Source organism: Gordionus sp. m RMFG-2023, chromosome 4 (genome assembly GCF_954871325.1).
Source record: "Gordionus sp. m RMFG-2023 chromosome 4, tfGorSpeb1-WG-v2, whole genome shotgun sequence".
NCBI lineage: Eukaryota > Metazoa > Nematomorpha > Gordioida > Chordodea > Parachordodidae > Gordionus > Gordionus sp. m RMFG-2023.
In genome coordinates this window covers 29,762,617-29,879,848 of record NC_088778.1, presented here as the reverse complement: position 1 = coordinate 29,879,848, position 117,232 = coordinate 29,762,617, and the positions used below count along the sequence as shown (strand labels likewise).

The 117,232-nt window shown below is 27.5% G+C and overlaps 6 protein-coding genes across 6 annotated transcripts; 4 read left to right on the top strand and 2 right to left on the bottom strand.

Annotated features, from left to right (window-relative positions):
- Positions 1 to 17,881: 17,881 nt before the first annotated feature.
- LOC135928810 (leukocyte elastase inhibitor-like) lies at positions 17,882 to 19,284 on the bottom strand. The gene is made up of 5 exons (XM_065465274.1): positions 19,161 to 19,284; positions 18,663 to 19,119; positions 18,373 to 18,537; positions 18,185 to 18,325; positions 17,882 to 18,131 (listed from the first exon to the last, which is right to left on the bottom strand). The coding sequence occupies exons 1-5, from the start codon at positions 19,282 to 19,284 to the stop codon at positions 17,882 to 17,884; spliced, it is 1,137 nt and encodes a 378-aa protein (XP_065321346.1).
- Positions 19,285 to 29,937: 10,653 nt separating this feature from the next.
- On the top strand, positions 29,938 to 49,203 carry LOC135927942 (programmed cell death 6-interacting protein-like). The gene is made up of 19 exons (XM_065464222.1): positions 29,938 to 30,226; positions 30,556 to 30,610; positions 30,778 to 30,847; positions 33,093 to 33,220; positions 33,644 to 33,806; positions 34,328 to 34,437; positions 34,976 to 35,092; positions 36,149 to 36,407; positions 37,686 to 37,809; positions 39,656 to 39,878; positions 40,010 to 40,140; positions 40,459 to 40,549; positions 40,997 to 41,174; positions 41,294 to 41,442; positions 41,572 to 41,712; positions 42,254 to 42,440; positions 42,533 to 42,589; positions 43,400 to 43,543; positions 48,250 to 49,203. Exons 1-19 carry the CDS (start codon positions 30,018 to 30,020, stop codon positions 48,375 to 48,377), a joined length of 2,664 nt encoding a protein of 887 aa, XP_065320294.1. The 5' UTR covers positions 29,938 to 30,017; the 3' UTR covers positions 48,378 to 49,203.
- Positions 49,204 to 56,209: 7,006 nt separating this feature from the next.
- On the top strand, positions 56,210 to 66,138 carry LOC135928388 (uncharacterized). The gene is made up of 4 exons (XM_065464841.1): positions 56,210 to 56,366; positions 56,413 to 56,508; positions 56,556 to 56,675; positions 65,746 to 66,138. The coding sequence occupies exons 1-4, from the start codon at positions 56,228 to 56,230 to the stop codon at positions 66,012 to 66,014; spliced, it is 624 nt and encodes a 207-aa protein (XP_065320913.1). The 5' UTR covers positions 56,210 to 56,227; the 3' UTR covers positions 66,015 to 66,138.
- Positions 66,139 to 70,663: 4,525 nt separating this feature from the next.
- On the top strand, positions 70,664 to 81,549 carry LOC135928146 (dolichyl pyrophosphate Man9GlcNAc2 alpha-1,3-glucosyltransferase-like). The gene is made up of 14 exons (XM_065464511.1): positions 70,664 to 70,723; positions 71,040 to 71,124; positions 71,167 to 71,256; positions 71,307 to 71,395; positions 71,441 to 71,520; positions 71,568 to 71,632; positions 73,526 to 73,735; positions 74,184 to 74,319; positions 74,376 to 74,461; positions 75,392 to 75,476; positions 76,793 to 76,863; positions 78,043 to 78,111; positions 79,907 to 80,048; positions 81,132 to 81,549. Exons 2-14 carry the CDS (start codon positions 71,057 to 71,059, stop codon positions 81,372 to 81,374), a joined length of 1,434 nt encoding a protein of 477 aa, XP_065320583.1. The 5' UTR covers positions 70,664 to 70,723; positions 71,040 to 71,056; the 3' UTR covers positions 81,375 to 81,549.
- Positions 81,550 to 81,871: 322 nt separating this feature from the next.
- LOC135928437 (septin-2-like) lies at positions 81,872 to 90,788 on the bottom strand. Its single transcript, XM_065464899.1, has 11 exons — positions 90,757 to 90,788; positions 90,607 to 90,712; positions 90,473 to 90,559; positions 90,285 to 90,408; positions 90,043 to 90,177; positions 89,821 to 89,938; positions 87,803 to 87,904; positions 86,445 to 86,593; positions 85,953 to 86,033; positions 85,296 to 85,371; positions 81,872 to 82,777 (listed from the first exon to the last, which is right to left on the bottom strand). Exons 1-11 carry the CDS (start codon positions 90,775 to 90,777, stop codon positions 82,721 to 82,723), a joined length of 1,056 nt encoding a protein of 351 aa, XP_065320971.1. The 5' UTR covers positions 90,778 to 90,788; the 3' UTR covers positions 81,872 to 82,720.
- A 23,910-nt stretch (positions 90,789 to 114,698) lies between these two features.
- On the top strand, positions 114,699 to 115,269 carry LOC135928809 (uncharacterized). Its single transcript, XM_065465273.1, has 2 exons — positions 114,699 to 115,016; positions 115,090 to 115,269. The coding sequence occupies exons 1-2, from the start codon at positions 114,699 to 114,701 to the stop codon at positions 115,267 to 115,269; spliced, it is 498 nt and encodes a 165-aa protein (XP_065321345.1).
- The last annotated feature ends 1,963 nt before the right edge of the window (positions 115,270 to 117,232 follow it).

The window sequence follows — 117,232 nt, the reverse complement described above, 5'->3', positions numbered from 1 at the left end:
GTTTGGCTAATCTGTATATTTTATTTTGCCCTTCGTTGGTATGTAGATCTTCGTACATGTCATCGTATGCTATAGATTTGGCCCTAGGCACCGCCTTTGTAGCTATTCTCTTGGATTTTTTGTAATATGTCTTGTCATCTGGGTTTTTGGATTTGTATTTTTTATAGGGCTTTTTTCTCCTTTATAGTGGTTTGTACCTCTTCATTCTACCATCATAGTTCTTTGTATGATTTGTTGCCTCCCCTTGTCAAGCCTAGTGTCGATTTGGCAGTGTCTATTTAAAGTTTTCTAAAAATAGATGAACGTTACGAGATTATTTTATTTAATTTAGAATAAATCAAAGTTACAAATTTAATTTAATTTATTTTGAAATTTTACATCTATTATCAAACTAAAAAATCAGGCTTATATAACAATTTTCATATTAATATATAAAAATTTATATAAAAAAAATCAATCTACACAATTTATAAAAAAATCAATTTGTATAAACATAAAAAAAAACAATTTAAAGGTTAGTATTAATCGGTCATATCAACATTCCACCCTTTAAAAAATGATCTCCACTCAGGTTTTTATTGCATGTGAATCTTATCGTGCAGTCTGTCATAGTCTTGGAAAATGATATTTATTTTGGTTGTTCATATGATTGTTCAAGTCGTTCATAAGTCATTGTAGTCGTTGGCTTGATTCTATCACGTTTGTTTGTTAATATTGTTTTGATTACGCTGGCTCGTCGTCAAGCTCCGTCGTTATCATTGTCAATTTTACAAAATTGTTATTATCACCAATTATAAAATTATCATTATTAAATAGGATTTCGGAATATATGAATAATTAGAGAATCGATCAAATTTGGATGTTAGAATAATAAAAGGATGATAAATCAACATGGTTGTTAGATAATATTTTTAGCGTTTTTTTATTTTATATATATATTTTTTTAATAAAAGATGATAAGATGATATGTAAGTCTGTACATCCATCTCTCTCTTCAGAAATTTAAACTTTATGCCCTTATTTTTTAATTTAAAAAGTATTTTAAAATAATAATTATTCATAAGATTGTTTTAGTAAAAAATAATTTTTTTGAGAAATTTTTAGAAAAAGATCTCTTCATCACATCCTTGAGTATTATTCTAGAATGAAGACATTTAGTTTTTATATGACTTCCCTTAGTGATACTTTTAATTGTCTGTTTTTTAATTTTATTATTTTCTTTAATCTTTGTTTCATTGTTTTCTATGTTTATTTACTTTTTTTCTATAATCACGAATATTTCAAATTTTATTATATAATTTATCTCTTTTAGTTTATAAGAATCTCTTTCATTTTGAATATTTGGTTTTAATTCAATATTTTTCAATTTTTTGTTACTAAGAGATTTATTTTTATTAGAACGATTTTCTTTTATTTCTGTAGGACATAAACATTTTAATGTACACAATGCTTCATCATAACTTGAATTAAACTCTCTTGGAAACACAGCTTTCATGACTAAATATAATTCATCTGGTAAATTACCTATTAAGCTTAGAGTATTCTTACTATCATGAAATTTTAAATAATCTTCTAATTTGTCAATGGACTTTGTTTTATTATTATTGTCCCATATAGGTTTATTCATAATTTAGAGATTTATCATTAAAATTTTTTAATTATTCTTCACTTTTTCAAATTAATCATTTCTTACGTGTTTTTAGAATGATATAAATATTACATTCCAGAACTTTTTTATCTAGTTGTCTATGGATTTCCTCGAATATGTAGCGGAACTGCCACCATTAAGTTTTCTAAAAATAGATGAACGTTACGAGATTATTTTATTTAATTTAGAATAAATCAAAGTTACAAATTTAATTTTATTTAATTTATTTTGAAATTTTACATCTATTATCAAACTAAAAAATCAGCCTTATATAACAATTTTCATATTAATATATAAAAATTTATATAAGAATAAGCGGAACTGCCAACATAAAGTTTTCTAAAAATAGATGAACGTTACGAGATTATTTTATTTAATTTAGAATAAATCAAAGTTACAAATTTAATTTAATTTATTTTGAAATTTTACATCTATTATCAAACTAAAAAATCAGGCTTATATAACAATTTTCATATTAATATATAAAAATTTATATAAAAAACCTGACTGGAGATCATTTTTTTTTATAGGGTGGAATCTTGATTGATTTTTTTTATATAAATTTTTATATATTAATATGAAAATTGTTATATAAACCTGATTTTTTAGTTTGATGAAAGATGTAAATTTTAAAATAAATTAAATTAAATTAAATTTGTAACTGATTTATTCTAAATTAAATAAAATAAACTCGTAACATTCCTATATTTTTAGAAAACATTATGGTGGCAGTTCCGCTACATATTCGAGGAAATCGTAAATAAATAAATATTAAACATCCCAATAATAATGTTAATATAAATATTGAATTTCCAATATACTTAGGCAATGGCGATCTTTTTTTGAGTAGATTCGAAGACATCTTCAAAGACACTCAGATCTCGGACATTGAAAAAGCAGGTTCATTTACGAGAAGACTACCAGATGAGGTATATATCAAATTAGACGAACTAAATAAAATTGGGCTATAATGACTTACAAAATATTTTAAAATCCACAGACAATTAATTTTAGCTACTGGAACATAGACAACTAGATAAAAAAGTTATGGAATGTAATATTTATATCATTCTAAAAACACGTAAGAAATGATTAATTTGAAAAAGTGAAGAATAATTAAAAAAATTTAATGATAAATCTCTAAATTATGAATAAACCTATATGGGACAATAATAATAAAACAAATTCCATTGACAAGTTAGAAGATTATTTAAAATTTCATGATAGTAAGAATATCTAAGCTTAATAGGTAATTTACCAGATGAATTATATTTAGTCATGAAAGCAGTGTTTCCAAAAGAGTTAAATTCAAGTTATGATGAAACATTATATACATTAAAGTGTTTATGTAATTATAAATCGGCTACAGAAATAAAAGAAAATTGTTCTAATAAAATTTTTAGTAAATCTAATAATGAGAATTATTATAAAAATAGAAAATTAGATATAGAAACACATTATTATAGAAAGAAATTATCATTATAATTGTAAATCTTTTAGTATCAAAAAATTAAAAAATATTGAATTAAAACCCAATATTCAAAAGGAAAGAGATTCTTATAAACTAAAAGAAATAAATTATATAATAAAATTTGAAACATTTGTGATTATAGAAAATAAGGAAATAAACTTTAAAGAAAATAAGGAAATAATCTTTAAAGAAAATAAGGAAATAATCATTAAAGAAAATAATGAAATAAAAAAAACTCTTACTAAATGCGATAAAAAAAAATTGAAACTTATAAATTTGAAGACAATTAAAAGTTTCACTAAGAGAAGTCATATAAAAACTAAACGTCTTCATTCTAAAATAATACTCAAGGATGTGATGAAGAGATCTTTTTCTAAAATTTAAGGCTCAAAAAATTATTTTTTACTAAAAACAATCTTATGAATAATTATTATTTCAAAATACTTTTTAAATTTAAAAATAAGGGCATAATGTCTAAATTTCTGAAGAGAGAGATGGATGTACAGACGTACATATCATCTTTTATTAAAAAAATATGTACAGACATACATATCATCTAATCATCTTTTATTAAAAAAATATGTACAGACGTACATATCATCTAATCATCTTTTATTAAAAAAATATATATATAAAATAAAAAAACGCTAAAAATATTATCTAACAACTAGTGTTGTTAAAACGCCGCGAGTCGCGACCCCGACCCAAAGCTCGGGTCGTTTTATTCGACTCCGACTCAATGTTTGGGTCGTTTTTTTCGACTTCGACCCGAGTTCAAGCCGAAAAAAACGACTTCGACCCAAAATATGGGTCGTTTTTTTCGACTTCAACCCAAGCCCAAGCCGAAAAAAACGACCTCGACCCAAAATATGGGTCGTTTTTTACGACTCCGACTCAAAATTTGGGTTGTATTTTTCGACTCAAACTTGAAATTTGGGTCGTATTTTTCGACTCAAACTTGAAGTTTGGGTCGTATTTTTCGACTCAAACTTGAAGTTAGGGTCGTATTTTTCGACTCCAACTTGAAGTTTAGATCGTATTTTTCGACTCCAACTCAAAGTTTGGGTCGTTTTTCTGACTCAGACTCAAACATCGGGTCGTTTTATTCAATCCGACCCAAAATATGGATCGTTTTTTTAAAGACTCCTTAAAGTTAGGGTTGCTTTTTTTCACCTAACCAAATATCTAGATCATTTTTTTCGACCAAAAGTCAAATAACATTTAGTAGATATTAATATTATAGGCGGGAAAGTTTCTTAAAGCTTCTTTAAATTATAACGCTCTGATTTAACTATTCCATCATAGTTATTTTTTAAAATTTTTAAGTAAAGATGTACCATAGAAAAGAGCCATTTGTTATGATGGTTATTTTTGAACTTTTTTAAATGAATTAGATAAAAATATACATTGTAGACATGTTAAATCAAAATTTCAGTGAAGATGTATCATAGATAAGTGACAATTGTAATAATCGACATTTTTGAACTTTTTTGAGTTTTTTTATAGCAAATTGCTAAAAATATATATTCTGAACATGTTAAATTAAAAATTCAGTGAGGATGTATCATAGATAGGTGACAATTGTCATAATCGTTATTTTTGAACTTTTTTCAATTTTTTTAAAGGAAATAGCTAAAAATATATATTCTAAACATGTTAAATTTAAAATTCAGTGAGGATATATCATATATTGGTGACAATTGTCATAATCGCTATTTTTGAACTTTTTCAAATTTTTTTAAAGGAAATAGCTAAAAATATATATTCTAAACATGTTAAATTTAAAATTCAGTGAGGATGTATCATAGATGGGTGACAATTGTCATAATCTTTATTTTTGAACTTTTTTCAATTTTTTTAAAGGAAATAGCTAAAAATATATATTCTAAACATGTTAAATTAAAAATTCAGTGAGGATGTATCATAGATAGGTGACAATTGTCATAATCGTTATTTTTGAACTTTTTTCAATTTTTTTAAAGGAAATAGCTAAAAATATATATTCTAAACATGTTAAATTTAAAATTCAGTGAGGATGAATCATAGATAGGTGACAATTGTCATAATTGTTATTTTTGAACTTTTTTTAATTTTTTTAAAGGAAATAGCTAAAAATATATATTCTAAACATGTTAAATTTAAAATTCAGTGAGGATATATCATATATTGGTGACAATTGTCATAATCACTATTTTTGAACTTTTTCAAATTTTTTTAAAGGAAATAGCTAAAAATATATATTCTAAACATGTTAAATTAAAAATTCAGTGAGGATGTATCATAGATAGGTGACAATTGTCATAATCGTTATTTTTGAACTTTTTTCAATTTTTTTAAAGGAAATAGCTAAAAATATATATTCTAAACATGTTAAATTTAAAATTCAGTGAGGATGAATCATAGATAGGTGACAATTGTCATAATTGTTATTTTTGAACTTTTTTTAATTTTTTTAAAGGAAATAGCTAAAAATATATATTCTAAACATTAAATTTAAAATTCAGTGAGGATGTATCATAGATAGGTGACAATTGTCATAATCGCTATTTTTGAACTTTTTCAAATTTTTTTAAAGGAAATAGCTAAAAATATATATTCTAAACATGTTAAATTTAAAATTCAGTGAGGATGTATCATAGATAGGTGACAATTGTCATAATCGCTATTTTTGAACTTTTTCAAATTTTTTTAAAGGAAATAGCTAAAAAAATATATCCTAAACATGTTAAATTAAAATATCAGTGAGGATGTATCACAGATAAGGGACAAAAAATGGTTATTATATATACGAGTAGTTAGGTACATAATAATCCTTAAGTGATAAAATGAGATGCTAATATATTTCTTGTAATTTTAATTTATAATAAAATTCTTAAATTTGTTATTGTCATAGACTGGGTTAGAAAATCAACTATCACATAAACTCATCTATGTTTTATTCATATTATATTTTTAAGTTTGAGGATATAAAAATATTTCCTCTTTGAAGTTACTAGTTAGGATAAAATTTACTTGGCACATCTTACAATGATATTTATACCTTGTTTTTTTTTCGAGAATAAATTTTATGCGATATCTCATGAAGGAAATTACATATCATTGTACAGAGAATTAACTTTGTATATATTATCTGCACCCATATCTTTTATATCAATCTCTATCGATGACATTTTAAATTATACTGGAAACTAGATTGTGTAGATTTCTAAATATTAATTTAAAATAAGATGCTAGAATTAATTATAGATATATCTTAATAATTTGTATATGCATTTATTATTTAAAATCTCTCGTTTTAACCCTATTTAGCAAGAAAAATATTGACTAATCCTGAAAATTGGACAACTTTTATTAATAAAATTTATGTTACTCTCTAAAATTGAATTATATTTTAAAAACAAAAAATGAATTAAAAAAAAAATTAAAATTTAATTTGGCTACCCTCAAAAATAATAAAAAAAATTTGGAAAGTTAAAAAAAATGATTATTAATCATATCCCTATCCCTAACAATGAAGAAAAGAAAAAATCTCAACAAATTTGCCGTCTAGCTGGTGCCACGCCAAGTAAAATAAAATATCTTTTTTAATTTTAGAATTTAAATAGTCACTTCACTTCCATATGGAATTTTTAAACTAATAAAATACTTGTAATTTTTTTTACAAGTATTTGCGATTCCATATGCATTTTTTTAATATAAAATATGAATTTTTTTAAATATAATTTAGTAATTTAGGCGAGCCATATTTTTCAAAAATGTAGTGTTAAGTCGAGTTTTTTTAAGTCGTACTGTAATTCTGAGCGTTTTCCGTACTTTTGCATGATGGCTAAAGATTTTTTGTCGCAGCAAAGTACATCCGTTGAGAGCGAGCGTGTCTTCCCAAGAGGGGTGGACACCGTAACAAATAAAAGAAATCGCATGGCCTCCGAAACACTTAAACAGTGTTTATGTTTAAATTCATGGGATATCAATATCATGAATAATAAATTTTATACATAATTTTTATATCTATATATATTGTTAAATTAAATTTTTTGTACATTAATAAATATATATAATTTAAATAAAAATATTTAAACTATAAATGTATCAAATATTTAAATGTTTTGAGCTTAGTGTTCTTGTTTCAGGCTGTTGTTTTTTATGAATACTGGAGAATATTAGTGTTTTAATATAATTTGACTTTAAATTGATAACTAAAATAGTTTTTGATATTGAGATTTAGAATTTTGAACACATGAGAAAAATTACACATTAAAATTAATACTGGGATTAACTTTGAACCATGTTATAAAGCGCTTACTTTTTTTCAGGCGTTAATTATTCACTATTTTATTAAGTAGAATATTATAAGAGCAATTTTTCTCATAGATTATATAAAGGTATAGATATCTATTATCAATTACAGAATTAGTCAATATTTTTCTTGCTAAATAGGCTTAAAACGAGAGATTTTAAATAATAAATGCATATACAAATTATTAAGATATATCTATAATTAATTCTAGCATCTTAATCTTTTAAATTAATATTTAGAAATCTACACAATCTAGTTTCCAATATAATTTAAAATGTCATCGATAGAGATTGATATAAAAGATATGGGTGCAGATAATATATACAAAGTTATTTCTCTTTACAATGATATGTAATTTCCTTCATGAGATATCGCATAAAATTTATTCTCGAAAAAAAAACAAGTATAAATATCATTGTAAGATGTGCCAAGTAAATTTTATCCTAACTAGTAACTTCAAAGAGGAAATATTTTTATATCCTCAAACTTAAAAATATAATATGAATAAAACATAGATGAGTTTATGTGATAGTTGATTTTCTAACCCAGTCTATGACAATAACATATTTAAGAATTTTATTATAAATTAAAATTACAAGAAATATATTAGCATCTCATTTTATCACTTAAGGATTATTATGTACCTAACTACTCGTATATATAATAACCATTTTTTGTCCCTTATCTGTGATACATCCTCACTGATATTTTAATTTAACATGCTTAGGATATATTTTTTTAGCTATTTCCTTTAAAAAAATTTGAAAAAGTTCAAAAATAGCGATTATGACAATTGTCACCTATCTATGATACATCCTCACTGAATTTTTAATTTAACATGTTTAGAATATATATTTTTAGCTATTTCCTTTAAAAAAATTGAAAAAAGTTCAAAAATAGCGATTATGACAATTGTCACCTATCTATGATACATCCTCACTGAATTTTTAATTTAACATGTTTAGAATATATATTTTTAGCTATTTCCTTTAAAAAAATTGAAAAAAGTTCAAAAATAAAGATTATGACAATTGTCACCTATCTGTGATACATCCTCACTGATATTTTAATTTAACATGTTTAGGATATATTTTTTTAGCTATTTCCTTTAAAAAAATTTGAAAAAGTTCAAAAATAGCGATTATGACAATTGTCACCTATCTATGATACATCCTCACTGAATTTTTAATTTAACATGTTTAGAATATATATTTTTAGCTATTTCCTTTAAAAAAATTGAAAAAAGTACAAAAATAGCGATTATGACAATTGTCACCTATCTATGATACATCCTCACTGAATTTTTAATTTAACATGTTTAGAATATATATTTTTAGCTATTTCCTTTAAAAAAATTGAAAAAAGTTCAAAAATAACGATTATGACAATTGTCACCTATCTATGATACATCCTCACTGAATTTTTAATTTAACATGTTTAGAATATATATTTTTAGCTATTTCCTTTAAAAAAATTGAAAAAAGTTCAAAAATAAAGATTATGACAATTGTCACCTATCTATGATACATCCTCACTGAATTTTAAATTTAACATGTTTAGAATATATATTTTTAGCTATTTCCTTTAAAAAAATTTGAAAAAGTTCAAAAATAGCGATTCTATGATACATCCTCACTGAATTTTTAATTTAACATGTTTAGAATATATATTTTTAGCTATTTCCTTTAAAAAAATTGAAAAAAGTTCAAAAATAACGATTATGACAATTGTCACCTATCTATGATACATCCTCACTGAATTTTAAATTTAACATGTTTAGAATATATATTTTTAGCTATTTCCTTTAAAAAAATTTGAAAAAGTTCAAAAATAGCGATTATGACAATTGTCACCTATATATGATATATCCTCACTGAATTTTAAATTTAACATGTTTAGAATATATATTTTTAGCTATTTCCTTTAAAAAAATTGAAAAAAGTTCAAAAATAACGATTATGACAATTGTCACCTATCTATGATACATCCTCACTGAATTTTTAATTTAACATGTTCAGAATATATATTTTTAGCAATTTGCTATAAAAAAACTCAAAAAAGTTCAAAAATGTCGATTATGACAATTGTCACTTATCTATGATACATCTTCACTGAAATTTTGATTTAACATGTCTATAATATATATTTTTATCTAATTCATTTAAAAAAGTTCAAAAATAACCATCATAACAAATGGCTCTTTTCTATGGTACATCTTTACTTAAAAATTTTAAAAAATAACTATGATGGAATAGTTAAATCAGAGCGTTATAATTTAAAGAAGCTTTAAGAAACTTTCCCGCCTATAATATTAATATCTACTAAATGTTATTTGACTTTTGGTCGAAAAAAATGATCTAGATATTTGGTTAGGTGAAAAAAAGCAACCCTAACTTTAAGGCGTCTTTAAAAAAACGATCCATATTTTGGGTCGGATTGAATAAAACGACCCGATGTTTGAGTCTGAGTCAGAAAAACGACCCAAACTTTGAGTTGGAGTCGAAAAATACGATCTAAACTTCAAGTTGGAGTCGAAAAATACGACCCTAACTTCAAGTTTGAGTCGAAAAATACGACCCAAACTTCAAGTTTGAGTTGAAAAATACGACCCAAACTTCTAGTTTGAGTCAAAAAATACGACCCAAATTTCAAGTTTGAGTCGAAAAATACAACCCAAATTTTGAGTCGGAGTCGTAAAAAACGACCCATATTTTGGGTCTAGGTCGTTTTTTCGGCTTGGACTTGGGTCGGAGTCGAAAAAAACGACCCAAAATTTGGGTGAGCTCTGTTCGAGCCGACTCGGCTAAGCCGATTAACAACACTACTAACAACCATGTTGATTTATCATCCTTTTATTATTTTAACATCCAAATTTGATCGATTCTCTAATTATTCATATATTCCGAAATCCTAATTAATAATGATAATTTTAAAATTGGTGATAATAACAATTTTGTAAAATTGACAATGATAATGACGGAGCTTAACGACGAGCCAGCGTACTCAGAACGATATTTACAAACCAACGTGATAGAATCAAGCTAACGACTACAATGACTTATGAACGACTTGAACAATCATATGCACAACCAAAATAAATATAATTTTCCAAGACTATGACAGACTGCACGATAAGATTCACATTAATCTGGATAAAAGGTCTGTCCACATTTTTTCACTGATTTGAGAGGGATCTATTGTTTCAATGTTCGCATTGATTCCAAAGGCATCTGTCATTGTTTTTAATTTGCCCTATTTGATGCATGGTTCCAGTTTTATCTTGTCTTAAGTGGATTTATTTGAGATGTGTAAATCCATGACTAGTAGCTTGTGTTGCGCGTCAATATCTTCTCCTGGGATGACTTTGCAGTCTATTAGATCTTTTAATCTTCTGCAAGAGATTAGCATGTAATCTATCTGTGTTTTCCTTGTACCACTTTTGTATGTTATTAAATGACTGTCTTTTTTCCTATAGTGTGTTAGTTAAGGCAAGGTCTTCATCATTTCTTTCTCCATATCCAAAACCACCATGATGCCTTTTGTAACTATCTCTTGCTTTCCCCACATGCGCATTTAAGTCACCACCAATTATGACTAGGTCATCCTTAGGGATTTCCATTATAGCTTCATCAAGTAAGCTTTAAAGTTATCTTTCTCTTCTTCCTTGCAACCCTTTGAGGAGCATATACTGATAGGATGTGTAGTATTGATTGATTAATGCAGAGTTTTATCTTCATTGGTCTATCAGAGATCCTGTTGACTTCTACTACTGAGGAGGTTAGATCTTGACTGAGAATGATGCTGACACCGTTCCTATTGCTAACAATTCCATTATACTACAATTTATACCCATCTCCAATCATCAAAGTCTTCTGTCCTTTCCATTTCGTCTCTTGTATGAGCGCTATATCAACTTTTCTCTTGTTCAACATTGATGCCAATTCTCTCGTCTTACCTTTAAGCGTCCCAATATTTAAATTGCTAATCTTGTCTTCTTTACTTTGACCTTTATTTTACTTTTCGCAGGATGGAGGTCTACACCCTGCGAGTCACTTGGGGGGAACGCCCTAGCTTTCATATTCATATTATCATTTGTTTCCTTCATTTTGTTTATTGAACAGGTATCCTTAGCACCCGGCTGTCTAGGCCTGTCGGTGACCGGGGTGTCATCTCTAAGCTCCGAAATTCATCATACCATATGTCTTTACACATCAATCATCGAAGAAAAACTTGAAAGTTTTTATGCTCCATACCAGGATTGAACTGCGTCCTTGTTCATACTTCTGTTTCCAAGCATTCATCTAACCCATTAGGCCACCCCGGCGATTCAAGTAACAATTGATGTATATATCATAATTTTATTTTTTAGTTAATTTAGAAATTACTTCATCCTATATTATTACTCCAATCATAAATAATGGTAAGCAACTTTACCTTATTATATCATGACACCCAACCCTGAATTAACATTCATAATATATATTTTTAAATCACACATATATAAGATAATAGATGGCAATTTAACTTAACTTTAATTTCTATTTTTAACTAAACTAAAATTTATTATATTAATTCCCGCCCCCTTCCCCCCCCCCCCCCCCATAGAGTTTATAATATAACAATAATATTTTATTTACACAAATAGGTGTTGATTTAATTACTTTGCCTAAAAGTGAGGATGGCTATAAATACATTGCTGTAGCAGTTGATTAGGTCAGAAAATATATTGTAGTCAGGACTTTATAAGAGAAAACAGCAAAATCGGTATCGCGTTTCCTCTACTCATTAATATGCACACATGTTAGGGCAAAACAATAAAAAAAAAAAAATTTGGTTACAAAATAGTAATGTTATATTTTAGATTCAAATTAATGATCAAGAGGTAAGTTTGTGAAGGAAACAATAATTATCACGAACTCGTAGGAACCTTGTAGAGGGTGAAAAGCGCTTAATTTATTTTGAATATATATTCGAAAAATTATCCTGAGCATTTTGACCGCATAATAAATTTTAATTAATCTTATTTTAATCACAAATTGATCTTATACGTACGCATATCTTATTTATAACGCATACATACCTTATTAATATGTTTTTCAGATCTATACAAAATAAATATAGTATTATATATAAGATACACAATTATATTTTATAAATAAAAAAGGATATAAATAATATTGTCCATCTTTATTTCTAATTTCGTAAAATATAATTTATGTGCTTAATGTTAATAACTTGTATATTATTTCTAACCTTAAGTGGTATAACATGAAAATAAATAGTGCAAGTGCTTATCTTATCTACATTTTAAAACTGTCTTATCTCACATTTCTATATTAAGCTTTGACATTTTCCAAACTTAACCATAAATTATTATATAAAACTATTAAGAGTTAATTATTAAATACAAAATTTTGTAAAGAGAATAAAAGAATAAAGCAAAACTGCCTTAAATAGCAATACAACAATAGAAAGTATAATATTTAATAATCTTTATGCATCAGTCATAAATGACATTATCACTAGTAATATCATATTTTAACTATGCAAGTCAGTCATAATTGTTAATATCACCTAAAATGTTAAATCTTAACATGTCAGTCGTAAATGTCAATAGCACTGAATTCTGCTCAAAATGTTTTTACCACACACCCGCTCAATATTAAATTATTTGAACTCGCTTGCCTGTCTCTTATTTTTAAAATATTTTTTCGCTGCCCGCCCGCGATATTAATAATTGGGTGCTTTTTTATAATAAACTTTTCTTACTAACTTCTGTGAAATTTATTTATTATGTTTACTATTATTTTTTAGAATTAATTAATTACGTTAGTAATCAGAATTTCTTTATAATTATAATTATTTACATTAAAGTTTGTTAAATTATTCAACTAATATTCGAATTTATTCGTTCAGCAAATAAATATTCGTATGAATAAATCGATTATCGGATAATGACTGAATCGAATATCGGATAATGACAGAAACTCGAATGCGTATAATTTTTGGTTTCTTTAAAATTTGCAAAAAAAGATTATATTCTAAATGCCGAGTTATATACAAAATAATAAGTAGCTTATAGTGCAATTAGTTATTATTTAAATGTAACTGAAATCAGTCAAACCTGTCTAATATAGGCAATGTTGGGACGAATATTTTTACCCACATTACTGTTGTCCAATTTATCAAGTTCTTTTTTACTTTTTAAGAAAGAAAGATTTTACCATGTGTTATATTTTTTAATAATTTAATTTTATATTAAATCTTTTAGCACATTCTCTTAGGGTATATTTATAATTAACGAAAACTTTGTTATATCTGTTTTCTTAATGAATTTTGTTTATTTGACATTAATAGTTTTAAAAATATGATAAATTATTATAACATAAATTAATCAATGAAGCAAAAAAATAAACAAACAAACCCCCACTTTTAAAAGTAGGTGCCCAATTTATAATAGCATTTCCTAATAGTTGTTAATAGGAATTTGTTTTGGATCAAAATCTTATGCAAATTAGAGAGTTTCCTTAGAATCATGAGCCCTAATTAGACAGGTTTGAAGGTAGTTGCAAGTTGCTTTTCAAAATATAACCAGCAACTATATTTCATTTTTCAGTTATTTATTCGAAATATCAAGTTTGTAAAAATTTCAGAATAAGCAATTAATAATTAATATGAAATGTTTAATTTTTCGAAGAAATTGACCTAAAATAGTTATAATAATGAATACACATGAACGCCACTTTGCGGATGATAAATTACCCTTTCCCATTTTTATTATCTTTATTATATTAATTATTAAAATATATAAACCAGCTATCAATAGGTTAAATAAAATTATAATAAATTAATTTAAACCATCTATCCATAGGTTAAATGAAAATTATAATATACTAATTTCCATTACTTTTATATTTATTTAGACTCTTCATTGTATACGACTCATTTTAAAAGTAATTGACTTGCTGTAAAGTTTGTAGCTAACTTTGGTATTGATTGATATGAAGATAAAAATTCTTTTAAAATTTTTTAGTGTTAATTTTTAAAATTAAAAAAATAATATATACAAGAGACATGCAGAGGTTCCATTTGTAGTTCGGGATTATTTTTATAACCCGGCCCGGATTTTTATTTTAAATAAATTTTCTGGCCCGGCCGGATTTATATATTACTTTTATTATTAATTTTTATGGATAGTGTGGATTTTAAATATTCGGATTTAAAATATACGGCCAGGTCCACCCTAGGGTATCAAAAAAAATAGTGACCGTCTCTGATATACATTATAAATTTACACATAAATCTAAAAAACATGAAAAATATTATTTAAAGAAGAACAAATATAAATTATTTTTTTTTAAAAAAAACGTGTAAATAAATTAAAATGAGATTGCTAAAGGAATGATTCGAATTTTTTAACATTGAATAATTGGGAATAATTGTAATAGGCATTGTTTAGTTAATGTTCATAAAAAGGAGAATGATATGTTTTTTTCCTTATGGATTACGCAACCGTCTTGCCCAAAGGAGCAGGATGATGTAGCTATTTTAGGGACAAAGTGGTTATCTCCCGTTAGGTAGAAATATTTTGGGCATTAAATGACTCAGCCCTAAGAAGAGGGTCATGTATAATATTAGCAGTGGCAAGGTGGCACATGCAAGTAAAATCCTGGACCAAAGGTTTGCCTGATACAAATGGCACTATAGTTTTGCCGTCAGGGCGTTTTTTTTTATCTTTGCAGAATGTTGGTTGGTTCAAGAATGCAATGGAGATTTGCCTTATTAGGTTTGTCAATTTGAATTCACAATAGAGTGAATGGCATCAAAAACCAGAAATTTGATTGCATTTCGCGTATTGGTTTAAAAATGGTATGCCCAGGGGGCAAACTGCTTGCATAAAAGAGTCGTAATTTATTAGTTAATTATTTGAGATATTGGGGTTAGTGTTGTTAAATTACCTAGCTTTGACCATCTCTATTGTGTCTTAATCAAGCTTTTAGATTAAAAAAAATTGAATTAAGCTTCTAAGTTGAGCCTTGAAGATTGATTAGAATAATTCTGGATATAAATATGGCTACGCCGTGTTATAGTTGACTAAAGATAGTAGTTTAATAACACTAATTGGGGTAGGGGAGACCAGGGCTAGTCGGCGCAATTTTTGTCAAAATCATCATAGCTCCGAAAATAATAATCATATAGAATCTTACAAAATACCAATCGATACCTTAAACATCTATCTATAAATATATGCTGTTATTTTTTTTCTCTAAAAAGGTTTTAGTAAAGGTCAAAAAAATTTTTTTTTAGATTTTAATATATAACTATAATTCTTTATTTATATAATGTTCTATTTACGATTATAACATATAAAATAACAATCTTTTTTGGCACAGGATCCATGCGCCCAACCTTTACATACTAAGATCTTGCAATATTTTGCAAAATATTTTATCCTAACAATACCATGGATTCATAATAGGAATTCCATTTGTGGTATTAGCACATATCAAATATTTTCTCAATTTTTTTAATTATACTATCTGCCATTTGAGGACATATTTTGATTATTCCAAAAAAAAAAACTGACACTTTTGAAATTAGTTTTGGGATATAATTTTATAGCTTCGATTTTCCAAAACCTTCTCTGCATCAACTGTAGCCACTAGATTAATATTATGGCAAGCACATCATGAATGTTAATGTAGAAAATGATCAACTTCTACTACTCTGTTAACCAGGATATCATTGTTATCGACACCTTAAAAATAATCATCCATTTCGGATCTTTTATCCCCAAATATCCTAAAAAATAAAGTTTATATATAATCTTAAATTTTTTTAATTTAGAATAACCCGAAAGTCTTCATTAAGTTTTTTAACAATACCTCCCTCCACTCAATTTTTCGATATATTAAACAGTTTCGTATATTTAAATAAATATATTTTTATTCTTATTGTTATTTCATTCAACAAATTTAAGATTATATTTTTAAAATACTTTATGCAATAAAATTAAAGGATCGGCTAAGTAGCGGCGTTAGAAAGGAACTAGCTCCCGCTACCGTTTTAGCGGTTATCAATGTGTTTTTTAAAGCAAAATGTAGCCGTGTTTACTTAATTTTATTCATATATTTTCCGAAACACCTCACTCGCAAAACGGGTGCATGCCAAGAAAAATTAAAACACAACAAAAAAATTTTTGAAAAGTATAATATGATACTTATCCTACTAAATAATTATAATGTCAGGCTTAATTTTTTTTAAACTAAATTTTCCTTCACTATTCTTCTGATAACTTCCATTAACATTTGATTTTCCAAAATATAATCTATGCTATTGGGGAATGGTTTTAAGGTCATGTTAAAAAATCTCATATCTGAATTGGCTTTAGGAACTATTTAGCAGTCCTGTTAAGGTTATTAGTAGAGGAAAAAATTTATATTATTGGTATCCAAGAAACACATTGCCAAGGTTATAACACGGCGGCTATTTTTAACGACTTCATTATTATCAGTTCGGGAAAAGCTTGCAAAAGCTGGACAGGGATCATATTTCTCATCAACAAACGGTTACATTAGTTCATTGAATAATTCATAAACATATCCGAAAGAGAGGATTTTGAGATAGATTAGCTTTCATAGATACACTAGTAAATGCTATCAACTCCCTTCCAAATAAATTCTATATAATAATATTGTGGGATCTAATGCCTAAGGAAAAGTAGAAATTTGCATTGGTAAAAGTTTTATTAATAGCGCTATCTAAATAGTGAAGATAGCAGGAAAATTTAAGACTTCTTCTAGAATAAAATTTCAAAATACCTTCTTTAATTATAGAGAAATTAACTATTAAACTTTCGTGAGTTAATCGACCCTTTATCTAAATCATTAAAAATCAAAGTTTTTCTAATAATACAAGCCATATGACAAGTCAATTGATGTCATATTTTGTGCATAAATTTTCGACAAAAGCCGTAAGTAAAAATGATTCCAGTGAGTGGAACATTCCATTTTTGTGGAAAATACAAAATATTCTTTTCCACGCCAAATTGTTCATTTTTTCGATTAAACATATTTTAAGAATAGGATTCGGGAAAACGGGAGATTGTTAAATATTGTCAAAATTCAACATTTGGGTTGAATAAAAAAATAGAATAGCCGAGCAATGTTTAAGAATATTTTTTGCAACTCTAACCCCCAAAGTATAATTCGTATTTGCTTTACAGTTTGTCCCAGCTATTTGCAAGAATTTATAGACACACCTCTTAATAAATTCATGTTGTTTCAAGTGAGGTTTATCAAATGCACAATTTATCAATTTTTCACTTATTTTATTTTAAAACATTTAATAGTAAGTTTGCAAAAAATATCGAAAATAAAAAGAATTAGAAATGAAAATGTTTTAATAAATATAAGCTATGCAACTGGGTTTAAATTCATATGTAGTATATTGTATATTTTTCTTTTTAAGGCGAGGCAAATGTGCCAATAAAAAGTATGCAGCCATTAACCAAATCCATTATAAAATATATAAAAGGCTTGTCGGCTATAAACTGAACAGGGTCATGCTCCGATGTAGGTTCGACCACTTCACCAGTAGCGGCACCGGCTTTGCTTCCTTCCTCATTGACTTCTATGAAAGCTTTATGATACACCTGGGTCAAGCTAAGTTTTTCTTCGATATTACCAGAAATACCAGATAGATCCGCGTTGTCACTATTATATAAATAATAATTTGAATAACCAATTTATTTATATTAAAATAATACCCAAATATATCGAGCGTTCCTAGTGCTTGTAAAGTTTCGCTGAGTTCCGTCTCGTAGCCAATCTTGAACACGGGAATAGATATCCAAATTTTATTTTCCAAATGCAAATCCTTAACTAGCTTATTCAACCTTTCCGCAAGTCTTGAATAAATTGTTTCAAACCATTTTGCCTGGGCAATACGAAAAACATGCCCAATTCTTCATCCTTATAATCTAACCTCAATACCTCCACTTCCTGTCCAACATGGTCCGAAAAATTGATTTTAGCATAGTTGACTGATTTAAAGCCTTGCATCATAGGTATTTCTTGCGTGTGACCGTCATCACTTGTAAAGGGCATTTTTTGCGTCAAGCTTTTTTTTTTAATGTTAAGTAAAATTATATAATTTGAATATAAATATTAAGTGTTTCCCTTATAACTAGCTTAGACATGTATATAGATATCAGGTATAGATATAGATAGGAATTAATATATAACCTATGATCAAATTTTTCGTGCCAATCTCCTTTGAAATAAATCGTGCTAGTCAATACCATACGAGTAGAGCTATCCAAACTATTAGGGGGCAATAAATTTTTTATCATACCTTTTGTAGCGTGGGCCACATCCTCATTTATAACCTTTTCTGCTTGTCTTGGATCTTTCGCAAAGTTCAAATTGTGAACTATGGCCTTGTACGTTCCCTTAATGACTTCCAAATAATGAGAATCCAGTGGAAACGTGCTATCAGGATATAAACCATTCCCAATATCAAGCGTGACGTGTTTGGACAATTTGGTTAAGGCCGCGTTCATTTCTTTAATAGTTATATGAAGCATTTCCCGATTTTTGGGCGTCAACGAGGAGATGTCCTTCCAAATTTTATCGTAATGTAAAGTCTGCGCTAATTGAGTGAAAGTTTTAGCTTTGGATCCGAACAGAAGCATTGAAAGGGCTTGAGAAGCATTGAACGGTGAAATACATTTTTTTTCTCACCCTTTGTGTCATGTATTAGTAAAGTCTTCAAGACGTCTATCGTAAATTGATTGTCAGCACTGGCTAGAATAGACAGGTTAGAATCGTGAGCTGGATGACCACCACTTTCAGGTTTTATCTTCATTTTTATATTTTAATTATTTGAAAGTTTTCAAAATTATATTCAAAAAGAAAATTTTTTTTTTAAAATTGATCCCTTTATAATATATCTATTATGTTTATTTTATTTGTCATTTTAATTTAGTAATTAAAATATTAAGGTTCGATGTCAAAAGTAAACAAAAAATTTACATATGAATTTCACAAGATATATTCAAATATTATTTTTCTTGTTTAAAAATAAAATCTGAAAGAGGTATAACTATTATAACCAAAAAAAAAATATATTGCCACAAGAATTAAGAGTTTTAAGAACATTTTGTTTGATTATAAAATACTAATTAAAATTGTGAATTCAATAGAGTAATAAGTTCTTTTTTTTTATTTGCCGTAATATGTGACAAATAATAGTCCTTTGGTATAAGCAATGTATTTGAAGATGAACAACCAATAATATTTCTCCTCATCCATATTATGTATGCATCTAATTATATTATGTCGCGATTTGGGACGGGAATTTGAAAGCTCTCTATTTTAGATCTTATGCCGAGAGCGATTTTGTAATTTAAAAAAAAAAAACCGAATTAACCAAGTGTATTACAACATGTGTAGAATATTACCACCATCCTATCTTCCATAAACATTTGCGCATTTATAAATAGGAACAGTTCTAAAGCTCTCAAGGCAAAATTGTTTAAAATTCCCAGCGTAAAGGGGCACATTAAAAATGTTTAGAGATCTTCTCTACCAATAACCTTCAAACCCATCCCTCTCCTAACTATTTGTATGTTTCTTCCAACATTTGTAATACAAAAGCTAACTAAAATATTAGTATCATTTCGTTTTATTTATTTATTAAAACATGTTAAAGGTACACATATGATGACTTAGCCAAAATTATTATTACATACAGTACTGGAGAGTTTCAAAATCCAGAATAAGGTAATATAATTGTTATAAACTTTGTGACGGCTTTTGGGTTATTTTAAATTAATAATTTTAAGTTCATATATAATCTTCGTTTTATTTTTTAGGATATTTGGGGGAAAAGATCCAAAATGGATGATTATTTTCAAGGTGTCTATATCTACATTAACATTCATGATGGGCCTGCCATAATATTAATCTAGTGGCCACAGTTGATGCAGAGAAGGTTTTAGAAAGTCGAAGATATAAAATTATATCCCAAGGCTAATTTCAAAAGTGTCAGTCTTTTTTGGGAATAAACAAAATATGTCCACAAATATGGCCGATAGTATAATTAAAAAATTGGGAAAATATTTGATATGCCCTAATACCACAAATGGAATTCCTATCATGGATCCATAGTATTGTTAGATAAAATATTTTGTAAAAAATTACAAGATCTTTACTACCCCAGTATCCCAACGACTCTTTTATGCAAGCAGTTTGCGCCTGGGCATACCATTTTTTAAACCAATACACGAAATGCAATAAGGTCGCTGACTGTTTTGGATGCCATGCACTCGATTATAAATTCATATCAAAAATTAATCGACATAACAATAAGGCAAATCTCTATTGCATTCATGAACCAACATTCTTGCATAGATAAAAAAAAACGCCGTGACGCAAAACAATAGTCCCATTTGTATCAGGCAATACTTTGGTCCGGGATTTTACTTGCATATGCCCCCTGCTTATATTATACACGGCCCTCTTCTCAGGGCTGAGTCATTAAAATGCCCAATGTATTTCTACCTAATGGGTGATAACCACTTTGTCCCCAAAGTAGCTACATCATCCTGCTAGCAATCTCCCTTTTAATTTATTTACACGTTATTTTAGAAATATTATTTATAATTGTTCTTCTTTAAATAATATTTTTCATGTTTTAAATAGCTTTATGTGTAAATTTTTAATATACATATAGCAGAGACGGGCACTATTTTTTTTAATACCCAATGATGGACCTGGCCGTATATTTTAAATCCGAATATTTTAAATCCACACTATCTATAAAAATTAAAAATAAATTAAATGTGTTATTTAAAAAATCCGGACCCGCTGTAAAATTTATTTAAAATAAAAATCCGGGCCGGGTTATAAAAATATAAAACCCGGGCCGGGACCTAAATCCCGAACTACAAATGGTACCTCTGCATGTCTCTTTTATATGTTATTTTTTTAATTTAAAAATTTACAATTAAAAAAGAATAATTATCTTCATATCAATCAATACCAAAGTTAGCTACAAACTTTACAGAAAGTCAATTACTTTTAAAATTAATCGTATACAATGAAGAGGTAAATAAATATTAGTATTACTATTCATATATACGAACTTTATAATAAAAATAATGGAAATTAATATATTATAATTTCATTTAACCTATAGATAGATGGTTTAAATATTTTATTTAGCCTATTATGGTTTATATATTAATAATTAATTTAATAAAGATAATATAAATGGGAAAGTGTAATTTTACATCCGCAAAGTGGCGTTTATGTGTATTTAACATTATGTTATATTTTAGGTCAATTTCTTCGAAAAATTAAACAGTTCTTATTAATTATTAATTGTTTGAAATTTATAAAATACTTGATATTACGAATAAATTACTGAAGAAATAAATATAGTTGCTGGTTATATTTTTAAAAGTAACTTGCAACTACATTCAAACCTGTCTAATTTAGGCTCGTGATATTCAGGAAACTTCCTAATTTTCCCAAGATTTAAAGCATTAACAACTATTAGGAAATGCTTTTATAAATTGAGCAATATTTTTTGCTTCATTGATTAATTTTTCATATTTTTAAAACTATTAATGTCAAATAAACAAAATTCATTAAGAAAACAGATATAACAAAGTTATCGTTAATTATAAATCATCTAAATTAGCATACTCAAAGAGAATGTGCTAAAAAATTTAATATAAAATTAAATTATTTGAATATAATTTAATAAATAATCTTGATATTTACTAAACTAAAAATATAACACATGGTAAAATGTTTCTTTCTTAAAAAGTAAAAAAGAACTTGATAAATTGGACAACAGTTTAATTTGGGTAAAAATATTCGTCCCAACATTGCCCATATTAGACACGTTTGACTGATTTCAGTTACATTTAAATAATAACTAATTACTTTATAAGCACTTTATAATTTTTTTGTATATAACTGGGCATTTAGAATATAATCTTTTTACAAATTTTCAAAGAAACCAAAAATTATTCGCATTCGAATTTCAGTCATTATCCGATATTCGATTCAGTCATTATCCGACATTCGATTCATTCATACTAATATTCATTTGTTGAACGAATAAATTCGAATATTTGTTGAATAATTTAACGACCTTTATTTTAATTTATTATAATTATAAAAAAAAAATTTGATTTACTAACGTAATTATTTAATTATTCTAAAAAAATAATAGTAAACATAATAAATAAATTTCACAGAAATTAGTAAGTAAAGTTTATAAAAAAAGCACCCAAGTATTATTATTGTGGGCGGGCATACGAAATAATATTTTTAAAAATAAGAGGCAGGCAAGCTAGTTTAAAATACTTTAAGAGATGGGAACAATTTGGAATGGCTAATATTTAAATTTCTTTTATTTCATAAATATTTCATGTTTTACAAATAAGTAAAAATATTAGGCACCCACCGGCCCTGGCAAAGGTATATTTTAATTTTTTTTAAAATATATCCAGGCCGTGGCTGTATATTTAAAAAAGTTAATTTCGAATCGCCATTATTAGATATAAAAATTAAAAATCGATGTAATATAATTTAATTAAATTCGGGCAGGGCCTTGAAAATACCGGGGCAGGACCGGGCCATTAAAAAAAAAAAATTAGGACCAGATCTTGCAAATGATACTTTCGCAGACTTCCGAATAGTATAAAATGAATAAAAAAATCAAAATGTTTAAATATTATAGCGGGAGAGTGTTAAAAATATTTGAGCCGGGTAGACAATTTTTTCCCTAAAATTTTGCCTGGTAAGATAGGTTAAAATTAAGCTAATATTTTATCTGTTATTAACAAACAGCAAATAAAGCAAAATTAACGATTATAATAGGAAATATACTTACACAATTGGAGATTTATATAATTAGATTAACTGTCCCTGTCAATCATTTCGTAAAACAATATTAAATGCAAGTAATAGCGTAACCAAAGGATTGAAGCCACACAGGGACTCGAACCCTCCTGATAAGTTTGAAGAGTCCACTAAAAATTTTGAAAATTATAATCCTAAAAAAAAGGAAAAAGGTCAACTTGTAGATCTAAAAATAGGATGTAATTTTTAAAAATAAATTTTTTTGAATATTCTGAGATTGTAAATGCTAGTGAAGTCATTGGAAGAAAGACAATAAAACTATAAACCACAAAATATTAATATTTAAAAAAATAATATTAATCTATATAATATTCGAATTTTTTATTTTATTTATTATTAATCGAATAATATTCATGATAATTGAAATGTTTTGAATGGAAAAGAAATTCATTTTTCACTCCAAATTTAATTAATAATTATTAAAATCATGAGAATACCAAATTAATTTATTAAATGATATAGTTTCAAATAATAATTATAAAATAAAAATAAATACAAACTAAAAAGTAAAATAAATATAACTAAAAATATACAATCCAATTATATACTTTTCTTTTTCTTCTATATTATATTTTAGATCTCACTATATTACTAAAACGTTTAGTTTTTTATAAAAAAAAAATTAATTCTTTAATTGTTTTGCTACATCTATCCATAACCAAGTGATCTCTAGTTTATGAATGTAACAATAAGACAACCCCCCCCCCTCTCTTATTATTTAATTTAATATATATATTAACATTTTGGTCGATGTTTAGTAAATTAGGTTGTCATCCGAGATTTCTTGTCATAAATTAATTTTTCCAATTTCAAAATATGACCAAAAATATTAACCAAAAATATTAACCAAAAAAATCTTAATTAAAAATTGCACATCGCATAATATGAGATGATAAATATCTAAAATTGGGAGCTCTCCATTCTAAACATTCCAAAGATACTAATAATAGAAACAGATCCTTTAATGTAAGTTTTTATGAGAAAACTAATATTGGCAATAGCAAAATTGCTAGAAATTTGATTACTTATTGTATTAAAATGAATAAAGTTTTTGATTAACATGTCTCTTATTTGGATGTCCACACTCAAATTCAAAATGGACATGTGAAGGTCTAAATAAATGGTAAAATATTAATCGTGATATTATTGTGCACGAATCTTCACACGCACATATGATAGCCGATTATGGAAGGTTTTCTCACAATAAAAATTTCATATTACAATTTATAATACCCCAGAAAGAATATGTGAACAATAACCTTTATCATAAGAATAATAATAAGATGTCTAGGTTATTTAATATCGCGTAACCAAGCCTTCTGGGGGAACAGAAAACAATAAGGCAATACGATGGACCTTATTAAACTCATTGCAGATTCCGAACCTGTTCTCAAAATGTATTTACAACATGAAGAAAGAAGACGGGAGAAAAATAAGGGATTAAAATCGAAATTATATTCAAATCTATTATCATATAATAACATAAATATTCTCATAAAAACCATGAAAAAATGATTATAAAAAAAATTCAAAAGATTTAAATTAACAGGTGATTTTCAATCATAGTTGATGGCACATATGATGTGTTTCAAAATCAGAAGCAGTAGTTTGTTGGAAATAGTCAAATGCTTAAGCCTGTTGAAAGACTGATAGATATATATTGTAACAACTGGTCTCGATATTAAAATAAATATAATATCCAAACTTGGCTCCATGTATCTACCCCTTGAATTCCTAATTGGGCAAAGCTATGATGGCGCCTTAAGCATGAGTGGAAGAATCAATGAAGTGCAGGTTTGATTAGAGCGGAGGCGCCAAAGGCAGCTTTTATTTGTTGCTATTTTCATATTAAATTTAATTATTGTTCAAGTATGTCAATCAATAAAAGAACTTCGAAATGTTTTAGGAATATTAGACGAGATTTATGTATATTTTAATGGTGTTAAAAGATATGAGGTGCAATCGCAAGATTTCTACGCATCAAAAATACCACTAGGAAATATTGTCGTATTTTAGTTTTAAAATTTTTATTTTACATTTATAGTAGCTGTCTATCATCATACAAAGCAATTGTAAAAATTTTTCTACTTTATGATGCCTTGAGGGCAGCTTTGACAAATTAAAAGGATTCTGAAGATCCTTCCACCCACTATTGCTAGTGCCATAGTCTTTAGAATAGAAAAATTTGATTTTATTTTATCACTTTGTGTTTTGGATAAAATATTGTTGATAACAAGCTTGGCTTGTACAAAATTGCAAACTATTTCGAAGGATATAGGGTTTGCAATAAATCAAAATCAATTGGCAAAAGATTGCCGGATTAATTTGAGAAATATACCCTTCAATACTATGGTGGGGTATATGAAACTCCAGGCATGCTAGAAAGGATATTACATAAAAACGGTTAAATATTATGATCCGGATTCTTCAGTAGCTTCATCAAATATATTTTAGAATCTATCAAGTTTCATATATTTTGATTGAGTAGTTTTTAAGATATAAGCATTTTGTGACTGATTGTGGTTTGTGAGACCCCATCAGAGTAAGTTTGTAATTTTTTAAGAAATTTATATCTTTAAAATTTTAAAATTATAAATATATACTACTATATTATATAATTTATTAAAACAAAATTTAAATATCTTATAGTTTGAATGAGATATATGAAAAAGAAAATGTAAAGATTTTCTCTGGTGGAGTTATTTTATTTTTATTTTTCACTAGCTGACTCATTTCTCAAATTATTTTTATCATTTATAATGATTTTTGTAGATTCTGAAACTATATATAAAAAATTATTTAGGATGTATATCATTTTATTTGAGGTGATTATGACAATTTAATATAGTGAGGATGAAAATTTTATATATGATAGTGATCATGATACACAATCTGAATTAGATGAAGAAGAAATGTTAGTTGAAGACAATAAACTTAGTATTATTTAGGTAAATATGAAATCGTTTATTATAGTATATTTCCCTTTAAAATTAGCTAAAAAAATAAGTTTACTATATGAAATAAGGATCTTCCTAATCAAAGAATAAGAACTCATCAACAAAATTTAGTTATTCTGCCAGGAGTAAAAGAATAAGAAAAAGAAGCTGACACTCCAGAAAAATGTTTTGATTTATAACACCAAAAATGATTGAAGAAATTATTATCATACCAATGAAAAAATTAAAATTATATGTAAAAACTATACTAACCAATATGAAAGTTCTACTAAAGAAGTTGATGTAACACAAATCAAGACATTACTAGGAAATCTTTATTTAGCTGGAATTTTTAAATCTAACCATCAAAATAAAAATAACAAAAATTTTTTTTTCAAATATGTAAAATATTTATGTTTAGAACACATTAATGTTTCATGTAATAAATGTTATGCATGTCAAATTTAACATATTTCAATGTTCTATATTTTTTTTATGTAGTGTATTTTTTTTATTGAAGAATAAAGATCCATATTATGAATTATCATGATTATATGATAGATAAGTTATTTTTTAATTTAATATTTGAAATTTAAAAAAAGTAAGCTTTTTTAGAAAATTTTGGCACAAATTATAATTATCCACATCATCTTTAATCTAAGCTTAAGAAATAAAAATAAATAAATATTTTATCAAGTTTAAGGTTAGTTCTATCTTATATTCAAATATTAAATAAAAATAATGAATACAAATAGACATATACATTTGAAATTGGGGTCTATTAAACCCCACCCGAGTACTAAAGTCATTTTTTTCAGCGGAGTATTTAAGGGTTAATCCTAATAGATAATAACAATGAATTTTTGAATGTTTTTTCAAAGGCTCAAGATTTTATGAAGGAGAGAAATCTACCTCTTGATTTTGAAAGTTACAGACTTCAAACGTTACAATCCAAAAAGGAAAGATATATATATACTTCATCATTAAATATAATATTTTATTTTAGCTTTAAAAAGTGTGTTTTATGCTGCACTTGAATTGATTATTATGCAGTTTAATGAAAGATTTAATGATGAATCGATAAAATTTTTAAATCAAAAATCATTTTTTACACCAAAGGGAATGGCAGAAAAAAAGATGATATCGAGGATATTTGTGAATTTTACCATTTAAATTCAAGTCAAACTTTTGATGTTGAAGCTCAGAAATATTTATAAGATGACTAAAACGGGGGGATGTAATTATTACTCGTGACCTAAAGGTTAAAGAATCTAAAGATTTATCAGATTCTGAGAATAATTTATTTTTAAAATATTTATACAAATACATTATTTAGCCTCTTCTTCTGATGATGATGATAATCCTGAGACTTATGATTCAGACTGTACAAACTATTCGTTTATTTTACCTTATAGTCTACTTTAAATTTTTTATGCTAATTTAACAATTTTATATAAATATTTATTAACCATTCCTACTACCTCATGTACTGCCCAAAGGGTCATGAGTAAAATTAAATTAATTAAAACAAGACTTCGTAGTACCATGAAAGATCCATTTCTCAATAATTTAACCAATTTATCTATGGAAAAAAATTTATTTAAACAATTAAATATTGATGAAATTATAAATTCTTTCTCTTCCCCTATTTTATCTAAATTATTAATTTAAAAATAATATTTTTAAATATTTATATATTTATTTTACATTTTATTTATATATATTAAAGATTGATGAAATAAAAATTATTTTTGAAATTTATGGGTGTCGAAAAATAATTTTCGAGGGGGGGGGCACATTTGAGGGGGTTATTCAGCATCCATCCAGAAATATAGGGGCGACTCTAGATAATATAAACGGTATTATAAAAAAAATAATATATTATAAGATAAGTTCACTTTGTTATAATTTTTTATCTATTTTTAACAATTGATTTTCAGAGCATTGATTTGTTATAAAAGGCGCGTACAGCACAGTTTTTGCTGTACTAAATATAATCACTGGTGCAGAGATTGGGGAGGAGATTGTATTATATTTAATAAATAAAATTTTTAAATGGGTAAATTTATTAAAAATATTTAAAGAATGAACCTTTTTTTTTATAAAAAAAACTTGTTAGATAATCATCACATAATCTGGTAGTTGTGTTATACTACCAGATCTAATTTTTAAAATTATTAATGTTTAAAAATTTTTCGTATTATTAGTCCCAGAACAAAGTTTTCTTATATTTATCTGAAGTAATAAGTCCCATTGACATATTTTCTTTAAAATATATAAAATAAGAAAGTATTAAATCACATACCTTAATTGTTTCAATATTAATTAGATTAAAAATCATGGCTGTATAAAATTAAATAAAAAAATGTTAAATAAAATAAAAATGAGGAACTTTGGTTATAAGTTAGAAGCTATCTAAATCTGTATCTAACTTTTTGCTTGTATAGGCATTAATACATATGGTTATAAATATATAAAATAAGTGGTTTAGAAATATGTTGTGATCTAATCAGGGATTCGTATATGACTAACCGCATAGATCTGTGTTCGAATTATTAAAGATAATATTTTTTCTGAAACTAGCTGGTTGTTATGCAACGACTACGAGGTATAATATATAGCAGATGTGAAATGGCTAGTGTTAACAAAAGACCCTATTTAGGTCGATTTTTAAAATGGTCCGATTAATATTTTAGCTAAAATAACTAACAGGTCTCAAGATTTGACAAATAGAGGCCCAAACCAAACGACCATCTATAGGAAAAATATTTTAGACATAATATTAATTCTGTTAACATCTTAATAAGGGCGTTTTTAATAACGACAAATCATGCTTTATAAAAACACTTAAAATGACCTGTGATTGCATTTAAACATATTTTGTAATTTTTTAGAAAACTGCTATATGTTAGACAGTGCTTTTTATTAACCGAATTCGGGTAGTTGAACTTAATTAAAAATGAGATTTAAATTATTTAATTAAAAATGGAATATATAATTAAAAATTTTTTTTATAATAAGGAGCAACGTTTTGTGTTACAGTTACACAAACGGAAAATAAACGCGATATTCGTTAATTTTGAAAAAGTAACGAATGGCGTTTCTTTTTCTATAATGACATTACTTTCATAGACTACCTTACATCACTAATTTTATATGTTCAGGAAAAAAAAATGGTTAACACTTTGGCATTTTTATATCCCTCCCTCTAAATTAATGCGAATATTACTCTATAAGTTTTTTACTCATTCTCCTAAAAAAAATTTATACCACTATCACTCCTACCACTAAGTTAGAAGAAAAGGAAAATCAAAATTAGCAGCATAAACATTATCCTGTTCCCTTCCACCCCTTTTTTCAGTAAGTAGAGCTGTAAACAATTGATTATAAATAAGCATATAGACATGGAAAGTACTAAAAATCGGTTGAAAAAATATCCCCTAATTTTTGGCTCCACTTGAATATAGATAAACACGGGTATGGCCCTTTAAAGGTTTTCAAGGTATTAACCTCTAAAAATGATCTCATTAAAAGAGATTTTGGTTAATTTCCTTTCCTTTCCTTTATTTTACTTTAATTATTTTTTTTTCATTATCTATTTTCATTTAAATAAATACCCTTACTTTTTAGTGGATCTATGATTTATCTTTAAATAAAGTTTTTTTTTCAAGATTTTTGAAAAACCCTCTAAATATTTTTTCAATACTGATCTATCTCATTCCTTATGGCCTCCACATTTTTAGCCGTTCCACTAAAGAAGACAAAAGAAGTCGATGTAACAAATTCTCTTAAAAACTTTATTTCATCCAATATCAGTACAATTGACAATCCAGAAGATTGTACACATGAAATTGGAGAATTCAACAAACTAAGGAATAATGCTGTTTGCAGGAATTTAGATAAAAATGAGGGCTCTTTAGAAATTCTCTACAGGTATATTTTATGCTCTTAAGTTTTTTGCATTTATTATATTTGACAGTTGGGTTTTTTGATAATTTAAAATAATCTACATTTTAGATTTTTAACATGATTATTTTGTAGGTAGACTGCCCAAAATTTTCTTTCATAAATAACTTTATTATCCATAGTAATTTTATATTTATGTATATATTAATATTTATATGATCACAAATTATTAAAATCACATGATACAATTATAATAGTTAGTTCTTCAATATTGTCAAATTCTATATATGATTATATGATAACTTTGAGTTAAATCTTTATTTTTAAACTTTTTATATAAATAAATATATGTAAAGGTATTATGATCAACTGGATGTTATGGACACGAAAATGCCATTTGATGAAACACATGTAATTTCTACATTAAATATATTTCATATCAGTCAAATTTAAGTATGTTTTGTTTCCCAAAATTTTAACTTAGTGATGTTTGACTAGTTATTTAAAATATTTGTGTGAATTATTATAGTTATATTTTATATCATTCTGAGTTGTATACATTTAAAAAAAACCTTTAGGTCCCACAAGCTTTTAAGTGGAAATCAGCTTTTGAATCATCATCTCTTTTCAATTTCAAATCATCCCTAAGTATATCACACAATTATATATATACATATTATATATATTTATATGCTCTGAATTCAATAACACACAATAATGGATGCAAAATAAGAATCTGTTTCAATTAAATTGGCTTAAAATGATAGAGCTCATTTATTTTTATAATTGTAAAATATATAAATTGTCATAAATAACTGATTTATTAAAGAAAACCTTCAGAATAAGTCTGATATTTCCCTTCCCAAATATAAATAATCAGAGATGCACTTAGGCCATAACTGAATTATAAAAAAAGATAAAAATTTATGAGAGAAAACATATGGTGAAAAAGAAGCATATAAATCCTTTTTTTTGGAGAATAAGGAGTTTTGTGGAAAGTGGCAAAAAAAAATTGTGGCAAATGAAGAAAAAACAAATATGAAATTAAGCAGTATTTATTCTTCTTTTAAATTTTTTTTTTCTTTCACCTTTATATTTGATTCATTAAATTGAATATGGAATTTGACATACCTTCTTCCTGGTGAGGTATGAATAAAATTTATTAATATAATTAATCATGATATCTTACACTCTCCAAAGCTTGATTTGTAAAATGTTCATCATATCTATATACCTTTTATTTTTTTTAGCAAGATATCTAAATTCTATCACATGCTAAATTTTTGATTTTTTTTTAAAAAATAGCCAACATAATAAAAAAATAATTTGAATATTAAATATGATGGTTTTATAAAATTTAGCCAAATTAATTGCTTTTATAAATAAGAATATTTCTCATATTATATGACCTCACTCATCGACTTATTTATACCACAAGGAGGTAACTTCTAAGCTCAACCTCAATTTTCAGAATGGAATTGGCCAAAGTTAAGTGATTTAGCAAACCTAATTATGAGCAAGATCTTTTAATTGAGGTAGAAAATGGATAATTTTGATAATACTATTTTCATGTGAATGAAAGGGAGTTGGAATGACTAAATATCAAATTGTTTTAAACCAATGTTAAATGATAAAAAAACATGATTTAAATCAATTTTCTTTTTTATTGGCATTTTTTTTTAAAAAATAAATACCAGTTACCTCTTTTTTAGTGTTGTTAAAAGTAACTAGTTACAAGTTTCAAAAGTAACTGTTACATTGCAAAATATTTTAAAAATTATTTATAAAACTAACTCGTCATTATTCAATATATATATTTTTTTATTGTCAAAATAGGGATTTGCAAATTTTAATCAGAGTAATTTATATGAAATGCAATTTAAATCAGGGCTTCGAGCCAAATATGAACCCTGAGCTTTGAACCCGGTGCATTTTTTGTAAAATCGAACCTTGGGGGGTCAGGTTACTAAAGTTTTTTTTTTAGTTTGCCGAGGCTTTGCAGGCGGGTTTAGCCCAAAATTTTTTTATCTTGCAGCTTTTCCAATATAAAGTCCAAAGTACTCTTTAGTCCACAATATTGCTCGCAACTGGTAAAATTTCACAGAGAAACGGAATATTTAATACGCACATGAATATAATTTGTCTATCTTGCAAAGCTCGCTTGGTTTAATCAATACAAAAATAAATATTCTTTATAAGAACGCCTTCTCATTGATACTCAGTTTTATATTATAATAACCTTTATCCTTTTTTTTTTAAATGTAGATGTTGAAATTTCAAAATCTAGTAACAATGGAAAATTCATTCTACCCATATATATCTATTTTATTTATTCCAAAAAAAAAAGGAAAAATTCATTTTTTGTAGAAAACATCTTGATGATGTTTAAAAAACGGCTAACCCAATAATTTTAATCACTAAAAAAATATTACACGAGGCTTGAAATTTAGCTCAAATATGGCAGAAAGATTTGGACGAGATTTGCTTAAATAATTATTTTTTTGACTTAAAATTTTGGGTCAGCCGTTTTTAAAAATCGAATAACATTTATAACCCATATCATATCAAGACTTGTTTTGATATTGAATCCCTTTAAACCCAATTTTAAATAAATTTTCAGTTTGAGCTTATTTACTGACACCTGTTGTGCCGTAACACTTTTCGACATGAAGCCGAATATTTTTGTTAAATTCATCCTACCGGGCTCAAACGATCGGACTCGTTCGGAATATATAATCGCAAAAAAATTCGGCATATCCATAAACCCGAATAACGAAATTCGCTAGTCGACATATTTTATCCCCGGATTAAATCCTTCGAATGTGTCTGTCCGTTCGAACGGGCTAATCAAATCGCTTTGTTTAAAAATTTAATAAAAAAAACAAAAAAAAAGCTATGGTGAATGGTCAATTCGAGAAAGCGTGCGTACTTTTCAATATAGGCGCGATGCAGAGCCAGGTGGCATGTTCCCAAAATCTGGACCAGGACAACAACCTAAAAACGGCCGTCAAATATTTCCAAGTTTCTCTTAAGAACTGCGCTCAGAAACAATTTTTTTTTCTTTAAAAAAAAATTCTAAAATTAATTAAATTATTGTTTTCGCCAAAATATTATTATAATAAGCCTGGAGATTTTGTTTCGAGGAAGGATAGGCATCTACTTGCCAAATCCCGAGGCTTACTCGATATTATTTTGGGCTAGAATTTTAATCTGGCCGTTTAACAACACTAAATGGCATCCTATGTTTAATTTTTTTTTTAATTACATTTTTGGACGCGTAGGCCTATTTATTTATGTTCGTTAAAGTTTCGAAAGTTTGTGAATTTAATTTTTTTTCTCTCTCGATGTTTTGGACACATAAACAGCCTAAAAGGATAAAAAAAAAATAAATATATTTTCCGAAACCTAATTATTATTTTTTTTGAAAAAATGAATAAATTCCAGATATCTAGCGGTACCTTCAATTATCTCAAGGATCAGTATATCTCAAACGGTAAAGTTCAGAACGAATCGCTGACGCCGGATCTCTCGATCGAATGTTTAAGCGGTCTCTCCGCGCTTATGCTGGCTCAGGGCCAAGAAATATTCCTTAAAAAGGCCAAAGATGGTAAGGCTACTTTATTTTTTATTTTATTTTTTCTTAAAGATTATTGTAAATTTATTCGATTCATGATGGTTCATCAAAAATCGTTAGAAGGGCAACATTCTTTACCGAACATTATTTAAAATATCATCCATCCAATAATAATGAAAGAATGAATTAAGATGAATAGATTACGTTGGATAATTATATTCATTATACATTGATCGTTTTATGAGATTTTTTTACTATTATTTTTAATGATGAGTTTTCCATAGTGACATTTATAAGATCATTTTATTGTTTTCCCAAGCTATCTAGATAATTGATCTTAAAATACCTGCATTCATATATCAAGAACAGCTGTTATTACCTTTGTTGGAAATTTTCTTTATCCTTTTGGTTCAATACGAAGGCTTGAAATCTTCATTCTTTAAAATAAATATTCTATAAACCTATACCAAAAATAAATACTCATAAATTTATTCAATATTTATTATATTATCATATTATGGAATTTTTTGTGTATAATAAATAAAAAAATATAGACAATAAGAAACCTTTGATTCTGGCCAAATTAGCTCAACAATGCGCTGACCTCTACAGCGAAGCCTTGAAATTTATGAACTCCCCCAACTTAAAGGGGTTCTGGGAAAAGGTTTTTTTTTCTTTAAAACTTATAATTAATATGAGATGACATATACATAGGATCGTATGAGAAGTAGTTAGTGAATAGATAGAAAGATTCTCGTGATCCAATAAAAAAACCCTTGGGGTCTGATCAAAAAATTTATTGGTTGAGTTATAGAGCCATGTTAAGAAGAATACAAAACAATTGAGAAAGATCTGTAAGAAAAATTGTTTATAATTTAATCACCATTTTGAAGAAAAGTGGACTGGTAACGAAGCAATAATTTTGCATTGAAATTCACATCTACCCATTATAGTGTCGTAAAACGGTTTAATTTTTAAAAAAACGGTTTAGCCAAAATTTATGCAAGACTGGATATTTTGCTCATATATGCAAAAGTTTGGTCATCTATTAGCCAAATCTCTAGGCTTAAATCATATTATTTTGACTAAATCGAGCCCGTTTTACAAGACTACACCCCATATTATGCATTTAATGACCGCACCTCCAAAACAACCGAAATATATATTTTTTTTAAATACAAATAAAAATTTTTTTTTTCAAGGATTGGATACCGACTGTCACTTGCAAACAAAGCTTTCTCACAGCTTTAGCTCAATACTTCATGATGCAGGAAGCCAAGAACGAAAAGAAATTTGGCGAAGAACTCAGCCGAATTAGTGTTAGTGATTCGTTCATTCATAAATATATTTTTTTTACAGAGTTTTTGCAAAAATCGTTTATGGTTGAAATCTCAAATTTAGAAAAAAATCTCTAAGACCATACCTGTCTAAGGTCGGCTTAATACTTAATAGCCGTCTTTTAAGTACTGGCTAAATAACCAAAAAAAAAGCAAAAGAAAAAATTTAGAAAATAAAATAAAGAAAATATTAAGAAAACACAAATTAATAAAGAAAAAAAAACGAGAATAAAACACGAAAAAATAGCAATACCACCAATTACTTAAAATAAACCAAAATAGAATGCCCTTCGATCAAATACTCTTTATCCCTACACTAAAAAGCAATTAAGTTACAAATTAAGCCAACCTAGGATAATGGTCTAAAGGTTATAGAAAAAGCTAAGAAAAATATATACCCTTACTTGAAATCCCTTCCTACACTCAAATTACAATTTAAGGACAACTAACTCAACTAGAATCCCTTCTAAGAATTTCAGAACAGTTATTTTGTACAACACGATACTTTTATTATAATATTTTATTAATACAAAATGTCTTCAAACAAAGCTAATAATTTTACAATAATAATATATTCGGAACAAATTCCATATTTAATAATATACACAAAAAATAAATAATCTCAATTTTATTCGAACACCAAAAAAACATTTTTTATATCACGTGTTCTTTAATATTAATTATAATCCAATCAACCTTATTTATTTTGGTTGATTGGCATTATGCAAAATTACTATAAATTCGTGTATAAAAATACGACAGTTATCTTTCTCAAAAATTTTTTAGACAAAGAAAAAAATTATTTGTCGATTTTTACAGCTGTACTTATTTTATTATATCTAGGATGTCTATATACCCCTTAGCAAAAAATATATTTTTATTCAATCAAAAATTGACATCCTTTTTTGTTACTGGAGTTTTTTTTTGGACATTTTATATTTAAAATTTTGAGAAAATGAACAAATTAAATTCCTCCCCCCCCCCTCTTTTTCATTCGCAATGTAAAATTAAACAAACTAAATAACATAATGAATAAAGTATGCCTTGGATAGCCTAAAACAAGCCCAGAAACAAGCGCCCACCTCCCAATACATGAACTCTATCCTGGAAAAGTTTTACTCGGACCCGGACCTCCTCCGAGCGATGGAGGTCGCCCACCAGAAATCGCTCAAAGAAAACGATTTTATTTACCACGAGAGGATCTTGAGGCCGGGGGAGCTCGCGCCAATTCAAAAAGCCGTCATTGCCAAACCCATAGAACCCACTTTCCCGCTATCCGGAAAAACGGAGTTTAGAGGTTTCATTTTTAAAAGAGGGTTTTCTTCTAATTATACATATCAACCTTGACTTTACCCGATTCAATTTGTCGGTTATATATATGACTCATTATATCCCTTGTTACCCCGGCCCGGCAATAATACATTTAAATAATCTTAAGAAAGTTTTTGTTGCCGAGAATTAGATTTGACATAATTATTCCATATTTTTAATAGTTTCTTTCTTGTGAAGCAAATTTAATTTAAATGATTTATTATGTAACAAATTAAATGATTTTTTATGTAACAAAAATAACTTGAGAGAAAACTTTTTATTTTAGTTAGCTTGTACAAACAAAAAGATATATAGAATGCGATTTTAATTCACCGTTTTAACAGGTCGATCTAATATAAATATTATTAACCGAGATTAATGTATCATATATGGTAACCAATTACATAATAATGCCTAGACTGACAATGTATTCGTTAAAAGTGTACATCAATGAAAACAGCTGTGGACGCCATTTTGATTACCCATATCATTATTAAAAATTTTAGATGGGAGGCCAATTTATTCCTATGTCTGATGCGAACTTTATTAAAGAATTGCCTGATCATCGAGTTAATAAGGAAGCAAGTTATCAATTTAATAGTAGTTTTTAACATGAGAATAATTAATATATGGGTTACCAAAATGGTGTATCCAGCTGATTTGCATTCAACGATACTTTCAGATGCATTATTATAAATGCATCTAGTCTAGGTATTATTATATGTCATTGATGATAACATAGTAACATTACGGGAAAGGTGCTTAACTAGGGGAATATAATAAACCAATAATAATAATTGATAAGATATAAATAATTACAAACCAATTTATTTTTTAAATTATTCTGATATCGTCTTTATTTGGATCAAATAAATAATTTGATCTAATCACTCCCATTTTAATGGGGGAGGGGGGGGGGGAGTAGCCAAAAATAGATGATCACGCTTTCACTATTTATTTTTTAAAGAGGCCCGTATATTATTTAATCGACAGATGGGACCATAGTCACCACTATTTTTAAAACCGATACCCCATAACTAAAAAAATAAATAAATATTATCTAACCATCACCTGTCTCTTACAGATTAAACACTCCGTTTCCGGTCTCCTACCATACACGAGTACCCAAATGGCCGCTGCCATTTTAATATAAAAAATGATATAGCCACGTGATCCATTATTTTTTGACCATTTCCGGAAACGTGATACTTATTCCGTGTTTTAACAATTTTTTAAAAAAATAAATTATTATTATTACGATAAGATTTGTTCCAGAAAATAGTACCCATACCCGTGAATCAAGCCTTGGTCGTTTACGAGACACGGAAATCGGATTTGGTGAATACCAACATCTCCAAATTGCGTCAAGCTACCCAAAATTTGAACGGGTAATTATTCATTTTTATTTATTTATTTATTTTTTTTTGTTCTTGATTTGTTTGTCCAAAACGATTTTAATTTCTTATTGGCAAAAAAAATAGCCGCGACGATCCTACATGCGGTAATGGCTCATTACCGGATCTATTCAAAAAAAAATAAAAATGCGAATACGTATTTCCGATAATTTTGTTTTGGACGAATAATAAAATTTTAATCGTTCGTATTCTATTCGGGTAATTTACGAATCGATTACTTATAATATAATTTATCTTTCATATTCTATTCGGGAAATTACGAATAGAAAACGAATTCGAATACGAATAATAGAATTTATCGTTCCTATTCTATTCATGTAATTTACGAATCGAATATAGATAATGCATTATATTTGATTTATAATCGTTTTTGTAGGCGCACCTCGTTAACTAACAACAGAATAAATTTTGTTGTTGGTTAGATTATCTATTAGAACCTTACCTGTCATGTCCGAACGATCAAACTCCTAGTATATATATATCGTTCGAACTTTCGGACCTCGGCAAAATTATAAATTATTTTATTTTTTCCCTTAAATGCTTTTGAAAAAGCACCCAATTTTTTTAAAATTATTTTTTTCTGGTAAGGCGCCTTATAAATTTCCCGCATTTCTTTGAAACATATTATATGTACCTCTTTTTTTCCCTGGACGGACTCCAATATATGAGATTATTTTTTTGTGACTAAAGGCTATACCCTGAATATATTTTAAAATTTTAAAAAACTTTCGTAACTTTATAATGAAACACATTCAAAATCTTTCATTAAATTTTTTTCATTAAGAACCATGAAATTTATCCTACCAAATTATTTGAATACTTGCAGTTTAATTTAAATACATTTTGATTAATATAACTGCCTATTTTTTTTTTATTGTAATTGGAAAAATGGATTAATTACTGTTTAATTTATTATCGCGAAAATTTCACAACTCCATAAACTTTGAGCACTAAAATTTATCACAATTTTATAATTTCTCGGACTTATTAAAATTTCGCAAATTCGAAAAAAAAAATGATTTAGGCCATTATTTTATTTTTACAATTAAAAATAACTTATTTCATTTTTTTTTCGTTTGAAGTTACGAAAGTTTATCGATTATATTTTTGATATTTAGGACACAGCCTATAAGTTAGATTGGGAAACGGACGATAAAAAGGTTTTTTCGGATCTATTTAAACTCTGAAAAATAAGTTCAATATATGGTCATCTTTATCTATCCTATCTGAATAATCTCATATCTAAATTTAAGCTAATAAAATAAAATGCCCAATTTCATCCCCACGATAAAATCAACATTATATTCTATCCTTTTCTTCTTCTTTTTTTTAATTAATTTCGGACAAAAGAAATGTGAATGATTATAATCTATCAATAATTTTTTATTTTTTTTTAAAGGATAATTTCTCTAAAATAAAAGTCTAATTTAGATTATTTTTTTTGGTGGAGAATGTGAGTGACTGGTACGATTGGCAAATGCCAATTTTATTTTACGATACCACGTTAATCCCCAAAACGTGATTCACTTTTGGGCGCTGTTATTTATCAATAAAATTGACTAAAATATAAAGGAAAAACGTATAAGGCTCAAGCCTGGATCCTATCTAATTTTTAACCCAACCTTATGGCTCGCATTAATTAGGGCTGATTGACTTATAAAAAGCTCTGATTGATTTGTGTAAGTTTCATCAAAAAAAATTATAACATATTTTTCGATATTCGCTCTCTTCCGAAAAAAAAGGGAATCACGAAAAAAAAATTGAGATCTAGCCTAGGATATTTATTTTTAAAAAATCATAATAAAAATATTAAATCAAGGTTTTTGGTAGCGTTGAATCTTCCCGCCTCATTGGAAGATATAGTTGCCCCGGACCTCCCCGGCCGGGCCGGATCCAAAGCTGCTAAGGAATTCAAAAAGATTCCCAAATCATTGCTCACCAAGAGCAACGCCATCAAAAAGTTGGGAGGGATGAGCGCGTGTACCCTAACCATGGACAATTTGCCACAGTTGCTTTCCCGGAACAAAGAAATACTCATTGAAGTTTTTTCCCCATTTACCTACTTAATACATATTTATTAGTTTAGTAGTTTATAACATTATTGCTTACCAAAAGGTAAAGTATAAATGTAAAGTAAAGTTATATTTAAAAAATAAATAAATAATCTAAATAGGCTATCCGTATCCTGGACGAAGAGAAGGCCTCCGATATTCAACTGAAAACCCAATTTGGTGCTAGGTGGGTGCGAACTCCGTCCGAAAAACTTCAAGCGCCGCTGAGGGAAGAATCGCGCAAATATAATCAGTACGTAACGCGCTTAAACCTATCGCGAATCTTTCATTTCCGTTTTTTTTATCTCTCTCATTCTTTCAATTTAAAGTAGAGCTCAACGATAAGATCTTCAATGAGCATTTGAAGATTTTTTTTTTATCGCCTCAGAATTTTGAGCGAAAATCTTTTGAGGTTCAACAAAAAGGAAGATTTTTTTTTTTATCTAAAAATCATCAAAGATTAGGTTTTATCAAAAATCTTGCTTACATTTTTTTTGTAGAGTTTGCGAAGCTCTGATTTAAAGGTAAGAAAAAATTTGCTAAAATATATATTTTTTAAAAAAAATGATAGGATTATAGAAGCAGCTATCCAAGCCGATGAGATCGTCAAGAGTAAATTCGAACAGCATAGGAATATCATGGAATTATTATGCGGTCCTGAGGTTTAAAAATCATTACTTATTGTACTCTTTCTAGATGATTTCATTGTTCCATTTTTTTCCCTCCATTTTGAAATTTTCATTTTTTTCTACGCTTTTCTTCCCTCCATCTCCATTTTACTTTTTTTTCTCCTTCCATTTACGGAAAGAAGTGGAATCAGCTGGAATTATCTGCACTCCTACGTAATTTACCTTTCAATATATCGTCTATTTTGAAATATTTTATTCCTGTAAAAGTTATGAATATTGTTATCTCTGATTCCCATTACAATGCAAACTGCTGGGTTTTTAAACAGATCGCCGCAGCTTTGAATTCACTATAACTTTTTTTGGGCTTGACATGTGTTTAATGTTTGTATTTGACAAGAGATATTGGCTTAATCGCTTTTAATTGACCCAGGGCCCTAATCGAACTCAAAGTTAATAATATAATTAAATTTGCATAATTAGACCGAACTAGCCAAATCCATACCATCTAGCATAGGTGCTCTAAGCAGTGACCTGCCTGTCATCAAGGAACTCAAGGAGTTAATGGAAAAGGTAGAGACGATCAAGGCCGAACGTCAAACGATAGAGTTCGAATTTCAGCACAAAACCTCGGATGCCCAAAACAGCTCCGACATTATAAGTTTTTCCTATTCTAATCTTTATTCTATTTTTATTTGTCCCTTTTTTTCTTTCAAAAATTTTTTCTTCAATCGTTTGAAAAAATTATTATCAAATTTTTTTAAAAAAAATATTTTACAGATCAAAAATTTATGAAGGTTTACTCCACCCAGGGAAAAATAAACGAAAAAGATATTTCGGACGACATATTGCGCAAAACGTTTGGCGAATTGGAACAACAGGCGCTTTCTAGCATCAGGAGTCAAGACGATTTGATGGAACTGATTCAAGTTTTATAGAAGAAGAAAAACAAAATTGATTATTTGGTGTCAACATAGGGCATAATCTCGAATGATTACTAAATTTTGCTAAAACGCATCTTTTCGCTCATAATTTTTTATTTTAATGTTCGTTTCGAGGTTGCCAACATGATCTTCGTACAGGAAAAAAGCAAAGATCCCAGCTTCGACGCCAAAAGGAGGGACAAATTTTTGCAAGAACTCGCTTCCGCCTACGATACCTTCATGGAGATTTGCGCGAATTTGAAAGAAGGGAGCAAGGTTTACATTCACAAAAATTTATTTCTTTTTGGTTCAAGTGCTCATCTATTCTAGATAAAATTATTATCATTTTCTCATTTTATTTAATTATGCAGGCGCACTTAATTTTATTCTTTTGATGAAAAGTGGTTTAAAGTAGTTTGCTCCCCAAAATGATTTCTTCTCCGAAACTACTTTTTAAACGCCGATCCAGTCTTATAGTTACTATAACCAGCTGATATCGACCTGATAACGTGGAATGAAAAATGTCTGCAATGGAATTTGACAACCCAAAAACTATATGAATTAAATTTAGCCTTCATTTTATATATATCTGATCCGATACTTCAATTATCGAATTACAAAAATGAATGAATGATCGGTCCAATCCTATCCTTAAATTTTAATTCAGTTATACATCGATCCATATTAAACGAAACACCTAAATATCATAACTGAATACTAAAATAAAACACATTAAGATTTTTGCATTTGATACTAACTTATTTCCCGCTAAATTCTTTACACCCCCCCCCCCCCCCACATCCCTCCTCTAATATAGTTTTACAATGACCTGACCCCGATCCTTCTGAAATTCCAGAACAAGTGCAGCGATCTGTGCTTCGCCCGCAAAACGGAAAGGGATGAGCTTATAAAGGATATGCAGGATAACATTGTGAGCCAGCCAGCCCATAGTTATGTTTCTCCCTATGGCACCGATTCTGGCACAAATATCAATATCCCTAAAGGTTAGCACGTTCATTATATATGCTTTACCCTAGAGAAGTATAATAAAATAATAAGGAATTTTAACTGCATTTATTCTTATATTTTTGTTTAGGACCACCAAGACCTCCACCTCCAGCTTTTACGGGGAACCCTAACCCTATTCAAACAAGTTTGCGCTTTTAATGAAATATATTTGATATAAATGATATTTTTGATCTGCAATATATTTCAGAGATCTATCAGGGCCAGGCCGTATATTTTAAACCAAATATTTTTAAATCGCCATTATTAGCTATAAAAATCAAAAATATATATGATATATTTTTAAAAAATCCGGGCCGGGCCTTGCAAATGGTACCTCTGCAGGTCTCTGATATATATTATATTATATTATACTAACCTTTATACGCAATATATCTTTTTAAGTTATACCTTTTATATTTCTCATATTTTTCTTATTATTTATTCCACTATATATTACCCTGTCTGCACGTTTTTAATAATAATATTTTTTTTGAATATAAATCGCAATTTCTCCATTTTGTTGTCAAAATCAAATACCTGGTAACAAGTGCCATTTTTACTTTTGGCCGAAATTGAGTCCAGGAGTTCAATATTTTTATCTATTTACACGTGAATTATTTATTTTTACTCATAATTATAGAATGAAAGAAAAAATAAATAAATTTCCATATGCCACGTATGTACTTATAGTTGGGTAATGGCTAAGTAGAAATCCCATTGAGACAGGACTTAATTATTTTTATCTTTCTTCAAACTTAAGCTATATTTTAAAAGGATCTAAAGCTGAGGTGAACGTTCTTTGCTAAAAAAAAAATAGGGTTTGCCGCGCCAGTAGATCATTACTCAACTATAGGTTATATCTTTGAATAATAGGAATCTATTACAAGCGGATTTTGTATTTTTTCTCTACGAGTCTCATTTTTTTACTATTATTTTTAATTTATAAATAAATAAGGTCAAGCCCCTAATTTTTATTCCGGCAATTTTCAACCCATTCAACCTCAACAGGCTAACCAGCTTAACATGATGCCTCTCATGCCTTCCGCCTACAATCCCTACATGAATTATTATCAGCAGCAAACGTACCCCGTCAATTATCGTAATTAAAATCGCAATTTATTTTACATATAGTATATATATATATATGTTAGCGTCAATGTGATTTTTTTCCGGCGACGTGTTATTTTTACAACTTTAATTCATTTTTTGAACGCTTTTTTAAATATTTGAATATCGGATTTTACCGGAAATATGTTCTATCATGTTTGGAATACCTATCTTATGAAATGTTGTAGACAAATTTGATGCAAACCTTTGAATCATTTATAATTTATATGAAAAATATATGGGAAAATTTAATATAAATTATATTAAGTTTAAAAGTTCGTGAAAAAATTGTCTGAAATTCATAGGGTTAGATATTCCAAACATGACGGCATACATTTCCGGTGAAAATCAGATTTTTAAATCTTTTAACGTGCTTAAAAAATAATTTAAAATTGAAAAAACCACACATTGCCGGAAAAAAACACATTGAGACGCTAACACATGTCGGCTTAGTATTATAGTGTTCTATGCCACTTTTCTTCTCGTTTCTCATTCTCACATTGTTGTGAATTATTTTAAAATTATATTTTATCAAATATTTATTATTTAAAAATAAATTTTGAATATAATTCAGTGATGAACCCATATAATTTGTAAATTTAATTTTTTTTAATATAAATGATTATTATTATTTCTTTCATATTTACTATATTTATTCATTTTTTTTTTGTAAATTACTATATTAAAACGTAATCTATTAAATCAGTATCGTGGCTATCCTTTATTATAGGTGTGTGTCATAAACATTTGCATTATTTCTTGAAATTTATACGAATAGAATATATAAATTAAAGTGTAGTTTTAAAAGTTCTTGGTATCAAAAACATATATCTCCCAAAGGATAAACAATTGTCAAATAATTATAATACCACGAATATATCCCTACAAATCACAATTTCTAACAAAACAAAGAAAGGAGATCATGTGATCGTGAAGAATAATATGATAATCCATTTTTTTTTTATTTACGAAAAATATATTTTAAAATAATTTAGTTAAATTTTGTAGAACACTTAAAATAAACCGATTTTGATCTTAATATTTACGAAAAAAATATATTCCAAAATAATTTTTTATTAAGTTTTTTCTCCTTTACATATATATATAATTACATTATTATTATTTACGCAAGAAAATAAAATCAATATTATAAAAATAATATAAACAACATTAATGTTACAATAAGAATAAAAAAAATGCGAACTTAACGGCGTACAAAAATAATAAAAAGAAACATATATGCTTCTTATTACAACACGTCCTCCCAAAAAAAAACTGTTGTTTACTCGTTTTATCTTGAATGTGTCCCACTTACTCTTGCTCTAACAACAACTCCTCCAGGTCTTCCATTATAGACTCTGTTCCTCGTCGCTCATCCATTGCTCCTTCCATCGGGTATAACTGGAACCGGACATACACTCACTGGGGTATCGCTTGTGATCGCCAATACCGGCCGCTTCTCTGTATTCATTTCCTTTCGTCTGGTCAAATCCATCGTATTGAGACAGACAACTTCTTTTATTGAACTTGAACATGGATTATCTCAAACATTTCCCTCAGCTGAACAACGTCCCGTCATTTCCTTTCTGCACATCACATGCGAATTCCTCCATAATGGAAACGGAATGTGATCTTGCATGGACAACCGAGCTTGAGTTTTTCCTCGTTCCCTAGAACCGAAAGTCGTTACTGTTGGACAATGTCTCGAAATGTGTCCAACACCACCACATCCATAACACGCCATCGGTCCTGCGTTTCTCCTGCTAAATATTCTTCTCGATTCCTGAATCGTCTCCCTCCGTTCATCTTCCCCCATTCCATTTACCAATGTAGCACCCTGTTGCAACTTCCATTTGTCATTCCATACCACACCCATTATACTATCGGTCTTTACCAAGTTTACCTACATTATTATCACTCTTCGTCTTAATATACCAGGTCTCCATTACAAGTTTCAATTTAATTTTGTTTTATTGTTTATTTCTATTCCGTATTTTATTTAATGCTTACAAATTCAATTAAAAAATTTTTTTTAATCGGGTTAACTACAAAAAAAAATTTTAATTTTTTTACACAAATAACCTAATTTTCCATAATACTAAATATTTCAAATTTCTTTTTTTTTTAATTACACTTTTTTTTCTACATACTCCAAATTTTATTTTTCTATAGCTTCCACAACACCAACTGCCTATTATTCCATAAATTCTATTTTTTTTAACTATTCTCTACTGTTTAATTTATTACTTCTTTTTTCAAAAAAAACATTACCGTTCCAATTAATACGCATATTATATTCCCCACAAGGTACACCAAAATATTTTTAAAAAAAATAATAATTCCATAACCTTGCCTTCAAAACATTATGTTTAACCTCATTTTATTTTTTTTTATATTCCAACACTACAACATACACAAATTACTGCCCCATTTTTATTTTTACAAAGAAAAATCAAATATTCCTTTCACAAATAATTACCCACAAATGTTATGCGGTATTTTAACGCAAAATCATTTTTATTTAATTACTTAATGCCTTCCCTATTTATGGGAAACATAACTTTGCTTTGTGTTTCCTTCAATTTCGTTCTTCCTTTATTTAACCATTACCCAACACATTCCATATCAAATTTCCGCGATTTTAATTAAATCCGGGATTTATACATTTAACCAGATACGTTATTGCTACCTTGGTCAGTATACATATACATATATGGCTGACAAAAACGCACGTATTAACTATCCCCTCTTACGCCACTATACTACCGTATCATTTCAATTAACCTATTATATCTTTAATATAACTTTTATGTCCATATTATCCAAAAAAAAAATTCCCAATACTTTCCTACATAATAATAATTTTTTTTTTTACCACTCTCTCTTTACACAATTTCTATATGAACCTCTTCCGTAATTGATCTCTGTGTCAGATACCTTCACTGTTATCATCAAACTTTACCCTATTTAATTTGTTTCCCAAAGTTTCTATTACTACACCTTTCTCCCATTTTTTCGAACTTCCATATAATCTAATCCATACTAATTGTCCTATAGTATATTCCAATGCCCTTCTATCGATATCCTCTATAATTACACCTGTTTTACAAGGTACTAACATATCCAAAAACATTCTTACCTTCCGGCCTATCATTTTTTTCTGGCGGAGGCAAACCATCTTTATCCATCGCATCATTATAATACAAATTCTTCACCCATATTTTTCCTTTTCCATTTTTGTCTTCTTCAACCATCCTTTAACCGTCGCTACCATCCGTTCCGCCTGTCCATTGGAACTGGGATGATACGGTGGCGCTAACACATGGTATACACCCGTTTTCTCACAGAACCTCTTGAATTCTTCACCGATAAAAGCTGGTCCACCATCCTATACCACAATTTTCTGAATACCAAACTTCGACCATACTTTCTTAAAATGTTTAATCACAATATTCGCCGTTAACCCATGAATTTCTTCAAATTCTATCCATTTGGAGAACGCATTTACACTTAATATATACTTTTCGAAAAAATCAACATGAAAAAAAAAAGAAATTTGAAATATTTAGTATTTGGGAAATTAAGTTGTTGTTTGTGTAATTTTTTGTAGTTAGCCCGATTAAAAAAAAAATTTTTGTTCTTACGATAATTTTTTTCCCGAATTTGGAATAGAATTAAACAATAAAACAAAATTAAATTGAAACTTGTAATGGAGACCTGGTATATTAATACGAAGAGTGATATGATGATGGATGTGAACTTGGTAAAGACCGATAGTATAATGGGTGTGGTATGGAATGACAAATGGAAGTTGCAACAGGGTGCTACATTGGTAAATGGAATGGTGGAAGATAAACGGAGGGAGACGATTCAGGAATCGAGAAGAATATTTAGCAGGAGAAACGCAGGACCGATAGCGTGTTATGCACATTCAAGACATTGTCCAACAGTAACGTCTTTCGGTTCTAGGGAACGAGGAAAAACTCAAGCTCGGTTGTTCATGCAAGATCACATTCCGTTTCCATTATGGAGGAATTCGCATGTGATGTGCAGAAAGGAAATGACGGGACGTTGTTCGGCTGAGGGAAATGTTTGAGATAATCCATGTTCAAGTTCGGTAAAAGAAGATGGCTGTCTCAATACGATGGGTTTGACCAGACGAAAGGAAATGAATACAGAGAAGCGGCCGGTATTGGCGATCACAAGCGATACCCCAGTGAGTGTATGTTCGGTGCCAGTTATACCCGATGGAAGGAGCAATCAATGAGCGACGAGGAACGGAGTCTATAGTGGAAGACCTGGAGACGTTGTTGTTAGAGCAAGAGTAAGTGGGACACATTCAAGATAATACGAGTAAACAAGAGTTATTTGGGGAGGACGTGTTGTTAAGAAGCATATATGTTTATTTTTATTATTTTTATATGCCGTAGGTCGCATTTTTTTATTCTTATTGTAACATTAATGTTGTTTAATTTTTTTTTGTTGCAATATTTTTTTTATTATTTTTATATAATATTGATTTTATTTTCTTGCGTAATTGAAAAAACTTAATAAAAAATTATTTTGGAAAATATTTTTATGGTGAGAATTCGAATCCTAGAAAGAAAAACAAAATAATTTCTCGAAATAGTGTAACAAAAATACTCTTTCTTTTCAATATCTACCCTTTCGTAATTATTATTTTTTTTATATATCTAGCATATGCGCCAAACCCAATTCTCCCGTATCCCGCCATGCAAACAAATTTTCCTTCCGCTCCGCCATCTAATCAGTTTCCACCTTTACAGCAACAGCATCAACAACAACCCAATCAACATAATTATTGATTTGGTTATATCGCCTTTTCTAAATTATTTTATTTTCATACAGAAAAATCATTTTAATCTAGTAACTCCCTATCTCCAATTACCAATAGATTTTATTTTCTCACGTGATAAAGGCTTTTATTTTTATTATTCATTTTTCAAATTTGCGCAAAAAAAAATTATATTTATTCAATTTAAATATAATTTTTAGAAAATTTAAATTTTTATCTCTCTCGTAAAAAAAAAGAATTTCTTCAAATTATCTTACAGTCGCAGACGATATATTCCACATTCCAAATTCGTATAATTCTATGATTTCATTTTATAAATTTTTTTTTAAAGGTCCGCAGCTGATTCTATTATTTGTTAGCAATACTGATAAAGGTACATCTGTCCATAAGTTTTTATTTGTTTTGGGCAATTATGTCTTGAAACATTTATTGATTACATAAAAGAAAATGAGCTATAAAAAAAAGACTCACTATTTCTTTTTTTATTTTATTTAGTACTTTTCTATAGGAGTTAAATATAATTTTTACACATTTTTTTTGACAACTTTTGACAATATGTATAAATTTCATAAACTTTATTTTTTTGCCTTTATGACGTGGATCCTTTTTAGCATCCATCTTTAAAATAAAAGTTATTTTTATAACCAATCAAAAAAAACTCGTAAAGAGGAGAAGACGCGTCTCATTTATTAAATATCATACAACTTACACATTTAAAATTATCCGCCATTTGTAATATATATAATTTTTTAAATCAAGATCGCTTCATTATTTTACATTTATTTTACATTTATTTTATTATATTCCTTGCCTTAATTTATGATAATGTGATGACCAAAATTATTGATTTAATTTTTCAATCTTTCATGTGGTTTAAATACTAATGGTTTCTAAAGAAAAAAAAATTATGTTCTCAACCAATATTTAATTTTACAACTCTCATTTATTATAAAAAAAAGATATCTATTACAAATACAATAATGATTTTTTTATTATTATTATTAAAAATAAAAACATATATAGTTATTTTTAAAAAAGAACGAGAAATTTTTACCGATTTTTTTGGATGAATGAATAATTAATGTAAAAATGTCACATTGTATATATATAGAGCAGATATAGACATTTGAATTTAACTGACAGAATTGTAGAATACTTGGGATTAGTTAAAAATCAAATTTAAATATTTCCCGGAGCGTGTTTTACAATTTCTATCTTAAACTCCCCTTTGCTTTGCCTTTTCCTATATAAAATATATTAATCAAATCTATAATTTACTAGACATTGTATTAATTACAGCGTAAGGATGTCGAACCGTTTAGTATAACGGTTGTCTTTCATTGCGACTCTAAGTTTGAAATAAATTTATAAAATATCGATATCTTTATGTGAGGTAGATGTAATTCATCGCATATAACCTGCTCCCCAAACATATGTTACCCAATTTACAAGACGATGACTATTCTCCTGATTCTAAATAAAGTGGAAGAATGAAATGAACGATTCCGAGAAAAAGAGTTGGATATTTTTTTAGTTTATTATTAAAACATGAATATGAAATAAGCCAATTAAGTAAAATATAACACCCTATAAAACTAATAGATTTTCAGGGATCCAAACTCGTAATATTAATTTATTTTGCTGGCTTCTCATTCTTTATTTTCTAGCAATTTTTGTTTTTATATTAGTTCGGAATAAGATAATAAAGATTTAAGCTCGGTCAATGCTATATTCAAGATTTATTTAGAGGTGGGGAAAGAGGGGGGGGGGTAGAGATGGGTTTTTAACCCTCTATTTGCTCGACCTTCTGTCGGGTACCACCTATGAAAGATTCTGATTAGGTATTTTCGATTTTCCTGTGGTTATTTTTTATTTAAAAATATTTAATGGCTGAACAATTGGAAGTACTATTTCTAAAATCCCTCCTATCATTATTTTTTATTGGTGCCTATAAATTCTTTGATCAGTATAGGGGCCAGCTGAGGAAAAATTATTAGCAACAAAATTTTGGCTAAACCTACTTTAAAAAAAGCCATAGGAAACTTTTATTCTGAAAATTTTATCAATCTTTAGTGTTTAATTGAATGTTATTTTAATCCGTTTGGTAGGCAGTATAAAGAAAAGATTTATTAGCTAAATAAGAAAAAAATAGCATCATGCCAAATTCTGGAAACATTGACTAAAACTTATATCAATTAGTGCTTATTTAGTAAAAATTTTGTGCTTCAAGCTCTTTGGTAGATGGCTTAAGAAAAATGCATTATCGGCAAAATAAAAAATTGTAAAGAATAGCATCATGATAAAGCGGAAATTATATATGCACTGAATTTATGGATGCGTCAACATGTAATGCCTGATTAGTGTTTGTTTACTAATTCATCGATGACGTTTTTCCGGTCAGATTTTAATTTGCTATTCAAGAATCATCAATTACATTCTAAATACGTAAGGTTTCTTTTTCTTCTTCAAAATTATTGATTCTATGATCTTTATGGATAATATTTATTTCGGTTTTATTTGATAGATAAGGAAGCAAAATATTAAAAATCTCTCATTATATTTTAGATCGAGTCATATTTTTAAATATTTGATTTGAATATCATATTGAGACGCAATTTTAATAATAATTATGATAGTAATAATTAAAAGCTTAATTCATGCAAATCTCAACTAATAAGTATATAGTTTAATGTCTCAATCCATTTGGTAAAAATTATAAATAAATTTATGGCATATGTAGATAGAAGGAAAAATTTCGAAAGCAATTATAATAGTAAAAAAATTTGAAAAAATTTATTTATTTGAATTACATATGCATTATACAACATTAAATTTTTTTTTAATACCATATTAAAGAAAATTACTATCATTCATAATGGCAGACATTATCATTTATTATAAATGATTACAAAGGCGCTAAGATTGAACGATTGTTTAGTAAAGTAAAATATGAAGCGCACTTTTACACTTAGAAATAGAAAATGTCAATAAGCATCGATCCCATACGAAATAGCTTTAAAGAAATGAAAGCAAATTTTCATCAACATTATTATAAAAATATTGTAAAACATTATTTATCTAATCATATGTTCCATGAGATGTGGGTCTAACCCCCAAACCTTCCCTTCTGACCCTACTCGTTTCGTTTATAAAAATGGTTCAAACTTTTTTGAATATAAATTTATTATAATTTTATTATATAGTTGATAAAAATTTTTAGATTTTAATATTGAAACCCATACATTAGAGGCCTACTGACAAAGAATTTAATTAAAGTATTTTAAAAGATTCTAACATTATGCTCAAGATTTGTGCGCCCTAAACTCTTATTTTGAAACCTCTACATATTCGAATATTATAATAAAAAATATTCACAATGTTGGATTCTTGGTGATAAATATTGTTTGTTGTCCATAAAATGACAATGTTAAAAATTATGTGACAGCTTTATGTCGTAAAATGAGTTCATTCAACCAGGAGACCATTTTCTACATAGTTGAGATTAAAAAAGAGTGGAGGGAGGTAATAAATCGGTATGATGTAGAATCACTAGCTGCCTTTAAAATCCATGTCAGACATAAATTTATCCGTCATTCATGTCAACGACATCAACATCTTTACCATAGTTACACTGAGACCGTGAAGCAGTTTATTAATGAATTACATAATGGGCTCTTTTTCCGCCCTTTTAAGTAGCGTCAATTTCATATGGTGGCAGAAACACTTTGTGAAGTTTTTAGGTTTTCTCACATCTATATTATAATTTCCCAATGTCCTAGCTACATCATGTCATAGTTAACTCATGTCATCAGTATGTATTTATTATTTAAAAATTTTAAAAAATAATAAATAAATATTTAATAATATGTTTTTTATGCACAGTTTTTCTTCAAATCATTCTATTTTAAATTTAACTCAACAGTATTCAAGTAAATTCAATTTTAAATGATCACATGAAATTTGAATTACAATGTTGTGCAGATTTGAAGTAAAATATAATATTCAAGTAAAGTAAAAACTAATGAGCCACACATGAAATTTTAATTACAATGTTGTGCCTATTTGAAGTGTGTTGGAATAGTATTAAAATCCACATTTATTATTTGATAAATAATTATATCATATTTTATATTTTATATTGATTATAAATTATATTTTATTTTTTATCATAATTTAAATTTTATTATCTGATAAATTACATTTTTATTTTCAAAGATAACATTTTTTTTTATTTTTCTTTAATAAAAACAATTTCTCTTTATATATCTTTTTTTAAACAATAAAAACAATAACTAATACAAATTGATATTAAAAAAAATGTAATGTTAAAATGATATAAAAAAATGTTAATATAAAAATTTGACCGAAAGGTATAATTACTATTATTTATCATTCCACCCTCCCAAGAAATTCGGCTTACAATTTCCTTGGATAAGTTGAGTGGAACGCCATTAACGCTCAGGATCGCCACGCAATACGCCACCTATGTTCATGGTGCAGTTTTCTTTTCAAACCAAACGATGGCTTGGTAATGTAAAGGCAATTCTTAGCTAACTTTGCGATCAGATCATTTGTGCATGGCATCGGGCATCTAGATTCCTCTCGAGCAATTATATTGTCCTTCAGCCAGCCATCCAATTTCTGAGTCATTGCATCAATCTTGGCACACGGAATTCTCTTTGAAGGTATGATCTTAGGCACAGCATCGGGCTTTAAGTGAATCTCTTGTCTGACCATTTTGGGTTTGTAGGAGTAAGTTGATTCGAGGTCTTTTTTTGTTGTCGAGATTATCTTCTCGAGATCATTCTATACATTACCCACTAAGAACGTTTTTAAAATGTTGTTGAAGGTGCGGACCACATACGTCCTAGCAAGGGGATCTTATCACAATCCATTACAATGGCCTCCAGTGTATGTGAGTTTCCTTCATACTTAACGTTCATATTTACAAGACCTAATATCTTGATAGCGCTGCCGTCATAACCAGTGAGTCTCATGTCCGTCTTACGTATCGTGGTTATGCCTACAGTCTTAGCTGTCAGCTTCGGGAGTATAGTGTACCTCGTACCGGTGTCAACTTGCATCAACGTGGATATGTCGTTGATGCTCACCGTTACGTTGTACGCGTCATCTGTGGTATCCTTGACCCCCATATTGTACACTTCAAGATTCTGAGAATTATTTTCTTTGAGGTCTGTGTTTAAGTCGTCGTCATCATCGATTACTTCGATGTTCATAACATGGTTCGTATCCAATTGACAATCACGATATTTGTGATCAGAAGATCTATTGTAAGTGTTATTGTCATTTTTGTACTGGTTGGGACTCGCTCGACGAATGCTTCGGAAAACCATTAATATTTTGAGGGTTGTGACTATGCTGACCACGACGGGGATAGATGGTTCGGTTATCACATATATAGCAGTCATCCCGTCGATCAGGGCTTTGATGATGATCACAATTATAGTTGTGATAGCCATGGACGTTGTATCCTTTATTATTGTATCGATCGTCGTAGTAGTTATCCTTGCGATTATCGAAACGGTTGCGGTTATAGTGACAATTATCGTAGCTTTGATCAAAACGATTGTCGTGGAATTTGCTGTGCCTCCGTTGAATCGTTTGTCGCAGTCGTTGTCGTAACGTATTGTAACGTTCTTCGAAATGTTGTCCGGGGCGATTGTCATTGATGAACTGGGGTTGCTTGATGAGAGATTCACCATGTGCATGAGAGTCCTGAATGGGTTTTGCGGTCACGTAGCTATTTTTGACTCTGCCCATGTGATTAACCTCTTGTACACCAGGTGATTCATTCAAATGAAACAATTTCATCTCGCCCTTGATGCCAGTTGGCTCCGCGGTGTCTTCCTCTTGACCTAGATTGTAAATGTCTTCTATGGTCATCGAGCTCTTGACCGCTTTCCTGACTTCCTTGGAATTCGAAGATACTCTCACTTTCTCAATAATTCGCTGAATGCCATTGAATTTACATTCTTTATTGAGTCGTGCTACGCGTGTGACCCAAGCCGAGAACGTCTCCTCCTTGCCTTGAGTGGCAGCATAAAATAATGACAGTTTGTCATTCTCAGTCTTCGATGGATGTTGTAGCTTGAATTTGCCAAGCAGGGCGATTGGGTCCTGGAAGTCTGCCTCAGTGCAAGTTGCCCCTATATTATAGAATTGGTCATCTGGAAGACTTCGGAGAAACAAAGCGGCCTTTTATCCGTTGGAGATCTTGCTGATGTCGAAGAAATTCTGCAATTTCCCTATGTAGGCGCTGTCATCGCTACTAAATTTGGGGAAATCCAGCTTGACAAATTCAGTCATATATGTGGAATTGTTCAAAGCATCCATCATAAGAGAATTATAATCGATAAAGGCGTAAAATAGAATAAATGTACATTACAAAATCAAGATCAAATTTTGAGATAATACTTACGCAGTATACCTCCATATTAGAATAGTATTAAAATCAACATTTATTATTTGATAGATAATTATATCACATTTTATATTGATTATAAATTATATTTTATTTTTTATCATAATTTAAATTTTATTATCTGATAAATTACATTTTTATTTTCAAAGATAAATTACATTTTTTTTATTTTTCTTTAACAAAAACAATTTCTCTTTATATATCTTTTTTTAAACAATAAAAAAAATAACTAATACAAATTGATATGAAAAAAAATGTAACGTTAAAAGGATAAAAAAAAATGTTAATATAAAATTTTGACCGAAAGGTATAATCACAGTGAATTATATATATTTTTTAAATATTACTTTTTACAAATTAAAATATCCTTACTTTCTATCATTCTTTGTATATATTTAACCTCAGCATAATATTTATGCATCATATATACTTAAAAACTTCATATCTAAAAATACTTTCATTTTAACATATTATTTTTATATTTCAATCAATATAAATCCTTTCTAATTATTATCATTTCCATATTCATAAAAATTTCCAATTCAATTCTATTAATATTTTTTATTTAAATTAATACATTATTTCAAAACATATTACATTTAAATTTCTTTTTTTTCCTCTCTTACCTTTTTCTTTTCCATCTATTCCAATTTTTCCCTACTTTCTTATCTTTAATTTTATTCATTGCATACAAATAATTTTTTTTTACCTTTGTTTTCCAAATATCAATATTTTTTAAGGTCCTTGTATTATTGAGTCACTTTTATCCCCAGTGTCTTTTTCGTGGTGAAACGGCACCACTTTTTTAAAAATAAAATGATTTTATAATTATAATTCCTCTCATAAATATGTCAGTATAATAATAATGTCACAAGATACAATTTTAAAAATAACAAAGATAACAAAATGTTATATCTTTTATTAGAAATCATATGAAAGATGTCTATATATGTCAATTACACATTAACAGATACAACAGCTACCTACCTAAATTAATGCAATTTTGATAAGTTTAGTATTAAATATACCTTCGATTGTTTTGTCATTTTTAATCAATTCAAATACATATTACCTATTAACTCTTACAATTTTTCCCTTGAGAAGTAATATACTGCAAGCTCAGTTACTCTATATATGGCACATTTAAATTTGTTTTAACAGAGTACATCCTTATTTCTATCATATTTGATATATTTTATTTGGTTGTCTAAAATATATCCTTATCAAAATCAACTTATATTTATTAGAAAGCATTATATTTCGCATTAAATCATACTCTTTTTTTAAACATTAATTTTAAATGATATTTACACATAATTTTTGAAATTTAAATTTACCACGATATAACTGACCAATCAGAAAAATCGATAAAATTCGATTAAATGACTTTACTATCTTAAGTAGACAACAAATTTTCTATGGAAAAGATTATAAATTATATTGATGTGTTTGAAGAAAAGTATAAAAAATTCGTTAAATACAAGTATTTCGATACACCAGATGGGCAAGATGTTTGCAAAAAGATGTATTATACATCAGCAACTACAACTCAAGCTGGTATATATAGGCTATTAAATATGCACTAGCACATTATTTTTCTTAGGTATTCTCTTTTCCTGCTATCAAGTATTGTTGAAAGAATTAACTCCAACTTGGCAACACGGAGTAGTTAGAGCAGCCAGTTTAACCTGGCCTTTTAGTTATACTTATTATAATCTACAGATATAATTTATGTGTTATATATAGCTGTTGCAGGTTTACTATATTCTGGCACAACCTTTATGTCCTGTAGATTAAGAAATAAGGATGATGAGTTAAATCACTTTTTTGGTGGGCTCTCTGTTGGATTAGCCATATACTATAGATGTAAGAAATTTCCTTCATTTATTTTTATTCCTAATTTATTTTTAACCCTGAACTAGCTTCAGAGCTATGTTTATACAATGTACCTATAAATATTTAAATAATCTTTGAAAGTAAACAAGATTTTTAAATTCAAGTTGCTTTAAAATTGGTGTATTTTCTCATATTTATAACTAAAATCAAGCATATTTTTATTAATATTTTCCAAAAAATTTGCTTTGAAAGATTTTTTAAAATATGATTTTAACAGATTACTAATATGAATTAGAGATATAAAAATCCTGTGAAATTTTCATTATCTAAGAATATATTTTTTTTATAATATTTAACATAAATAAATGTGTAATAACATCACAATGTTAGCCCTTGGAGTTAACATTTATTTTGTAATAGAATCAAGACCTGCAGAGGTACCATTTGCATGACTTAGCTTAGATTTTTTTAAAAAAAATTTGACCCAATCAAGAATTTTTTATTTTTAAGCCCAGCCATTATATTTTTAAAAATTTTAAGACCTGGCCTGTAATTTTTTAATATATATTATATTTAACTTTTATTAAGGTTATTTAAAATATTTGGTTGCCTTGCCTGGGTATTAAAAAAAATATTTTTAGGCCTTGCCCAGCCTGGGTATATTTAAAAAACTAAAATATGGCCTGCTCATGTAGTAAAGCATATTTTTATTAGTTTTTGTGAAAGGTTGCTATTAGTGTTGCGTAATCGGCTAATTTTAACCGACTAAAAACGGCTTAGCCGAGATTTTAGGTGGAAAAATCGGCTAAGCCTAATTAGGTATAGCCTAAAAATCGGCTAAGCCTAATTAGGCTAAGCCTAAAAATCGGCTAAACCTAATTAGGCTAAGCCTAAAAATCGGCTAAGCCTAAAAATTGGCTAAGCCTAAAAATGGGCTAAGCCTAAAAATTGGCTAAAATAAATTAGTCAAAATTCTGCATCGATGTTAGCATTAATTATTATTTATTTATTTTAGTAAAATAATTTATTTTATTTATATTTAATGTAAATATTTTATTATTATCAACAAATAAACATGATATGATTTAATATTTTTTATTTATATTATTATATTTTGAAATGAAAATAAATTTATTTATTTGATGTTTTTTTAATAAAAAAAATAATATGCTACTATATTGTAAAAATGTAATATTCTTTATAATATAATTTATTAGTGATTTTCACAATCTTCTTTGTAAATACATCTTTTATTGAGGAATTATATTGTAAATTTTATTAGATAAATAAACAATCTTTTAGGTGAAATCTTTTATCATTTTTTTAAAATTATCTATTTATTATTAAATAAGGTGGATTTTATGAAACTTTTTTGATGTTATTTTATATGATCTTTTTAAGGATAATATTTTAATGTGACAATTGTCATAATCGTTCTTTTATAAGTTTTTTGAATTTTTTTGAAGGAAGTATGTTAAAATAAGTATTAATAACATGTGTAAATACAAATTTAGTGAAGATGTACCAATGAAAAGTGACAATTGTCATAATCGTTATTTTTAAAGTTTTTCGAATTTTTTTGACAAAAATATGTTAAAATAAGAATTAATAACATGAGTAAATATAAATTTAGTGAAGATGTACCAATGAAAAGTGACAATTGTCATAATGGTTAATTTTAAAGTTTTTTGAATTTTTTTGAAGAAAATTTGTTAAAATAAGTATTAATAACATGTGTAAATATAAATTTAGTGAAGATGTACCATAGAAAAGTGACAATTGTCATAATCGTTATTTTTAAAGTTTTTTGAATTTTTTTGACGAAAATATGTTAAAATAAGTATTAATAACATGTGTAAATATAAATTTAGTGAAGATGTACCAATGAAAAGTGACAATTGTCATAATCGCTATTTTTAAAGTTTTTTGAATTTTTTTGACGAAAAAATGTTAAAATAAGTATTAATAACATGTGTAAATATAAATTTAGTGAAGATGTACCTTAGAAAAGTGACAATTGTCATAATCGTTATTTTTAAAGTTTTTTGAATTTTTTTGACAAAAATATGTTAAAATAAGTATTAATAACATGTGTAAATATAAATTTTGTGAAGATGTACCATAGAAAACTGACAATTGTCATAATCGCTATTTTTAAAGTTTTTTGAATTTTTTTGACGAAAATATGTTAAAATAAGTATTAATAACATGTGTAAATATAAATTTAGTGAAGATGTACCAATGAAAAGTGACATTTTCATAATCGTTAATTTTAAAGTTTTTTAAATTTTTTTGAAGAAAATATGTTAAAATAAGTATTAATAACAGAAGTACCAATGAAAAGTGACATTTGTCATAATTGTTATTTTTAAAGTTTTTTGAATTTTTTTGAAGAAAATATGTTAAAATAAATATTAAAAACATGTTTAGATTAAAATTTAGTGAAGATGTGCCATAGAAAAATGACATTGTCATAAGCGTTATTTTGAATTTTTTTGACGAAAATATGTTAAAATAAGTATTAATAACATGTGTAAATATAAATTTAGTGAAGATGTACCAATGAAAAGTGACAATTGTCATAATCGTTATTTTTAAAGTTTTTGGAATTTTATTGACAAAGATATTTTAAAATAAGTATTGATAACATGTTTAAATAAAAATTTAGTGAAGATGTACTCTAGATAAGCGACAATTGTCATAATCGTTATTTTTAAAGTTTTTTGATTTTTTTTGACGAAAATAGTTAACTTGCATCGATATTGATTTTAAAATAGAAAAAAAAGTTTACCCAAATTTTAAACAAGATTGTCTTGTGAAAATTGGTAAAAAAATAATAATTTCTAACTTAGGATTAGATATTATGATATAAATTTTGCATATTAATTTCTGACCCGATGAACAAATGTAATAAAATGCCAATTTGCTCCTGTTTTTGGGGAAGAATCTATTATTACCATATGTTTTTCTATGGCATATACTCAGGCAATTTTAATTTTACAATCTATATTTTTACCCATTTACATCAAAGAAATTTTAAAAATAACGATTATGACAATTGTCACTTTTCTATAGTACATCTTCACTAAATTTTGATTTAAACATGTTATTATTACTCATTTTAACATATTTTCGTCAACAAAAATCAAAAAACTTGAAAAATAATGATTATGACAATTGTCGCTTATCTAGAGTACATCTTCATTAAATTTTTATTTAAACATGTTATATATACATATTTTAAAATATTTTCGTCAAAAAAATTCAAAAAAGAATAACGATTATGACAATTGTCACTTTTCATTGGTACATCTTCACTAAATTTATATTTACACATGTTATTAATACTTATTTTAACATATTTTCGCCAAAAAAATTTAAAAAATAACGAATATGACAATTGTCACTTTTCATTGTCTTCACTAAATTTATATTTACACATGTTATTAATACTTATTTTAACATATTTTCGTCAAAAAAATTCAAAAAACTTTAAAAATAACCATTATGACAATGTCAATTTTCTATGGTACATCTTCACTAAATTTTATTTAAACATGTTATCAATACTTATTTTAACATATTTTCTTCAAAAAACTTATAAAATAACGATTATGACAATTGTCACTTTTCTATGGTACATCTTCACTAAATTTTTATTTAAACATGTTTTTAATACTATTTTAACATATTTTCTTCAAAAAAATTCCAAAAACTTATAAAATAACGATTATGATAATTGTCACTTTTCTATGGTACATCTTCACTAAGTTTTTATTTAAACATGTTTTTACTACTTATTTTAACATATTTTCTTCAAAAAAATTCAAAAAACTTTAAAAATAACGATTATGACAAATGTCACTTTTCATTGGTACATCTTCACTAAATTTATATTTACACATGTTATTAATACTTATTTTAACCTATTTTCTTCAAAAAAATTCAAAAAACTTATAAAATAACGATTATGACAAATGTCACTTTTCATTGGTACATCTTCACTAAATTTATATTTACACATGTTATTAATACTTATTTTAACCTATTTTCTTCAAAAAAATTCAAAAAACGTATAAAATAACGATTATGACAATTGTCACTTTTCTATGGTACATCTTCACTAAATTTTTATTTAAACATGTTTTTAATACTTATTTTAACATATTTTCTTCAAAAAAATTAAAAAACCTTAAAAAATAACGATTATGACAATTGTCAATTTTCTATGGTACATCTTCACTAAATTTTTATTTAAACATGTTATTAATACTTATTTTAACATATTGTCGTCAAAAAAATTCAAAAAACTTTAAAAATAACGATTATAATAATTGTCACTTTTCTTTGGTACATCTTCACTAAATTTATATTTACACATGTTATTAATACTTATTTTAACCTATTTTCTTCAAAAAAATTCAAAAAACTTATAAAATAACGATTATGACAATTGTCACATTAAAATATTATCCTTAAAAAGATCATATAAAATCATCAAAAAAGTTTCATAAAATCCACCTCATTTAATAAAAAAGATAATTTAAAAAAAATGATAAAAAAATTATAAAAGATTGTTTATTTATCTAATAAAATTTACAATATAATTCCTCAATAAAAGATGTATTTATAAAGAAGATAGTGAAAATCACTAATAAATTATATTAAAAAGAATATTACAATTTTACAATATAGCAGCATATTATTTTTTTTATTAAAATAACATCAAATAAATAAATTTATTTTCATTTGAAAATATAATAATATAAATAAAAAATATTAAATCATCATGTTTATTTGTTGATAATAATAAAATATTTACATTAAATATAAATAAAATAAATTATTTTACTAAAATAAATAAATAATAATTAATACTAAGCATCGATGCAGAATTTTGACTAATTTTTTAGCAGATTTATATTGGCTTAGGCTTAGCCGATTTTTAGGCTTAACCTAATTAGGCTTAGCCGATTTTTAGTTTTAGCCGATTTTTAGGCATACCTAATTAGGCTTAGCCGATTTTTAGGCTTAGGCTAATAGGCTTAGCCGATTTTTAGGCTTAGCCTTATTAGGCTTAGGCGTAGTTTTTAGCCGATTACGCAACACAACACTAGTTGCTATTATTTGATGCTGTGAATTAGTGATCTGCATCAAGCCTAATTTTTCAAGCCCGGCCCGAACCAATTTACTTTAAAAAAATTTACTGGCCCGGCCAGGCCCGAATTTATTTAAATATAGAAATTAATTTTTATTATTACTTAAAATAAAAGACATATGTTATATAGTGTTTATTTTCAATAAATTAAATAAAAAAAATTTTTTTTACATAAAAAATTAAATATAAAATTGATAAATTTAGATATATTTATTTAAAATTCCAAGGTCCACCTGGCCCGAAATTTTTTAAAAAATATTAGGTCCAGCACGAACCTAATTATTTTAAATAGAATTAGACCCGAACCCGGCCCAAGCAGATCTCTACTGTGAATATGCTTATACATGAATAATATGTTGAGGGATGATAGGTCCCTAGATTCATCCCTGTCCTGTAATTTTGAGAGTTGACAATATGTTCACCTTTGATAAACTTCAGTGCCAAAGTCTGCAATGAGTGGGTTTTAACCCTAATACCTGCCCACCCATTATTTTAAATTTTTTTTTAACATGATTGCTAAAAATTTATATACTCACTCATTTATCTAAAAATTATGTTTAATCCAAATTATTATAATGGTTGGTTTGGCTATTTATCAGGGATTCATACCTAACCATTAAACCCCTAAAATCCTGTATTTTTTTTTATTGAACCTAAACCTCTAAAAAATTTCTACCCAGACCTGAACCGAGCTGCTAAAATGCCTCTGAACCAGTTCGAGCCTCCTAATTTTATTCTTTTAAAATAATATGTAAGTATTACTAGTACATTGCAAAAATTTTAATTATTTGAATTTTTTTAAAGATTGTTATCAATCACACTTCATTGATAAGTGTCAATCATAATTTTTACAAACTTTAGTATATTAGCATTTTACTACTTTTTTAAAAATATTTTAAGCTTATAAATTATAATGCCAAAAGAAGAATTTAATCCAATATATAAATTATTTACATATACTATATGTAATATTACTGATTGTCAAATAAATATGAAAGGCCATCATGGAGCAAATCTTGAGCATCAGATAAAAAGAAACTACCCTCTAGAATTCGATAAAATTAACAAAATATCACAAAAAAACCTTAATAAAATAAAAAAGTTTAAGATATCAATCAAGCAAACGTTAATAGAAAAACTAAATAAAAAATAATAATCGATGCTTGTACTGAATTGATCATCTTAAATAGTAGACCATTCAAGTATCTTATAGTGAACTTTATTTTACAGCTTTTGAATGGGAAGCAATTATAGGGTTGATAAATATCCTAAAATCCTTTAAAGTAGCTACCAAGAAATTACAACTTGAACAGCTAACTTTAGGGTTATGGCATATGGCTAAAAGCTAAAAGCTAAATTGGAAATTTCTATTTTTATTTCACCCTTTACTGGTTCAATAATAGATGCTATGAATTTTAGAGCGAAACAACTTTTAAAGAACAATGCCTTTTTATCATGCCTATATCTAGATTTAAGGTGTTTTAAAAATATTTTATTATATCTTATATAAATTTAATTATTAATTTTATTTACCTTATTTAATATTTTTATTTTACTTTACATATTTTTCTATCTATTCATAAAAAATAATAAGATTTTCTTAATAATATTTATAATTTTTATTTTATAGATTTCAAGCTGAAGAAGAAAAGACCAAGGCTAGAAAGCATATTATTAAAATATGGCATAACATGGAATTAAACTTTATTATAAGAGTGAAGGATTCTAGTGAATGTGAATTATTGCCGATTATTGTATCTTCACCTGAAGAGGATTTGGTAGAAAGTCTTCTTAAAGAAAAAGAAGATAGCAAACAAAATCGAATACAAAAATCGAAGAATATTAGAAACATTTAGTTAATTTATCTAAAAACCTAGATTAAATAAAAATATGAATATTTTAGACTATCGGAGAAATCAGAATATTTGATACCCAGAATTATGTAAATTCTCTGATATCATACTGGTAGTGCTGTCTACCCTAGTTAGTATGGAAAGATGTTTTTTAACAATTAAATTTATATATCTCCTTATAGATGTAATATGAGTAGACAAATCTTGAAAATATATTAATGGCTAAATAAAAAAAATTTGAAGTAAATAAAATTAAATATTGTTCATATTAAAACTATTCATTGATATTTATTTTTTTATATTTATAAATTAAATATTATTTTATGTGCAATTAATAAAAATGAAGGTTTTACGTATGTGTTTTTTATTTTAAGGATGAAATAAAAAATATATATTCTTCCCTATACATACATAATTAGAATAGGCTTGAATACAAAAGTGTTCAAACCGGTTTTTAGAGGTTCGAACCGAACCGAACCGAAACGATATTTTTATTTTTTACGAACCAAACCTGAACCTTGAACCGTTATTTTTATCCGAACCTGAACCTAAACTGAACCGATATTCTTTTCGGTTTGGATCCCTGCTATATATTTATTTATTGTATTTTTAATTAAACTTATTAAATTTGCAATATGAAATAAAAAAATTAACTTGAGTAGATATCAGTTCTGCTAATTTCACATGAAAACTATTTAAAATTCACCCACCCATTGTTTTGAAAATATACAAAAGGAGGTGCTCAAAGGTCTACTGATCTTTGACGACTTTGCTTTTTTTACAGGACTTTCAATAAAGGATAAGTGATATCTATTCATCATGCATCCCTTCAAATTATTAGACAATCCAGTTATGACATATCTTGGCACGCCCATCGAAGGCTCCACTGCCATTGAGATTTTTTAAACAAAAACAGCACCAAAGTGAGTCACTGGAAACAACTACTCTTGTCGCATAGACTTTGTTTTTTTTTATTATCCCAAAGATGCTGGAAGAAGAATTCTTAACTTCGACATACGCACCTCACCTTTGGTTATTACACATAGGTCACTTTACCTATTAAACTCAGAGTATCGATGTTTGTTCCTGGCTATCATTCTAACTTTCTTCTTGTTTTTAACACGGACCCAATTTTTGTGCAAATAAAATATTTTCAATTAAATAAAGCCCCCCCCCCCTCGCTTAGGATAAAATTTGTTATTGATTGATATTTTCGTTGAGTTTATACTATTGATATGAGCAATCTTTGACGATATACCAAATCGGTTAACTTTTCTGCCCGAACTTGTTTAATTTTGACAAAATTTTGCATACTGAGAGAACATCATTAGAAAGCATTGAAATCCAAAATTTTGATATCCAAATACTAATAGTTTCTGAGATATCGATGGTCAAAAGTGCCAAAAATCAACTTACTTTTTTTTCGAAAAATACGATTTTTTAAAATTGAGATAAGAAAATAAAAAAAATGTATGTAATTTTGTGATTCTATTAAAGGCCTTTTATATTAAATATTAAGGATTTTTATAAAATAATAATCTTGCGGGTTTTTATTTTAAGCTATAACATAAGTTTTTTAATTATTACTTTTTTAAAAAAAAATATGGTTGCTAGTCAATGGGTTAATTCTCTATTGTCCTCATAATTTTTTCCGTCTGGATTTATTAGCTTGGGAGCCGATAAAGATTAGCTCATAAGAGCTAGCAAAGAACAGCTAAACAGCTATCATTTTGGTAACCCATATAGTAATTATTCTCATGTTAGAAACTACTATGTGACAACTTGCTTCCTTACTATCTCGATGATCAGGCAATTCTTTAATAAAGTTGTGGCAGACATAGGAAGAAATTGGTCTCTCATTTTAAAATTTTTAATAATGATATGGGTAATCAAAATGGCATCCTCAGCTGTTTTCATTGGTGTACACTTTTAATGAATGAATCGTCAGTCTAGGTATTATATGTTATTGGTCCTATGAGCCGGACCTGACTTAACATTTACTATGATCTACTCATAACTTTTTTAAAAAATTTTTAAACCCATGAGTATACAAAATTTAATAAAGTGTCGTGTTTAAAAAAAAAATAAGATAAGAGACCTTCATATGCTTGGGGCTACGGCTTATTTTTAGGCGTCGTTGGTCTGGTGTTCAAATCTCTGAAAAAAACGGATATGGGCAATTCTAGTTGGAGTCAAGCCCTCATTAGTTCGTGCGAAAGTCGGTGCATAACATACGATGACAAGATAGTAGATTGGAGATTGGCCTATAAACCAACCAAAACTGCCACCATGTTTTCTGGGCCGGGTCAAAGGCCTACCCCACCTTTACTTTATTCCGAAACGCCCAAACTCAAATAAATTTTACGATTTTATTTATATATTATATATATCTATTTATTTTTTATTTTGTTGCTCTCTATATAATTTAATTAATTTATTATATTGATTATGCGTGTAAAAAATAAATACCAATTTTAAACAAAAAAAATTCTTAATTTTTTTTCTTTATAAATAATATGTAAATTTTTATTTTGCAATCGTAATTTTTTAAGAATGACCAATTTCCAATTTTGAGATAATTGTGTAAAATAGCACCAGAATAATATATCTCCATATCCATATAAAAATATAACTGCCATTTTATTAAATAATTGACCATTTGTTTAAGTTCAGATTATTATTTTTTATTTAAAATCAAAGAATATAAAAAAAGAAGTAATATATATTCAATCTAATAAATCATAATTATTTTAAAATATATGATTGACATATTATTATAAAATATATGTATAATTATTTTAAATAATTACAAACAAGAATAATAGAAAAGCCGTAAATTATTTTATAGATAAAAAACATTCGCTAGCCTGGAGATTTTGGTCATAGATGGCAGGAAGGCATGGATTGGATATCTATTAAGCGAAATCTCTAGGCCTGTATAATTTTATTTTGGCTGAAATCTTGATCTAAAATTGGCTAAATCGCGCCATTTAACAACACTAGGTGTTATGTACTCATCGAGGGGGCATCGATTTTTGATAAACGTTATCGGGGGGGGGGGGATGTAAATAGAGAATGGAATACTTTTATATGGTACATTTTGAAGCATTATTTACATTGTGGCGTCCGACACAATTTAACAGCTGAACGATAAATCTTTTAACGAGATCAATTTTTTTTATTATTATCTTAAAATCAATAATTCCATTATTATCACGAATGAAATTGAAATTAATATTGAGATAAAGAAAAATTGATTTCGTAAAAACAGATTTATTGATCAGCTGACCCTGAATCCGGCCTTACTCGAATCTTAATTTCACATGTTTGCACAAAAAAAAGTTTAAAAATAACATAATTGTCATTTTCATAATAATTTTATGAAATATTTTTCATATCATTTAGGGAAAAAGGAGGAGGGGGGGGGGGGTGTAGTATTCGAGATTTTTAAAAATTGTTCATTAATTTAGGAAATTTCTTTTCGATTAAAATTTTGTTCTGTTTTTTTTTCGCGGATTTATTTTTCGCATCATATTTTTTTTTAGAATTTATTTTAAAAAAAAATGTTCCGTTTACAAATTTGGAGTCATTTATATTTACTATCATTGAAGATACACCTTTTTCCAATTGATATAAAATTATTTTGGAGAAAGTATCGGACATTTTATTTTATGATGGAGGAAATAAACACCCCCCCCCCCCCCAGAATTTTTTTTTTGCATGAGAAAATATTATTTTTGTTATATATGAAGATATATGTGGTATAAATAGAAAGAAGAAAAGGGAAATCAAACACATGCATTCATTCATGCTGATTTTAACTTGAATATTCTTTTTGCTTTTAATTTTTTATTTTAGGATATATGGTTTTTATTTAGATTATTTCAATGGAAGTCTTATTTCATACTACTTTTTTTTTCTGACCCATAAATATATTAGATATGAAATACAAGATTCACGCCTACAATTACGAGGTTAAATAAGGGTCATTCCATGTCAAAGAGCAAAAAAACATGAGATTTTCGGCCGACCTCGTTCAATTTTTTAAAAATTTGGTAAGTAAAAAAAGAGAGTTGTAATTAAGAAATAACCAAAATTTAACCTCCTAACATTTATATTTTTGGAGATATTAAGGTTCCGAACTTCAAAAATGACGTTTTTTTTACTTGTGCTGTAAAGATTTCTAAATTAATCGAACGCGTTTACGTTCAGCGTTTATCTTACAAAGGAACACGTTCTCATACGTTTAGAAACTTTTAGATTAATTTTTTTTTAAAATTTCATCAATATTTAATTTATTTTAAATAAATACCATTAAAAATTAATAGTTTTAAAGTAAATTATAAAAAAATTAAATTTTATTAATTTTTAATTTATATTAGATAATAAAAATTTGATTATTTATAAATTAAATTTAATACTTTGAATTTTTGTTCAAATTATTATAATATAAAACCCTCTATAAAAACAAATTTCAAATAATTGCAGTTAAAAATAAATAAATTGTAAAAGATATTGACTATTTTATATCTATGCATATTATATATATTATTTTTAATGATTTTTACTTATATGTATCTCAGAGACAGAGGTGCTATTTGCACATCACGGCCCATATCTTTTTTTAAAAAATAATTCAACCTTGGCCCTGCTTAGGGATACTTAAAAAATTAAAATCCCATCGATGAACCCTGGCCGGTCTTAGAGCCGGGCCTGTCTCAGAATAATTTAATAAGTCTATTAAATACAACAATGTAAGATAAATTATTGACAAGCCACTTAACGTTATATTTATATTATAAAATAATAAATAATTACAATCAAGTGTCTTTTTAAATTAGAATTTAAAGATTTTCAAACTGATATTATACTTTTTGGACACATTTACATTAGGGTTAAGGAATGAATTAGTTTATTCAATATATGTTGTTACTATTATTTATTATATTTGGGACATTGTCATCTTAATTCGGAATCAAGTGATGATGATGATGAAATAACAACCTCCATGCTTACGCTAATATATATAATTATAATCAAGTTATTAACTATATATTATAGGACAGAAAGAGTGGCTGATTAAAAAATTCAAATGTGATAAAGGAAATTGCTGATTATAAAAGAATTTTTTTTTTATTAAAAAATATGGATTAATTTAATTTAATATTTTTTTATTTTCAAATGAATAAAAATAAGATTTTCTAAAATTGAACAAACCTAAAAATAGAACGCATTCATCAAAAAAAAAGAACACCTTCACGTTCAAAGTTCGTCAAAAATAAAAGGAGCCTCATTAATCATTTTTTTTTAAAAAACGAACTTCGTTCACGACAACATTAATATTAAAAAAATATAAATGTTTCTTAGAAAATACAATAATATTTGAAGCGTTGACTCAAATTTACAAAGTGCATGTTATTAAGATTATACAATTAATGCCTAAATGTAGTAAAGATTATCTAATCAATCGATTTGTTTAGATATATAAAATTTTATTAATATATATTTTACCACAAAAATTTTACATTTGGCTTTACATTGTTGATAAACAAGATATACTACGCATAATTAAATAATAAATATATGTTCAATATAAATTATTGTTTAATTGTCTAAATATACTAGGAATTCTAGCCTTTTAATTATAAACAATTGAGTAGAATAAATATACATTTTAAACCTTAATGATAAAAGATTACACATCTTAATAACTGTCCATGATTTAGGCGTTAAACAATTTTTGATATTGTAATTTTGAATAATTTCATGTGCATTATACAGGCCTTTGATGATTATATAATGTTGCTCTCATTTTTTTTCCGAGATGTAAAAAAATATTTTAATATTTTGTTAAAAAATTTTATAAAGAGTTATTTATATATTAATATAAAGTTTGGTTAAACATGGTCAGAACATTGATAAAAAATAAATCTTTTTTTGCAATTGAAATGGTGAATTCAGAGACTCCCTGAGCAATTTTTGATAGGTGTAGTTATGTATATTTTTCTCAAACATTTAAGATAAAAAGATAATAATAAATTTGGATTTGGTATATTGACAATTCTGGTTCATAGCGACAACATTGATGAAAAATTCATTTTTTACAATTCTATTGAGGCCCAATGCTTCTCTGAGAATTTTTTTCATTATTCATACTTATTATAAGCTTCGAGTCTGTCAATGTCGGATCAGAACACCTTAAATTTTGCTATATGACCATAAAATCTATGTTCATATTGATGTAATATTCATTATGATAAGTTGATTATCGCTTCACTTGATTCACTTTTTATAATTTTATTCTAATTTACAATTTCAAGCCAAGATATGTTTCGGCTCAGTGGCTTATGCAGGATTTTATTTTGGGCTTAGTTCAAAAGGATAATAACATTAAAAGATAAAAAATTATAAAAAATAGGGATATATAACAACCAAGTCCAGGAGAAAAAAAATTTACCGGGTTTCAATTCCCAAGTTTTTAAATATGCTGCTTCGACATCTTTAAAAAATGATTTTAAAATTGCCACATAATTAGAAAATAGTTTTCAAGAGCTAGAAATTTTAAAAAATCCAACTGCAGGAATAAATGATATTATATCGTAGGTTCGCTTTTTACAAGATTTACCCATTCATATATATCCAATTTTTTGAGCTCCTTGTTAATAAAAATATACTATATTTTATTGTTTAACCTTTGTTCGAATATATTTCGATTAATTATATTATGCAAAATGCGTGTTATTTCTAAGAAAATATTACTATAAAAAACAAATATAATAAATTTTATTCACCCCATAACTTGGTTTCCAGTTTTGTATTTTAGTAATAAAAAGAGAAAATGTAAAAAGTAATTTGTTTTATAATAGTAAATCAATCACCATCTTGATAGATGTCACTTCATGAATGGATATTTTCTAATACATAGCGTTTAAGATAAGATAAACATATGACCACGTTTTATTTGAATTATTGCCGACCATAATATTCAGATAGGATGATAAATTTAATTATAATCTTCGTTTTTAATATACTTATTAGATGGCTTGTATCCTTGAATTCTTATTCAGGTATTAAAATATATATGTACTAATTATTTTTAAATCATAAGAAGTTTTTGGAAATATAGGTAAATTTATTAGCTTACAGTCATATATTATTTTTTTTGTTAGTTGTATTGATTTAATGTCTGGCATTTGTTGTAGGTTTATTTAATTTTTGCCAGACTGAATTCCTGATGTTAAGGAAGACATAAAGAGGATTTGTTGAATTGTCATTGAAATATGGATTGTTATATTATTATTAGAAAATTGATCTTAAAAGATTTTTTTAATTGATAAAATTTATTCTTTAATCACTTATTAATTTTTTTTAAATCATAAAAAGGATATAACACACCACCAATGTTTGGAGATTTTGAGGCTCAGAGACATTGGATGGAGCTCACTTATAATTTGCCTATCAAAGAATGGTTTTTTAAAAGCTAAATATTTTTTATATTAATTTTATATAGGTATGTCAATTCTACAGATAATGATTTATTATATTGGGGTTTAGATTATCCTCCTTTAACTGCATATCATAGTTATATTCTTGGATACATGTAATATTTAGACCTAAATCATCATTAAATATTTTTTTTTAAATTTTAAGTTCTAATAAAATAAACCCTAATTGGACCAAATTATATGAATCTAGAGGTATAACAGATAATGATCATAAGATATATATGAGAATCACTGGTATAATTCTTGTTTTGATTTATGTTTTCATTATTAAAATTTTAGTATTAATTGCCGACATACTGGTTTATATGACGTCATTTATATATTTTTGGTACTTAACTGCCAAAAGTAAAAATCAATGGGTTTAATTTACTTTATAAAATATTAAAGATTTTTATTTATTTAATAGCTCATTTTGTCATCACTTACTCTCCTATATCCAGGGTTGATAATGATAGATCATGGCCATTTTCAGTAAAAATAATTTACTTTTTATATTTTTTATATATTATTTTAAAACATAATAACTTAGAATATTTTTTAAAATTATCTATTTATTCCCAATTACTATGTATCAAAACAGACCTGACCCTAAGCCCAAACTACATACATGGGGTGGGCAGTATTTAAATTTTTTTAAAATTTACTCAGGCCAGGCTAAAATATATATTTTTTTAAAAAATCTGAGCTGGACCACACAAATGGTATTCAGCTATCTGAAAACAATATTAACATATAAACTATTAAAAACCATATTTAAACCCTTGCATTGCACTTAACCTGTTTTTGGGAGTTCAGTCTCCAGCTCAAAACCTCTTCTTTTTTTCAAATCTGTCAGTTTTTAAAAAAAATCAGATCTAAATTTGCCCCTATAATTGGTGTCTTCTCACACCCAGCTGTGGCAATTCCTTAAAATGTAACGCGTTTTGTTCAAGCGTTACGGTATTTAACGCTATCGAAATCACAGCTGAGATAAGAATTTTTGAAATATATGTCACGAGATATGTTTTTCTTATTTTATCATAGCGTTTTCATCGTTTCGCTCCATATTTATGTATTATACTTATTTATTTACTTGATTCTTATAAATAACGTAATGTTAAATACCTCACCGTTTGAACAAAACACGTTTACCAAAAATGGAACGTAAGTAAATAAAAGTATGCAAATTTTTTTTTTAAAAAAATCATTGAAATTTAAGTTTTAACAAACAATCAGATTTTTTTTTAAAATCATAACTGTGCTTGTCAAACCCATACTAGGGGTTTTAATATGATTATGTTTTAAGAGACAAAAAATTTATGTAACGATGAATATTGGGAACAAAATTTAAAAAAAAAATTAGACTTTTTATGGCCATATCACCAAGCGTGTTGGGCTATTATTAGGAGATGGAAAGGGTTATTGTTATATGTATCGTTTTTTTTATGTAAAGTGTTACATTTTTTGTGATTATTGATTTTTTTTTTTGATTTTTTTTTGCGCAATCATTCTTATAATACATTATTATGTTAAAAGGGATTTATATAAAAATTGTTATTGTTGTAGCCGTTAGAAAAAAGAAGAAATAAATTTAATATAATATACTAAATATCAGTCATTTTCTGATATGATTATTAATTTTTTTTCCTAGGGGATGGGGAGTTGTGAAAGAAGGGGACCACATGTTCTTTGGTTAAGTGAACATGTTTTAGGTTGAGGGATTATTATATGGATTTAATTATTATTGTATAAACATGAATGTTAATATTATTAAATAAAGATGATCTTAATTAGATATTATTAAATAAAGTGGACGGAAACAGTTATATCTTTAGATTAATGATTTATTTAAATAAATATATATTTATTTTTGTAATGAATATAAAAAGGAAGAAATAAAAAGAAATAAAATTATTATATTTGTCCTCGAATTCTTTTTTTTAGAAATTTATTTTTTGTAGTTGCAAGTTTGTTATAGAATATTTGGGCTGTTGAAGTGCAAACAATTAAAAGGTGAAAGAAAAATAGAAAGGGATTAATATTTTTTTTTAAACCCATCAATAAGGTAAAAACCCAAATTTTTTTTTGATAAAATTTAATATTTAATTATTTATATATATATATTAATTAATAATTTTTAGGATATGAAGATTTAATTAACAAAAGACTTATCCCTGGTTAAAACTTTATAGTTATTATGAGGCAGATCATAGTAAAAAAGCTTAGTTTATATTGAAGAAAAAATATCCTATTTTGTGCCCCCCCCCCATTCCCTGCGTTCATAAAATATATGAAATTAAAATAAATTTGTTTGGAGGAGAGAAATATATTTTATATTTTTTTGCCACGATTTTATGTCTTTATTTCCGCCCCCCCCCTCTTCAGATACAATTGCGTGAGTTTAGGACTTTTAATTCTGTCCTTATGCTTTGCCTCTCTCGATCGTCCCTTACTGACTGCCGCTATTTTTTCTCTCGCGCTGAATTATAAGCAGATGGAACTCTACCACTCTCTACCCATGTTCGCCTACTTACTCGGAAGTTGTTTGTTCAAATCGGGAAACAGCGTTTCAGGATCGAAGCCTACGAGAACCGGGTTTTATTAATTAATGTTATAAATACCCTAGATGACTAAATATATCCATGTTCCTATTATATCTGCCTGGGCCCTAAGAGCCTAACCAGGAATGTGCAAATTATTTTAACGGGCTTATAATAATTAAAAAAAATATTGTTAAGGTATAAAAATTAATTTTATTTTAACTTTTTTGACTGGCACATGTCAAAAATATATACCATTTTTTTTTATTTACGTTTCCTTTATTAGAATTATTTTTTAACAAAACGGATCCAAAAGACCAATATAAAAATTCACAAAGAATTTCGCTTTATAAAAATAAATCGGTATTACCATAGATTTTTCAAGATAAGAGTGATTGACGGCCGATGATCCTTGTCAGAATTTAAATTTTGTAGGAAAGAAAGAACAATCGAACCTTAAAATTTGTTCGAACTTTATAACCATAATAAAACGAAATATCTAGATTGGCGTTATTTTTCCAATTGGTTTTCGTCACCTGCGCAACTTTCTTGGTGTGTTGGGCTCCATTTTTATACGAAAAAGATTCCTTCTTATCCGTTTTGACCCGGCTATTCCCATTCGAGAGAGGAATTTACGAAGTATTTTTTTTAAAAATATACCAATATCCAATTATTATTATTTTTTTTTACTTTAGGACAAAGTAGCTAATCTATGGTGCGCTTTATCGGTCTTCATCAAATTTAAAGCCATTTTTGACCGAAAGACGCTAATCTGTCTCAGGTACATTATATACCACCACATAAAAATACTGTCGATGTTTGTGAGATATTTTAAGGCAGCCATTATTTCGTTACCCTTTTCAAACGATTGGTTAAAGAAACCCCCTCTTATATGCGTCCAGGGTGTTACAAAATTCTTTGAAACAACAAAATGAAAGATTAATTTTTTTTTTATATTAAAGATTAAGATATTTGTGATTTCATGGTGAAAGATTTTTTATGCATATTATAAAAGATTTACTTATATGGGCTGTGTCCTAAATCTAGTTTAAAAATTTCGCAAGAAATAAAAAAACCTTCAGAAGTTTTTAAATTTTAATCAAATCTAAAATCTTGAAATTTATAATAGAATTTTATAGAACTTATTTTTTGGTACATGCTTCAATAAATATTTCATTTTTAAAATAACATTGTTTTCTATTTACACTTTTTACTAAGAGACCATAGGCGTAGTCAGAAGAGAGAAGAAATAGTAAGGAGAAATTACCCCCCCCCCTCCACTTTGGAAATTAGCCTATTCTCGTAAATATTATTTTAATGCTATTAATTTTCCTCTACACCCCTCCCCTCCTCCCACCCACTTCTTCCTCATAAATGGATACAATATGTCATTATGAACAAGAATTCGAAAGAATTAGTAAATATTGCTAACTTTTTAAAATCACGACTATATTTCAAAATTTTTAGAAAAAAAAGGCATTTTTATAGGCTGTGTCCAAAACAACAAAAAATTAAATTCCCAAACTTTCGAAACTTTAATATTTTAAATATAAAAACATGTCCTAAATATAATTCTAGAAAATTTACCTAAATTTCAAAAATTTTGGCATATACGATTTCCCTAAAATTTCAAAATTTGTTTGTTTCGCAGAAAAATATGTATCGCCTCGGGACATTTGATATTTTATGTAAAAAAAAATATAATAATTAGCACGATTTTAACGTTATGCGGTTGTCTTCCTTCATTCCTCAAATGTCTCACTTGCCCCAATCAAAAATCGCTGACCCTGGCTCTGGTAAAAAGAATAAATACGATTATATGATATATTTATTTTGCATGTATATTTATATATATATATATATATATTAACCGGAAATATGGTGAAAGAAAGAAAAGAAGGAAAGAAATAAATAAAAAAGTAAAGGATACAAATTTTGGGTAAAATCATTTTTTTTTTAATTTTTAAAAAATTAACGCATTTAAATGAATTTTAAAAATGCTATTTTTTTTTTATTAAACTTTAAAAAAAATTATTCTTGTAATATATGAAAATATACCTATTTGCACTATAAATATAAATACGATTTTGTAAGATATACGGAATTATACATATTAACTCACCCAAAAGGCTGTATTGCCTGACTGCCCCTCATTGTCGGTAAAATAAATGTGAGTATATATATACGGACTAGTGTTATTAAACGACTCATTTTGAGCCGATTTTTAAGAACGGCTAACTCAATATTTTAGCCTGAAAAATATAGCCTAAGCCTTGAGATTTCTCTAATAAATGTCCTAACCTTGGTTCCTTCCACAAGCAAAATCCTCAGGCTTAAGTTATATTATTCTGGGTGAAATATTGAGTTAGCCGTTTTTAAAAATCGGCTCAAAACGAGCCGTTTAACAACACTAATACGGACTATCTTCAGGTAATGGCTATTTCAGCTAATTCGGCTCAATCTTCAGACTCTTGCTGGAGAAAATCCTTTAACATTGAGGCGCCTTAATTTATATTAGGTTCCTTCAAATTTGAGCTGCTATATATTTTAAATAAAATTCCGAGGCCAATGTGATAGTTTTCGGCTAAAAACACTTGGTTTAGCCCATTTTTTTTAGCCCGCTAAAAATTGGCTTAAACGGCTAAAAAAAATGTATTAATTACCTAACTATAATAAGGGACTCAGGTACCATCTTGAAGAAAAATTAAATTTCAAAAAAAATATATATAAACAAGTGAAGTATAATATAATAATGTAAATAAATTTTGTTATAAAATTTATTCCATTTTATAAGCTTTTAAGTATAATTAAGCCTAACTTTTTCTTTATTTTACTTAAAAAGAAAAATTATACTTTAAAAATAACCCCTTGGACCTATCGACTATTTATTATTATTATTATTATAAGATTATTCTATCTCCACAAAAAAAATCGTAATTAATGATGAATTAATCCCTAAAAATTGGAATTGAAATTCGAGAATATATAATTTTGGACCTAATATTAATCTATTCTTTTTCAATAAAAATTCCTTAAGGAAGGAGAGATGTTACCTTTAACCTTATCTTATCTTATCTTATATATTATATTATTTATAATTATGTTTTTATAGGTATGTTCATCGTTATCCTTTTACCTATTTTCGTTTCAAGTTCACGAGAAAAGTATACTCTTAGTTGCCATGTAAGTCCATTCATTTTTTTTTAAAAAAATGATATCTCTTCGGGTAATACCGACATTCAGGATAATACTTTAGAAGAATCCATTCAATTCGGATAAAAATAATATTTTTTGGAGACCCGATTTTGCCTCCCAAATCAAAAAAAAAATCTTCAAAACATTTTTTTTGATTTACGGAAAATCCAAAAATAAAAATGGAATATTCGAGTAAGATGGGCTTTTCTTTTAGTGTTGTTAATTGGCTCGATTTGAGACGATTTTTTAAATTTTAAAAAATGGCTAACTCAATATTACGGCCAGAATAATATCGCGTTAGTCTCAGATGTCCAAAATCTTTGTGCCATCTATGGGAAAAATATTCAGGCTCACGTGATATTTTTCTGGATAGAATAATGAGTTGGCCGTTTTTAAAAAATCGACTTCAAAACGAGCCTTTTAGCAACACTAGGATTTTTGATCAAATTTTTCCCCATAATTACATAAAAAAATCTTTGAACATTCATTTGGAATTTATTTTTATTTTAAATCCTGGTTGGAATCGTATTTCCGGAATGCGCGTAAATGTGTGCGCTTCTATAAATGGTTTAAAGATTAAAGGACCCTTGATTTCGGTACCCTACAACATAATACCTAAAATTCAAATATATTATTTTGTATATAAGTAACACAAATCATGTGGATCAGATATTTTAGGAAACGGGGTTCCCCAAGAAGGAATCATAATTATATATAGAGGCCTTCTGGAGTGGGTGAGGGAAGGGGGGGGGGAATAAAAAATTAACTTATTTCATTTTTATAGCCTAATTATTTGAATTTTTCTGGATCAGATATTTCTGAAACGGGGTTCCCAAGAAGGAACCATAATTATACATAGAAGCCTCTGAAGTGGGAGAGGGGGGGTAAAAAATTATCTTATTTCATTTTGATAGCCTAATAATTTGAGTTTGTCCATCCATGGAACAAAACGATTGGAGCAAAAATGTAGTTATTTGAGTTTATTATGTTTTTAATTTAAATAATTCTATATTAAGCCGAATTCATCTTTACTTTTTTAAGGGTTAAGTTTTAAGATAGGATACCTTACCTAGTATTGAATTATATTGTATATAATATGTCATAATCGATTTTATACCATTACTTATATAATAAATAAAATTTTTAATATTTTTTTTTTGTAAATAGTCCAGTTATGCTGCTATTTCAAGAATATTCTTACTCCTGCGTCAATTTCCTCATGATCTCTTGTTTAAGGTTAATAATATAATTATTTTATAAATATTAAATATACCTGGTGATTAAGTCATAAAATATTTTTTTATGGCAAACCCACGAAATAATTTTCTACTTAAGGTTCTTAATTAATATAAGAAAATTTTTTAAAAATATTTACATTTATTTATCTTAGATAGGAAAGATATAGATGTATTATTTTTTACCTTTAAGTATAAATATATTAATATTCTTTAAAGGTTTCTCGAAAATATAATAATTCCTCAATTATTTCTTTATATTTCATCAAAAAAATAAGAAGTTTACACTACGAAATAATGCAAAGATTAAAGGAGGGGTAGTAAAACCTCGGCCGGTCATGGTCATGTTGAAAAATATAAATCGATAAACACAAAACGACATTGATTATATATTTTTGAAAAATAATATGTTAGTTAAATAATAATAGTAATGTTAAAGCCGTATACTTGTATTTTAATATGAGTTCGAGTCCTGAAAAATCAAATTCTTTTTTTGCTGAATATAATAGGGCTACTCATCGTTTTAAGTAGTGTTGTTAAAAAGCACTATTTTGGGTCGATTTTTCAAAACGGCCCGATTAAGATTTTAGCTAAAATAATATTATGTAATACACATCAGGATTTGGCAAATAAAATGTCCAGGCATTTCTGGCCGCTATGAGCAAAATCTTTAGGTTTGCAGAATGTTTTAACAAGTCAAATTGATAACTTAGAGCTGCAAACACAGTCCTAACACTCTGAGTGTCTACTAAACTTAGGATCTAAAAGTTAAGTTTATATTTTTAAAAGAGGGTTCTTTCTGACTAATCAAATAGTATATATTTTTGTATACTATTGATGTTTATAAATTATAAAAAGAAAGGAAAATTATACAATGGTTAATTGTAATGCCAAAGAGTAACCCTAAATGTTTATTATGATTTTTTTTTTGTTTAATATTTAAAAAATAAATTCCTTAGCATCATTTGTAAAAATGTTTAATTTTGGGCCCCCGGAGCTTTTTAAAAATTTTAAAAGTAAATTGCTAAAAAAAATGGCTTTTTTGTTGATTGCAAATGGCGCTATAAATAAAGAAAGTTATTTAGAATATTTTTTATTTCTCAATTTGTATCTAAATGGATTTTAATTAATATTAGGGGAAAATAGATGTATAATACCGGATTGAAGATTTACCGGAATCTCGAGGGATTGTTGTGAGACCAACAGTTCATTGGGAGAAAGGTTAAAAGGCTCTAAGTGGTTGGGCATATGTCCCGCCACTGATAAGGCGAATAGAAGATCTATCGCGGCATAACCCATGATGTCTTCTCTGGTTGGATAAACAGCTAAGACCATGTTTTTTTTTACTGTTGGCTTGTGACAGGTCTCATCAAAAAATCAAGGCTCATAAATATCTATGCGTTATAGCCTTCCTTTTAACCTTTCTCTTTAGATGATGGTATAAAGCTTGATATTTTTACTGCAAAAAATTTAAATAATTCTTAGCCTATTGTAACATCAACAAATAACATCTTATATATCAACTAATTAAACAGTTTAAACAAGGCAAGAACTTTTTCCTCCCTTTAGGAACACAATTAATCACTTTATAATAATTACTATTTTTTTTAAAGAAAAAATAATAAATTATGGTCGTAGTGTTTATCGAGTCGCGTTTTTTTTAAAAAAATATAGTTTATTTTCAGACTAATAAAGTAATCGATTGGTCAATAAACGAGGTTAATATTATTTTAGAATATATTTTTTACCTATCATATTTTTATAAATTACATTGTTTTCTTTGCAAAACATGGTAGCATGTACGCTTTATTCGTGAAGGATGGATTGATGCTGCCATATTATTCCCTGTTCGTCATGTACTTCCTGTTACTTTGTCAAGAGTTATTGCTCAATACTTCCGGCAGCCATTACATAAAATTTTCTTACAAAATATTCTTAGTAATTTTTTTTTCTTCATCTTTTTTATTTATATCGTTTAAAAATAAGAAAATAAATTAGGTAAAATGATAACTCCCGTTATTACAATCATACTTTGGAGCCGGATACTGTAACATTTTTTTTTGTAAATTTTGAGAAACTGGAAACCATTTTAAGATTTCCAAGAACAAAAGTGTAAAGTGTATAGTGATTCATTTTAGAGTTGTTACATTCTTTTTTTTAAAAGAATAAATATTTGGAACCGGAAATCTCGGACCGGAATCATCTTCTTGAAGTTATTTGGAATCGGAACCATTTTTTTTGAATATATTTGCGACCGGAAATCGGACCGAAACCATCTTTTTGAAAATATTTGGAACCGGAAATAAATTTTAAGTTTCCAAAACTCTGATTATAAGGGTCAGATTTATTTTCGAAATATTTATTATACTAATTCTTTAATCCTTTCTTTTCCTAACAGTTTTAATTAAATGATATTTTATATTTAAAAAAATGGCGTTGCTTATAGAATGGGAATCCTATTTTATATATAATTCATTATTTCAAATCTTTTTTAAAGAAATTTTGTTTTCCAAGCCTCGCTTTAACGATGTATATATATATCTTACTAAATTGGCGTTTAATTAATTAAAAGGGCGCATACATAGGAGTCAGCTGTAGCGCCATTTTATGGTTTTCGCTTCTACTAATTGTCTTTATTTTATTAATATATGAATGCGCATTAATGCATTTAATCGACCTGCAAATTATGAAATGGTTCTACAGCTGACTCTTTATCTGTGGATATTTTACACGCATTTAATAAATGAATCGCCAATCTAGTAGTATATATATACACATATATACATACGTCATTGGCTTTAACTTAGTCTGAGGAGTTCAGCAAAATATCAATAAGATTATTATATCTCAATGAATTGTCATTTAATTTATTTTTTAATATTAGTAAATTGAGAGTTTGAAGTTAAATAATTATTTAAATAAACCTCGTAACTCATTTCAAATGGGGGCTATGCATCTTTACTTATGTGTCTATCTATATTAAACACTATATTATAGAGTATAAATTTATATATTTTTTAGTATCGCCTCTCAACTATCCTTTCACTCATCCTAAGTCTATCATTCCATTGGATCAAATTGCCGGACGGGAAATGGCCAGATCTCATGACTCTACTCATTAGCCAATTTTGCTTCCTCCATTTTTTTTACTACCTCATTTACTTCAATTACAGAATCATCGTTTTCGACAATTCGTCATCTTCCGCGAATAGTAAAGAATTTGCGAATCAGGCCTTACCTACCACGGGAAAAAAGGGGATTTAGGCTATTTTTTAAAAAATATTAATTTACTTTATAGACTTTTACCTCGTCAAGTATCATTTTAAAACGATAGTAAAAGGAAACTAATTGATTCGTTTGGCCGACAAAATAACTTGATTCCATTTGATTCTTTACCTCGATACAAAAACAGTAGAGTTCCTTTTTTAAAAATTTTTACGGTTTGTGGAGCTATCTGAACACGGACTGTTGACTTTCACCAAAAAATAGTAATTTATTAGAAATGATACTTTGCCTTTGCGAGGTAAAATGCTATATTATATAGATTTTAATTTTTTTTAAAAAAAATGCAATAATAACTTAAAATTGTATTTATATGGGTTATTTTGTTTGATTTTTTTTAAATAAAAAATTTTATAAACAAAATATAGTATTTTGTTAGATTATTACGTGATTCGCGATATTTATAAATGATAGAAAAAAAATATAATTCGTATTTTAGATTATAATTTTGTATATTATTAAAATTAAATTTTAATATATTATTTCTTAATACGATATTATCGTTAAATATACACTTATTCTTAATTCGACAATTAAAGGGTTAATTAAATATACATGATATTGAAAATAAAAAAATATTCATGACATGAGGCTATTTCGTTTAGCATTGGCTATCTCTTTACCGTTCCTATATTTGTTGTTGTTGACGAACAATAGTTAAGATAAGAGAGCTCTTAATATTCTGTGGGTGAGTAGGTCTCCTAGATTTCTTATTTTTTTAAGAATTCTGAATTGAATTTCTTTTTTAAATCAAAGTGTTCAGAATTGAAAAAAAATAATATTTCGAAACATCTTTTAAACATTAACAGGTTAATAGAGGTAGATTCCTAACTGTAACGCTATTAGCCCGATTTTAATTGGAAACTCGTATATGTTTAACGCTTCTGTAGTTGCAAATTATGTTATAGAACATTAGAAATAATAGGAAATTGTTACAATATTTAAAATGGCCAAAAATTAGGATCGGTATTTTAAAAACATAAATATATAGAGATAAAAATATTAGTTTTTTTTTCATACAAAATTAAAAGTATATACATTATTAAAATTCAACAGAAAACAATTACATAATTTGGTATCAAAAAATTGTACATATAAATAAATAAATATGATATATATAAAATTTGTGGTGATAATAACATGATTGACATTTTAAATCTAAAAGTTTTTAAAAAAAATAATATTTAGAATAATAATAATAATAATTTTTACATATAAATGTGAATGTAAAACAGAAATGTAAGAGATTTGGAATTCAATAATATTTTTGGTTTTTGTGTTTTAAAAATTTGATTTGTGCTTTTTTGGTCATAAAAAAAAGTTTATAATCATTTTTCTCCAATTTTCATCTTCATTTTATCGAGCATCTCCTGCATTTGTTTCAGCTATTTATTTTATTTTTTATAAATTTAAATTATATCGAAAAATAAAATGGCGAATTTAACATAAATATCATATGGTAGACATATCTTTCCTTTATTATTTTATAAGTGAAACCGTTTACGAGGTGTTCGAATTATGAATGAATTAGACAAAACTTTTATTTGCGGTAGAAAAAAAATTATTCTTAAAACAATTGTTGGAAACATAAAGATTTTAAAGTATAATTATCAGAAAAGTGAAAAAGGCATTCCTAAAGTTTTTGGGGAGCATTAAATTTTCTAATCGAATGGCCATTTTGTTTTATTAATTTAATATCAAATCAAAGCATCTTCAATTCGCCCTGTATTCCAAGATCTTATACCTTCTATCCTTTTATTTAAGAGAACAAACAAATATAAATTTTCTAAAAGGAATTTATAGTTTATTTTTCATATAGTAACTATTTTTTCTTGGGAGTTTTAAAATGTTCTTCAAAATAAAAAAAAAGATCAGAGATCTTTAGAATGAAGATTTTTTTAAGATATCAAAATAACAAAACATCGGGGACCTTTAAAATTTAGATTTTTTTTGAGAATATGCTCAAATTCAAATTAACAAATCTTCCGGGATCTTTGGAATAATTTTTTTTTTTTGAGAATATTCTTAAATTCAAACAAGATTGATCCAAATTTCATCCAAAATTCCAAAGATTTTTTTGATTAAAATTTTGGGGTAAAAAAAATTTCAAGCCTTCCTTTATTTAAAGATATAGTTGTCCTGTTTCAAACTAATATAATCTCTGAAGAGAGAAAGACACGATGTTACTAAAAAGGTTTAGAGATCTGCAGGCCCAAGATACACTGGTCAGACCGTATTTTTTTTAAAATATACCCGGGCTTAGACCTAAAAAAAATTTCTTAAAAAAATACACGGGTCGGGCGGAATATTTTAAATCGACATTATTATCTATAAAATATATTTGAACATTGTGTATCATAAGAGTAATATATTACATTCATTCACTTATAACATTTCCTTTTTTTTTCAATTCTTATGCCTCGTCCTAGGCTCGAATAATTTATCTACGAATCTAAGCATTTGTAACGAAATTCACGTGACTCATTATGTGTTCATTTAAAATATTACGCGAACAACATATGATTCCGAAATTTAGTACTTTTAAATAACATTAAAATTCGTACACTAAATTCATAACCAATTTAATCAGGGGCGGGAGGGTAAAGGACGGTAGTATTACTGATTGATACATCTTATTGCATAAATATTAAGATTAATTTATCAAATTAATAGTAGAAATAAATACGCTACTAATTTATTCTATAAATTAATATCAATTTCAAATTTTCCTTGGCGTTATAATTATCTGCCATTTTAAAATTTCTCGAATCATTAGAAATTTTTTCACTGCAAAAACCAATAAAATATTTTATGATTGAGATTGTGAGAATAGCTGAAAGCATTATATTGAAATTTAAGGAAAATGTAGAATGACGAATTTAATAAATGATGTTCATTGTAAAGTCAAAATCAGAGCTCTATGAATTTAATATTTATCTATCTCGACTTAGAGCAAAACAAGCCCGTCATTCCCTATGTATCGAGCAGAGAAGAAAAATTTAATAATTCCAAAATAATCAAGTAAAAAAAAAGATGACACTGAGAATAGACCCTGCTTTATAGAATATTACCTAAAATGCTTAAAGATAAAGCTAAATTTCATTTTAAAATCATTCCTCTTGAAAAATTTATCCATTCGTCAAAAAATTAGAAGAGATTTTGAATAATTATGTTTGCATAAATCTTTTTAACCCTCTTATTGCACGCTACAGCAATTAAAATAATTTTTTTTTCTCTACTTATTATATTTATGTAAATAACATGACAAATTTGTTTTTATAATTTGCCAGATAGAGTGTTGTTAAAAAGCCCGATTTGGGTCGATTTTCTAAAACGGCCAGATTAAGATTTTAGCCATATTATGTAAACATGGTGATGTTCTGTCAGATATGAGCAAAATCTTACGGGCTTTTTAACAACATTAGCCAGAAATTTCCTAGGTATTTTACAGCATGTCATTTGAAATACACGATGAGCATAAAACGGGTAATTTTTACTTTCTATTTATGTATAATCGAAAATAAATTTAAATATATTTTTTTTTTAGTTTTGATAAAAAATTGTAAAACAATTATTAGTTGTTGGTTAAAAAAAGCGACACCCTAACATTTTTTTCTTCACAAGCCACTTTTAAATACCTTTTATATACAGGCATTTTGCACTTGACTTTTTTTTTCTCGTTATATTTTTCTGAATAAAATATTGAATTGACAGCAGTCCAACAACACTAGCCATTAGTCGTAATAAATTTATAAAACTTAAGTTATTATTAAATAATTCCTGGAATAATTTTTATAAATAAATTATAATTTAATTTTTTTTTAAAAAAAAAATATCCGTGCCGGGCCTGAAGATATAAAACCAGGGGCGAAGGCTCTGATATATATCAATATTTTTTTAAACCTCTAATTCTTTCTGCTTCAAAATTTTGTCCTTTTCATCACCTGCGTCGGGTTGATCTTTTTTAGATTTATCATTCCTTTTTATTTGAAAAAAAAATAAAATAATATTAAAATATAAAATTATTTAATATTTTTTTTTTAAATATGTAAAAATTAGAAGAAAAAAAAATCATACATTTAACTTGAATATTTTAAATTTTAAAAAGAATCAAAATCAAGAGAAATTTTGAAATATATTCAAAAATTTCTTGTTTCAAGTTTTAATTCGTAAGTTCTAGTGTTTATTGAAGTAAATTATTTACAGTGTTTGCGAAAAAAAACTCTAATTTAAAAAAAATGTAACTTTAGTTACTTTAAAAAAAAAGATGACTAATTACTTTTCAAAGGGTAACCTTCTAACTTAGTGTTGTTAAAAAGCCGACCCGATTAAGATTATTAACCAAAATAACAATTATGCAAGCCTAAAGATTTTACTCATAGCTGGCAGAAATGCTTCTATTTGTCAAATTTCGATGCTCACATAATATTATTTTAGCTAAAATCTTAATAGGGCCGTTTTAAAAAATCGTCCCGAATCGGGCTTATTAACACCAATAAATGCTTCCTTCCTTCCTTCCTTCCTTCCTACAAAGAAAAAAGCAAAATGATTATGACTCACGGCTTGTCACTGAGTTTGAGGGATCTGAAATTTTCGTAATGTAAATCGTGGGTCACTTCTTGCAAATCTTGCATATGTGTTCTAAGAAGAAAAAAAATTAATTAAAAAAACTATACATAAATACCAGAGACTTGAAGAGGTCCAAATTTTAGATCGGACCGGCTTTATATATTTTTTTTAAAAAATTATTTTAAAATCCTGCCAGAGATTTATTCGACCCGGCTCGGGTTATTTTTGATTTTACGGCCTTGGTCCGGAATTTTCAAAATGTCGTTATTTTTAGATAACTTTGTCTGTATTTTGTAAATTGTTTTAAAGGGGAGAATCGAAAATATTGAGCAGTAAATGAATGTTAAACGCTCCCATTATATAATTTTCTAACATTTTTTTTTGGACCGTATCAGCTGATATACTTATAAGTCCCTTAAGAAATGTTTTAAATATTTGTATATAAAAAAAAGGCATCCATATATTTAATTTGAGATGACTAACATGAGCATATTTCTGAGTTTAAGGAAATCGCTATGCGTAGTGTTTTCGACTTCGACAACTCCCCAAGGATAAATTCTGCCCCGCACTCCTTTCTTACCTTTAACTTCGACCATCCCCATAGATCCGCACACAGCAAATGGCATCGAACTCTATATTATATAAATTGCGAATGCAACAAATTTTTTAATCGTTTATCGATTTGATAATTTCATCGTCCTAACTGGATGAAATTAGCTACGAATTTTCCTGCCGAATTTAGGAATTCATCAAATTTGGCAATCCCAAAATGGATTACTAAATTAGTAACCAATCAAAATAAAAGTTAAATTCGGGAAGAAAATTTGTATCTGATTTCAGTTGGCTAAAATAGAAAATGGGGGGAAAATAAGGAGTCTTAACAAGCTATGTGGAAAACGGAATGGGTATAAGATTCCGGAACTTTTCGGACGTAAGTAATAGAATGTTCCAAAATATAATAAGAATATCTTTAATTTTTTTTAAAAAAAGTAACATATGATGCTCGAATTGAATTAGAACAAAACATTTTAATGCTGCATATAATACAATTGTAGAAATATATCTCTATCTAGATCCATTTGAAAAGTATCTTTTAACAACTCTGATAGTTCTATTTTTAAAAGTAATTAACTTTTACTGATTTTTCTTACAAATTCTTCTTTAAAGTGATACAATGTAACCTATTTGAGGGAGAGGTGGGGGGGGGCGAGGGATATAGATTTTTTTTTATAAGTTTAAAATTATATTTACGAAAAGAGGTAAATTTGTGATGATGGGATTTCCCCCTTCCTTCCCCTTTGGTATGCGCCTGTAGCAGCTTATAAATTTCAAGCGCTAGAATAATTAAAGTGGTCGATCATTAATTAATCTATTTATTAGGTATTTTTTTTAAATACATATTTTTCCTATTTTAAACCAATAGAAACGAAAATATTAATGCTCGGTCAAAAAAATTTGTGGAGAGGTGCAAAGAGTCCACTACTGTTTACAACCAATCTTTAAAATAAAAAAAAAATCAATGTTTATTTAATTTTATCTAAATGTAACGCTAAAAGGACATACAAATATTTATGTATTTTGCCATGTAACTATAAATGACATAAACTGGTCTTATTTCATTCATTTTTCTCCTTCGCAAAAAAAAAATGTCCAATATTTCGCTCTAACACTACACTGAGGTGAAAACGTTGTTTGCAGTTATGATAAGAAGCTTCATCCATCAATTTGTCTCCCTCGCCATTTTGAAAAATTTATCTATTAAATTTAAGGCGGAAAAAAAAGAGGTTTAGGGAATAACTTTAATCCTCTAAAAAAAAATATTGTTAAAGATAGAATATTACTTTCAACATCCTAACTTGCTGCTTAAACTCTTCGTCCTCGTCGCTCTCGCAATCAGGCATTTGATAGACGTGTATTCCATTTTCTTGAATCTCTCTTAAAATCTTTCATTTTGGTATAAGAAAAATAATATTAAAAACGTTAAACCGTAGATTTTATTTGTAAAGTTGTCTTTGTAGTCAATATTATATATATGTAATAGTGTCGTTAAACAGCTCGAATTGAGCCGATTTTTTTTAAAAAGGGGGACAATTCAATATTTAAGCCAAAAAATATTGCCTAAGCCTCGAGATTTGGCTAAGTGATGTCCTGTGCCATCTATGAACAAAATCTTCAGGCCTCGAGTAACATCGAGCCATTTTGAAAAATCGGCTTAAATCTCCGTTTAACAACACTGATATATAACGGACCTCGGTGAGGGGATGGGATGCTAAGATACAATGGCGTCGTCAAAATTTATGAATGGGAGGTGATAGGATAAACTCATAGTAGAATTTTGCGAAACCTGAGAACTAATCAAACCGTCTCAAAATTTGAGGTGGGACTAGCTGGGAAATAATTTCGTTATAATTTTGAATTTAATCCGCCACATCAATCAATATATGGTTTGATTGTATATTATTTTACAATTCTGTCTAATTTTAGATATTTTTTATAGCATACTTTTTAAAAAAATGTGAAAATTCCAGGGTAAATTTTTTGTTTGAATATATTGATTCTCGGGTAGGGATGGGTCGGGGAATATCTAATTATTTTAATGTTCAGGTTGGGAAAATAATTTTCTTGTGGATCGGGTCTGTCTCTCACGGATATCTACCTCATAGTCAGCCATATCCATTTTATATCTAAGTTATTAAGTGGATCTTAACGTCTTTGACTTAAGTGGAGGGGGGTTTTAAAGGGTACATATTCTCTCTAAGTTCTAAAAAAAAAATTCTGATAATTCTGCTGTGTACATTTGTACCACATTATCTCCAGCAAAATTAGTAAATTATAAATAAAAATTAAGCATTAGTAATTTTTTTTATATTATATTATCTCGATTTGTTGAAATTTTAATGAGTTAGAACTAGTTTTTGATATTGAATTATATGATAAAATCTACCTGGAAAAATAAATTGGGAAATTGTTTTATATTTAGTTTTATTTGCGCATTTTTTTATTTTAATAAAAAAAAATTGTATAAAAAAGATAAGATTAATGCTAATAATTTTGTTGCTCAATTTTAAAAGATATTTTATAGATTATAGTTTTGAAAAAAATGTTAATTAATTTATTATGTTGTAAACTTTCTTATAATACGATTTTGCCAGCTGTAGATACTTTTTTATGTAATGTAATTATTAATTCAATAAACTCATTTTAATATGAACACGAAATTTAGAAGATCAAAAAAAAATGACATTTTTTTATTCTAGAAAGATAATACTTATATATCAAGTGAATTTAAAAAAAATAAACCATTAAATTGGGTGGAGGGGGTTCTTTATTTTTGATTTGGAATATTTATTGATTTTGACTATGATGGGCAATGAAAATGACATTATTAGGGTGGGAGTATTTTAGAAGGGCTCTGTACACTTAGTTTGAAGACGTTATTATATTATAGATAAGGTGTGTATGGAATTGGGATTTTGAAGGAAATAGCTCAGAATTGTTTTATGTCTCTTATTCCATTTTAGCTTTAAATTATACCTAAAGATGTCATATATGAGATGGAGCTAATCTTGCCTGATATTATATTATGAGGTTACATAAAGGCTAAGCTGTATTCAAAAAAAAATTAAGTTTAAGGCGGGCAGATATAGATATTCATTGTAAAGGGAATTTTAAGAAATTGATTACAAACTGAGTCTATGTTTTCAATTTAAATTGCACACACATAAATAAAATACTCAAGATGTAACAATTTATATTTTAAATTATTTTTATAGGAGATTTAAAGATAAGTATCTATGCATATAGGAAATCTTAAACTGTCTTATAATAAGATATATAATAAAAGTAATTTTTGGTATACCCTTTCTTTGAAAACTTTGCACTCTTTAATGGTTAAAGTGTCAGCTTTAGATATAACTGGAACAATATTAACCTTTGTGTGCAACCTTTTCATCAGTTCTATGTCTAAAGGCTTCAATCTAGTATATTTTTTATTAGAAAAAAAAAGTTACTAATAGATATTCATATTTCAAGATTAAACAAGGTTATATAATATTATTATATCATGAAATGTCATAACTACCCATGTCCAATAGGATTAATAAAATAAAAGCAGCAGTGAACCCTAGTGTCTACTATATGTCTCCTATTTAACCCACTTTCATCATAAAGGTAGTGTTCAAATTGATCATTTATATACTTCAGGATTGATTCAAAGCTAATTATTTTTATTTTATTAAAAATATATGATAAATGAAAAGTAATTAAGTAATAATTACAATATTGTATATATATGTTTATTAAAAGCAATTATATTCAAAATACCAATTAGTATTATCTATGGAATCTCCAAATCCAGGAGTGTCAACAACAGTTAAACGTAATTTAACACCTCTCTCCTCAATTTCCACAGAGGAGGCTTCAATTTTAAGAGTTTGGTTAATTTTTTCTATTTATTTATGAATGTTAATTTGTCAGGAAATATTTTTATTAAAATATTTATTAGAACATACCTTCAGCACTTGGTACTACTCTATCAGGATATAAATCAGTCAAAAATAGACTGTTTATTAAGGTGCTCTTACCCAAACCAGATTCACCTATATTTTAATAAAAAATAGTTGTATCATAATACATTTAAATCTACCTACAACCATCAAAGTAAATTCAAATCCTTTTTTAACAGATTTTCTATGTACCTGATTTGGAAGATTAGCAAAACCTACATAGTTTCCTGATTCAGGAGATGATGTCTATTAATTTATATATCATTTTCATAATTTTTTTATAAAATTACCTTAACATCTGTTAACGACATGATAGCAAAAAATATAAATGTAATTAAATCCACGAAGAATAAAATTTAAAAAATAATCGAAAGAGATTTTGAATATACCTATTTAAAAGACACTACCTTTTTAATCAAAAAAAGAAACAACTTTTTTTATATATTGGAGAAAAATATTTTACATGTAAATAAATTTCTCTTTTTAAAGATTGAGTTCTTGCCCAATATAATAATATATTTGTACATCATTTCCTTTGCATTGATTGCCAATATTTTAGCAAGATTGATCAAGCCAATTTATTTTAATATCTTGGCATTTTTATATTGGATTGCATGGGGAAAGCACCGACGCTACTGCCTAGAGGAAATTTTTTTATAGAGGTCTCATTTTTATGGGGGCTTCACCCCTATACCCCACGTTTTGCGGTTTGGTTCACTTTTGCCCGACTTTCGATCGAGTTTCCTTAAGTGGGTTCTTCGAATTACATGAACTTTAATTACTTCCTATCTTTAAAAATAAATTCAAGCGATTTAAAGAGAATAGTATGACACGATAATCTATTTATTTTTAATTGCACATATATATTTTATATTAGATTTACAACGATAGCACTATAAAATCAAATCATACATCACATGTTAAAGATAAAAAAACTTAATATATAAAATCAATTAATTACACATATAAAATTATTTCAATTATACAATATAATATTGCACAGAGAATAAAATTGCTGCACTAAAAAATCAGGAACCAATCATATTTTAAATAGATATTAAATAAAATAATTTAGATAATATATAATTTTTACTTTAATAAATTTCTTATTAACTTTGAACCATTGCGTAAATAAGCAAGAATATATTCTAGCAGAGTTGTTAACGCTCCTTTTTAAAAGTAGTTAGCTCCCGCTCTTACCTTCTCAAAAAGAGCTCCCAATCCCACTACTACATTTTTAAAAGGAGCTAACTCCCGCTCCAAGTAATGGAGTGCTACTCCATAACCGCCCCTTTGATTTTAATTTTTTAGAAGGTACACAAAATAAAATCATATTTTTTTTATCAAAAAGTTTTATTTACATTAAATGATCTATCAAAATATTTATAATCTTTTATTAGCCTTAAGTAATAAATTTTCTATAGAATCTAACAAACATCCACGCCTCTCCCCTAAGACCTGTTTTGTAATACTAAATAGGCGCTCCATAGGAGCACTAGAGGTAAGCGGGGTATTGTATTTTATAAAGATATTTTTTAATTCACGGTATAAAAAAGGAGGTTGAACAAGTAATGAGAAAATTAAAATAAATATTAAAATATATTTAAAAAGCATCATATCTAACAACCCAAGCATAGTTATCATTTTGTAAAGAAAGATTTTTTATTTTTAGATGCTTTTTTAGATTGGAGCTGCTCACTTTTCAAAATGAAATACTTTTACTTAAACACAAAAGGCATTTTGCGTTTGATCATTTGTATCAACATCTTTTAGAAGTTTAAAATATTTTTTGTATGATGGAAATTCAATTTCGATTTCTTCTTCTATGATCTCTAAATCCATAATATCGAAAACTATTTTATTATATATCTATAAAATGAATATTAATATGATTTACAAGATTTTCCACAAAATTTTCAATATAAAAATGAAAAACTTGATGTTCAATATTTAAAAGATTAGAAGAAAACCCAATATAAAATTTGGCTCAATATTTAATAATGGATAAATTATATAAAATAAAATTACATTTTTATCGAATTTTAATTAACAAATATTATTAATATTTAAAAAATAATTTAATTTATACCATAAATTTAAAGGAGCAGTGGAGCGGCACTCCTCCAATCCAGCCCTAAAAGGAGCTAGCTACCACTCCTCATTTTTAAAAAGGAGAGGCGCAAAAACACATTGACGTTAACATATATATAATTCTGTACCTAAAAAATCATATATATATATTATTTTTTCCCAATATTTTTACTTGTTTTTGAATCAGGCAGGCCAGGATCTATTTCTAAAATAAGGTTCTGGATTGAAGTCGGATCTTCGAAAATAAATAGTCAGAAAATATTTCTAAACAAGCGAGAACAATAAAATATATTGTTTGAAAAATGTAGTATATGTTCAACTCAATTTTAGGTGAATCGCCAACAAAATGGGAAATTTATTTTTATAAAGCTATTCCCGCCTATTCCATTTTTAAAAATAATACTTTAAAATAAAATAATTGTAAAAGCTAAGATCTTTCTTTCTCAGTGAAAAAAGTAACTCTTGCAAGCGAGTAACCAAGGGGAGGTAGCGAGTGAGGGGGAGAGGTGATAATCCCCCCTCACACTACCCTATCTTTCATATATAATGTATCACTATAAAAAAAGAATTTGGAAGAAAATTTAATAAGAAATCGCTAACGAATAATCATAGAAAATTATTATCATCTTTTTATATATTATGTATAATTTATCATTTAATTATATATTTTGTATAATACTACTTTGTTTCTTAAATTAGTTAGGAATATTTGGTGTATAAATTCTTACATATTCTTAATTACATATTCTTAACAAGAGTTTCTTCTTCAATTACCCTGTTTATAAATATTTTTTAATATTTTGCCAATTTTTTTGGGGGGTCAATTTTTAACTTAATTTACTAAATTATTTGTTCGCTCTGCTACACAATTTTTTTCTCTTACATTATTATACCAGAAAAAGAATGCAAATAAATAGCTAATTCCTAAGTTTCAGCTTAATATATCAAAATAATTTTTAATATAAAGGAGACCGAGGTAAGTTGATGCCACATTGGTCAGGATTTTAAATTAATAATGATTTGTGTCTTTAATGACCTCAAAAACGGCTTGTAAAATCATCGCCGAGGCTAATCATGTTAGGTGGGTTTTTTCAAGTCTCCTATTAAATTTATTTATTAATCTATTTTGATGCAAAATTGGCTAAAATATTTATTAAGAAATGAGAAGCTCAACGTTTTTTCAAAGATTTACGCAAATGGATCCGCGAAAAAACCGACCAGCCTAAGAAATCCCTCTTCTTACGCCAAAGACTTTCTACCGCCATAATTCGTTCTTCTTCCATTGAATAACCTTCCATTTTCCAAGCTTCCTTTTTTTTATCCCCTATCCTTTCCCGTAAATTCTATTTCTACAATTTTTCACCTTTATTTATTTTACCTTTTTAAAATATTAATTATTTGCTAATACATTTTGACATCATATCATATCAGTAAATATTCGAATAAAGTAAGCCATGACCGGATTTATCATATTATTTTGAATTTAAAAAAAATTAATTTCTCTAATTTAATTTTTGCATTCCAAAATATAATTATTTAGTATGCTTAAATACACATTTAATCGTAAAAACTTTATAATAGACACTCAAGGCTATAATTACGTTTTGAATGCAATTTAAAATTAAAATTTGAACATCTAAATTTTCGTGTTTTTTTAAAAAAAAATTAAATCAAATGAACTCTAACAAGCCTTATGGGCCTACTCGCCCCAGTCTCCCCTATACTGGTGTATAATGGAAATCGAAATAACAATAAATTGGATATTATTTAGTTAAATCTTAATTATTTTACAATGATTGTCATATTCTTTCAATTAATTGTCAAACAGTATTGGGACTAATAATTCATTGTAGTTATACATTTTAGATAATAGAGTATTAATATCATTTGCGGAATGACTAATAAAAATAAATCTTTTTCCCATTTTATTTTTGAGGTATAAGAAAAAAAACATCATTCAATCATTTTTAATATTTATTTTGATAATGATTTAAATCATCTAGACACATATTTCGAACTTAGCTTTAGGATATATGAAAAATCCGTAGGAAAATGGCGAAAGTTGAATATCTAGCTCATCGTGAATGTGATCCTTTCCAGATAATCTTTTAGTTATTTTAGGCTTGAGCGGTGGTAATTTGGATCCGTTCATTTTCAAAATCTTGCCGTTTAAAGCCACTTCGCGAGTCAATAATTTTGGGATTAAGGGCGATGAGGACCTGTTTAAATTCCATTTGTTGTGGTTAGATTTATGGTGCAATTCGGGCGAGGTCAAAAGATAGGAATGTAGGATGCCTCCCAGAGCATGTTCTCGGCTATCTAACCTAACTATGACAGGTTTTGGCATCAAATTCATGGCATAAATCACTATACCACCCAAGTGTTTGTTGTAAACCGTGTTGTTAGGGTTTATGCAATGGGCGTAAACCCTTACGAACTCGTATTCTGCCCTCTCTTCCCCGTATCGATTAGTTAACCTGATTTTTTCTAGAAGTTTGTCAAATTTTTTGTTACCCATTTTATGTGGTTGTTTCCCGGCAGATGATGGTCTAGAGGCCGATTTGATCATTTTGAGTATTTGCGAATCGGATAATGAATCGTAATTTTCTTTATTATTGACGGTCTTGGAATGGGTACTGAGTAAAGGTAACACCTTAGGCCCCACCAACCGCTTGAACAAAATGGCTATCCAATAATCGGGATTAGGAACCGAGTCCTGTCCTATGAGCGCGTATCTACCGTTAACCAAACTTTGCCTCATGAAAACCTCTATCCCGTGCGTAGCGCAAACGCCCAGCTTGTCTAAAAACATGAAACCAGCGATAAATCTGTAGTGAAATATAAATAAATTATGATAAATCAGAGACCCCTAGACCCGGACCCAAAGTCTGGCCCGAGTAGACCATGCATTAATCCTTCATAAAAAATTATTGAAGTTGTATAAAATTATTTTATGGGGCGGGAGGTTTGAGTCGGCCCCGATATTTAGTATGCACAATCTTTCTTCCAATAATTAATCAAATAAATTCCTCATAATCTCAAATCAATGATTGTTTATGTAGTTTATTTAAAGATTTTGAACATGCAATGAAAATAATAGTAATATTATAAGATAGATGCAATAAAAGTAAGGTAAGATGTAAGGGAAGTTTTAATTTTTTTTAAATATACCCAGGCCGGGTCTAAAAAAATTTTTCTAAATAAATACCAAGGCCATGGCGAATAGTTTGCCATTATCTATAAAAATTATAAATAAATAAATATATTTTTAAAAAATCTGGGCCGGACTGGGGCGTAAATGGTACTTCTGCCAAAATCAAAGTTTTAATTTAAAAAAACACGCTCACTAAATTATTCAAGGTTGAAAAAATAAAAATTTTGAACGAATTTAATCAATATTAATAATTGATAAATATACAATGTAAAAAATAATGATCTCTGAAAAAAATACTAAACTGTTCGTAAATTTCCTATTTTTAACCTAACCCAAATTAGTCGTTTAGAAAGTATTTATAAAAATTTTATGTTGACTCAAATCAAAATGCCATATTTTTTTTAAAAATACTACATAATATTTTTATATAACATAACCTATTTAAAATTAATATAATCAAAATTTGTGAGATATCATTATATAAAATTAAATCAAGCATGTTTGCGAAAAATAAATATATTATATAAAAAGATATAAATTTTAAAAAAAATTGCCTTGCAAGCATTTTAACATTTTTATTTTCTCTTTTTTTTTTCATTCTTTCTATTTTTGCAAAATAAGAAATTGTCATCTTTATTTTATAAATTTGTAATCAAAAAGGATTGATCTCTTTTTAATTATTTTAGCCTACATTTTTTATCTTAAAACATTATTTCAAACCTGTCGGAAACGCCCATGGTGCCTCCTCCGTAGGTAGAACCACCTTCGCCCAACCAAGCCTTGTATTTATATCGCGACGTTCTATCTCTATTCGCTAGTTCTAATATACTATTCATGGCCTTGGCATCGTTCACGAATAGGTTTAATACATTCGGATCCACGAAATCTGAGGGAATTGACGTCCTTCCGTCTAAATAATAATGGTGCCAGGAAACCTTTTGCACAGCCGCCAGAGTCTGGCTCAACGAATTCGATCCCCCGTTTGGCGTATCTAACATCACAGACCCCCAAGTTAACCCTTTAGATTTAGCGACGAATTTTGACTTTTCTAAATAGTTCCACGGGCCGAATACTCTAGGCACGGGATCGTTGTCCGCCAACGAACTCAAAAAGGATTCTAGAAACTTCCAAGCCGGTGACTTGATGGGTACCGAGTCAACTAAAGAAGAATCGTTTCTCGAGATAACGGTATCATACAGTCGATTGAAAGTTTTGGTAGCTATCGGATCGAGAACAAGATTCTTATGGTATTTGACTAATTTAGTAACGTCGGGGCCGGAGATTATAGCGTCAGCGTAAAACGGAAATTCTCTCGTTAAAAGTTGTCTTCTGAGAATCTCGAAGTAACTGGCTAACTTTTGCGGGGTCATGTACGAAACACCGAATCTGGTGGGGTAAGAATTGGGCTCGTTGCCCAATTGGAAACTTAATTTATAACCCCTGTTGGATGAATAATTGAGAAACTCTCTTATATTCGAGATGTTCCAATGGGGATACTCGGAGATCGCCTTTTTATTATGAGTTACCACGGGAGGGGCGAAGAGGGAGAGAGGATTGAGGGTCACAATAAGGTCCCAGCCAACTTTCTGGGAAAATTGGTAAATTTCATCCCATAACCTTCCGCTTAATATGGTTTCCCGATATAGGTTTCTGGGTCGTGGTTGATTTGAGCTCATTCGATACGCTTTATAAGATCCCTCTCTTTTTACCCTCAAGCCGATATGTTCAATGGTTTTAAATGGGTCCATGTAATCGCCTCCATCTTTGTTGGTAGTACCCGAAAAATTATTATTTATATAATTGACTCGATTCCAGCCATTTAAATCGTCATCCGTGCTTTTAAATGATTGGTCTAGTTTGTTGCGTCCATAACTCGTTCCCATAAATTCGATATCGTTCCTAGATATCGGAATTTTACTGTTTCGTCCATGATGGAATGCTTCGTTGTTTACCAAGGAAAAATCTTTTGCGAAATCATGTTTGTCAATTTCGTTGTTCCCTTTTTTATTTCGAAAATTTTTGTTATTCGCCGATAGATCAATATTTCTTCCCCCATATGATTGGATATTTTCGACATTCGACTCAAAACGAATCGTATTTGACGTCGTGCCACCGAACCGCAAAAAAGATGGTCCCAAATGCTTGCATAGGTTTATAAATATTGAGGAATTTATAATATGCGCACCGACATGCTTGTTTATGTAACTTGAGTCCAACGCAAAACTTAAAAATCTTTCGTCCACTATCTTTAAATCTTTGTTAGTCATTCCTGGTGGAAAGGTACATCTTTTAACATACGTATCGGGTTGTGATTCATGGTCAAAAGCTTCATCATATCTTATTGCCGAAAATAAGTGAAGGCACGCCGTCAAAATTATCTTGAAAAGGTGCAACCTGCCAGACATCTCGATTTCTTTCTTCGATTGAAAATTTTGCTAAATTATTCTAAAGTTGGGCATCCTACCTTTTTTTATTAAAATTTTATTTTATTAATATATTATTGGTGTAACATTGTAAATGCAATGCATATTTTTAAGGCCTTTTATATTTTATACATTTTATAGGGGGTATAAAATTAAAATTTATTATTTGTATTTTATCATCAAATAAATAAAATAAATAAAATTATGAAAATAATGAAAAATAAAGAAACACACTTCTATATCTTTCCACTAATAAAATATTAAAATATATAATAAAAATTTTTTTTTTAGAAAAATTGTCGAAAGTAGGGGGGTGGCTGGTAGTTTTGTTACATTTTAATTTTTAAAAAAAATATCTCTAAAATGCGAAAATAGGATATAAAATACTCTATAAATTATCGCACATCATTGTAAGATCCGTAAAATTTTCTAAAATCAAAATATTGAATCATGATTCATGATAAAAAGAACAATATTTTTAGAAAGAATTTAAAAAAAAAAAAATTATTCATCAAAATTTCAAATATTTAATTGATTAAGTGTGCCATATGTTTTATACCGAAAATTTTGTCTTATTTACACATAATTAACAGAAATATTTAAAAAATACTATTTAATATAAGTCAGGATAAAATACCTGAACTGATGGAAGGCGGTCTGAGACTATTTTTAAGGGTCATCAAATTTTGGTTTTTCTAATGGATTTGATTACTACAGTGCCTCATAAACCAACCTAAGCCTATGAAGAAGCAATATACATTCCTTGGAAAAAAAATACACCCACCCCATTTGAAAAATGAAGCTGGAATGTTTGAAAACTTTATTAAAACTCATCTTTTATTTGGACAGTTTTAAAAAAAAAATATTACATAATTAAAAAATTCTGGATAGAAAAATTCAAAAATATGAAATCTAAATTATTCTTTAAAATATATATAAGCCGCGTCCTAACTTGACTTATGAATCGTATCCAAAATAGCAGCTCTGACACGATTTGTTGTTGACATTTTATTTCGACATCAGGTGATGAGGTCTCTTTAAAATACCGAGATCCGAAACGAATATCGGTTCCGATATTAGTTCAGATAAAAATAACGGTTTAGGGGTCCAGGTACGGCTCTTAAAAAATAATATTACCGATTCAGTTCTAACCTCTAAAAACCGATTGAACTCTTTTGTATATGTTAGCGAACATGCGTTTTTTTTCCAGCAATGTGTTATTTTTTTTTTCAACTTTAAATCTTTTTTTTTTGAGAGCGCATTTTATCTTTAAAAATGTTAAAAATCTGATTTTACCGAAAATGTATTCCATCATAATATTTGGTTTTAAAATATATGGCCCTACCGACCCGGGTATTTTTCCAAAAATACATTTCAGGTCCGGCCCGATACTTTTAAATAAATTCGGTCCTGGTCGGGCTGACAAATTTTATTTGGGCCGGGCTTTTCGGGGCAATAGAAATTTTTTTTAGCCGAGGCCCGATGCATAACGCTAATATATACATCATTAAATTGCAACATAAGGTGATTCCGAATATATATATAATTATACATATTTTTAAAAAAAATTTTTATGCAAATTTTATATATCGATAAGATATATACATCATTAAATTACAAGTTTAATTAGGTTAATATGTAAATAAATATTTATTTACTTATTAATAAAGTTGCTCAATTAATTATCTAATTACAGGAAATTTTTTATCAACAATATTATATACTTTTTATTAACATTTTCTAGATTTTGATCAAAAATGTTGAATATCCCATTCTAGGGGCAACCAGTTTAGATTAGATTAATAAGTGGAAAAAAAAATATTATGCTCCATATGATTTAAAATAAAAATTGTCACTATTCTATTCCAAATATGTCTGTCGTGATTGTCATTATTTGTAAAAAGGGTACATTGATTATGTCGTGATTAGTGATCTTCATCGGGCCTAATTTTTCTAGCCCGGCCAGGCCCGAACCCGAAATTTTTTAAAAAGTTTTGCTGGCTCGATCAGAATCCGATCTTTTTTTAAAAAAAATTTACCGACCCGGCCCGGCCCGAATTTATTTAAATATAGAAATTAATTTTTATAATTACCCAAAATAAAAGACATACTATGTTATATGTCGTTTAGTTTCAATAAATAAAATCAAATATTTTTATTTTACATAAAAAATTCAAATATAAAATTGATAAATTTAGATATATTTAAAAAAAAATTTCAATGTCCGACCTGCCCCGGCCCAATTTTTTTTTTAAATATTAGGCCCTCGGGCGGAATGGGGGTGGGGCCGGCCCTAACTGCAGATCTCTGTGGCTCGTGATTGTCATTATTTGTCAAATATAAATTGATTTTAATGATTTTTTTTAGTATGCAAATTTTGATTGCTTACAAAGTTTGTATAAAATAGTGATATTTAAAAATGTAAAAGTGGATAAAGGGCGAAGATGCCATCTTTATTCATTAACTTTTCACTTTTGTATCGATAAAAGTTAATTCCCGTTAATTAAAGTTATTTTTTTGGATTCGATTTTCCCGTTTTGTATTTTTTTACTTTAAAGTTAATTTAATTTATATTTCCTTCGGAACCATTTCGGTAAAGAACAAATGTTAAATATGTTTGTATACTTAAATATCTTCTTCATATTTTTTTTTTAACCTTGTCAGAGTTAGGAGGTAAATGTTACATTGATATATTAAACTACAATTTTTGGTCAGGGATAAATAGCTCAACATATTTTTTAAAATTGTATAAGGTCAGTGTTTGTTTAAAAGCCAAATTTGGGTCAATTTTTTAAAAACGGCCCGATTAAGATCATTAGCCAAAATCATATTATGTTAAACCTGAAAATTTTGCTCATAAGATGACTGAAAGGTTTTTATCTCTAGTTGCCACCACAAATCTAGAGGCTCAGAAAGTAGTCGGGGACGTTTTTAAAAATCTACCTAAATTGTGGGTTTTTTTTTAACAGCGCCAAGTATATAAAAAATATAGAGATCAGAGATATGGGTTAGAGTTAATTAAATGTTCGAGAGATGCGGTTTAAGTTTTAGTTTTAGTTTTATTAATAAGTAATCAAATTTGTTTAAAAAATTTTTCCATAAACTTCTATTCCAAAAAAAAATTGAAGGGGACTTTAGGGTTATATGGTTAGACACCCCCTCCCTCACCACACTGCCGGATTTATTTAATTCCTCTTTTGCTTAATTTTGATTCAGTTTAGATTTCCTATTTCCTAGGGTCTAGGTTATATTGGGTTTTGCCGATAGAAGTCTTAGCACGCACCCTATAAAGACATGCTTCGAGTGACTCGGTCTATTTTTCCTAATCCAAAAAAGGATGAAAGAAACAACGTATTATCAAAATTTCGGGAGACTGGGGCGAAAATTCTTTTCTTTCCTTCTTTCTTTCTTTCTTTCTTTCTTTCTTTCTTTCTTTCTTTCTTTCTTTCTAATCATTTTGATTTATTAATGGATTCTTCCACTAAAAAATAATGAACAATTTCTTAAAATAATTATTTTGGCAAGTGTACGCGATAATCTACATATTTAATAATTAGATATTATTATTATTGATGATTTTTTAATTACTCATCTTCATTTATTTCGGCGTTTCTTTGAACTCGAGTTGTAGTTTAGCAAAATAACTTTTTTATGATTTAAGGTTTGTTTTTTTTTTAAAAAAACAAACTATAATTGTTTTTTTTATTAATTGTATGGATTGGGTGGGAGAGGAAGCGTGTACCAATTTTACGCGCTACTTAGTTTAATCCAGGGATCCGAATCGTAGCGAATGTCGGTTCAGGTTTAGATGAAAATAACGGTCCATAGTTTAATTTTTGGTACGGTTCGGTTTGAACCAGTTAAAGACAGATTTGAATCTTTTCGCATACAACTACAAGCATATTATAATTAAAGTGCATCCCTTTTTTAAAAATTTTTATCATCATCTCTTAAATATGCTATTGGACAATTACAATATTTTCAACATTTACTCCTGCCAAAAGGAATTCTATAGTTAACGACACTTCTATCCGCTAAAATCAGGTAGCTCGCATCGTAAGATAGCAATATATGAAAAATAAATTAAAAATAGTTACTGATGCTTAACAGTGAAAATGAAAATGGTTACTAATCATCTATAAAGAGAGTTAGAATACTTAGTGGTTCAAACCGGTTCACAGGCTTTTTTAGAGGATCAAACTTAGATCCTGGTAAAAAAAATTTAACAGTTCAGGGTTCGGCTTAGGTTCCGTAAATAATAACGGTTTATCCCAATCAACGGTTTGGTTCAGATTCGATTTGACCCGATTCTAACCAATACAAATTGTTTTATTGTCAATCTTTATTTGACCGCGCACACCCTCCCCCCCCCCGATATCTCTTTAAAAAAATTTTTACATTAAATAAGTCAAAATCTATTAGTTTACCTTAGAGACCTACTACAGGAAGCTAAAATTATTTTTTTTTCGGCCCGGTCCCAGAATCAATAATAATTTGTAATTTCGAATAAAATTGTTTGTATTTCGGGGCAATGATATATGGCGTTGATCATCATATAGCAATTGCTAAATAAAAGACCCAACTGATATTTAAATATAAATATTAGCGGAATCAAGCGGTCCTCTCCAAAAATCTATATATCACCCTAGTGTTGTTAAATGGCTCATTACGAGCCGATTTTTAAAAACGGCTAACCCAATATTTTAGCCTGAAAAATATTGCCTAAGCCTTGTGATTTCGCTAATAGATGTCCAACCCTTTGTTCCTCTTACAAAGAAAATTTTCAGGCTTGCGTAATATTATTCTGGATGGAATAGTGAGTTAACTACTTTTAAAAATCAGCTCAATACGAGCCGTTTAACAACACTATATCACCCCCCCCCTCGGCAGAATGGCGTCATCTAATTGTCATCAAAAAAAACATGATCCTTGCTATATTTGAACTCAAGACGATATGATTAGTGATACACGCACTCAATCTACTAGGTCATAGTCGAAAACAACAAATTTTTTTGGTATATATTAGCGGCAATATGTATTTCCCTCTTTTTTATTTGTTCAAATCATTTTTTTTAAATTCATTTTTTTTTTGATACCTAACCTATGAATATCAGATTTTGCTATGAACATTTGATCCTAATATTTTAGATTTTTCGTTTAAAATATATATGGCTCAAAAATTAACGATAAATCTTTTTACAATCATAAGATAGGAATTCTAAATATGCTGGAATACATTTCAGGTAAAATCAGATTTTTTAGATTTTAAAAAAAAACACGCTAAAAAAAATGATCTAAAGTTGAAAAAAAATAACATATTTCTCGGGGAAAATACATTGCTGCTAACAAATATAGGGATAAAATTACCTCGCTATCTGATATTTTAATAAAACGCATATAATAATCAATAACGTTTGACGCCCTGTACATTATTGCTCGTATTTTGCAAATTGTTTCAAAGAGAAAATGAAAATATGAGCAATAAATGAATATTGAAAGGTCCCATTATATGATTTTCCAACTGATTAATTGAAAATTTTCTTAAAAAATTATTTTAAATCGACTAAGCCCGGATTAGTATTGTTAAATGGCTCGATATGAGCCGATTTTTAAAAACCTTTAACATTTTATTCACAGAGTTGTTAAAAGATACTTTTTAAATGGATCTAGATACAGATACAACGTTTAAAATAATATCTAGATACAGATTATTTAATCAAAAATCTATCTAGATACAGATACAGATACCACATTTTTATATCTAGATACTTGTATCTAGATCCTTTAACAACTCTGGTAATAAGCAAGTCTGAAGATTCTGTTTAATAGGTGCTACAAAGGTTTGAACCTCTGTTAGTGAAATCTCTAGGCTTAGGCAATATCTTTCTGGCTAAAATATTGAATCATCCGTTTTAAAAATAGGCTCAAATCGAGCTGTTTAAGAACACTAACCCGACTATTATTTTTTAATTTCGAGCCCCGTACGGATATTTAAAAATATAAAATTATAAGGCCCCTACCAGATTAACGGGTCGGGCCTGCAGTTATCCGGTTTAAACTCTTTATGGTAATCAAAACTATTTTTGTATTAGATTGGAATATTTGTTTTCCTACTGACGTTTAAGACCCATTAAAAGTTCATAATCCTATCATATGATGTATTTTTTCTGTTATCAAGGTTCAAATAATATTATTAGTTATCCGCGGAAGGAATACCCATGTCAAACAATTTATTATTAAAATAAAATAAAATAAAATAAATCAGTTATATCATATATATTCCCCCAAAATCGGCCTATATCTTCTACACTTAAATAAAGAATAAATAACTCTCTAAAATAAAATAACATAAGACTCTTCCTGCAGTGCACTATCTTTAATACCTATTCCTAATATAAGACCAGTTAATATCGTATTCATAATCCATATGTATACCCTTATTATCAAATACCTTTAATTCCTATTCCTAATATATGACGTTAATCTTCCTATATCTTATTCATAATCCATATGTATACCCTAACATCAATGGTTCCTCATCAGTAAATATTTCAAGATTCGTAACTTCTAGATAAAAATCAAATTGGCTCAAAATGCTAGACACCATCTCACAACTCTTATGGTTTGACTAATTTTTAAATAAAAAAAACTATTCCTCATAAATTACTTCAAGTATCTGAGTCATCTGATATGCAGATAGATTTGGTTGAAGACAGAGATTCTGGTAGATTAAAATGCACTTTTTCTTTAGATATTTTTTTTTTGACTAAATATAAAATATAAAGATAAATTATATTTTGATGTAGAGTATTATTTCTTTAATACAAATCTTTGATGCACAGATACCACATTTTTGCCAATACTAATATCCCGATATCGATAACAAGCGATATTTATGAATGAAATTTAATGAATACAACATCCAAATAACTTTATCAAGTTGAAAATAAATTTCATTAACTTTTATCATGTAAGATATAATATTACAAATTGTAGGGATTGAATTAGGTTCTATGAGACCAGAATTAAATATAACAAAAAAAAATCGGAGGGGTTTATCTCTACCCCTCCTTTCCGGTCGGGCATGTGTTAAATGGATTCATTGTATAAAGCTCTTATCATTTTAGGCAAAAAATAAGTTCATAGATATCAGAGAGGTTTGGACACCTAATAAGAACAAAAAGGACATATTTTTATTTTATTTATTATTATTATGGTATAAAAATAATAAAATGGTCCAATATTTGAATATTTTTTGCAATAAAATATTATTATTTTTTTATAGTGAAAAATTGCATCGATAAGTTATTCCATTAGAATAATTTGGTGTCTGCAAGGTCGTAGCCATGGGAAGGGGAAGCCCTTTTCCCCCTAAAATTTTTTTGGCCCCCCAAACCCGGCCACCCGAAAAAATCTATGGGCCCTAAATTAAAAAAAATTTATTTAGTTAATTTTAATTCAATAATTAACATTAAACCTAAATTAAAATACATAAATTTTTAGAAATAATAATATTTATTTAATTTATAGAAATTAAGAAACAAGTTGTGAAAACCTAACCATATTATTAGTTAAATTTTTTGTGAAGGAAATCCAAGGAAATTTAATAGGGATAATTAATATTAAGGTCTATCTGCTTAAAGCATTATTAATTGTATTTTAAAGCAACTTAATGAATTAAATATTAATTCATTGAATATAATAAGTCAAGCATATGATGGTGTAAACGTCAAGTGTGGCCGAAATGGACGAGTACAAACCCTTCTTCAATAAATCAATAAAAAAAGTGCTTTATATACATTGTGCTATATCTAGTGATACAAAATTGCTCAATTTGAGCCGATATTTAAAAACTAAATATTTGAGCCACAAAATTTCGCTTAATAGATGTCCATCTTTGTGTCATCTATGAGCAAAATATTTAGGATTGTGTAATATTTTTCTGGATTAAATACTGAATTCGCCTTCTAAAAATCGGATTAAATGGAACGATTTTGCATTAGAGCCACAATAAGTTGCATCTATGTGGTTCAAAATTTGTATGAAAATATTGTAATCGTTTTTGATTATTTTTTATTTATCTAATGCATTGTGTAATTTGTTATGAGGGTTTTAGCGTATCCTGTAAAAATACAGGTCATATACTTAAGATTAGACCAGAAGTGAGCTGCAGAAGTTAAAAAAAAGAAGTTAATATTATAAATATCGTAAATATTATGTATAAAAAAATATATCATCTTGCGATTAAAGAATTGTATAAATGCAACTCAGCAGCTCTCTTTATGTATTAATAACTTTTTGTGAGGCTTCAATTTCTATATTAAAGAGAGTTCCATCTAACACTAGAGAATCGTTGAAAGATCGAGGTTAACAAAATTTAGTTTTAATTTATGGAAAAAAATAACAGACCTTTTTATTTTAATTAATTTATGTTAGTAAATTTTAATATAAATAAGCAAAAAATTTATATGAGTGCCAAACTATTTGTTTTATTTCAAAATAAAATATTGCCCCCCCCCCCCCCATTAGGTAAACAATTGTTCCTCCCCTACGATAAATTCCTGGCTACGGCCCTGGGTATCTGCAAAAAGATAAATACCGGCCAATACTAATATTCAAATATCTGTGCATCTCTGATATAAAATTTAAAGCAAAATTTAAGTTTTCGCAATTAGTAAATCATTTAATAAATTTACTTATAAGGTATGGGATTCTAATTGTTTTCCAAACTAGGTTTTTCACTAAATATTAAAAATAAAAGGTATTTCTATTTATATAATAAACTATATATGTCATATTGGGATATGAAATTCATGGGTATTTTGAATCTTTTGATCTTAAATCATCTGCCAAAATTTTAAATATCTTAGTTGACCGGAGTAAATCTCAGTTTTACAGTGAGCTATAGAACTACTCATAATTAATTGTAAATTACAAAAAAGAAATAAACAAAAGTTTATGATTAAATTGTCACAAATTTATAGATAAGGTATTATTTTAACAAATGTTGGAATAGAATTCCGGTCATATCACATTTTTAGCCCCTCAGTTAAATATTTTCAAATCAAGATATTCCAAATCTCCAAGGATTCATATCCCTATATAAATAATATTTCACAGGTGTGAAATGATTGCAAAGTTTAGAAAGTTTGTTTACAAAAAACAACCACTTTTGATATAAAAGTCCAATTATGATTTTAACCTTTTATCCCCTTCTTTAGTTTTTTCTTCCATTTTGTAAAAGAATACCCTTTTTTTGTTAATATAGGGCTAGGAGTTAACGAGAAATCTGGATAGCCTTTAAATAATAATGATAAATATAAATTAAAATTATTGAAAGATATATATGAATTAATTTTTGAAATTCTTTCTATTTATATTTGGTAAAGATGTCGTCGTATATATGCTAAAAGGCGAGGTAAGGAGGTCTCTTCTCCTGGCCCTGGAAAATTGTAAATTGTTTAATATTAAGAATTTTTAAAAAATATAAAATTTTATAAGGATATTAGTATTTTTATTGAAAAATTTATTTTAATAACCTTTAAATATTTAGTTAATCCTAAATGAACCGTAATATATTTTTTTTTTGATTCCGTCTTACCTATAATGAAAATTTATTTTATTTCATGTTCTTATGGTGATTAAACTATTTATGATTTCAAAATTAATTATATTTTTAAGAAATTGCATTTGAAATAGTAAATTTCCCGGGTTTTATGTATTATTTATTAGGATAAGAAGGAAAGAAAAGCAATCGTCATCTTCATGATATACTAAATATTGATGTCATTTTACTTATATCGAATTGCTCATATATATTTTATTTAGGATTAGACTACATATATTTCAACTGTTATTTTTTATTAATAAAAAAATTAATCTTGGTGATATAGAGAGTAAACAAATTTTATTTTAACCAATTCTTCTACTATTTCTAGAATGTAAGTCAACATTAGAACGTGTCTCTGGACGGCATGCGAGTTATGTCATGAAATTATACACTTATTAATTATGTAATGGCGGTTTGCTAAAATATAAACTTATTATGGAGAAGGTTAGAAAGTGTGGAAAATTTTTTTGGAATTTTTTTATTGTAGAATATATTTTGCAGTGTTCATTATTGAGTTGCCTTCAACTATTTTCTAAAATCCAAGTAGATAATTTTATATATACAAAGTTAAAGAGCCTATTCTATAGAAGTGAAAAATGATTTTGTTCAATATTCAAATTAAGAAAAAAATATTTTTCATCAAAACTAATATGATTTAACGAAAATATACATAGAATTTTAACAAAATTACAAATATTTTATATTAAATTTATGTAAAATAAACCTAAAAGAAAGAAAGAAAGAATGAAAGAAAAGAAAATAAAAGAAAAGAAAAGAAAAGAAAAGAAAAGAAAAGAAAAGAAAAGAAAAGAAAAGAAAAGAAAAGAAAAGAAAAGAAAAGAAAAGAAAAGAAAAGAAAAGAAAAGAAAAGAAAAGAAAAGAAAAGAAAAGAAAAGAAAAGAAAAGAAAAGAAAAGAAAAGAAAAGAAAAGAAAAGAAAAGAAAAGAAAAGAAAAGAAAAGAAAAGAAAAGAAAAGAAAAGAAAAGAAAGAATGAAATAATATTTATATAATTTAATATAATTCAAAGCTCAGCATCAATTTCAAAATATCAAGAGAACTTTATATTTACACAGGATCTTGACAAAACAATAATTTTAATTTATCTTTATTATTTAAAAACTATATCGATTTCTCAATTCCTCTTAGCCCTATCTTAATCAAAAAAGGGTATTCTTTTATGAAGGTAAAGAAAAAACTGAGGAAAGCAATAAAAGGTTAAACTCATAATTGGACACTTAATATATCAAAAATTGTTGTTTTTTGTAATCCATCTTTTAAAATATTTTTTATAAACTTTTCAATCATTTCACATCCTAAGGAATATTATTTAAAGTGATATGAATCCATGGAGATTTGAAATATCTTGATTTGAATTCTTTTCCTCAGGGGCTATTTTCAAATTTTAAAATTCATATAAGGTGTGAAACAGGAAAGTTTAGAAAAATATTTTAAAATTTTGATTACAAAAAAGCAACCGCTTTGTTATAAAAGGTGCACATTATGAGTTTAACCTTTAATTGTTTTCTTTAGCCTTTTCTTCACTTTCATAAAGGAATAACTCTTCTTTGTTAGGATGGGGCTGGGAGGAATTGAAAAATCGAGATAGCCTTTAAATAATAGAAATAAATATAAATTAAAATTATTGAAAGATTTATATGAATTAATTTTTGAAATTCAATCTATTTATATTGGGTAAAGTTGTCGTTGTATGCATGTTGGAGAGGTAAAGAGGTCTCCTTCCCAGGCCCTGGAAAATTGTATAAATTGTATTTAAAAATATAAAATTTTATAAGGATATTAGCATTATTATTTAAAAAATTATTTGAATAACCTTTAAATATTTAATGAATCGTAAATAACCGTAATATATTTTATCTTTGACATTTTTTTCCGCTTTACATATAACGAAAATTTATTTTATTTTATGTTCCTGATGAGATTAATTAATTTAATTTTGAAAAAATTGCCTTTGAAACAATAAATTTACCAGGTTTTATGTTTTTATTTATTAGGGTAAGAAGGAGAGAAAAGCCATCCTCATCTTCCTGATATACTTAACATTGAATGTCGAGCTTAGACATATATTGAATTGCACAAATAAATTTTTTTTAAGGATTAGACTACTTAAATTAATATAAGATTATAAGTGTTAATTGTAATTTAATAAAAATTCATTTTGATAAAATATGAGAGAATAAGCAAATTTATTTTAATCATTTCCCCTCCTATTTCTAGAAGGTTTCAACCTCAGAACGCGTCACTCAACGAGTTCTAATTACATCCAGAAGTTTTATACTTATTAATTACGTAATTGAGGTTCTAAAATAAAATCTTATTATGGAGAAGGTTAGAAAGTGTGGAAAATTTTTTGGATGCTTTTTATTGTAGAATATATTTCACAGTATTCATTATTGAGTTACCAACAACTTTTTCTAAAACCAAGTACATAATATTATGTATACAAAGTTAAAGAGCTAAAGTAGAAGTGACAAATGATTTTGTTCAATATTTAAATTAAGGAAAATATTTTTCAAGTAAGTTACATAGGGATTTCAAAAAAATATAACCAAAGTAGATCTAAAATAGAATATTTATATATAATTTGTAACTAAGAAAGATAGAAATTACATTTATATAATTTAATATAACTTAAATTGAAATTCAAAGGCCTAATTAGGATGTAATTTCAAAAAATTGATAAATTATAAAATATATACTTTCATTGGGTTTTTCACGCTGGCACCTATGCTTCTTTTTCTGTTTATCGAACAAGGCTTTGAAATAATGATTGTACATAGAATATAAATAAATATATAGAAGAAAAAAATACTTAATATATATTTGTTGGTATCTGAACGATATTTTATAGGTGGGTATTAACAAGCACGGTATATATTCTCTGAATCTATATTTAACGTTAAAAGATTATCATAAGTTTCAGAACACCACTTTGAAAAAGAAACTGGCAGAACTGTTTTGTGAAAATAATAGAGAAACCTAAAATATTTCAGATTCAAATGTTTGGTTATAATATAATTCAAAAAAATAAATAAATTCTAAAATACTCTGGGCTTTTCTCTATTTTTGTTTGTAAATTGTTTTCCCTTGCTCGTCCAATGCTTTTAAAATATTTATTGTAAAATACTTAATATATATTTGATGGTAAAATATTTTGAGCAACCCACACCACCCCCCAGCCCTGTCCAACAGCTTTCCCTTCCCTCATAAAAAAATAAAAATGATATGTAATAATCATAATTATAAATTCACAATTATTGAATATATATAGCTTACATGATTTATTAATTATCCACCTTGCTCAAAATATTTTACCAGCAAATGTATATTATAAATATTTTTTTGCTCCTGTACAAAGCCTTGGACGAGGACAAAGAGAAGCTTATACAAAAGGGAAAAGTCCAGTTAAAGTATATATTTTCGAATTTATTTATTTAAATTATATTTAAATCAGAATTTTGAATCTAAAACACTATTTCCGGCTATTTTAAAAATGGTAGTGCTTCCGTTTCTTTTTAAAAGTTGTTCTTTAAACATATAATTTATAATTATTTTCATATTATTTCTTCCAAGATCTCTCTTCAAACATCCATCTTCTCCTAAATACCATCCAAGAAACATTTCAAATAAATTATTATCTCTTTTAAAATCCTTTATTATTATCTTTTTCTCTGTTTTTTTAAAAAAAAATTAATATGAGCGATATTTTATAGGTCGGGAGGGTGGGGTAGATGTTTTATTTGCTTTGTATGCTCCTATCCCTTATAGAATAAAGGCATATTAAACTTAGTTAAAATTAAATGAGTAAAAATAAATTATTACGAATATATAAATTTTTACTAGGAAATTTGGTTTTCAAATTTATACCGTTACACGACTCCTCATCTTTCATCTTTTCATACTGTTCATCTTTATTGTCCTCGGATTCCTGATATTGATTATCCTTGTATTCCTCATATAGGTTATTCTCATAGTCCTCCTCCTGCTCCTCATACCCTTCCTCCTGTTTCTCCTCCAATTCGCTATCATCATCTCCACTCTCCTCATCTCCACTCTCCTCATCTCTACTCTCCTCAGCTCCACTCTCCACATCTCCACTCTCCACATCTCCACTCTCCACATCTCCACTCTCCACATCTCCACTCTCCACATCTCCACTCTCCACATCTCCACTCTCCACATCTCCACTCTCCTCATCTCCTTCGCCTTCAACGATCAAGGCTTTAAAAATATTATTTTTGATATAAATTAATAAATGAAAAAGTGTAAATAATTGAAAAATATTAGAATAATTTGATCTATATTTTATCAGTGGATATTTAAATACCCACTACATATTCACATAAGGGTAAATCAGATCGCCTATCTATAATTATGGTTTATAGATTTTTACAAATCTTAATTTTTCCTTTACAATATTATATTTTACAATAAGAGAGGGGCCTGATAAGGGGGGGGGGAGGGGGGGGGTATAGATTCAATTATTTTTATTACTTAGTAAATTACCAATGCGATGTATAGAAGAGGATTGTAGTTTCACTATCTCGTTTACATTTATATGAATATATTTAGTGTACACTACACTTAATCCCATTTATAGCGCTTAAAACATTAGCAACAGATATTAAGTAGTATGTAAATTCATATTCCATGTCAATGATCATTTCAAAGCCTTGATTTATACAGATGTGAACGAAGAGAAGCTTAGAAATAAAAACGGAAAAAAAAAGATAGCGCAGTAAAAGTACATATATTTTCGTTACCATTTATTAATTTTTTTGAATGTATAATAACCAGAATTTCAAGATGGTATTCTTATAAAATATCCAAACTGTCCAAATTTAAAGAGGAAAGAAAATTGATAACAACCATTGTACGGAAAAATACTTAATAGTTATTTGTTGGAAAAATATTTTGGGGTTCTAAACAGGTAGAGGTAAATACATACTTGATATTGATATAAATGGAAATCAAAGCATCCATATAAAATCTTCAACTGCGTACCACTCAATTACATATTCCAAATAAATTTATTTCTATTTCTTTTTTAGGAAATTTTCAAATTATTTTTTCTTATAATCAATGATTGTTATCAATTTCTTTTCCTTTTTTTTAAAAAGAAATTCAGACTTAGTTTGGATATTTATAAAAATATCCATCTTAAAACTCTGAAATATATTCAATAAATTATAACGAATATATTATACTCTTACTACCTCTTTTGCCCTTCTCATTTCCAACACTCCTCTTATTCCTGATCAGCATAAACCAATGCATTAAAATGCATTATTATATACCTTAGAGTATGGATTAAAATATTGGAAATATACTTTGATAAATATTTGTTTTTGTAATATTTTAATCAATGTTTTATAATTGGATAAATAATGCGAAGACACTCGTTATAGATTCATGTAAAGCTGAATCAAATCGACCATCTAAAAATTAAATAAATTAATAAATGTCGGTGGGTAAAATTTTATTTTGTTTTATAATAAACTGTATTCTTTGTTAGGAACAAATATGTATATTTTATACTTAGTAAATTAAAATAAGTAAAAATTTAAAAATGGCTTTTTATTTCTGTTCTGTTGTTTCTGTAATTAGGCGCGGTTCTGAGTTCAGTTCCTTAATATTTTAACACATTAATTCCAGCATCCTAATCTTACATCTTATCTTTAATCATGTTCCGAGAGTTCTAGATTGATTCTAGACCTCTAAATTATAATTAATAAGACCAATGTCTTTGGGGGATATAATCGAGTAAATACGTATTTCGTCGATTTATATTTAATTTAAATTTTTAATTAATTAAACAAATTTTTTTAAATAATAATGATTACCCTTATACTCCTCCCTCATGGGATTACTAGACTCCGGCATCATCTCCTGGACTGTGCCATCATCGTCATCCTCTCCCATGAAACAACCAAAACAGCAACGAAGAAATAGTTTTAGCATAGTTTTTTTTAGCAAAATAGATTTTTAATAATTAATGATTGTTTAAAATTTCTTTCTTTAAAACAATCGTTACGTAATTTTCGTTATCAGTGTATTTATTTTATAAAGTAGAGAGTTTTTTAACAAACAAAAATGTTAACACAACATTTTATATTTTCTATTAAATTGCATCTTCTGATGTTATGGATGCTGAGTAAAATAAACTTCCTCCATAATTATTAAAAAAAGGGTAACCGAAAATATTGAAATAGGTGATGGTTAAAGTTGAGACAGGTTTATAACATTGATTAGTAGAAGACTGCCACAATTTTTTTTTGAATGAACTCGAAATATTTTTTTAAAAAAACCTTAATTATGAAATTATTTTATTGAATAAATATATAAAATTTGCAGGTCAAGAAAGGGGGAAATTATCATCACATTTTTTAAATAAATTATGCTGATAATTTGAAAACAAAATTTAATGAAATGATGTATTTTTTTTGGTTAATTCTCATTCTTAATTAAATTCTATAAAGATAATTATAAACAAATTGAATTATTTTAAATTATTTTTATTTTTTAATTAATTGTAAAATTTAATTATATTTTAACGTATTTATAAATAGTCGCTTGATTTTATGTATCAAGTGTAGAATTAGTGATTTATTTGTCCCAATTAAGTATAAAAGGGACGAGATTTTATAGTTGTAACAACTTTTTGTTATTTTAGTATATATATTTCATTAGCCATCGCCGAGGTGGCCAAGTAGGTTATGATGTATGCTTGGAAACCGAAGGTCCAGGTTCAATCTTGGTAAGGTACCGTAAAAATTTTCTGGTTTTTCTACGATGACTGATGGGTAGAAAAGACATATGGTGAGATGAATTTCGGAGCTTAGTGATGACACCTCGTTCACCGACAGGCTTGGACAGCCGAGTGCTAGGATATTGGCTCAATAAATTAAATGAAAGATATAAACAAAAGTATAAATATGAAAGCTATGGCTTTCCCTTTAAGCGACGCGCAGAGTGTAGACCTTCATCCTATGAAAAGTAAAATAAAGTTCAAAGCAAAGAAGACAAGGTTAGCAAGCTTGAATATCGGTACACTTAAAGGTAAGACGAGAGAATTGGCATCAATGTTGAACAAGAGAAAAGTTGATATAACATGCATACAAGAGACGAAATGGATAAGTCAGAAGATTCTAATGATTGGAGATGGGTATAAATTGTACTATAATGGAATTGTTAGTAATAGGAACGGTGGCGGCATCATTCTCAGTCAAGATCTAAGCTCCTCAGTAGTGGAAGTTAACAGGATCTCTGATAGACTAATGAAAATAAAACTCTGCATTGGTCAATCAATACTACATATTCTTTCAGTATATACTACTCAAACGGGTTGAAAAGAAATATGACTTTAGAGCTATTCTTGATGAAGCTGCAATGGAAATCCTTAAGGATGACCTAGTCATAATAGGTGGAGACTTAAATGCGAATGTCAGAAAAGCAAGGGACAGCTACAAAAGGCGCATAGTGGTTTTGATATGGAGAAAGAAATGATGAAGGAGAGCATTTACCTAAATTTGCCCAAGCCTTCCACCTTGCCTTAACGAAGCCTACTATAAGAAAAAGGACAGTCATTTAATAACATATGAAAGTGGTACAAGGAAAACCCAGATAAATTATGTTAATCTCTCGCAGAAAATTAAAAGATGTAATAGACTGCAAATTCATCCCAGGATAAGATATTGCCGCGCACAAGTTACTAGTCATGGATTTACACCTCACAAATAAATCCACTCAAAAAAAGATAAAACTAGAACCATGCATAAAATAGGGTAGTTTAAAATCAATGACAGATGCCTTTGCAATCAATACAAACATTGAAATAAAATTCCTCATAACTCAGTGAAAAAAATTTGGACAGACCTTTCATCCATATTAATAGACACTGCCAAATAGACACTAGGTTTGACAAGGGGAGGCAACAAATAATACAAAGAACTATGGTGGTAAAATGAAGAGGTGCAAACTACTATATAGAAGAAACAAGCCCTATATAAAATATGGTACGAATCCAAAAATACCAGATGACAAGACAAATTACAAAAAATTCAAGAGAATAGCTACAGGCGTGACTTGGGCCAAAGCTATGCATACAATAACATGTATGAAGAACTACATACCAAAGAAAGGCAAAATAAAATATACAGATTAGTCAAACAGCGAGAAAAGAATTCTAGAAAAACGGAGCTCCGAAATTAATCAAAAATAAAGATGGGAAATCGATAATAAAGGAAAAAGAAATAATGAATAGATGGAAGGAATATTTTCAGGAGCTTTTCAACTTTAATCTTAATATTACATGTAGATGAATCCCCATGTCAAAGAAACTAGGAATAATCACTTGCCTCAATCATATTAAAACCACAAGCTAGGGGTCCTGATGATATTCCAATAGAAAGCCTTAAAGCACTAGGAGATGATAGAATACATTTCCTCACAAATCTGTGCAATAAAATACTGGGAAACGAAGAGATTCCTCAAAAATGAAAGAGAGTTATCTAGTTCTTATCTTCAAAAAATTAAGGGGATTCACACAATTGTCAAATTATAGGGCCATAAAACTAATGTCACACTGTCTTGAACTTTAGGAAAAATTATAGAAAAAAGGTTAAGAGACATAATTGAAATAGGAGAGACTCAGTTTGGCTTTATACCTGGAAGATCAACAACTGATGCAATCCACGCTATTAGACAAATGAGTGAAAAATACAGGGAAAAACAAAAAGCTACACATGGTCTTTCTCGCTAGAAAAGGTCTTTGATAGATTCCAAGAAAACTTATCTGGTGGGCCTACGCCACAAAAAGGTTCCCGAGAAATATATAAGAATAATACAGGATATGTATATGGGTCATATAACAATGGTCCGTAGCACAACTGGTACTTCAGAAGGCTTCACACTAGCCGAGGGAGTTCATCAAGGGTCGGCTCTCAGCCCACTTCTCTTCATAAAAGTAGTAGATGTATTATCACAGTCTATACCACAAACAGTCCCGTGGAATATGATATTTGCAGATGATATTGTGATACTTGCCGTTTAAGAATGAAATGGAAAAGAAAGAATAGTGAATTGGATAAATATCCTAGAAAATGAACTATGAGTATATAGAGAAAAGATGGAGTATATGGTAATAGGAGGAGATGAAACAGAGTTGATATAAATGAATGGCAGAAATCGGCAGTAAGCTGCAAATATCTGGGCTCCACCATACAAACAAACGGCACAATAGAGAAAGAGATAAAGAGTAAAATTAATCAAGGGTGGTTAAAGTGGAGATCTTTATCTGCAGTGCTCATTGACAAAATAATCCCACACAAATTGAAAGGAAACATTTACAGTTCCATAATACAACCAACCACCAGAAAAGGTGAAAGCTAAAAAGGTAAAAAAAAAATTTTTTTTTTTTGGCCAATAAAATTAGCAGTTGAAAATTTATTACTTTTGGTTTTAGAGTTGT

Excerpts from the sequence above, each read along its gene's own strand:
- LOC135928810 (XM_065465274.1), bottom strand. The coding sequence starts at position 19,284 with ATGAAGATAAAACCTGAAAGTGGTGGTCATCCAGCTCACGATTCTAAC. Across the intron at positions 18,538-18,662 it reads CACGAAAAATTTGATCATAG|CTTGACGCAAAAAATGCCCT; the intron begins GTTATATATTAA and ends TAAAAAAAAAAG. Across the intron at positions 18,132-18,184 it reads GGAACGCTCGATATATTTGG|TGACAACGCGGATCTATCTG; the intron begins GTATTATTTTAA and ends TTTATATAATAG.
- LOC135927942 (XM_065464222.1), top strand. The coding sequence starts at position 30,018 with ATGGCCTCCACATTTTTAGCCGTTCCACTAAAGAAGACAAAAGAAGTC. Across the intron at positions 30,848-33,092 it reads CAATTTCAAATCATCCCTAA|CTATGGTGAATGGTCAATTC; the intron begins GTATATCACACA and ends ACAAAAAAAAAG. Across the intron at positions 41,713-42,253 it reads ATTTGAAAGAAGGGAGCAAG|TTTTACAATGACCTGACCCC; the intron begins GTTTACATTCAC and ends CCTCTAATATAG.
- LOC135928388 (XM_065464841.1), top strand. The coding sequence starts at position 56,228 with ATGGAAAAGATTATAAATTATATTGATGTGTTTGAAGAAAAGTATAAA. Across the intron at positions 56,367-56,412 it reads AGCAACTACAACTCAAGCTG|GTATTCTCTTTTCCTGCTAT; the intron begins GTATATATAGGC and ends TATTTTTCTTAG. Across the intron at positions 56,509-56,555 it reads CAGTTTAACCTGGCCTTTTA|CTGTTGCAGGTTTACTATAT; the intron begins GTTATACTTATT and ends TGTTATATATAG.
- LOC135928146 (XM_065464511.1), top strand. The coding sequence starts at position 71,057 with ATGTTTGGAGATTTTGAGGCTCAGAGACATTGGATGGAGCTCACTTAT. Across the intron at positions 71,396-71,440 it reads GATATATATGAGAATCACTG|TATTAATTGCCGACATACTG; the intron begins GTATAATTCTTG and ends TTAAAATTTTAG. Across the intron at positions 74,462-75,391 it reads AAGACGCTAATCTGTCTCAG|CACGATTTTAACGTTATGCG; the intron begins GTACATTATATA and ends TATAATAATTAG.
- LOC135928437 (XM_065464899.1), bottom strand. The coding sequence starts at position 90,777 with ATGTCGTTAACAGATGTTAAG. Across the intron at positions 90,713-90,756 it reads TGTCGTTAACAGATGTTAAG|ACATCATCTCCTGAATCAGG; the intron begins GTAATTTTATAA and ends ATAAATTAATAG. Across the intron at positions 86,034-86,444 it reads AAACTCAGAAATATGCTCAT|AACACATATGCAAGATTTGC; the intron begins GTTAGTCATCTC and ends TTTTCTTCTTAG.
- LOC135928809 (XM_065465273.1), top strand. The coding sequence starts at position 114,699 with ATGAAAGCTATGGCTTTCCCTTTAAGCGACGCGCAGAGTGTAGACCTT. Across the intron at positions 115,017-115,089 it reads TAAGCTCCTCAGTAGTGGAA|TATATACTACTCAAACGGGT; the intron begins GTTAACAGGATC and ends ATATTCTTTCAG.